The sequence below is a fragment of the Phaseolus vulgaris genome, chromosome 3 (genome assembly GCF_051622355.1).
Source record: "Phaseolus vulgaris cultivar YP4 chromosome 3, ASM5162235v1, whole genome shotgun sequence".
NCBI classification, from domain to species: Eukaryota; Viridiplantae; Streptophyta; class Magnoliopsida; order Fabales; family Fabaceae; genus Phaseolus; species Phaseolus vulgaris.
Genome location: NC_143500.1, coordinates 38,330,093 through 38,431,596, shown reverse-complemented (window position 1 = coordinate 38,431,596; position 101,504 = coordinate 38,330,093). Strand labels below are relative to the sequence as shown.

Sequence of the window (101,504 nt, the reverse complement as noted above, 5' to 3'; positions counted from 1 at the left end):
TTTTAACAAATGCTTTCAGGAATCAGAATTGCGTTTCTCTATGAAGTTTTAGTGTTCGGAAATTCTATTTTGTTACGAAAGACTTAGGTTTTTTAAATAAGTTCATGTCTTTATTTATACGTTATATTACATTTGCAAGTACCCACCCCACTTATTTATAACTTATTTTCTATTTCTATTTCTTTTTAACGGTAGGATATTTGAAAGGTTTCTATTTTTTAGCTTATGAAACTTTGACCCTCACCTACTCACCTCGCGTATCATGTTGAGTATCGAATACGTGTAGAAAACATATCGATGAAGTATTAAATTCAAAAAATATTTATTGGATTTCTGACAATTCTAACACAATTTTAAAAAGGAGAAATACATTAATTTTATGAACATTTAAATTTATTGTATAAATTTTATTATGATTATAAGAATAAAGAACAAATCTTTTTGAACCAACAATGAAAAATATATTTATTTTTGTACACATAAATCTTTATTGTCAATTTATATAATTTATAATTGTATAATATATAAATTTATATCCATGTATCCTACATTTTAGAGATTATACATATCTAGATCTGATCTGAGATATCTCGATCTGATCACCTATCCAAATAAAAGTAAAATAAAAAAAAATTATGTTTATTTTATATAAAAGAAAATATTATTTGAAAACTTATTTTGATATCATCTTTTAATTAGACAATTTTAACTTATACTAAATAAAATAAATAAGCAAATAACTTTTTTTTAAAAATAACTAAATAATTTTAAGAAAATATCTGTTACCTAATTTTTTTAATATTAATTTTATAAAATCATACATGTATATATATTTTTAAAATTTGTATTATTTTTTTAATTATTCATTTCTAAAATTATATATATATATTAAATGTAAATACAAAACGGCATATGTTTTCATTAATTCAAATAAAAAATATTGCATTTGCCCAAAATATTCTCAAAACACATAAAAAGAAAACACGGAATAAATTTAACTGTGCAAGTCTTTATTTTAAGTAATGTCATAATTACAACATAGTTCGTTTTCACTTCCAGAACTCGATAAAATAAGAACATTGTTAAAGCTACATAATTTTTCAATAGCTTTAATTTTCCATAGCTTTGCAATATTAACAGGGTAGTTATTTTTGTTGTGCACTTAATGAATTCCAAACAATAACAAAGTATTTTTAGTATGTATAAATTTTAAAAATTAAATAAAGAGTAAATGCATTAAAAAATTAGCTTTTGATTTACGAATGTATAACTCTTGTTTCCTTTTTAATTAAGAAGGAAAAATATTCGAAGCAGGTTTTTGTCTGTCTGGTATATATAAAAATCGTTGGTTGAAATTTTGTTATCAAATTACACGACAAAGTGCAATAGAAGTAATTACTAAAGTGATACTATAATAATTTAAAATTATGTAAAGAGAAAAATACCCATCCACGACAATTACCTAAGAAATACAGTGAATAACTTTTTTTAGTATATAGTATAGATGTATATCCAATACATCTAAATTTTGGCAACTGTTTACTACTGTTCATTCTCGTTTTATTATTTTATTATATTATTATTATTATTATTATTTGTTCTGCTTTAGTCTCCTCCACCGCTTACTTTACCTTTTCTTTTTATTATTATTATTATATTATATTCTTTTTGGTGAACAAGTTGTCCTTCAATATTGACAAAAATCCCTTTTTCCTTCTTTACGGGACATCGTTGTTTTTTGCTTAATATATTTTTAGTCAAATAAGTAATAATATCAAATTATTTCTTATTATAACTTCGCTTAATAAAAAAATGTGAAATTATTTAAAAGAAATATATATATGATCCGTGTAAAACAACAGAAGACTCCGATTACTGTTCACAATAAGCTCTTTTTTCCATCATCACTCATCGGTTATTTGGGTTTGAGGGGTCTGAGAGTAAATAATACTTCTCTCAATATAATGGACTGAAAAAATGATAAACTATATGTAGTTATTTGTGAAATGTAATGGAACAAATATATTGGTAATATGTCCTGACCAGAAAAAAAATAAAATACAAGTATACATTGATATCTATACAACGAACATACAGAAATATAATGGACAAAAAAATTGGTAAGATATTTATTTATCCTAACTAAAAAAATTGATACTTATAAAATTAACGTACTGAAAAATTAACATTTTAGAAAATTTAACTTTAAATAAAGGTAATATAAGTATTTTTATCACGCGTTGAAAAGAGTTCCTCCATCTTTAGAGAAAAAGAGCAATTTATCATGATGACATTGCTTATAATTTCAAATAAAAGTCCAATTTAATGTAATAATGAGTTAATTAGTTTTTGTTTAAACAGTATATTAAATTTAAGTCCTAAAATAAAAAGAAATGATTTTGTTTGATGCACGAGGAGGCAAGTAGGAAGCGCATTTGATAATGCGGTAGGCTTTTATAAATGATGATCATAAGGTGGTGGTGGTTGTGGTTCATTTTAGCCGTTGGAAAGCATGAAGAAACGACTTTTTAAAACACCAAACAGAAAATAAAGAAAGAAAGAATCGAAAAGAAGGGACTACCTAAGAAAAGAAAACAAGAAAACAAGAAAACAGAAGGGACCTACGAGGAGACGATGCAATGCAATGGAACATCATAATGATGTCAAGACAAAAACGTTAACGAACCTCGATTTTGTCTGTAATGTAACTGTACGTCATAACGAAACTCACTCTCTGTTTTTTTCCCCACCATATCATCACCTTAGGGTTCCTCCTCTCTCTGCAATACTGAAAGAACCCCCAAGACACACAGGTTTCATTCTTTTCTTTTTCTTGCTCCTGTAATGAATGAACCTTTAACCTTTCATTTTCAATCTTGATGCAATAAACATAGGGTTTGGAAATAAATAAATAAAATTGTTAGGTAAATTTTGGTTTCGGAATATATAAATATGTTAGAAAAGCGTGGTGGTGATTTTTTGACCGTTGTGTAAACCTCGCTTTCTTACGAATTTTTGTGGAAAGAAGATATTGAAAAGCTACTATTGTTAAGATTTTCTACTTTGCCTAGTTTTAGATGGAATTAATATGCCTCAATTTGTTGTGATCGTCATCGTCAGATGTATAACCTTGTTGTGCTTTCTGATCAATGTTGTGTTGTGCTGCATGAGGGTAAATATCGGTTGATTTTCATTTTAGGTTATGTGTTTATAATATTTTGCCATGCTCGCGTACCTTAGAGCCATTATGTTAATTTAATTATGAAATTGATGACTTAGGAGAGAAATATAATTATATTCTATCCAAGTATTGCTTTCTCGTACTGTGTTTGCCGTGAAATTGAAATTGCTACCTTATGTGTTTAGGAATAAGTGATTGCTGATTGCGTCAACATTTAAGCATCACATGGTAGAAAACAGCATGGCTGAGAGTGATATAACAGTCATGAAGGACACACTTCGTGCCCAGCAGCAACTTCTGCAGAAGCTGTATGCAGAGTTGGATAAGGAAAGAGAAGCCTCTGCAACTGCAGCCAGTGAAGCCATGGACATGATACTGCGGTTGCAAGGAGAGAAGGCTGCGGTGAAGATGGAGGCGAGTCACTACAAGAGAATGGCGGAGGAGAAGATAGATCATGCTGAGTCCACTCTTGAAGTATTTGAAGAGCTTATGTATCAGAAGGAAATGGAAATTGCTTCTCTTGAGTTTCAGATCTTGGCTTATAGAAACAAACTTCTCACCTTGGGGTCTGATTTCAATGCCAGTGATCTTGAATTCACTGAAGACCTGTTGTTAAGTAGAAGTGCATCAAATGATCAAGGAGAAAATGATAGAGCTAGTAGTAGCACGGTAAGAAGGCTAACTTCATTGCCCCCTATTCCGTTTAAGAATAACTTGAAATCTGCTCGGAAAAGAGAAAGATCACCTAGTCCTGTTCCAGTTCCAGATATGGTTACTAGAACATTGGAGACTGATGACCAAGAAGCCACTTCTCCAAGCTTGGATTTGCCAAGAAAATCAGAAGACTATGCACATGGAAGTCTTGATGCATACTGGAACCAGATCGTGAGGTTAGATGAAAAAGTGAAAGTGATTTCAGATTGTAAAGAGTCAGGAGGAGAACAATGCACCACATTGAGGAGCAGAAGAGGGAGATCGTGTTCAATATTTTCACAGGCAAGCAATAAGTTAACCTCTGACCAAACAGATACAGTAGCACGCACTAGTTGTTCAGGTACAGAAAACCAAACACAGGATAGAGAGGCTGTGGCTATTCCCTCGTGCTCGGGTAATGTCCATGATGTGTTTGAAGTTCCACAAACAAGTGAACCTGGGAAAAGAAGACTTGAGAAATGGATTTCAGATACAGATAACAGGTTAACAAAGCCAGACTTGGTGTCTGAGGAAATCATTGGATCGAATGTTAAATTTGGTATGGACAAGCTAAAGAGCATGCTCAGTGCAAATCTTGAGACCAAAATACCCAGTCCAAAAGACATGAAGCCCCTTGTTTGGCAGAAAAAAGAAGGAGTGGATGTGGATTGCAATGCTCAAGAAGAGTTTCAAAAGTTGAATCAGAGAATTGATCAGTTTGAGAGTGTGACACTCAATGCAATGAAAGAGTCTATGAGAGAGGTTATGAATGAAGTGAATGGGGAAGAGCATTTGAGGTTGTTGAAAGATATACACACTCGACTCAAATCAATGGAATCAGAGATGAGAAGAGCGAAAACCCCAAAACCCCCACTTAAGAGGGATACTCCTTTGGATCCTCTTCAAGAGGTAATGTATAATCTAATGCTTTTGCCTTTTCCTTTGAGAAAAGAGAACTTTCAGTTACCTGCATAATGTCTCCTTTCTTTGATTCTCTCATACTGAGAGGCTAGTTGATAATGATTTGCATTTGATGGTGCGAGGGTGGGATAATTTAGGGCAAGCTTTTGTTCTTGAATTATTTGTGTTCTTCTTCACCTTTGAAAAAATTATATGAACAGGCAATGGTGTACTTCTGGCTTTGATCTAGTAAATGCAGAATGGACATCTCACTCAACCACTTATCTCGGTTCAACATTAGGTGTAAGCAGCAGGTAGAACAGATCTTCTAAGCTGAATATTAGTTATGAGAAATGTAATTACCCTTTCCTAATTCCATATTTTACAATTGGGACTGGTATGACGGTGACTTGACATTCTTGTGTTGTTAAGTATGGTGTCTTATGTTGTTCCCCACACAATATACACATGACTTTGAGCCTTAAAAAATGTCTACCAAAACTGATAGCGTATTGTGTTTCTTTGGGTGCTTATAGTCGAAGTGAACGGAAATATATTATTGTCCTGAGCCAGTCCTTGGCTTTAGTTTTAAAATAAAGCCTTAATGCTTGTTATCTGAACTTAATACTGATGATTATGATACTGATAAAAAAGAAAATTCATGATATCTCTCATTCTTGATAATCCTTCACATGAAAATAGTCATATAAATCATTTCTAAATTCGATTGTTGTAATACTGAATAGAGAGATGACAAAATCCCATAATAAACTGTCGAGTATCTGATTGAAATTTATCTAACATTTTATATTACTGAATATCGAGATGACAAGATTCGATAATGTATTGTCGAATATTCTCTATCTGACATCTCATACTATTGAATATTGAGATGAAGAAGTCCCATAATGTATTACCGAGTACTGAGATGAAGAAGTCCCATAGTGTATTACCGAGTACTGAGATGAAGAAGACTCATAATGTATTACCAAGTGTCAATGTTACTTAAGTACTAAGAACTATTCGACATCTCAATAAATCACAGACAACCTCCCAAACAACATATAAAATTTACAACGTCATTAACGAATACTTTATAGTAAACACCCACAAATCATTATTAAAAGAGAATTGGAATCCATTAGGCCCAACCTAATCATTCGTACCGTCAAAGATCTAACACAACTATTATAAATAAAAGAATATCGATGAGGGCAAAGGTAATCCTAATCTTGAACTAACATATTTACTCAAACCAAGAATTTATTTGAGTGTCAGAATATAATTGTAGACATTCTTGCGGAAAACTCAAAAATCGAAAAGTTAAGAAAAATAAAAAATCAAGAAACAAAGGATCTTCCCTAAATTTCCATTTTTGAGAGAAAAAAGAAGAAGATAACAAAATCCTACTTGAAAGATAAAATTTAAAATTGGCGATTCATCACTAAATTATTACAGACCAATAAAAAGAAATAGAGTACCATAATTGAGAAATCAATTACTCATCTGTTACATCTACCCATCCTGTGATTCCAAATCAACAGACTTCTTCATCAACTCAGGAATTAAGTAAACTGCTCTAATGAAAATATTGAGTATTCTTCTATAGATATCCAATAGAATTCTCTTTATAAAAGAAAAATTATGAATATTCAAACAAACCAAGAACTAAAAGACACGTATAAGGAGATTATGCAATAATTTATATTTTTCAAAGACTAACATGAGAAAATGGATTAAATTTGATAAGAAAGTAAACCCATTTAACTTGGTATAATAGATTGAGTTACATGATTCAATCACATGCATAACTAGTCCGTTAAATTGAGAATTCAAAGGTTGGTTGGTTTGGATAAAAGAACCCTTTTGGTTGAGTTAAAATCTTATCATGGTAAGTTAAATATACAAATGTTTTGATAGATTTTTTATTAGAAAACAAATTAATCCATTTTTTTTCTTTGATTCATTTAAAAATAAAAAAAAATATTATCATATTAATGTTTATGACCTTGCTGAACATTTTAGCGTATAACTATACTACTATAATTCAGAATAACATAATATAATATATAATTCACCATAATATAATATATAATTCACCATAATATAATATAATTTACTATAATATAATATAAATAATATATTAATAGTTTATACAAGATTTCTAATACTTTCACGTTGAGAATTAAACTTTCAAAATCTAACCTTAGTAAAATTTTATATGTATCGATCATTAAATCAAACAACAATATATAATAGGTCCAATAACAATTATAAAGGTAATCTATGAAAATCTTCTTAGAATTTGGTTTAGAATCTAATTCAAATTCAAAAGCTAGTTGAAGATGTCAGAGTTGCTCTCTAGATACTTTATTTAAGTTAGTTGCCAACATAATATTAGAGTATAAGGTATATATCTTGTATCATATGATGCTTTAAGTTATTCTCATGTCTTGTTTAATTTTTTTAATGTGTGTCCATCAATGTTTTGCATGATATTTATTTGCCTCATAACGAGAGGACTTAGGAATACCTATGTAACAAGACAGTTTAATAGTTTTTTATTATGAAAATATATTATGATTATTTTTTTTATCAACTTTCACTAATTTTTATGATTTTTTCTCATAATTTGGGAGGATAAAAGTACACAAAAATAAACATAACATCAGGCTTAAAACTGGTAGAAATTATGTAATTATAAACTAAAAAAAAACAAGAGATTCCCATTTTCGTGTTGCAACAGTAACCTGATAGCGTCTTGGTTTTTAGTTTTCCCCTTTGTTATTACTTGAGTATAATTGGTAAAAGAACCTGGAAGAAGGTTATTAAGGACTGTTTCTTCCTGCACCTCCCCCATCACCCATACTAAATATGAAACTACCTTTTTTTTCTTTTGTAAAAAATAAATTAACCTTTAAAATTTCACATCTTTTATATTCTGGATTACATAATCTATAAGATAATTTTCAAATTTAGAAGTATTTATAGAATATGAAAGATTTTTTTTAAAAAATATTTTAAAATTACATAATTCGGAAGCTAATCTCAGATTCAGAAATAGCTTCCAAATTATGTAATCCATAATATATTTTTAAAAAAAATAGTATTTCAGATTACATAATCTAACAGTCTTTTTTTATTTGAGAGTAACTCATGGATTATGTAATTCAAATATATTCCGGTACATAATCTAAAAGTTAATCTCATATTTATAAAATACTAGTAATCCGAAAGCTAATTACGAATTCTAAAACAGACTTTCAGATTACATAATTCATAAGTTAATTACTAATATGAAAAAAGATTTATAAATTATGTAATCCAAAATATAAACTATACTTTAATTTTTTTTTTCAGAAAAATATTTTTGGAATAACAAATTTGTGAAGGTAGCTCAAGAACGAAATTGAAAAAGAATTTCACATTATATAATTCAAAACAAACATAATTCAAAAGCAAATTATGAATGTGGAAAAAGAATTCTAAATTATATAATCCAAAATATAAACTACCCTTTAACTTTTAAATAAAAATAAAAATTTGTGAATGTTGTAGAAGAACGTATGGAGGACTGCTTCTTCCTGCACCTCCATACCTTCTTGTGCCACCCCATAAATTTTTCGTATTCCAAAAATATCCTTTTCAATATTCTGGATTACATAATCCGGAAGTCTTTTTTTAGATTCAGAATTAACTTTCGGATTAAGTCTTTTGTGATTAGCTGCCGGATTACATAATCCGAAAGTCTTTTCTATACATAAGATTAGCTTTCGAATTATGTAATCCGAAGCCTTTTTTTTCAGATGTGTTATTAGCTTTTGGATTATATAATCTGGAAGTCTTTTCTAAATATGAAATTGATTTCCGGATTATGTAATCCGGAAGCTAATCACTCCTCTGAAAAAAAGACTTCTGGATTACATAATCCAGAAGCTAATTTTATGTATAGAAAAGACTTCTGGATTATGTAATCCAGAAGCTAATCACAAAAGGCTTCTGGATTACATAATCCAGAAGCTAATTATGGATCTAGAAAAAGATTTTCAGATTATGTAATCCGGAATATTAATAAAGGGTATTTTTGGAATATAAAAAATATATGGGGGTGGCACAAGAAGGTATGGAGGTGCAGGAAGGAAGAAGTAGCCCTTACTTAACATAAATTATTATTGAAATAAACAGAAGAATATAGTAATTGTATAAAAGAAGATTTTGTATTAAAATAATTAATAGTTACATAATCATTACAATTTCTTTTTTAAATTATTAGAAAATGAAGTATACATAAGAATTATATAATAAATAATCATAATTCATTTACATGGAATTTTTCTAGTGTTATCCTTTTAAATGATTAAAAAAGAAATCTATAAAAATAAATTTTTAGATTCTATTGAATAAGAATGACTCTTGAATAATTTGAAGAAAATAACTTTAAGTATTTAATAGGAGAAATTACATAATTGGTTTATATTTTATTTTAGTTTATATTTTTTTTATGAAGATTCAAATCTTTATTTAGATTCATTCGTAGTTGTTTAGGAGGTAAGCCCTTTTTTCTTCTTCTATAAATTATATTGATACTTACAAGAATTTTATAAAGTTGGGAATGATTTATGAAAAATTATACTTTGATAACTTAGGAAATTGTATATAACTTATGATCTGATAGTTTTAATAAAAAAATATAATAAATAGTAAATTTTTAATTAAATAAAAACTATGATATATTCACAATTTACTCTTTTTTTTCTATTTATCCTACAACTCTCAATACCATCATTTTTAATATTATTTAATTATAATTTTTGTTTTATTATATATATTTTTAAAAAATATCACATCTATATAGCTTCCTAATTTATCAAATTATAATTTTTTATTAAATAATAAAAAACAATTAAAATAATAATATTAAAAATTATAAGATAGGTATAGAAAAAAATGATTATAAATGTATCATTGTTCATTATTTATATGTAAATGTTATTGGAGCACCACAAGTAAGACATGTACAATCTGAAAGAAATAGAATTATATAATTATATAATTAAAAAATCAAATTACACGAGGACAAATTATATTGTTTAACGTTTTTTATTAAATCACTTTTTTTTTAAATTCACTATTGAAAACTTTTATCATGTAAATCATACTTATAAAATTTTATATTAATCCAAAAAAAGTTTATGTATTCTTTTATAAAATCAAAATCAACATAATATATGTTTTAAAATATACTAGAATATAAATAGTTTAGTATTGTTATCCAATTTAATAAAATTTGATGTAAATAATATCATATAAAATTATAAATTAAGAAAGTTTAATTTTCATATAACATTATTTCCAATCTAATATTTAGTATGAATTAAATTGATTTAAAATATGATGTTTAATGGTGTGAAGTCTGACTTATTCTGGTTGATATTGTTTGCCAATAACAGAAAGAAAAAAAAATCTTGAAAATAATCAAGGCTTTTTGTTTCAATTAAATTGAAAAATAATTAGGTATTGTTCTATTTAATGTTAAAACCACGTGGAAAAACACATAAATGAAAGAGCAAACAAGAGACAGTTTTTCTTATTTTTATTGCAGATTTTTTTTTTTAATTATAACTATAATAAATAAATATATTATAAATAATAATAATAATAATAATAATAATAAATACTTTTTTTTTACTCTTTTAATAAAAATTGTACAAAATCATATATATCTCAATGGTATATTAATATATGCTATTTGATTCGGGTAAGTATATTGAGTAAAAAAATCTATAATTATATGATTAAGATGAAAATTTTATTTTAGTAACTATTTAAATAATATATATTAAAATATCATGGGGTAATAAAATAAAGAAAATTCTTATGTATCATAACACTATTCTTGATTTATGATCAATTAACTCAAATGTATAAAATTGATATGTATGTGTGTCTAGGATTGATTATGAGCATACTTAACCTAATATTTTAGAAACTGATGTGTAACATTTTTTGTTTTATAATTAAATCAGTTTATAGATTTAGTTTTTGTTATTTGATTGAAAATATTAGGTTAGAATGTGAAATTTACTTGCATTCGTGTACTTTCTCTTATTAATGATACCAGATTTCATGGTGCACTTGTTAATCACATATGTCACCATAATCAATTAATAAAAAAAACTGAATTGATTAGGTTTATCATCGTAATTGATTACGCTTGTCATGTTAATTGATTAATTAGTTATTTTTATCATTGTTAGTTTTTGTTACACGGGTTTATGAATTAAATTTCATGTATAATTATTATGAATTTTTTATTTTTTATAAACATTCTATCAAATATAATTATGATTTTCTTTTATTGGTTGTAAAAATTAATCTCCCCAAATTTTCTTTAATTACAATTTTCTTTTCACAAATATATAAATACTAAAACATTTTTATATATATTTTTAAATAAAATCTTTCACGTAACTTGACATGTGAGCTATGTTGATACCTCAAGTAACAACAATCATTTGTCATCATATTAAAAAATAAATATTATTTAAAATAAAAATAAAAAAAGAGAATAAAAAAATATGGGAAGACTAGACCAAAATTCATATGTTAACAAAAACCAATACATAAGTAGACTATATCTATTCATAAAGAATTCAGAATTCTAAGAACAGACTGTAAGAGTATTATTAATTTTCGAGTATTATTATTATTATTATTACTATTTTTGAAAATAACAGTCGTGTCAAACTCGGAAACATATCAATCTAATTAAAATTTTGAAGACCAAATCTAAAATCAAATCCCTAATATTCCGCTACTCACCTTATCGGGTTTACGAGTAATATATTTACATGTTTCCTTTTATTTATCGAATTAAATATGGTAAATCTCATGATATCGTAATTATGTTTAAAAAAAATATTAAGTTTGACAAAATTAAAATTAAAATTTTTGCTTAAACTTAATAACAGGAGTCTCCCTTCAGTCCAACGATGATGGGTTATGTCTTATTATTTGAGTCTAATTAAGCACCTTCACTTACTTGTGAGTACACTTAATTATTAAATATTCACATGACATTTGCCCAAAAACACAATTATTTCTATTATGTCCAACGATGTTTGTTGCACTTGTGTTTTGCAAACTTAATATGTGCATAAGCTTAAATGTTTACTTCTGTCCAAAGATGACGTGTCACATTCTTATTGCACATACTTTACTTATAATTGTTCATAATGCTTAAATAATTGGTAATTAACCAAAGTGAAAGCTGATTGTTTAAAGTAGAACCTAATCTAGTATATTATTTTGATGTTATAATAGATTTTATCACAACTTCATTATCATAATGGTTCTTACTTATGCCTGCTTTAGATCTAAGTTTCCCTATGTCACCCTAACTTTTTCCTTAGCCTAAGTATCTTAATTCGTCGTCTAACCAACCCCTAATATGGGAATTGAGACCTTGACTGGTGAAAATCATTCTTCTTGGAAAGATTCCTTGATGCTGACTCTTGGGATGCTGGATTTTGATCATGCACTAATTGAAGCTGCTCCTCTTGCCCTCACTGATAAGAGCACTCCTGAAGATAAGATGGCTTATGAGAAATGGCAAAGGAGTAACAAGATGTGTCTTATGCTTATCAAGAATTCCATCAGCCCAATCATCAAAGGAGACATTCCTGATTCACCTAACGCTAAGGCTTATCTAGCTTATGTGGAGGAACAATTTTAAGGAACCTCTAAAGCGCATGCTAGTACTCTTATCTTGAAGTTGGTGGCTACAAAATATGACGGGCGCACCGGCATTCGCGAGCACATCTTGATGAGTGACATGACCCGTAAACTTAAGGGATTAGCCATGGAGATCAGTGAAGGTTTCCTAGTCCACTTCATTATGACTTCTCTTCCTTCTGCGTTTGAAGCCTTCAAAGTCAACTATAATACTCAAAAGGACAAATGGTCCATGAGTGAGTTGATTGCTATGACTGTTCAAGAAGAAGAGCGCCTGAAGCTGGAGAAACCAGATGTTGCTTACCTCATGGCTGCTGAATCAAAGAAGCGGAAGGGCAAATTCCATAAAAAGGAATCTAATAAGGTCCCTAAAACTGATGCAAGTGCACCCTCCAGCTCTAACAAATCCACTAGCAAGTTCTACAACAAGTTTTGCCGCAAGGTAGGACATAAGCAGTCTGAGTGCTCAAACTTTAAGGAGTGGCTGGCTAAGAAAGGTAATCATCTAAATATGATAGTTGAGTCCTTTAATTTAAATGTTCCAACTAATACTTGGTGGTTTGACTCTGGTTCTATGATTCATGTGACCAATTCAATCCAGGGATTCCTTACAATCTGGAAGCTGGAAAGAAACAAAAAAACACTTAAGATGGGGAATGGACAAGAACTATTTGTCGAAGGTGTGGGAACCTTAGAATTACTTATGAAAACTGGAAAATGTATTAAACTTTATGATACCTTATATATTCCCGAGATTACTCGGAATCTTGTATCAGGACCAAAGTTAGACATGGTCATGGCAAACTTACTATTTCTTTAAATTCTCAATTGTTTGGTACTGGTTTTCTGGATAACGGTCTCTATAAGTTAGAACTAGATGATAGCTTCTCCAAATCTTTGTTATCATATAATATTAATGAGAACTTAACAAAGACCAAGAGAAAACGAGACTTAGAAACTTCATCCATGTTGTGGCATCAACGTTTAGGCCACATTTCACGAGATCGCTTATCTTGACTTGTGAAGGATGAAGTCTTACCATCTCTCGATTTCACTGATTTTGGAACATGTGTCAAATGCCTCAAAGGAAAAATGACATCCACGACTAAGAAAGGTGCCACTAGGAGTTCAAAATTATTAGAACTTATTCATACTGACATTAGTGGCCCTTACAACATTGTTGGAATAACATGACATAATTCATTTATCACTTTTATAGATGATTATTCTCGTTACATGTACTTGTATTTCATTAAGGAAAAATCTGAATCATTTACAACTTTTAAAGATTATAAAACTGAAGTTGAAAAACAACTTGATCTTCAAATAAAAGTTGTGCGATCAGATAGAGGAGGTGAATACTATGATAGACATACTGATTTGGGACAAGCCCCTGGTCCATTTTATGAGTTTTGTAAAAGCCAAGGGATTGTGAACCAATACACCATGCCCAATACTCCTCAACAAAACGGTGTTGCTGAAAGGAGAAACAAGACCCTAATGAACATGGTGCCTAGTATGTTAGCTAACTCCAATTTGCCCTTATTCCTCTGGACCGAGGCATTAAAAGCAGCAGTTCATATACTCAATAGAGTTCTTTCCAAATCTGTCCCTAAAACTCCTTATGAACTTTGGACTGGAAGGAAATCGAGTCTTAGATATATGAAAGTATGGGGCTGCCTTGCTGAAGCTAAAGTTTATAACCCTTTCTTAAAGAAGCTTGACATGAAAACAATAACTTGTCACTTCATCGGGTATCCGATCACTGAAAGGGTTATAGATTTTATTGTCCTTCCCACGTCACCCGCATTGTAGAAACCAAGCATGCTCATTTCCTAGAGGATTTCAAGATCAGTGGGAGCAGTGACAATCCTTACCTGGATTTACTAGAAGTACAAGAGGGGGGGGGGGGGGGGGGGGGAGATCTACATCGACTACTAATTTGCCTCTGATCACTCCTCTTGTACCCACTACGCGCGTCACTGCACCACCTACTCCATGCTTAGAACCTGATGCTACTCTGAATCCATTCGAGAATGAAGGAACCCTGAACGACAAACATCAGTACAATACAGAACCCGCTAATCAACTCAGGAGGTCATCTAGAACTAAAAATGCTACTAATTTTGATGATTATGTAACCTACCTGACTAAAGCAGAAATGGATGCCGGAAGGTATACTGATCCTACCTCTTACAATGAAGCCATTACTAGTGATCAGTCTTCTGAATGGAATAATGCCATGCTCGATGAGCTTGACTCCATGAAGAAAAATAATGTTTGGGATCTAGTAGAATTACCCGACGGAGTAAAACCTGTAGGATCTAAATGGGTGTTCAAAACCAAGCTAGATCAGAATGAAACATTGAACGCTTCAAAACAAGATTGGTTGCAAAAGGGTTCAATCAGAAGGAGGGAATTGATTATCAAGAGACCTTTTGACATGTCTCTCGAAAAGATTCCTTAAGGATCGTAATGGCCCTCGTAGCTCACTTTGATCTAGAGCTACATCAGATGGACGTCAAGACCGCTTTCCTTAACGGCGACTTGTATGAATACGTGTACATGCAACAAACAGAAGGTTTTAAACCTGAAGGTCAAGAACACTTAGTCTGCAAGCTGAAGAAATCCATTTACAGGCTAAAGCAAGCCTCACGACAGTGGTACATAAAGTTTGATGAAGTCATGAAGAAACAAGGTTTCCTTAAGAATCAAGTGGATCAATGCACCTACCTCAAGATGAGTGGGAGCAACTTTACTATACTTGTCCTTTAGGTAGATGACATTCTATTGACAAGTAATAGTATAGACATGTTGCATGAGTCAAAGCGCATACTTTCGCATAATTTTGACATGAAGGATCTCAGAGAGGTCGCTTATGTTATTGGCATCGAAATATACCGAGATAGAGCTAATGGGATTTTAGGATTATCCCAAAGGGCCTACCTTGATCGTGTCCTCACTCGTTATAACATGCAGCATTGCTCTCCTTCTGTGGCTCCAATAATTAAGGGAGATGTTTTCGGTTCTTTTCAATGTCCAAAAATAGAGGCTGAAAAAGAGCAAATGGCGATGATACCTTATGTATTTGTAGTTGGAAGCATTATGTATGCTCAAGTTTGTACTCATCCAGATATCGCTTACATTGCTGGAATGCTAGGTCGGTATCAATCTAATCCTGGTCTAGATCACTGGAAAGCAGCTAAGAAAGTACTTCGATATCTACAAGGCACAAAAGACTATAAGTTGACCTATAGGAGAAGTGACAGTTTAGAAGTTGTGGGTTATTCTGACTCTGATTTTGCAAAATGCAAAGATGACAAGAAATCCACTTCTGGGTATATCTTTATGTTAGCAGGCGGACCTATCTCATGAAAGAGTCATAAGCAGCAATTAACAACAACCTCAACAATGATGGCAGTATATGTTGCAGTGTACAATGCAACTTGTCATGGAATGTTGTTGCGAAATCTTATCGCTGGACTCAAAGTCATTAACTCCATTTCCAGGCCATTGAAGCTTTATTGTGATAACTCAGCTGCCGTTAGTTTTTCGAACAATAATAGTTCGAGTGGCGCTGGATTATATCTTGATACAAAGTACTTGTTCGTACGTGAGCGAGTTGAGGAAAATAAGCTTTGTGTTGAGTATATTAGTACTAAAAATATGCTTGCGGATCCGATGACTAAAGGTCTCCCACCTAAAGTATTTGAAGAACATGTTTCGAAGATGGGATTATCTAAAGACCTTATTTAGCATATTTGTACTTACTTATGTTTAATAAAATTTCCTCATTTACCTTGATTTGTGTGTCCTTAAATATGTTTATGCATAGACACTAACTGTACAAATCAAAGTCTAAAGGGCTTACTTATCAATTGATCCTAAAATTTACTTAAGTTTTAAATTTGTATTGTAGTATGATTAATGGGGGTCTTGAGTTGAATACGGATTCAAAGACTGTATTTCTCTGCTACAATTACAGTTTAGGACTAAAATGAGTATTAAAATCTGACCAGACTTATCTAATGCTCATAATAAATAATCCTTTGGCCAAGTGGGAGAATGTAAGAATATTATGTGGCACCTCACGATTATTTATCTTATTAATTGATCAATTACCATATTTATCCTATTATATTATTGGTAATTACTTGATGGACGTAATTACTCTTACCATAAATAATTAGGGTTTCCCCTTAGGTGTATTATAAATAGAGATTATCAGACAACTAAAGAGACACCCTCATATTCTAACATCACACGGCCGAAACTAATTCCCTAAAGGGATTTTCGAGCCTCTCATCTCTTTGTCTCTCTACTCACATAATTCCATTCTAAGCGATACACCCTAAAGGGGAACCCGATCAAGATCATGTCTTCGTCCCTCAGCCATATGATCACGGGTCTACCAGGTATTATTTAATCATTATTCATGTTTCATTATATGATTAAGGAATCCTAATCCAATACAGACTAGATGATAACATATTATACTAATGAAAAGATTCTCTATGAATAAATTATAAATTAGCCAACTTATCAGCACACACATTTCCTTCACGAAAAATATGAGTAACCCTAAACTTTTCCTATAGTAATTAAGACAAGTATTCCATCGATTATGAAGCATCCAAGAAACATTAGTTCTAGCAGTAAACGTAGCACAAACCAAAGCAGAATCACATTCCAGCCAAACATTAGTAAGCCCCATCTTTTGAGCTTCCTCCATTGCATGTATAACCCATAAAACTCAGCAACCAGAGCAGTCTGAACTTCAAGAAACGCAGAGAAAGCTCCAATAAACTCCCCCATACTCCCACGGAAAATACCTTCACAAGTAGCAAGACCAGGATATCCCCTAGCAGCCCAATCAGTGTTAATTTGAACCAAGTTTGGTGAAGGAAACTCCCATCTAACAAGAAGATGACGAAGAACTTTACCAGTACGAGTATTAATATAATTTTTTTTTATTACGTTGAAATCCAACATATCATTCTTCAGTGAAGCTTTAGATGAATTTCCATTAGACAAGTTAAATCTTTAATAACTGAAATAACCCTAGAAACCTCAATCTTATCCTGAAAACGAGCATAATTTCTCATATGCCATATTATCCAAATAGAAAAAGTTATCACAACAAGCTTAATCAATTTAACCAAAGGACTACCATCACTCTTAATAAAAGAGAGAAGAGAAGATCATCCTTATTAGAGAAATGAGAAGTAGGAAAAATCAGTCGAACCCAACTCCAAATACGCAAAACATTAGAACATTCAAAAAAATAAATGCTGAATAAATTCCTCATGCTTTTCACAAAGCGTACACATAGAGCAAATATGCAGACCTTTATTTTGAATATGGTGATCTGTAGGAAGCCGCCCATGAAAAACTTTCCAAAGGTAAATACAATGGAATATTCCAATCACTACCTGTCTAAAACTGAGAGACTGTATATGGAATGCTAGCACCATCAGATAATCCTACCACTAAAGAAGTAGTACCACACCATTTATCATCATAAAAATTAATAAAAAAACCTGTACCAAAAGTTCAAGAAGTATAATCAAGTATAGTAGAATAAAACTGCTTAGTTCCAGACCAAAGAGATGAGGATCTATAAACCATTCAAAACTCATATTTTGATTTAAGAACCATGGCTTTCAAGAGCAACAACCAAGGCTTGTTACTATAAGAAAAGTTCCAAAAGAGATTAAGAAGATATACATTATTTTCATAGTGAAGATTAATAATCTTCAAACCTCCATTCTCAAGGGGAGAACAAATTGTAGTCCAATTAACATTAGTTATACCTTTTTTTTTTTTTTCAGAATATCACTAATCCAGATAAAATTTTGACACCACTGCTCAACTTGCTTAAGAAGAGAAACATGTCATTTATACAAATTAAAACTATAAGATAAAAGACCCGTAATCACCGTATTGCTGCCCCCCTTCTATATACTATAAAATTTCATTATCTATAATACTAATACATGTGGATCTCCAACAATGTTTAATCATAATTTCAACAAATTTAATATTTAAGTTGACCACTAGTTCTGTGTTGTTGTTAGATAATAGTTTTACATAATTTAATTATGTGCATAGATGCCTAACTTAGTCTAATCTATATTGATAAGATTTTGCAGTGGCATAAAGAACAGGAACACTGAGGGCCTATATGTAATGGTGCATGAACCTACTCCTGTTTATTTCTTTAATCCAACTTCACAATGAAAGGACTCTGCACTATTTTATAAACTACTGTTAATTTAAACCACACAATAAGGAAAAAAAAAATGTTATTGCATCCACATACCTCTGCCCACAGTGAATCAACCTGCCATTAAGGTGAATGGAAAGATTTAAAATTGCAGGAAATGAAGTGTGAGAATAAAGCTTAATGATGAATTGAATAAAGGGAAATGGTATTGGAAATTGTCCTTTTTGGAGGTCACCAATGAGAGGTGTTTCTAACCTATGAAAGGGGCATAGAAGATGCATGCGTGATACACATGGATTATGAAGCAATTGTATACATTAAATGCAAAGTTGGTAGAGAATATACAATGAAGTGTAAATACTGGTCTTTCTCTAAAGCTGATATGACTGGTTTTTTAATAATAAGATAAGTAATAGGACTTAGTAGGAGGATTAATAGTGGTATTTTACCAAATAGAATTATGCAGAAACATCTGATGTATCTCTCACTACGTATGTAATACGGATCTGTGCTACTGCCTGCTACGGTTTATCTTGGACATATAATAACCAATCTAACTTTGGAGCTCTATAAGAGATTAATTCTTGAGAAATGTTAGTAATATATATATATATATATATATATATATATATATATATATATATATATATATATATATATATATATGGGTGTTTCTTCTCATTTATGGTAAATACAAATTTTAAAAAGTTGTTATTAGAGTATTAACTTGTTACAATATTAAAAATCTTATAATTAAATTAAAGTATTTCATAATATATAATTAATGTAAATCTTATTTTATAAATTAGTTTTATAAATTTAAATTAAATTTAAAAGTTTATTTCTTAATATTGAGATGTAAAAATGGCCTTAGTGTTACTAGGAATGTTTTCTATCATTTGCATTTAATAAAAATTATTATGTGGGTTTTGAGTTAGATATTTTTTTTTAGCAATGAGTAAATTAAATAATTTGAGTTAGGTATATGCCGGTTGTGCATAGACTTTTGCTCAAATACATAACTCCAGTCACAAGTAACCTATAGATTTCAATTTTGATTCATAGAAAAACAAAACCTTTTTGTATGAAATATTGTGGAATCCATTTGAAAAACTTCATTGAGTTTCTTGGTTGGAAAAAATGATTCAGTTATAGAAAAGTATTAAATATTTTTAAACATAGAAGTGGATTATTTTTTTAAGATTTACTTGTGATTAACGGGTGACTAATTTATATTAGCATGATACAATTAGTAGTGAATTTTAAGTTAGTGGGTTGAAAGTATTAGATTTAGTTAAAATTAATCTTGTGGTTTAGGGTGTGAAGTGGAAGAAGTGTGAGGATTTGAGAAAACAGAAATGTAAGAATTTGAGAAGAAAATTTCTGTGTTTGGATTGAGATAGATAAGAGTGAATGTGTGAGAAATGTTTTTTTTGTCTTCATAAGTATGTGAGTGATTTGATTGTTGTAAGAATATTTTGAATTATTTTTAATAGTGTAAAATGTAAGATTATAAATTTACCCTTATGTATAAAAAAATTGAAAAATAAAATATGAGCTATTTTTGTGTACATTTTAGTTAATTAAAATATTATAAAACTAAAATTATAAATAAAATAATAAAATAATGTAAAATGAAAATAAAAAAATTAAGTAAAATATTTTAATATTTTTGTGTTTTATTAATTTTTTTATTATTAATTTTATTAATTAATATTATTTAATTCTATTAATAATATAATTAAATGTTTTTGTTAGTTAAAGTAATATTCAAAATCCTAAATTCAAATTCTAAATATTTAATGTCCTATTAAAATAAAAATTTGAAATATATAGAATTTTTAAAATATTCAAAATCTTAAATAAATTTAAATCCTAAATTATTTAATATATTGTTAAAATAAAAATATGAAATATATAAAATTTCTAAAATATTCAAAATTCTAAATTATTTAATGTAATATTTAAATAAAAATCTGAAATATATAAAATTCTTAAAATATTCAAAATTCTAAATTATTTAATCCTATTTAAATAAAAATCTGAAGTATATAAAATTTCTAAAAGATTTAAAACAAAAAATAAATACAAATCTTAAATTATTTAATGTCTTATTTAAATAAAAATTCATAATCGATTTTGTGTACTTGGATAATCGATTATACAAACATTTTCCAAGTATAACCGATTAAGGACGAAGGCTTATTCATATGGTAATTGATTATCCAAACGTGTTCCAAGCATAATCGATTAAGGATGAAAAGTTATTTAGATGGTAATCGATCACCTATATATATTTTCTACCATAATCGATTAGGGCACAAACAACATTGACTACATAATCGATTATCCTAAAAAAATACACTTATAATTGATTATGTTCTCAACTTAATCAATTATCCTTGCCTGTGTTTTTGAACAAAATCGATTATGTGCGTTAATCAGAAACACCAAAACGCTACCATGCACAAATTATTTTTGAGACAAAACTGGAGAATGACACTGCTTACATGGCTTTCATCTTATTTCTATGCATATATGCGAGGACGAGTTTCATACCCTTCCACACTTTTCCTCGCCCTCACATAAGCGTAAACATGTAGATTCAAACACGAATAATCTCACAAAACGGTCGTCGAGAACAAAACATCCTTTAATACAAACACAACATAAGTGTTTTAGTGGTGTGAAACAAAATAAGAGTTTCTACTTTAGGGAAACTTACATATCATCATGCTTTTTTAACTATACACTTTTTTAAATACAATAGTTCTCCTCATCCTTAATGTAATTTTCATTTTACTAATTTAAGGTGCAAATGGATATATAGGATCAAATATAACTCAGATAACACTTATAAAATTAAGTTGGTTATTTTATGAACCAACCAAGTTGAAAGACTGATTATGAAGATATATTTTCTACTATTGTGAAAATTATAACTATTAAACGTTTCTTGTTGTTGCTACTGCCAAGCTTGGGAACTTCACAAATGAATGTTCACAATGTCTTTTTACAATGTGAACTTGATGAAGAAGTGTACATGGAATTATACCTTTTCTGTTAGTCCTCTTTTTTTCTAATTAAGTATTTTGTCTTTGAAATTTTCTGTATGATTGTGATGTTCAAAAGTGTCATTACAATCCTACTCTAACTACTTTCAATTGTTGAGTGGAGATTATTGTAGGGTGTATCAATTGTCATGTGACGTAGACCAGATGAATTGAGTCACAATTGAATCATGACGTTTATGTTAAGTAGAAAAAAATTATATTCTAGATATTTATTATAACTTTTGACCTAGTGATAAGTGTTTAGCTTTATGAAATCTTCATGTTTCAACTTGAAGGATATTAGGTCATTATCTTGACTATAATATTGTAGAAATATTATGAGTTTCACATATCATATATAATAAGATATCATATATAATAAGATTGAAGTATAAAAAACCACTTAGTTAAAAAGATTTTATAAGTGAACAAATGTATATAAATATTAGAATTAAGTTACTATAGTTTCTTTTATTACTATTCTTTATATAGATGGATAAGATCCCTTAATTATTATTGTAAAAAGTTTATAATTTGTTGTCTTAAGGATTATTTTGACATTTTTATAATTTTAAGAAATAATTTTGTTAATATTATAATTTCAAAGAATAAATTGATTGATTTTCTCATAAATTTGAAAATAATTTTTTATTTATAAATTTTAATGATCAATCTAATTTATTATAATAATTGTAGAAGCTAAATTGATACGGGTATGATGGAATTGAAGGGTTGACAAATAACACTACTTTTGGAAGACCCCACATTCTGACTCTAAAAGTGGAAGAGTGAGTGGCCAAACAATATAAACTTTTTGTAAACATCCTACAATTTACATTTGGAGAATTTGAGGAATCAAATTATGGTATACACATGGAAGTGTTTCAACTTATATAATCATAACCCTAATTGATTTGAAGCCAAGGTTAACAATGGGATGAAATTTTGTAAGTAATTACTCTTTTTCATTGCTCTTTGAGTCTGATGTCATAGCCATTAGACCCTTTACCGACATTGAAGAAATATTAGTTGATATTGAATGGATAATTTTAGATGAACCCTAATCGTGATATCATGTGAATGAATAGCATGATTATATGATAAAATAACCAATTTGCATATTTGTTTAAAAATATTTTTCAATGACATTCTTTGCTCCATGTAAACTTGAAAACAACGACAAAATGACGACATTCATTATGTAATCTCTATATACGACAACTTGACCTACCGACATAAACAATCATGTAAAAGTGATTTTCTAGTATTAAATTATGTGTGCAATCTGAATAGGATTCATGTGTAGTTATTTTTCTTTTCTTTTTCTTATCAATATGCACTTCATAACTAGATAATTACATAAAAGGTAGCCACAAAGACAAATGGATATATAATTAATATCAACTTGATCATCTAAATAAAAGAAAAGAAGTATTGAACTGAGTGTTTCAGTCAACGTACATCACAAACATGTCTGAATAGAAGAAACTTGCCTTCACAAATTGTAGGAAGAATTCATAACTTAATGTTCAATTTTCGCAATATACAAAAATTCACTGAATCAATGGTAATCACAATAGTATGAATGGAATTAGTCTACCAAATAAAAAAAATGTATCAGGGAAAATAAAAACACACATTAAAGAACATCATTTTATGTTTCAACTACTTAATTTTTTATTTATTTAATAAGTTAAAGAATTAACACGTTGAGATTGACTTGGATGAGAGGTTGACTTAGTAAGGTAGTCCTTTAACCTCTCCATCTCTTGTGCTACATCGTGCATGGTTGGTCTTGTTGAAGGGTTGTGCTGAGTGCAGATTAACCCCAGCTCAATGAGTTCCAGAATAACATCTCTCCAAACTTTGTTGTGAGGGTTTGGCAGACCAAAAGGATAGCACCTTTGAAGTGCTTGTTGAACAAAGTTTTGAAGGTGGTGTGGTTGTGTGTACAGTTTTTTGAGCCACTCACACAAGCTTGAGCCTTCATGGCTGAGTACATCTGTGGGGCGTCTACCTGAGACCATCTCCAACACAACTACTCCAAAACTGTAAACATCTCCCTCAGTTGAAACATCTTTTCCCATTCCGTATTCTGTGTAATGGAATAAAGAATAATCAGTTCTGCATCATAACACTGTTTGATAAATAGCATGCATGGTTATAAAGTTCACATAGACACATACTCATCTAATCACAAATCAACACAGGTTTAAGTAATACATGCATGTTTCTATACAATATTTAAAAATGGAAGAAAATTCAAACGATATAACATTTTCTGAGATTAAATAGATGTAAGAAAATTTTATCATACTTCTTTTTTAAGAGGATATAGAAAAATGTTGGATCTAATTTGAGGAAGTACGTACCGGGAGCAATATAACCAACGGTGCCACATAACAAAGCATTTGTTGAACTGAAAGATGAGATACTGGTGGATGTATTCTCATCACTTTGTAGAAGCCTTGAAATTCCAAAATCAGTAATCAAAGCTGTCATATCTTCATCAAGGAGTATATTGCTTGGTTTAAGATCACAATGCACTACTTTCACTGGAGAGTAATGGTGAAGATAGGCCATGCCCTCAGCTACATCACTGCAGATTCTTAGTAATTGAACCACATTCAATCTTTGGCTTGGATATAGGTGCCTCTCAAGGCTATTATTTGGCATCAAGGGAAAAACAAGAGCATTAAATTCTGGCCTACAACAAATTGTTATGATCCTTATTAAATTTCTGTGCCTTATCTTTTTCAGTATTTGACATTCCCTTCTAAAGCTCCTTGAAATCTCACCATGTGTTGTGTCCAACACCTTCACAGCTACTCTTGTACTATCTTGGAGCATTCCTTCGTAGACCTGTCCAAACCGGCCCGAACCAATTAAGCTTGAAGCACCGAAGCCTCCGGTGGCTTCTTTTAGTTGTTCATATGTAATTCTTGGGTACTTTACCTCATTTGCTGCCTCTTCTGCATTCTCCAAATCACCTCTGCTAACAATTGCAATTCCTTTTTTCACTATTGATTTCCTTACCATTGGGTACCTAAAAAGTATGCATAGGAGAGGGGTGCCAAATAGTGACACGGGAATTAACAAGAACACCAAATGATAACTACATTTCTTGTGACATTGTTGCATGCCTTTAAACGGGCCACAGAGACCACGATTTCCCAGGAAAGAGTCTATGGTAAGGTTTGAAAATGCTCCCTTGTTTGACACTTTCCCTGAGAATTTGTTGAAAGAGAAATTAAGTTCCTTCAGCGAGGGAGACAGCTGCATGGACTGTGGTATTGCCCCAGTCAACTGATTTAAAGACACGTCAAGTGATCTAATATAGAGCAATTGGCCTAATGAATAAGGGAGAGGGCCCTCAAAGGAGTTACCAGAGAGGTTGAGGTACTCAAGTGCTATGCAACTTTCCAGTTGTGGTGGGATGCTGCCAGAGAGGTTATTCAATGATAAATCAATAGCTAGAACCATGTCCATTTTACTGAGTTCTAATGGTAAAGACCCATGTAAGTTATTGTTTGATAAATTCAGGTATAGTTTCAAGCTACCCAAGGCTGCAACTTCTGCCGGAATCAACCCAGTTATGTTGTTGTGAGATAAGTCTAAAATCTCCAAATTGACACATTTTCCCAGACTTGGTGGGATTGTTCCAGAAAGCTGGTTGTCATAAAGTAAAAGCCTTCTTAACTGAGTGAGATTTGCGAAACTATCTGGTATTGGGCCAGAAAGCATGTTTCTTGACAAGTCAAGAAGTCCCAGATGCTGAATGCCTCCAAGGGTTGAAGGAATCTCACCAGATATTGAATTATTTGACAAATAAATTCTTTCTAGCCTATTCATATGGCTGAGGCTGGGAGGGATCGATCCATTTATTAGGTTACTAGACAACTTCAAGAAACTCAGGTTGACAAGGTTGGCAATACTAGCAGGTATGGAGCCATATATGAAATTTTTTTCTAGGTGGAGTTGTTGCAGGCTGGTAGGAAGCTCACCAATACTATGAGGCAGCTTGCCACCAAGATTGTTTCCCGCCAATTCAAGTTCTTGAAAGTGTGATAAATTCACCAAGGAAGCAAAGAAAGGCTCAAGGTTGGTATTACCATCATGGCTAGTAAAATTGTTGTATGACAAGTAGAGGAATTGTAGTTGTGGCCAGTTACTTACAATCTTAGAAGGAAGCTCTCCACTCAACATATTCAACCCCAAATCAAGCCATTTTAGTTTGGTAGAATTTGAAAGTGCTAAAGGAACTTTTCCTGAAAGCTTGTTAGACCAAAGTAATAAGAACTGGAGTTCTTTAAGGATACACACTTTATTCAAGGGGATTTGGCCCCCTAAGGAATTGTTAGAGAGGTCTACATAACCCAGTGAAGTCCCATTGCAGAAGAGTGATGGGGGGATCTCTCCCTCAAGATGATTGCTTCCCAAGTCAAGGTAGTCCAAGTTGTGAAGTGAACCAAACTCGGATGGAATGTGACCCTCCAGAAAATTCCCAGACAAACTGAGTTGTCTAAGCTGAACCAAATGGCCTATTTCTTTTGGAATTTGCCCCACCAAAAAGTTCCCAGAAAGATCAAGAATTTGCAAGGAAGAGAGGTTAGCAAGAGCAGGGGAAATGGTGCCTCCTAGAGACCTTCCACTGAGATCAACCTCTACGATCATGTCGCTTGCATTGTTGCATCTCACACCTGACCAATCACAAACATGAACACCGGGTGACTTCCAACTATCAAGAGCGTTTTGAGGGTCTGAAACAATGCCTGACATGAATGAAACAAGTGATTTTTTTCCATTCACGATGCCAGCATTTTCTTTCCAAAGAACTGTAGAATGAACAGTATCCAGAAAGAAAAATAGGAACACTGCTAAACTAAACAAGCCCATCATGAATCAAAATATCTTGTCTCTATCTTAAAAAGGAAAAACAATGAAGAAAACTGTTGAAGACAAAGGAAGGATGTACAGGAACTGGGGCAACGTGTCTGAATTGAAGGGGAGAACTTAATTTAAAGGAAGCATTAGTGATAGAAAAATTGTGAAACCATGTGCCTAATTGCCGTTGAAGTAGCAAACCAATCGTTTGGTGCCTACGATGTTTGACTTTGAAATTGACATATAAAGAAATGACACATGAGCAACGTTAGGGGTGTTTAGCAATAGTGAAGTACATGTCAGCAGGATAAGCCTAACATTTGATTTTCTTTTATTAATGAAGATATCATATTCATATCATATGATATGGCAAAATTCTGTTATGCAGCATTGGTTGTTAGAATGAGTTGAAGTAGTGGATTATGTGCTGTTAAAAACGATAAGCTAGGTTAATAGGCACTCCATGTGGGGACTGTGCTGACAATGTTGATTTTTTTGTGTTTGTGGGCTGCAGTTATATTGATACGTGGTTGGATTTCAGCATTATTTGTTTATGGTCACCATAGTTGAAGAGTTCCCATGACTTCCTTAAAAATCAAAACTTCTGATTAATAAGATTTCATTGTTAAAATCGCTTTTATGATGCTGCAGACGATCGAATGTTATGGACTAGACTATGATCATCTAGCATTATACTGAATGTCTAATGTTTTATAGTGATCATCTAATGCTTTAAATAAAATTAGACAGTCACTGATTACGTAGATGATGATCGTTTATCATAGTAGAAGTCCAGAATACGTCTCTCCATCATAGTTGTGGTTTTGATGTTTTTCTTTGGAACCTTTTCAGCATTGTTTTACAACAATAGTTTAAGGTTATTCTTTGTTTTAGCATTTTTTTTTCTATTAACCATTTATATTTTATGCTTCTTTCTTATTAATGACTTGATTGTTATGTATATGTGAGGCTCAGACATACGTCTCTCAAATGGTGCGTATGTGTCGGACACATGTATCAGACACGACACTCGTACAACACTTGTAAGACATATATCAGTAAAGTGTCCAATTCAAAAAATATGTTATATTTATGACAATTCTAGCACATTTGTAACACAATTAAAAGAGAAAAAAGTTTAAAAACTCAAATTTATAGTATAAAATTTTATTATAATTATAAAAATAAGGAACAAATCATTTTCAACGAGTCATGAGAAACCTCTTTGTGCTAAAAAAAAACTAACACATACTTATCCATATAAATTTTTATTGTCAATTTATATAATTATTAATTATATAATATATAAATTCATTTTCTTATGTTTTGTGTCCTACATTTTAGAGAATATACATATTTCCGTGTTCGTGTCCTACATTTTAAATATTATGCGTATCTCTATGTTATCCGTGTCGTATCAGTGTCTATATCAATATTTATGCTACACAGTTATGTATAGATCAAGTTATTCACATTAGATCATTTTTCCATACTCCTTTTATTGTACCATGTTTTTTAGTTAAAAAATTCAAATTTCAGTTTCAGTAAATTTTAACATGTTTTTGATTTTGTCTTATAGTATCTGATGTTTGTTCTCGTTTCTGAAATATAAAATATCATATTTAGTATTAGAGCTTTTTTTAAGATTTTTGCATTAATAGCAATACAATGTGATCCATATGAGACTGTTAATATTTTATGTTGGCAAAATAGGCCAGCTATACCGCGTGTTGCTTTTCGTACATTGTTTTTATTTTTATTTTGCAAACACTTATATTTAATTAATAGAGGAACTCTACCAAACTAATTTACATATTTTACGATAGTATATTTTCAATATCAAAAGTACAATGAAATAAAATAGTTAACAGCACAGTGTTACTCTCATGGATATTAACTTTTATATTCAACGAGATATATTCTTTAATAATAAAATATTCAACGAAAATTCTTTAATTTCCGTAACAGCAATTTTGTCATGTTTCGTATCATGCTAACTCTCCCTGAAAACAACACTCCAGTGACATTTGAACATAAAATACAAAATATTTGATATCAAATTTAATACATACAAAAATTTGATTATTCCAATTATTGTTTTTAAAATATTTCTTTTTTATTGGGGTGATACTGGATCCTTGGTCCATGAGCTTGTTACTAATTTTGTTAATGGATTAATATTTTCAATCTCACAGTTCACTTTATCCTAACCTGCACGTCTAAAAAAATATGAAATATAACTACAAAATTAGAGAAATGAGGCAAAAAAGAGAGTTAGTCTTTGTTTAGATTGAGGAATAAAATTTCGAAAGTGTAAAATAAAATGAAATGTATAATCATATGAATTAAATAAGAAAAGATAGAGATTAAAAGAAATTGAATCTGAATTATGATCTCACTCGATAAAATGTAATATGGAGAGGTCATGCACCTAAGTACTCCATTAGTCGGAGTCGGTGTCTCGACCATATTGTGTTTCATTCAGAAATTAGTTAACAACACCATTAATCAATTATTACGTGATAATCATATTAAAATTACGATCAACAATCATATTAAAATTACGATCAACAGATAATTGTGTTTTATTGAGTTATATTAGTCAACCCGTACATTTTGAGATTTAAAATTGTAGCTATAAATAGACAATTCTCTTTTAAAAGAAAGATAATGAAACTTTTATTCTGAACATTAGTACTCTAAACCTTAAAATTGACTTGAGCATCAGAGTGTCATCACATATACTTCTACTAAGAGAATCGAAAGAACGACAAGGTGAAAGACCAAAGACCAAAGACAAGACAACAAAGTAAAGAATGTTTCATTCCTGCAAGAACATACACACACTCGCATTTTTTTTTGCTATGTGGATTAAAACCCAATCCAACTTTTCCAAAAACACAATTTTGAGATGTAAGAACAGTCTCAAAGTTTGATTTACCTTTTGAAAGCTTATCCACATTTTTTACAAGATAGTGAACATTCTTTTCAAGAGATGCACAATTTTCACAAAAAACTTGAGTCACATTTGCAAGAAGAGTTTTTGTTAATCAGTTCCAGATTTTCAAAATCATTTTTCGAATTATCCATCTCTTCTTCCAATGCTTTGACTCTATTTTCCAGCCAATTATCCAAGTCTTTCAATCGGTTGTTTAAAAGGGTGATAACTGTCGTTTTGCTGTCAAATTAATATGATTCTAGCGTAGACTTGTCTAACACTAGAGAGATGATAGTATAATTGTGGTTAGATGACCCCAAGTCGTCTCCCAACGAATCCAATAGTAAAATCAGTTGATCAGGGTTTAGAATTTATCTGCAAGCAATAAAAGTTAGCAATAACAATAATAATAAAAGGGGGGTTAAGATAGTTGTGCATAAAATATAAAAGAGATTGAAATAGAAAATAAAAAGCGGTTGATCCCAAGTTCTTCCACCATTGAATTCTTCACAGGTTCTCTAAAGATTGATCCTTTCTCAATCCTCCAACAGAGCTAAATCAGATTGAACATGCGCCGATCTGATTCAACTGAAACTCACCAATAAAACATGCGTCTACTAGTTTAATCAATACCCACTTTGTTCCATGCGTATACTCCATGGGAATGCTTACCTCCTCTCTCTTGAATCATGCGCCCAAGAAATTAATTAGAACAATGCGAACTAACTAAGAAACCAAAGTTTAAGATAAGGAAGACTCTCAATCATGCGTTCAAGTACAACCTCTCACAAAAACTAGTTTTCCATAAGATTAGACAATAAAAACAACTGCTACAAAGAATTGAAAAATGAAACTTTTATTGAATAAAACCTCAGAACTCAATGGGAAATTACAAAAGAATCAACCAAAAAGGTTTAGCCTTCCATGTGGAGGCAAAACAAAAGAATTACAAAGAAGAAAATAAACTAAGGAAACCCTATGAAGCTCCTTCCTTTCTCCTTTATGCTTGTGTCCTTTTATAGGCTTTTCTGATCCAAGGATCTTGAGAGAATATTGTAGTTTATATTTTGTTAACCGCTTCCAAGTTTCCATCTTTCCAGAATTCTTGTATTTTGCAGAAGATTTGCTTCCAATTCTGTTTCTGAGATATTGTAGATTTTATTTTCTCTTTCTTCTCCTCAGAATTTGTTTTCTGTTTTGGTTCAAGAAACAACTTGGACTTTTGCATATTTGGCCCATTCACAAAGGTAGATGCTTCCTTCGGATAATTTACTCTAAAAACACAAAATTAACAATAATAATAGTTAAGGCCCAAATAAACCCAATTATAAGAATATTAATTAAAACAATGGATTTATTTATTATTATAGTCCAATAATCTATGAATAAGGCTAGTGAGTGTAAATAAATATATGCTCATCAAAGGGCCATGTGAATGTTTCAAGAAGCTAGATGTAATTTTCAAAATTGATTGAGGTGCTGGAACTTACACTGCTTGTGACAGATTCTCCCTTTGCCATTAGGCACAAATTTGACTCTTCATTTCCACTTGATGATGAGCTTGAGGAAGAAACATCACTGTCTTGCCAAACAATGTAGGCTCTTTTAGATTTGCCCTTCTTCTTAAATTTCTTGCTTGATCCTTTCTCTTTGCTTTCTTTGTTGGGGCAATCAACTTTTATATGGCCTTGTTCACCACATCCAAAGCAGGTATATTTGTTAGTATTAAAATCATTGAGTTTCTTGTTGTTATACCTGTTGGAGGATTGATTTTTGTTGTTGTTTTTCTTCAAGAATTTGCTGAATTTCCTGGTTAGCAAACTAAGAGTATCTTTATCACTGTCCTAACTTGATTCTTGACAATTTTTGTGACCTACAATCTTCAAAGAAATGTTTCTCACATGCTTCTCTTCATGCTCTTGATCACTCAGCATGTTCATCTCAAATTCATGTTCTCTGAGCTTTCCAAATAATGAAGCTATTGTCAAGAATGTTAAATCTTTAGATTTAGAGATGGTTGTGACTTTGTGCTGCCAAGATCTATCTAAACACTTGAGGATTTTGATATTGAGTTCCTCCCTTTCAAAGGCTTTTCCTAAGCTGATGAGATGGTTGACAATATGAGTGAACCTCTTTTGAACATCAACAATGGTCTCCCCTTTTTGCATTTTGAACATCTCATACTCCTGAATAAGAGCATGCTTTCTTTACATCATTGGTTCCTTCATGAGTAACTTCAAGAATATCCCACATTTCTTTAGCTAAAGTACATTGTGATACCCTGAAAAACTCATCAGAATTTAGAGCAGATGTTATGATATTCTTAGCAATGCAATCAAACATAACCTTTTTTCTTTCAGACTCAGTCCATTGAGACCAAGGTTTTTCAACAGAAACATTATCTTTTTCAACTTTTGGAATATAATGACCATTTTCAATTGCATCCTAAATTCCTCTATCTATTGATTCCACAAAAATCTTCATTCTTACCTTCCAAAACTGGTAATTCAAACCACATCTGGTCTGTTAATAGATGCACCTTCCCCAAAAAGATATTTTTCAGCCATGAAAAAGATTTTAGGATAAAAAACTTGAATGACTTTCAAAAACCTAGCTCTTGATGCCAATTATAAGAATTGTAGGCCTTAAACAAGAGGATGGTGAATTGTTTATGAAAGATTTTCGAAAGTTTTGAAGGTAGATTGAAAGCCAATGAGAAATCAATGAAGGAGAAATCAGTTCAGCCAAAAATAAATTTGTTTTTAATATGATTCCATAAAATCAACCGATTGTTAAACAATCAATTTTTTTTATCAGCAGTTATTAAAAACCAAAGCAGAACAGATTTAAATGAGATAAGGGATAGAAAAATCAACACAAAAAGTTTTATACTGGTTCACTCTTTACCAAGAGCTACATCTAGTATTAAAAACCAAAGCAGAACATATTTAAATGAGATAAGGGATAGAAAAATCAACACAAAAAGTTTTATACTGGTTCACTCTTTACCAAAAGCTACATCTAGTCCTCAGAAACCTTTGAGAATTCCACTAAGCAATCAAACACGTTGATTACACAACACATACCAAAGTGGTGATCTTGAACCCTTCAAGAACACACACCACCTTTGCCAAACAACACCACAGATCACAGAACAGCCTCAAGATCTGCACAACAACAGTTCTTACAAAAATACAATAGTCAAGAGAGAAAAGGAATGATAACACCTGGTTCAATCACATATTGAGAATGAAAAGTACAAAGCAATCATATTCCACTTTTAGAAAGAATCCAAAGCTTGAAGCAATCTTGACAAAATGATTGAAAAGAGATAATCTGAATCACTAACAACCAAAAGCGTAAAACATATTATTTAAACTTCAATTAGTTGTTAAAAACATTTAATGCAAAAGCCAAATCAGTTTTAAAACAATTAAAACAGATTAAACCACTTTAACGGAATTTTGTTAAGGATTTCAAAAAATCAACCGATTGAAAACACAAAACAATCGGTTGAAATGGCTTGACACTACAGTCAACCAATTTCAAGCCTTTTCAAATTCTTTTAAAAAACACTAAGTGTAAAACAACTGGTTGAAACGACAATTCAACAGGTTGATTTTCCACTTTCTTTAGAAAACATATATTTTTCAAAAAGAACTTGAATCAAGCAACCTTGGATCATAACTACGAGTGGATTAAAAAATTCAAACTACTCAAAACACACACACACAAGCAACAACAGAGTCTTCAAGCAATCCACTTGGATTTAGAGACATCAAAGCCTATGTTCAACACTATTGTGGGTCAAGATGTCAAAGCTCGGATCTCACAAACTCTTTCCTTCCGATCTTCCTACGACTTCACATTCTTGGATTGTCAAAGCATCTAGGGTAGGAGCTTCGCCATCCAAGTGTGAGTGTCTGGAGAGGACTAGAGCTTCTGATATCTTCCTTTTGAAAACTAGCCTAGAAGCGGTGTGCTCATCTTGTTTGGATTGGACATGAACGACACCAGTTGGGGCAACCTCCTTCAATACTAAAGTATCCTTGGCTGCCCTCATCTGCCTTGCGCGTCCAACCAACTTGGTTTTGCTTATCAAGGAAAGCATGTTCTCTACAAAACAAAAAGCTAGTTTCAAAACTTACAAAACTAAACATTTTTCAAAAGTTGAAGCTAGAAAGAGTGTATACCAATATAAGCTTTGAGAGAACCCGATAGGTATTCTCTCGTCAAAAGTGTCGATGTGTCAAAAACAACTTTGAGGTTCTCCAAGAATTCACATATACCCCGCTCCCTTGGGGACAAGTCTTCGAGACGCCAAGCACTCTGGAAGTGAGGGTTGGGCGACCAATATAGGGAAAAACCATCTAGCAGATATGGGTCTCCGACCGAGGCACAAACTTTTATAAATCAACCCTTAAAATTCTTGTAGGATGATTGGAAGAGGGTAAGCAAACTTCTTATGGGGACACCATTTAAAGAAGCCCACAACTGCTGACCAGAGTGTTTAAACGTGAAGAAATAAAAGAATACTTCCACAGTCAACGAAATACGAGATGGGAACACAAGATAACAAAACCTTAGATAAACGCCCAACTATTCGGATGCAGCTGGACAGGAGCCACGTTGAGTTCGGTCAACAACTTTTTTTTTCAAAAATTGAGAGAGGAAGATGCAACATGACTTTGGTAAAAAAAAGTGGTGTAAAAGAAACAAATGACCCATCGGGGTCTGACGAATCATCACAACACACTAGTTCCTCTTCTCTGCATACTATTATTTTCACTAAGTTCTCATCTTTTTTGCTTAGACCCCCTACCCTCAACTCTCTAATTTTTAAACGAGTGGTATAAACAGAGGTTTTCTTAAGCAATTCTTTTTCGGTCCAAGGGTAAGCAAAGGCATAATCCGTCTCTAAAAATGGCTAAAACAAAGCAAATATACAAATAGGAAAAACAGTTAAGCACAAGCATCGTATAAAGCAAACCAAACAAGCACATAAGGAAGAACAATATAAAAGGCCAAAGTATAAGTTCTATTATTCGAAGGAATGGAAGAATGTACTTAGCTCACGGAGGGACACGGTGGCACAAGGGAAATGTCTTCTTTCTTTTCTCTTTGAGTCTTAGTTAAAAAAGGCCAGTATGAAAATGAAAAGGTTTTTTTTGGGTTTTACAAAATCTAAAAAGAATTTGAAACGACACCTTTTCTTAATCGTTGATCATGGGACACGTGGACACATCATTAAAGTTATCATGAAATTGTCCCATCAAGCAACACCTCGAAAACCACGAGCCAACCACCCTTTAACTTAACGTCTTTTCGAACAATTAAACCTCTTCGCCTCGTCCTGCTCGGCTTGAGGCTGGGGGTTGTGTACTGGTTGAACGTGCTTGGGGTCTGACCCGAGCACTTATGCATATTATTCTAGCCCGATTAGTTGAAGAAGATAAATACTTAACGCAACCCAAAGCAATAATAAACCCAATGATTTGTTAAAAAGTCGGCCCAAATGACTAGCAAAATATATTAAAACAACTGAATAAATAATTGAATCAGTTAGGCACAAATATTGACTCTAAATTCGATGACAATAAACCGTTAGAGATAATGCTCTGCCAACACCCCTAAAATAAAGGAAATATATTAACAAAATATCTTTATGGTTGTTAACTCCTAAAGGGAATATCTACGAGTATTATTAAAGGGCCTCAAGACCTTGAACAAAGTGAAGCTCCTTTCACTGTGGATTTCAAGCATCTCAAAGCAACAACAACAAAAAAGAAAAGTTGACCAAAAGTGCACCACCAAGACCTGATCCACGTCAACCAACGAGAACAACACTTAAATAGTTGACATATTTTAAAAAAAAATCCTTCATATTACTATTTTCAATGGTTCTATTGACAAATTGAGAAACATCAACATTTATTTTACAATGTAAAAAATATTAAAATTAAATTTAACTGATTTCATAAGACTGTTTTTGTCTTTAAAAACTCACATATTACAATACAATAAAAATTGAAAATTTATAACTATTAATAAAACATGAAAAATATACTATCAATTTATTCCTCTGTCCAAATTTCTCTTTTTTTCTTATTAATTTTATTATATATTTTTTATAATATATCAGTTTTTCACAAAATGTGGAAAGTATGTTAAAAAAAGAATGTGGAAAGTAGGTACGTGGGAAGGGAAGAGAGAGAAAGTAGAAAGTAGGTAACTGGTCTGTGTAGTGGAGAATCATAACAACTGTTTTTTAAATAAATTTTAAAACTGCTACAATAGTAGAGAGTAATTAACAATAATAGGAATTCAACTTTTTTCCAATATTAACAAAAAAAGTATGAGATTCAAAATCATGAGAATTAAAAGAAAAGAATACCATTATTGTGGAATACTTTTATACTATATATATATTTAATCCCATCCACTCATCACCCTAAAAAATCGACCAAACATTCCATGAATATGAAAATACATTAGTCAATAGTGGTTGGTGCTGCCTCATTGTTAATTGTCTGACTGCTTTGTGAGGCCTCAACATTGTTAGAATTTTTTTTTTCTCAACATTGTTAGAATGGTCAATCACCGGTTCTTTCAAATGCTTCATCATTAGTAGCTAGTGTTTTAGAAGCAGGAAGTTTCTTGTGAGGCTTTGTTTCCAAATTGTACATATATTTGTTCGGATCACAATCAAGCTTTTCCATACTACTGTGTAGAAGTGTTTAAGACTCTGCTAGATCATTGTTGGGCTGAGCATCAACACCAACAGCTGGATCAACTTTAATATGGGGAGTCACCACCTGAATCTCCTTCGAATATATCAACCATCATGCCTAACACCTGGAAGACAAAAGATACTAATTAATGGTGAATTACAATCAAACATAATTTTCCAGATATACAATTACATTACTATAAAAGAAAAAACACTCATGCAAACATTATTGAAAAAAGAACTATATGAATAAGTGAAACCCCATGATCTATCTAACAAACATTAATGATGATTTTAAAATACTCAGCCTATGGATAAAACAGTGGAAAACTAACGGTGAAGACGCGCCGATGGAGGGCGTTAGAAATGGAAGCCCGCAAACTGAGCTTAGGTTTTGCAGAGAGAGGTTTGTGCTTAGGAACCAAGGTCTAATTGCCTTCTCTTCCATGTAATTTGCTAACTATCATAATTGAGAAGCAATAATATACTAAATATAAAATAAGATAATAATAATGATTTAATATGACAACAAAAGTGATTACAGTTCTAACAGAGACATTATCTCTAAACTCATCCAAAAAACGCTAAATATCGAAATAATTGTTTTACCTTGCATACACTGGGGAAAAAATAACTTCCTGCCAAAACTCAAACAAAACACATGAATAAGCAAACAAACAAATCAATGTTACGTTAATAATCATTTTCCCAAAATTAAAGGGGGGTGGAGATGAAGGAATATAGTAGAATGAGAAAAAGAAGAATAAAAGTGAAACCTACTCCTGGAGGGTTCAAGGAAGCGAGGTCAAAATCGACCTTGTTGAGATTAGTGAAAGGGATCGTGAAAGGTTGGGGAGAACAATTGATTCTCCTTCACCTAGATCGGCTTCTCCATTTTCTACTTCTTCCGCCTCCACTTGCTCTTCCAGCAATTAAATAATCGAAATTATATAGACTTCTTTTGTGCTTCTTTTATACTCTCGTGAGAGAGCATTGAGAAAGAGTGGAGGCCGATGAGAAGGCAGAATGGATGTAGTGGACGTGGGACGGTTACTTTAGATTTTTTTTTATAATAATTGGTTATTGTAAATGGTTGTGTTTGACCACTACTTACTCACGTCTCCTAATATTTTTTTTCTCTCTCATAATTTGAATAGACACTCCCTCTTTTAAGCAATTGTTTTTTCAAAATAAACCATCTCTTTTAATTCAAAATCGCTTCTCCATTTATTCTAAATATTTTAAAAAAAGAAGGAAATGACGCAATACCCAAAATAATGAAATAAAACTATATATTAATCTAAAGATAAAATAGGAAAAAATTTGAGAGCAGTTAAAGAGGAAATCTCCTTTATATATAGGTATAGATAATAAGATTTTATGGCAGATTATTATAATGTATGATGATAAATAAAAAATGTTATCATAATAATTAGAAAACATTTAATAAAATTTGAAGTTTTTTTTTATTAATTCAATCAAATCTACATTTGTTTAAAAAATTAATTATTATACAATAGCATATTTTTACGAATTAAAAAAAAGATAAAGATTAGAAAAAAATGATAATGCCCCGTAAAATCCGTTTATGTAGCAAAACATAACTTATTTAATAATACACGATTTACACAAATATAAATTAGACTATATTTTATTTATTTTATTTTTTAGAAAATATTTATTTTAAATACAAAATTAAGTATCACAAATAGTTGTATATATATTTTGTAATTTCACTTTAGAAAAAATGCATATTTATACAAATCAATTAGACTAAATTTCAAAATCACTTTTTTTCTACTCTGTTTCAACAACAATAATCCATTAACTGCGGATAAAGAGTGATGCTATATATATGCAGGGGTTTAAGGAAGGTTTGGTGTTTTTCGAATTCCAACAACATTGTTTGCAGTATCCACACTTCAGCTTCAATGGGGTTTGCAACTTTCTTTCCAACACCTCTCCTTCACAGGGGAACCCCTCCAACAAAATCTCAATCTCTTCATCACTTTCTCTTCTTCCCAATCCCCATTTCCTCTTTTCTTCCTTCCTCTCTTATTCCAGTAACAATCAAACCCTCAAGAACTCATGTTCTTTTTGATTCATTCCACCACAATTTCGTCCAAGACCTCGAAAATTGTCACGAACCTGTTAATGGGGTTCATCAAACCGAGCCCCCTGACCCACCCCAGAGGGTATTCATCCAAGAACCTTGGATCTTGAACGACTTGTTGAGGAATGATATTGAAGAGGAGAAGCACAATGGGCTGAGGAGGAGGCAGATTCAAATGGAGACTGAAGCGTTGGAGAAGACGGTAGAGGAGTACAGAGAGCTAGAGAGAGAAATGCGTGAGAAGAATCTGACTCCCAATTTGCCTCACGTGAAGGCTCTGTTTTTGGGGTGGTTTGGCCCTCTCAAGGAGGCCATAGAGGCAGAGCAGAAGTCAAAAAGGACGAAGAAGCACAGAGTGGCATTTGCACCCCACATTGATTCATTGCCTGCGGCAAAAATGGCTGTAATTGTCATGCATAAGGTGATGGGTTTGGTGAGTATGGAGTATCATCATGCGGGCTGTGTTCTCCTTGTGGATGCTGCAGTTCAGATTGGTATGGCTGTGGAACACGAGGTACACCATATGACAATTTCGTCTTTATTTGTTTATCAATTGAAGGGAGGTGTTATTAGTGGCCAAGAAAGTGGTAAAGAGTGCATTGGGTTGAGATTTGGGTTTTTAAAAGACTATTTTGAAAAAAAAAATTATTGAGGATTTTATGTAAAATGCAACTATTTATAAGTTTTTTTTAAAATGACTTTTATTTGGTAGTTTATATTTTAATGGATTTTATCATAAGAGTTTATAAGATTTTAAAATGAACTTTATGACTACTAGTGTCAAACAGACAATCTATATCTTCTAAGAAAAAAAATATTAATAATGGTGGTTACATAAAAAACAGGGGTTGATTATTGTAATGTGTTGTGCTGTTGAAGTGTGTGAGTTACTTTTAGCACTTGGTTAGTTTATTTTTTTTTCTTTTAATTTTAAAATATAATTAAAAGAATGATGATATGAAATGTGTACACCAAAGAGGAGAATCCCTCTTGTTATATAAAGATATGGATGATTTGTAATATGTTGTGTTGTTGAAGTGTGTGTGGAGTTACTTTTAACATTTAGATAGTTTATTTCCATTTTTCTTCTTTTTTTCCTTTTTTCTTAATTTTAAAGTATTATTAAAGGTAGAATAAAAATATAAAATGTGTACAGTAAAAAGGAAGAATCTTGTTATAGATTATTGATAGTATTTGAAAAGACTCCTTACATCAGAACATGTTTTGGCTTTGAAAATTGTATCTAAAAACCAAAAAAAGCTCACCACCACCTCGAACAGGATCTTTGTTCTGCTGGTTTTGTGGTCCATGTGTAAGTTTTGAGGGACTCTAACGAGTTTTGTTTTTGACTAATTAAAATATAATTTATTTGGGTTTTATTTCAGTGTGTTAATTTTTTTTATCACCCAGTGACATAATGAGGCTTTGTTGTTGTTATACTATTACTATTGTGTGTCGTTTTTAAACTGAAAATGGGGAAATGGATGAGTTTTACTTCATTACGTGCCAAACTTTATGATTATCTGTTCTCCTGTTGGGACATAGAATAGTGAAATGATAAGTGGCGAGAGACTTCCAAAATGGCCAATTGGCATGTTTACAACCTGTTGCCATATCTTAATAGTTAATAAGTGGTTTTGCTGTTGCATTTTGCATGGTGCCTTGCATTGAAGTTTTCAGTAAAGTTTGCTGGACCCTTAGTCTGATATTTGTGACTTTTTGTTACTGCTTTCACTTGAAGTTTCTGGCATTCGGAATAAAAGTGAAATGAGTTGTTCATGATGACCCAACACTTTACCCTTTGTTGGGGTTGCCTCTCTAAGCTTCTAAAATTTCTTTTGCTACAGGAAAACATGTGTATCTCTTTGCCTTTTAGAAGCTTCCCACCGGATATCCGAACATGCTATTAGTAATGTGTGATACCAATTGAGGTTCACTTCAATCCTTTAATTACTCCATTTAACTTGTACCTAGCACAGGGGATTCTATGTCAATGAATTCTCACATCCAATTTAACTGTTGGGGGAGGGAAGATACTAGTGGGAGTTGTGATTCATTGAAGTTTTCTTCTGTGCTCGTGTCACTTTTCTTGGTTGTTTATCTAATCTAGCATTAACAGCAATTGCACTCTTTCTACTTGTTTCACTTCATTTATAAATTACATATTCGTTTTGGTTATCTTATTGTACTCTAGGTTAGGATTCATAACTTCCTGGAAAAGACTAGAACTCACAAGAGTAAGAAAACAGAGGCTGCTCGTGAAGACAGTACGCATAATGATACACAAAAGTTAAGGAAACATGTAAATGGTTTGATTAAAAGAAGACGACTTAAACAGGTTCAGATGCTATTGAAAGAGGAAGAATGTGGCCCTTGGGGGATTGATATCCAGGCTAAGGTTGGTTTTGATATCTGAGTGTGATTATCTTTGACTTTATTGTTTTAATTGGAACTAATGAGTGAACTCTATGAATCTCTGCAGCTGGGAAGTCGACTAATAGATTTATTAATTCAAACAGCATTTGTACACTCTCCAGTTAATCAGTCTGCTGACACTCCACCTGATATTCGACCAGCTTTCAGGCATACATTTAAAGTTATATCAAAGAATCCAGAGTGAGGCTTCACCTTTTTCTAAAGAAACTAAATCAATATAATAATTGGTATAATAGTTTAATCCTTAGTAACCATTATCAGATTAGAGAAAGTGGTGATTGGTTGTTTATTTGAATATGATGATGTTTTTAATCAATAATTATTAGTTTAGGATTCTCACTGTCAAGCAGAAATTATAAGGTATTGTGATGGGGTATGGTTGTATCTTTGCTTAAGGAAAATGAGAGGATAAAAATCTCTCATTTTGAGGAGGGACGCGTATTTCATGTGCATGTCAATGATTGATCTTTTAAAGCGTGAACAACAAAATATCTCCAAAGATCAGTTTTTAATGATTTGATGAAATGAAAGTTACTTTATTTCACCCATGTGTTTTTATTGTTATGTTTTGAATATTTGTTTGATATTTGTAGGCAAAAGATTTTGAAGAATTATGGTGTTATAGAATGTGATCCCTTAGTCCTTGCTGGGATGGATAAATCTGTAAGTTGAGAGATCTCTCCCCCACCTTCCTGATCTGTTTGAACAATAACTTGAAGTTGAATTTGTCCTACTGAGTTGTAAAGGTTTTCATTTTACTAAGCATGAAAGCAAAGAAAATTAATACTTGTGTACAACAATATTGCAGTATCCTGCTGTAAATTAGTTTTGAAATTCTTATTACTTCCCTCCCCCTAAAGAACTTGTATTCAGGTGGAGGTACAGGAGGGCCTTAACACCTAGATTCTTATTGCTTTGTGTCAACTTCATGGTGAAGATTTTGTGTTTTAAAGGACTTTATCTTTTCCTGCTAGTGCTAGATAAAGGCATGAAGGGTTTTTTTTTGGGTGAAATCATTGAACAGTCACATTACTTCTAAGTTGTTCTTCTGTTATTTCTAAATCTGTTTTCTTCTAAGCATGTCAGTATGGGATTATTCTTTCCAAAAGGAGAGGATAGAACATGAACATACATATCTTAATCTGTTCTTTTATTAATCTATGCATTTATTTTGTGCAGGTTAAGCATATGTTAATGCCTTACATGCCAATGCTAGTACCTCCAAAAAAGTGGAAAGGGTATGGCACATGGAATGGCTCATACTAGTATTTAATGTTGAAATGTATGCAGTGGTTAGATTTAATGAGACTTGGCATGATTTATTGTGCCATGTTTAAACCCTTCTCAAAGCTGGAGTGAGGTGGATGTTGAGCCTAAGAGCACAGCATAATGTGTTATCCAATTATGAGTATAAGGAGTTCTTGCACCTCAGGGCATCATCCTTAGCCACAGTTGCTCATACTTGTAATTCTATGCTGTCTCTCTCAATCCTCGCATGTTGACCATTTGATTATGGATTCTTGTGCTTCTGACCATGTATTTGGTAATCCCTTTCTTAACTCTAAATCATCCTAATTTAAAACCCCTCATCACATTACTCTTGTAGGTGTGTCAAAAGCTAAAGCTAGTGGCATTGGCCAGTCACTCCTTTTCCATCTTTATATCCTGATTATGTTCTTTTCTCTATTTACATTTTTAATTTGATTTCTGTTAGTCCTCCAACTCGTAGTAAAGAATATTATATAATCTTCACTTCTGATTCTATTCTTATATAGAATAGGAATACAAGGTAGACAATTGGTACATGATATGAATCAAATGGGATTTATTACCTCCAGTCTTCATCCTCAGTTTCATCCACCAGTACAAGGTCTCCTAATCTTTATTGTCGGTTGGGTCAGAGAGTCTTAAAAATTTAAAGAAAATGGTTCCTCAGTAATCTTATTTGTAGTACTTAGAGTTTGAATCTTGTCAGCATGAAAAACCTGTTTGTTCTTGTTATCCTAGCAGTGTCTAGTTGCAAACTATGCTCCTTTCGATGTTATTCACTCTAGTGTATGAGGTCCAGGTTGTGTCACTTGTTTTAGGACAGGTTTTTTTATAACATTTTTTAGTGAGTTTTCCATATGTATGTGGATTTTAAAGGATCAAAATTATTTGGTGTAATTAAAAATCTCTTTAAAATAATTCTGAATCAGTTTGATTATTCTATTTAAATTCTACGTAGTGATAATGCAACAAAATATTCTTCAACTCCTTTCATTTCTTTTATGGTTAATAATAGATTAATACTTTTGTGTCACTGTCCTTATACTCAACAAAATGTATTATATTATGGAAATTGCACGCACTTTGCTCATGAGTACTAATACCACTTTGAAGTTTTGGGGCAATGTTGTCCTTACTGTGTTTTCTTATAAGTTAAATGCTATCTTTCACTAGTCAAGACAAGGTGCTTCATTCTGCATTATTTCCTAATGCATTTGTGTTTTGTATTCCTCATGATTTTCGCTCCACTTGCTCTGTTCATGATCTTAGTCCAAGACTTGACAAACTATTTGCTTGTGTTGTGAAGCATGTTTTCCTTGGCTATTCTAGAGTTTAGAAGAGGCATTAATGTCACTGTCCTTCTCAACATCATTTTTTAGAAAATATCAATTTCTTTTAAGGTATTCCTTTCTTGCTTCTCAAGCACTACTTATTCTTTGTCTCACCTCAATTGTTCCATCTACTTTTGTCCTAGATAGGTCAACTCCATTATATTCATCAAGGCCTCCTACTCCTTGTCACTTGATTACTCGTCAGTGTCATTTGTGTCATATCTTTGTTGACACATCTCCTGCAAAAGTTCAGTTGACTTGTCTTTTGTACCAACCAACCTTCTACTATGGATTTTTTGGAGTTATTCAATGATCTTTGCAAAGTTTATAAAGGTATCCATTCCTCGTTCTATTTATAATTTCCCTAGTTTATCACTATTTTTATCCTTTGAACCTTACCCTTGCCTTCACTCTTATATCACTATTCCTAAGTCTCTATAGCTCTTTCTCATCCAGGTTGGCAATAGACTATGATGATTAAATGGCAATTATAGATTCAAGCCAAATTTGGACCCTAATTCATTCTCCTCTTGAAGATTGTACCGTTTGATGTCACTGGGTCGATGTTGTAAATGTTGGTCTAGATAGATAGGATGAAAGTTCATTTGGTGGCTAAAAGCTATACCCACATGTCTACCCTACATTATAATGATACTCCATCTGGTTAAAATGACCTGTTTTAATTTCCTTCTTTCTACGGAAACTATGTGACATTGATCATTGTACCAGTTAGATATAAAATTGTCTTTAATGGAAACTTAGACGAGGTAATGGAACAACCAAAGGGTTTTGTTGCTGAGGGTAATCTCATGGATGTATATTGTCTTTTCAAGGCTTTATATGGCCTCAAATAGTCCCCTCAAGCATGCTTTATGAAATTTAGTGCAAATATCTAGCATTTTGCTTGATTTGGAGTGCAATAGACTACTCCATTTTTATGTATGCTCCACTAACCAATATTTTTATTTGGTTGTTTATGTTGATATAGTTTTTGAATGCCATGATCATAATAGGATTGCTAAACTGATACAATACCTATTATATCATTTTCAAACAAGAAGAGAGGTTGGTTGTGGTGCTTCCTTGGAATATAGGTAGCTTAGTGCAAGGCAAGAATTTTTATATCTAGTGTACAATATACGCATATAAATGTCTTCAAGAAGGGTGCTTGAATTGGTGGTTAAACTTGAAATTTTTTTACCCTTAGATCCTTTTGAAATGAAAAACTTTGTAAAACCTCCTTTATTTCTCACATGAATTGATTTACAAGTTTGAACTTAGTAGCCAAGGAGCCTTTAAACATAACTTCAAGAATTAAAGCAAATCTCCAATTAATTGAATAAATATTCTGATAGGACTCCTAGGCATCAACAAGATGCTTATGGGCCTAATATACTAAAAGACCTAGAATATGGCAGATCTACATTGGGAGAAAGAGAGTGAGGTCCAGTAGTGGAGAGAATGAAAAAGAGAGTGGGACCTAGTAGTTGGAGGGAATGAGACAGAAAAGGGGGGCAAGGGAATGAGAGTCAGTTACTGAATGGATGAGGTGGCATGAGGGATGTGCAGTGAGGAATTAGTATTTAGGGAGAGAGGAGAGTGGGGAGAGGCAGGCTGGGATTATTGTCAGAAATCTATCAGGAGAGTATTCTTTTCTCTAGGAGTCTTGGACTTTGGGTATTTTCCTTGCTTGTAGAGCCACCGAGTGATATTATGGAATTAATAATACTATAGTCTCTTATATTCTATATTTTATCATTGGTCTGACTTGCCGGATTTGAGACGAGGAGTTAGCAAAGTTAGACGTTGTTCATGCCACCAAAGATGGGAGAAAGAGTCGATGCATTGTAGGAATGCTTGGCAACATTAGGGATTTCCCTGCAACAATCTCTGGTGGAGTTTCGACAAGCTCTAATAGAGGAGTTCGCCAAATTATGCCACAAAGGCAACGAAAAAACTCAGGATCTCCAATCATGGAGAACCTGTGGACTGAATACAAGATGGCGGTGAAGAAGGTCGAGTTGGCTGCTTGATGGCGACCATCCAGTTGGATGGATCACGCGAGCGGAAACGTATTTCAAAGTGCAAAGTTCGTTGGAGGAAGTAAAAGTTTGATTGGACAAACTGAGTATGGAAGGAGCAACCATCCATTGGTTTAACCTCCTTCGCGAAACAGGACGATTTGAATTAGGAAAAGCTAAAAGGGGCTTTGAACATCGCTACAGAGGTCGCAAGAGTTACAATTCTTTTGAGGAACTCAAATATTTGATGCAAACAAGGAGTGTGGAGGAGTATATGAATGAATTTGAGTTCATCCCTTCTCAGGTAGCACTGTTGCCTAAGGATTGCAACCCGATATTAGGTTACACGTTTGCACGTTTAACCCAATCAACCGGATTCAAGCCATGCGCATAGCTCGGAGTGTAGAAACAGAGTTAAGAGGCTTGATGGTACGTCAGGGCGGTGAATTAAGTGGAACCAAGATGTGGAGAGGAAATAGGGAGTGGAGCTCGGGTTACATAGACAATTGTGAGGCCTAGTAGTGGAGCGAATGAGAGTCAGTTATTGAATGGATAAGGTGGCATGAGAGACGTGCCGTGAGGAGTTAGTACTTGGTGAGAGAGGAGGTGGGGAGAGGCAGGTTGGGATTATTGTCAGAAATCTGTTAGGAGAGTATTCTTCTCTTTGGGAGGAGTCTTGGACTCTGTATTTTCCTTGCTTATAGAGCCACTGAGCTCATTGATATTTTGGAATTAATAATACTATAGTCTTTTATATTCCATTTTCTATCAGATTGAAAAATATTAGAGAAAAGAGAGCACACAAGTGTTTTATATTGATTCAATTCCAACTCTTACATCAATCTTGTATTGATTGTAGGATTCCACTATAAGTAATATTATATGTACACTTACAACTTGATCCACACCAAATCACTTAGAGACCTAATATTACCACTTGAGACACCCTATCTCAAGAATACAATTTGGAACACAAAATTCGACTCTTGACTCTTTGCACGAAGTTGTGAGTAAAAATAGGAAGGATTGAGCCTAGAGAAAGAAACATGAACATTAACATGAACTCTTTCTTGATAAAAGAAATGAAACTTTGTATGGAATGACTTCTTGTTTAATCTCTCAACATTCTATCTCTCTTTTTTCCTAGTGTAAAACAAGATTTTTTTAGAGCATTTGAATGATTTTGAGATTTATCTCTCTTTTTTTGAGTATGGGCTTGTGTATCATGTGAGGTAGAACTAACACTTATTTATGAGAACATATGTTGTGATAGATGTAATTGATTATTTATTCTTATTGTTCATATCAGTTTTCCAGAAACTATTGTAAGATTATTAATAAATTACAATAGACAACACCTTAATTCTGACTTATTAATTTTTTCCTTATGTAGTCGACTATCTCACTTGTAATGTACTTTAGCAAGTTAGGTATTACCATTTTTCATGGTTTACCTTTATATGATTTTCATGTTTGTAACTAGTTATGATTTTTTTGTAATCTATTATTCCAAAGAGCATGTTTCCATGGAATTCAAGATTACATTACATAATCAATTAATTTGATGTTCTAATTAGTTACATAATAACATTTTGTTTTCCAGAAGCTTAGGATTTACTCTATAATCTATTTTCTCAACGTATAATCTATTACAACATAAATAACTTTTTTCTTCTTATAAAATAAACTCTTATGTAATTGATTATGAGAAACATGCAATCAATTAGAATTCCAAAAATCTTCTTTAGCCAATGACTCAATTTTAACACTTTCTATAACTTCTAAGTTGATTTAAATTTTTGAAAACTCTTTCTTATGCTTTTTTTTTTTATCTTAAAAGAGCTTAGCTAACAAACATGCTTCTTATGAGCTACAAGACTCATTAACATCTAGGTCTACCTTGTCATCTTCAATGTTTGGAACTTAAGAAAAACAAAAGCTATCTTCAAAAACTTCTATGGCTTTCGCTTCCTGCTTCAAGCATTTGGCTTCCTATTCTTTTATATGTGACGCAATGGTCCACATTAGGATATTATGTTTCTATAGGAGGTATTTGAGACTGTATAATTTGATTTTTATTTGTGCAGATAACTTATTTATAGGAAATTTGTTGTACATTTTGTAATTATGATAGCTTTGCTTCATTCCCCCCTTATTTTTTTGGCTTCTTGGATCTATGTATTCACACATCCTTTGTACAGTTTAATCCATTAGAAATATCTATAATTTTTAATCTTTTCATCAGGTCTCAAGTGGGAACAACAAATTTGAATTGAATAGTTAACTTAATAACTTATAGCCATTTCTTTTGAATATGGTAATTAACTTGAATGTGGTGAAAATACAGAAAGTAGCAAGGAATGCAATTTTACAACATCTCTACAACCATAAATTCTTAGGTGCTTCTCTCTCCTTGCATGAGACTGCATGTCTATTACCTTACCACACTCTTTCCAGGTATGAAAATGGTGGCTATTTGTTCTTGACATCTTATATCATGCGCACTCGTGGATCCAAGAAGCAACAAGATGTAATGAAGAATGTTGGAAGGAAACAAATGAGAAAAGTTTTTGAGGTACTACATATAATTTTTATTTCTATTTTCATTACCATGAAAGGTCTTAGAATGTTATTATTAGTTATTAGCCATTTCAGATTTGTTAGTCATTAGCTGTTAGAGATTCTAGGAAATTAGGATCATTGATTCCTAATTATTTGGTAAGAATTTATTGTATTTGATTTTGTAAATTGAAATAAATACATACTGTGTGGTCTGCATTTGACACACAACATTTAGATAACATTTTTTTATATGTTTTTTTTTTATCAGCAATGAATTAATAGAATTTAAAAGAAACACTTTAGGGGTGTTCCAACCCTTATACATAAAAACTCCTAATTAAGCATTCAACAATTAGATCAAACGTTAAGCGATACACCACTTAACTCAAAACCTTAAAACTAGTTAAAGATACTCAGTCCCAAAACCTGAATCTGCATAAAACCAGCACACAACAAAACCAAGCCTGGTGGCGAGGGAGAACTGCTAGAGAAAGCAGCAAATGCCTCAAACCAAAGAAGTAAAACCGAGTGCAGTGTTTTTACCAGCATATCAACAATGCCAATACCTCCAAAGTTCATACAAGAGCTATTTCAAAATCACAAGCCATGATGACCTGGACCGGTATAGTAACCACCAGCTCAACCAAGCCAAGGGTAACCTGCCTGTCACCTATACCTTCACCCCTCCTTACAATGGCAGAACCGGGCTTTGATAAAACAAGCCTCTAAGCTTCCTCAACAACACCACCTTGAAAACGAACCAACCTCACACTCCATGCCTGTAACCGAGCAACTACCACAAATCCACATTTTTTTATATGGTATCAGTAGTTTAGGTTTTTCGATCTGTACAAGGCCCTTAGCTTTTTTCTTTGTACTCTCGGGTGAACGATACCCGCAACCACTGTGTGCCCTTTACCTCCACCACCTAGCGTTGTTTTCCTCTGATGACCGTTGCAACCAGAATCGTCTTTCCTTGGTGACCACCAAGCTTTGTTCATCACTTTGTTCCAGCACCTCACATGCCCACATGCGTGTGACTTCTTCCCGACGTGTGTTTCACGCACTCATAACAAATTGCAATTTTTCCATTCTTTCCGACGTGACCCACTTGACAACATGCCCTTTGCCTTCTTTCTCACACCTAGACGTCCCTTTTTAGATTCATTCCATGACTTCTGACAGTTCCCATTAAAACATTGTTTCTGCAATGACTTTTGCCACTATTTCGTTGATTCCATGTGAAAAACTGACCAGGAAAAGTAATTACAGGGCATGGGCTATTGCTGTCTAGTTGTGGTTCAAGGGTCAAGGTCATGACAAACACTTGACCAAACAGGCCAAAGATATTCCTATCACTAAACAAGTCCGATGGAAATTGATGCCTCTTTGTGTAGTGTTCTCTGGTTTTCCCTTGATGTCAATTTGCAGCCCAATACCAAGCTTTTACTACCTATTATAATGTCTAAAACAAAGCCAAGAGAGTTTACTCTAGTGACGTTCATCTGCTTTACAACGTTGTCTCCAACCTTATTTCTATAAAGCTGGAAATCCATGTTATATTGACTATTTTATGGCAAGTGTACACCGAGTCAGAAGTAATAATTTGTTCCTAAGGACATATATCGAACCCACAATGAACAGTTATTTAAAATTATAATCGTAGCATTCACTAAGTATAAAAATATGTACAATAATTTGATTTGAAAGATATTGACACAAGTTTGCTTGAAAATTAAATGAAAACAAAATAAATGAGTAAAATAATAAAATTAAGAAATTTGGGAATGTGGTTAATCCTTCTTACTCATTTGTAGATTTAATGAATAAACATATAACATTTCATCTTGATTGACATTGATACACATATAAAAATCATTAAATCATTCATATCAGTGGAAAGAAATAAATGAAATATATTTCTGAGATATCTTACAAATGTGATTACAGTCTCTATTTATAGACTGTTTTACAACCTAAATAAGGAAAGAAATAATAGGCAATGAAAGCTAGAAATAATGGGTGTTTAAAGCTGTACAAATCAAATAAAATCAAATCACTAACAAATCTGTCCTAATAAATATAAAATGGAATCTGCACTTAATTATAACATAATTCTCCTGATTATGCAACACTCCCCCTCAAGTTGGTGAATGTATATCTATCATTCCCAACTTGCAAGTAAGATCTTCGAATTGTTTTGTGGGAAGTCCCTTAGTAAACATATCTGCTAATTGGAGTCTTGAAGGGATGTACTCAGTGGCTATAAGACCATCATCCAACTTCTCTTTAATAAAGTGTCGATCTATCTCTACGTGCTTTGTTCGATCATGTTGAACCGGATTGTGTGCAATACTGATAGCGGACTTATTATCACACGCCCCTTGAGCCATGGCTCTAAATTCTGCCTCTGCACTTGATCTTGCAACTACATTTTGCTTCTTGCTCTTCCATGTCACCAGATTTCCACCCAAGAACATGCAGTAGCCTGTGGTGGATCTCCTATCAACAATCGATTCTGCATAGTCAGCATCAGTATATACTTTCATGGATATGTTTTCCCCCTTTTTGAATATCAATCCTTTTCCTGGAGAGGCTTTTAAGTACTGAATAGTTTTATCTACTGCCTGCAAGTGTCTTTCTCTTGGATCATGCATAAATTGGCTAACCACACTAACTGCATAGGCTATGTCTGGCCTAGTGTGTGATAGATAAATGAGTTTTCTCACAAGTCTTTGATATTGTGTCTTCTCCACTTTTGGGTTTTCCTCATCATTCCCAATCCTATGATTTTGCTCTATTGGCACTCCAGTGGGCTTACAACCCAACTTACCAGTCTCTTTGAGAAGATCAAGGATGTATTTCCTTTGAGAAATAAAGATGCCATGTCTCGAGTAAGCAACCTCTATCCCAAGGAAGTACTTGGGATAGAACAGCCAAATTGAGTAGCCAGTCTCTCCCTCAAATTTTGTTTTTCAATCTCATCATCACCTGTAATAATCATATCATCTACATAAACCAAAAGTAGAGTGAGTTTACCATTCTGAGAATGTTTTATAAACAGAGTATGGTCACCTTGGCTTTGTCGGTACCCCAAAGATACCATAGCTTGAGTAAACCTTCCAAACCAAGCACGAGGTGATTGTTTAAGACCATATAGGGCCTTCTTAAGTCTGCACGCCTTATTCCCTTCATTAACAACACCATAACCAGGTGGAATCTCCATGTATACTTCTTCCTCCAAGCTTCCATGCAAGAAGGCATTTTTAACATCAAATTGATGCATTGCCCAACCAAAGTGTGCTGCCAGGGAGAGAATAATCCTGACTGTATTCATTTTTGCCACTGGAGCAAAAGTCTCCTCTTAATCGATCCCATAGGTTTGAGTGTACCCTTTTGCAACCAACCTTGCTTTATACCGATCCAGTGTGCCATTAGACTTATACTTAACTGTGTATATCCACCTACAACCCACTGCTTTCTTATCTTTTGGTCTCTCTACAATCTCCCAAGTCTCATTCCTTTCTAATGCGCTGATTTCTTCATTCATGGCTCGAATCCAGTTCTCATTTTTTAAGGCTTCTTGTACCGATGTAGGGATTTTGATAGAATCAATAGCTAAAAGAAAACTCTGGTGTTGCATAGAAAGTTTTTTTGTAGACACAAATTGGGATATAGGATATTTGGCACAAGATCTTTTTTCTTTTCTCAAGGCAATAGGTAAATCATCTAGGTTAGTTTCATTTAAGGTGTCATCAAAAGTCTCATAGGTATGAGTTCTTACCTCCGGTTCAGACATGTGAAGTTGCAGTTCGATCAGGAAGGGTTCTTGTTGCCTTCGTTGATATTGTTTCCCAAAGTATTTGTCCTCATTATTCTTCTCTGGCAATGATGTTGGCATAGGGTCTTTGTCATTCTCCCTAAGAACGAAATCCTGCAACAAAGGAAAAGGTGGCAACTCAAGGTCCTCAGCTTCTTGAATACTCTCCCCCTGAAGTTGAGAACTGGGAAAGAAAGACTCTGTTTTATGGAAGGTGACATCTTTTGCAATATAAACTTTACGACTTTGAGGATGATAACATTTATACCCCTTTTTGTTGGGGGCATAACCGATGAAGACACATTTGATGGCGCGAGGATCTAACTTTTCCCGATAAGGACTATGAACATGGACAAAAGCAGGACAACCAAAGACACGATTCTGAAGACTATTCAACATGAGAATAGAAGGATAGAATGTGGTCATAACCTGAATAGGAGTAACACCCTCTAGAACCCGAGAGGGTAATCTATTAATCAAATAAGTGGCAGTCAGGACTGCTTCCCCCCAGTAAGATCTAGGAACAGATGTTTGGAAAAGTAAAGCTCGAGTAACCTCAAGGAGATGATGATTTTTCCTTTTAGCAACCCCATTTTGTTGATGAGTGTCCACACAGATTAATTCATGAACAACTCCATTTTCCTGAAGGAACTTGGAAAGGTTTTGGTTCACATATTCTCTTCCATTATCAGAACGCAATCTCTTAATTGGACTTTCAAATTGTGTTTGAATCATTCTGTAAAACTTTACAAATAAGTGAAAAACTTCAGACTTATTTTTCATGAGGAATATCCAAGTAACTCGAGTACAATCATCAATAAATGAAACAAACCATTTTGCACCCGAGATATTAGGAATAGGTGAAGGTCCCCATACATCTGAATGAATAAGATAAAAAAGTTTAGAACTTTTATTACAATTGGGAGGAAAAGTTGTCCGATGGTGTTTAGCAAACCGACAAACATCACAATGAAATGACTCCGCAGACACTTTTGTAAATAAAACAGGAAATAAGGACTTTAGGGTACTAAATGGAGGATGACCAAGACGTCTGTGTTGAAGCCATATTTGAGAGGATGACCAAGATTCACGACCTTGCTGAAGATTAGAAGTGTGTGCCTGTAGTCTAGCACACATTTTACTTTCTTCATGCTGTAAATAATATAACCCGCTCTGCTCTTTAGCAATTCCAATAGTCTTCCTCTTGGCAAGATCCTGAAAAACACAATGGGAAGGGAAAAATACCACTGCACAATTTAAATCTTGGGTAATCTTTTGAATAGAGAAGAGGTTATTGGATAGTTTGGGAACATGAAGCACATTTTTTAAAGGAAATGAAGGTTGAAGGTTAATGTTACCACGACCATTAATGGGGGTAGTGGAACCATTAGCAACAGTAATATATGGGTTACCGGATAAAGCAATGTAGGATGAAAAAGAAGAGGAATGAGGTGTCATAGGATCAGTAGCACCAGAGTCTATAATCCAGATATTTTCAGTACTAGAAGCATTAAAGGATAAAAAACTAGAACTCTTACCACTCATAGTAAAGGAACAATAGCTAGATGGCTTACTAAGGGAGTCCATGAGAGCTCAAAACCAATTGAGTTTTTCAGATTGACAAAATTTGATCTTGTTCACAAAAAAAAAATCCGTCGGAAAAATTTTCCGGTGGTGGTTTCCGGCGGCCGGTGGCAGTTTCCGACGAGAAGTGGCAGTTCCGGCGAGCAGTGCAGTTTCCGGCGAGCGATGGAGGTGGTGGTCGGTGGTGGTGGTCGGCGGCGGTCAATGGTGGTGGCGGTAACAGTCAATGGTGCAAGGTGGTGGTGGTGGTCAATGGAGAAAAGATAAGGAAAATAGAAAGTTGCAGCAATCAAGTCTCTCCAAAAAAAAATTGCAGCAATGAAGGCTGCCAAGGAAAATGATTATAGCAATGACGGCTGTCAAGGAAAATATTACAGCAATGAAGGCTGTCAAGGAAAATGATTAGGCTGCTAAAAAAAATAAAAATTGCAGAAGCAGAGTCTCCAAGATCAGGAGCTCTGATACCAAGTGGAAAGAAATAAATGAAATATATTTCTGAGATATCTTACAAATGTGATTACAGTCTCTATTTATAGACTGTTTTACAACCTAATTAAGGAAAGAAATAATAGGCAATGAAAGCCAGAAATAATGGGTGTTTAAAGCTGTACAAATCAAATAAAATCAAATCACTAACAAATTTGTCCTAATAAATATAAAATGGAATCTGCACTTAATTATAACATAATTCTCCTGATTATGCAACAATATCCATTCTTCGCATGCAAAATTATTAAGAATGTCTCCTAAATATTGATCCCTCGCATATTTATAAAAACTTCTTATCACTATTGTTGAATGTAACGGGCTTAGCCCATAGTTTATATAATTCTGTTATTATGTTATTGATTTTTTTATTATTTTCATCTATAAATAAACACCCCTATGTGTGTATTTTACACAAGAGATATCAATCCTATATTTATTTTCTTCATTCTTAACAATTACGAACAAATGTTATAAAACAATTAAGTTTTCAAATCTATTCCTAGCATTCAAATATGGTAAGCATTATCATTTAGGTCAGATACTCAGAAGTATTTTCCAGTCCATTATAAAGATCAAAATCATGAATAAAGTTTTAAGCTTTGAGAATAAAATGATAATATCAATCATTAATCAAGAATAAAATATTATAAATAATATCATCCCAATACATAAGAGTTTGAACAAATTACTCTCAATCCCAGAGTAAAGAATGAGCCACTCATGGTGGCCATTACAAACATGGAAAGCAAGAAAAGAAGATCCAAGGTGTTTCTCCTTGACGACAGTCTCCTTTAGGTTTTCCTTCATTTGGTTCCCCCTTTGGGTCACACCTTGTTCTCTGCCTTACGTCCTTATTTAACCTAATTGGGCTTGGGCTAAGTGACATCTCTATTCATAACTGTTGGATATCCCACATTGCCTAGAGATTAGAGCCTGTCATTGTATATAAGTGGGTGCAAACCTCAACCCTATGAGCCGGTTTTATGGGGTTGAGTTAGGCTTAAAGTCCACTTCGTAATATGGCATCAGAGCCATTTTCAAGCCTATCTTAGCGAGTGTTTGTGTTGGGCCTATCGTGCCACCCGCTATCGGGCCGCTATCGGACCACCCATAATATATAGTCCCACGCACGAGTTGGCAGTCTCGGCGTGAGGGGGGTGTGTTGGAGATCCCACATTGCCTAGAGATTAGAGCCTGTCATTGTATATAAGTGGGTGTAAACCTCAATCCTATGAGCCGGTTTTATGGGGTTGAGTTAGGCTTAAAGTCCACTTCGTAATAATAATATATCCATTTGCTTTATCTCTCCTTAAATTCCTGAAAATAACACAAAATTGGGAATTTATTGATCTTATAACTTCAAAATATATTATTATATTCAAATTTCTCAAATTAGGGTTTAGTCATAGCTTAATCAACAATTAAAATTAATAATTGTCTAAATTTTTGCATAAAATTTCACTAAATAATGACATTTATCACAACCCTATCAATTGTAGGCCTTTGTCTATCCTTAATAATCATGTTCCTCACTCTCTTATATCCAACAAAAGGTCTTTACTGTATTCCTCTTTGTGTCTTTGGTTGCACATGCTTCCATGACCTTACTCCAGTTAAAGATAAACTTTCTCCCAAATCTCTCGGGTGTATTCTGCTTGGTAAAGATAAACCCTAAACTCTAAACTCACACCTCTAGAAGAACTATCATTGTTTTTGTTCTCAACTTCAACTATATATTATTTCTGCTGAATTCACCTTTTTTGATACTCTCTTCTCCATTGTATTTGATTATGTAAATTGGCATAATACATACAGTGTGGTCTGCATTTGACACACAACATTCAGATAACCTTTACTTTTTATAAAAGTAATGTGGCAATATTCTAAATGAGCGGTTCCAGTTTTTTTTTTATTAAACACCATTGTTAATTTCTTTTAAATTTTAATTTTTGTTTTGTTGCCTCCTACATTTAAAGGTGCTTTGGATTGAGAAGTTAATTTTATCTTAAACCTTATTTTAGGTACCATTCTTTTTAATTTTCCTTGCACAAAGGCACAATTCTTTTTGACACTTTCTTGTTTAGTCTCATTTTGATACTATACTTTTGGTGCATCAGCTTAACCAATACACATTTTTGTAGGCCCTGGATACGCTTGGCAACACCAAATGGAGAGTAAATGCAAGATTACTTGGTGTTGTGGAGTACCTCTGGGCAGCAGGAGGTAACATTGCAGGTTTGATTGATCGTAAAGATGTAAGCATAACAATATACAACTTTTAAAGATATCTTTACATAAGTTTCTTTGGTCTTTTTTCTGTTTTTGTATTTCTTTTGAAAATTAGATGGTAAAGATAAATAAATAAAAGAAAGTTTACCATAAACTAATTAAATATATTCACCTGTATGTTTCCTCCCTTTTTGGTCAAATGCTTGTGTCAAAATGGTGCTGCTGATTATGTATTTTGGGAAGTTTTTTATTTTATCTTTGCTATAACTTTATTCTTTATTACAGGTGTATCTTGCTAGTAATAGTAGGATTATGTATTTAAAAACAATTCCATAATTACAAGGATTTGTTTCATATTTCCTAAAATAACCAGCAGACTCATGTATTTATATGTCCAATGGCCTCATTATTTTTATATAGAAGAAATATATTTTTCTTTCTAAATTTGAGAGCCTGAAGTGTGATGAGTTTTCGGCATTACCTATTCTATGTAATTTATCTGGCCTACATATATTCTAAATTGACTTGTAGGTTCCTATACCAGAGAGGCCACCTGTAGAGGAATTCAGACAAATTCAGGAATGGAAGTGGAGTGTAAGGAAGGCAGAGAAAATTAATCTAGAGAGACATTCTCTAAGATGTGACACTGAACTCAAGCTTTCTGTAAGACCTCCCCCCCAATATTGTCAATACTTTTCTATTCTATATTTTGAATTGAAAATTCCAATTTTATATGTTACATCAATGACCTATGGTCTTGCCTTGATCTTGTATAGTAGAATGTTGGTTCCATTTGATCATGAGTTTCAAAATCTCATCTAAATTTTCAATAATTATTTTCCATGTTTCACCAACTGAAAAATAATTACAATATACATCTGAAACAGGTGGCTCAGAAAATGAAAGAAGAGGAAGGCTTTTACTATCCCCACAATATTGACTTCCGTGGTAGAGCATATCCCATGCATTCACATTTGAATCATTTAAGTTGTGATCTATGTCGAGGATTGCTTGAGTTTGCTGAAGGGCGCCCATTAGGAAAGTCTGGACTACACTGGCTGAAAATACACTTGGCAAATTTATATGCTGGTGGTACTGAAAAACTGTCTTATGATGACCGCCTAGCTTTTGTAGAGAATCATCTCAATGATATATTTGACTCTGCTGATAACCCTATTAATGGAAATCGTTGGTGGTTAATGGCTGAGGATCCTTTTCAGTGCCTTGCTGCTTGTATTAATCTGTCAGAAGCCTTAAGAAGCTCGTCACCAAATTCTGTTATCTCAAATCTGCCAATTCATCAGGTAAATGTTTTATTGAAAGCCTTGGGATTGAAAGACAGATATTTTAACTTTGCAGACTACTTCTATAAGTGACCAAACTGACTCCAAGCTCCCCTGTGAGATTATGATGCATAGAAAATTTCTGCAGATCATCAATAGAAATTATGCTATACATTCATAAGTAATAGTTTTTGGTATGTAAAAGATAGAGAGAAAGCATAAGAGAAAGAGACAGAATATTATTGCATTCGCAAGTGTCTGAGTACAGTGAAAGAAAACCAATATATAGACTTAAGAATAAAGTCCATATACAGTTCAAACAGAAACAGAAAAAATAGAAAGCAACAAACAACAAAGTATTCCGTTTGAAAACAATCAACCGAATGTTTACATTATACAATACTAATAATAAGAAAAGTCAGAATAGACAAAAATTTAAATTTGGTACCAAAACTCTTACAACTAATTGCATGGTAAGCTCTTCATACTGAAAATCATTGTCATATGTATCCAGCTTTCAGGTTAATATTTTTCACTTTTTGATAGGATTCAACTGATAGAATGAAAGATTTTTGAAAAAAAAAAGAACAAGGCAATGAGCCTTTATTTTTTTTAAATGTCTATAAAAGGTTAAAAGGTTGAAGAGGGAAAGGAAAGATTGAAGGAGAGAAAGAGAGATGCGATAGAAAGATGTATTATTCAGTATATCTCAATATTACAAATAACAGAAAAGAGTGGGTATTTATAATACCCAATACTGCATAATATGCAGGTAAAACAGTTTTAGCTGCTGTAACTAACATCCCCCCTTAAATTAATGGTGTGATTTAGGTAACACCATTAATTTACGTGAGAAACTAGAAAAAGGGTTAGCACTTAAGGGATTTGTGAAGATATTAGCTATTTGTAACGTAGCAGGAACATGAAGGAGATGCAGTTGTTTTTGTTGAATGACATCGCTAACAAAGTAAAGGTCTAACTCAAAATGTTTGGTATTGGAGTGCATTATGGGATTGGAGGCAAGAAGAACAACATTATCGGACCAAATGGTGGGATCAGTGGAAAAAAGACCAAGTTCAGTGAGCAGATTTTGAATCCACTTTATTTCAGCTAAGGTGGCAACAATACTGTGATATTCAGCTTTCGTAGAGTTGCAGGAGACGACCTTTTGTTTCTTTGAGAGCCAAGCAATAGGGTTAGAACCGAGATATACAACAACACCTGAGGTTGATTTTCTGTCATCTGGATCAAAACCCCAATTGGCATTATGAAAAGTGTTTAGCGCGAGTTGAGAGGGGCAGCGAAGATGGAGGCCATGAGTGGTGGTGCCATCTAGATACGTAAAATTCGCTTGACAGCTTTCCAGTGGTGGTGTTGTGGATTATGCATGAACTGACACGCTCGATTGACGTTGTAGGCAAGTTCTGGTCAAGTTATGAGAAGGTATTGAAGAAAACCAACCACAGATTGATAAAGAGAAGGATCATTGACAACAGTTGTGACATCTTTTGTTAGACGAGAAGGGGAGAGCATTGGTGTTGGTTGGGGCTTGGAAGAGATCATGTTGGTTTTCTGAAGAAGATCCAAAATATACATGGTTTGAGAGAGATGTAAGCCACCATCAGATGTCCAATGAGCCTCAACACCCAGAAAGTATTGAAGACTGCCTAGGTTCTTTAATGCAAAATGTTGGCTAAGATTTGATGAGGAGTTGAATGGCAGTGTAGAGTTCCCTGTAATGAGAATATCATCAACATAACTTAGGACAAATAGGGTGGTATCATTTGTAAAATGAAGAAATAGGGAAGTGTCACTTTTGGTAGGACTAAAACCAAGCGAAATTAAAGTTGCAATTAGCTTGTGAAACCACAAACTGGGTGCCTGTTGCAAACCATAGAGGGCTTTGTAGAGTTTGCAAACGACGTTAGAAGGACCAATTTCAAATCTAGGGGGTTGAACCATGTAGACAGATTCCTCCAGATCCCCATACAAGAAAGCATTGTTTATATCAATTTGATTCACAGACCAATTTAATTGTAAAGCAATAGTGAGAATAATGCGTATGGTTACAGGTTTTATAACAGGACTGAATGTTTCAGAATAATCAAAACCTAGTTGCTTATGAAAACCGTTGGCAACTAGACGGGCTTTGTTCCTCTGAAAAGATCCATCAGGATTGTATTTGATTTTGAAAATCCATTTGCAACCTATTGGTTGAACTCCAGGAGGAAGAGTAGTGAGAACCCATGTGTTATTAGTGTTTAGAGCATTTATTTCTTCTTGCATGGAGGATAACCATTGTGGATGATGTAAAGCATCTTTGGTGGATTTGGGTAAAACAGAAACCGCAGTTGCAGTGAAGGTTCATGGGTGAAGCAATGTTGCCTTTGCACGTGTAATCATAGGATGAGTATTTTGAGACACAATGTTGGGTGGAGTGGTAGCAGAGGAAAGCGAGTCAGGTGGAGACGATAGGTGGTTGTGGTGAAGACGAAGAGGAGGAAAGTTCCTCAGTATTTTGCTGAGAGACATGAGACGTAGACAAATGTTCATCAGTTGGTAGTTGAGGAGCAGAAGATGGCAATTGCTGAAAAATGGTTAGAGTGGGTGCTAGGGGGAGGGACTATTAGTAGGTGATGAAACAAAGGAAAAAGGGTTAGGCGAAAGTGCATATGGAAAAACATTTTCATAAAAAATCACATGACGAGTAATATATATACAACCAGTAGGTGAGAGGCAAAGATATCCTTTGTGAGTAGAGGCATAGCCAAGAAAAACACATAAAGAAGAACAAAAACTCATTTTATGTTTATTATATGAGCAGCGGATAACATGCACATCCAAAGATTTTGTAAAAAGAATAATCTGGGTGTTTGTTAAACAAGAGGTAATATGGACTATGATTGTTTAAAACATAAGTGGGTAAAGCATTTATAATAGAAACAACAGTAGTTAAAGCATAGCCCCAAAAAATGCATGGGTAAAGCAGACGTGCTAGCAAGGTTAAACCTATATCAACTATATGCCTACGCTTACGTTCAACAGAACCATTTTGTTCATGCGCGTGAGGGCAGGTTAAACGATGGGTTATCCCATTAGAGGAAAGAAAAGATTTCAAACAGAGAAACTCTTTGGCATTGTTAGTTTGAATGCTTAAAAGTTGAAAACCAATTTGTTTTTCCACATATAATTTGAAGGACTGGAAAACACTCAGAGCCTGTGATTTAGTGTGTATTAAGTAGAACCAAACATATCTAGTGTAAGCATCCACAAAAGAAATATAGTTACAAGCACCATTAGTTGTTGGGGTAGCAGATGGGCCCCAAATATCAATGAAAACAAGTTGGAGAGGTTTAGAGTATATAGTTTGAGAAGCAATAAAGGGTAGTTGATGCGATTTGCCGACAACACAAGAATCACAGAATTCACGTTTAGCAATGTAAGGTATATTACAGTGTTTCATAATTTGGTGAATCACTTAAGGTTGGGATGACCAAAACGTGAGTGCCACAAATGATATGTAGAGGAACCAGGTGTAACATCAGTGGTGTATGCAGAACAAGGAGCGGTATGAACAAGATTAGGAAAGATATAAAGACCATCTTTAAGCTGTCCTTGAAGCATAATCTCGTCTGTTCCCTGACGTTTAACAAGACAAATATCAGCATGGAACTCAAAAAAGACATGATTATCACGTGCAAACTGAGAAACACTTACAAATTTTTGGATATAGTGGGAACATGTAGTAAATGTTGTAAAGAGAACGTATTATGTGTATTGAGATCAGTATAAGTGGCAATACCAATAAATGTAATATGGAGCCGTGAACCATTACCTATAGCGACTTTTTCTGAACCTATGTATGGTGTTTTGGTGGAAAGATTAGTGTTGTGAGAAGTTAGATGATGAGAAGCACCACTATCAGGGTACCAAAGAGGATCATGAAGTAGTTGGGTACCAAGGATCGATGGTTCATCATCACTAAGAGGCGAAGAAAAATGAGTGGAGTTAGCATTAACTTGAGAGGGAGTAGAGGAATCAAACCTATGCCAGCAATGAAGGGCAGTGTGCCCATATTTTCCACAAATTTGACATTGCACCCGAGAAGAAAAAGGTATTAGATGGCAGCTTGTTGTAGTTCTTGGAGTTTGAAAAACGTGCCTTGGAAGAAAATCTTTGTTTACTAGGACCAGAGGTATGGGTTGAAGAGAAAGGTTTGGCAGAATTGTAGTTTGATTGGGAGAAGGAAGATGGAACAAAGGACACGTGTTCCTTCAGAATCTGATCCACTGAAACCCATCAAGAACAACTTCAATGTGATCCTCGGTAGAGATGGGACAACCCACAATAGCCAAGGTGTCAACAGTTTTTTTGATTTCAAGAAGATAGGCAGAGACAGATCGATCCTTTTTGGGTGTGCGCAGAAGCTGTTTGTGTTTCTTGATTTGGGCTCTGGTTTGGGATGCATAGTGAGTCTGGAGTTTATGCCAAACTTGATGCGAAGAATCCAGACCAACCATTTTGGTGAGAATACCGGAAGTCATGGAAGCCAATAACTAGGCTAGGATGGATTGATCTTGGCGATCATATATGATATATTTGGGATTAACAAAAGGAGAAGAATCCCCATCAGCAGAGAAGAAACGCGGTGGGATACATGTGCCATCCAAGAAGTGAAGAAGATCAAGGCTGTGGAGAGTTGCAGTGACTTGTTGTCTCCAGACCAAGAAATTATTTGGATCAAGCTTAAGGGATATTGGTGTATGAAAAATGTGAGGAAGAAGAGTCTCGGGAGTGGAAAGAAATAGATGAAATATATTTCTGAGATATTTTACAAATGTGATTATAGTCTCTGTTTATAGACTGTTTTACAACCTAATTAAGGAAAGAAATAATAGGTAATGAAAGCAAGAAATAATGGGTGTTTAAAGTTGTACAAATCAAATCACTAACAAATCTGTCCTAATAAATATTAAATGGAATATGCACCTAATTATAACATAATTTTCCTGATTATGCAACACTCCCCCTCAAGTTGGTGAATGTATATCTATCATTCCCAACTTGCAAGTAAGATCTTCGAATTGTTTTGTGGGAAGTCCCTTAGTAAACATATCTGCCAATTGGAGTCTTGAAGGGATGTACTTAGTGGCTATAAGACCATCATCCAACTTCTCTTTAATAAAGTGTCGGTCTATCTCTACGTGCTTTGTTCGATCATGTTGAACCGGATTGTGTGCAATACTAATAGCGGACTTATTATCACACGCCAAACCCATAGGAGCTTCATATTTTATTTTTAGGTCATCAAGTATGATCTTCATCCACAAGAGTTCACGCACCCCTTGAGCCATGGCTCTAAATTCTGCCTCTGCACTTGATCTTGCAACTACATTTTGCTTCTTGCTCCTCCATGTCACCAGATTTCCACCCAAGAACATGCAGTAGCCTGTGGTGGATCTCCTATCAACAATCGATCCTGCATAGACAGCATCAGTATATACTTTCATGGATAAGTTTCCCCCCTTTTTGAATAGCAATCCTTTTCCTGGAGAGGCTTTTAAGTACTGAATAATTTTATCTACTGCCTGCAAGTGTCTTTCTCTTGGATCATGCATAAATTGACTAACCACACTAACTGCATAGGCTATATCTGGCCTAGTGTGTGAAAGATAAATGAGTTTTCCCACAAGTCTTTGATATTGTGACTTCTCCACTTTTAGGTTTTCCTCATCATTCCCAATCCTATGATTTTGCTCTATTGGCACTCCAATGGGCTTACTACCCAACTTACCAATTTCTTTGAGAAGATCAAGGATGTATTTCCTTTGAGAAATAAAGATGCCCTGTCTCGAGTAAGCAACCTCTATCCCAAGGAAGTACTTCAGCTTCCCAAGATCCTTCATTTCAAATTGAGCAGCTAGTCTCTCCCTCAAATTTTGTTTTTCAATCTCATCATCACCTGTAATAATCATATCATCTACATAGACCAAAAGTAGAGTGAGTTTACCATTCTGAGAATGTTTTATAAAAAGAGTATGGTCACCTTGGCTTTGTCGGTACCCCAAAGATACCATAGCTTGAGTAAACCTTCCAAACCAAGTACGAGGTGATTGTTTAAGACCATATAGGGCCTTCTTAAGTCTGCACGCCTTATTCCCTTCATTAACAATACCATAACCAGGTGGAATCTCCATGAATACTTCTTCCTCCAAGCTTCCATGCAAGAAGGCATTTTTAACATCAAATTGATGCATTGCCCAACCAAAGTGTGCTGTCAGGGAGAGAATAATCCTGACTGTATTCATTTTTGCCACTGGAGCAAAAGTCTCCTCATAATCGATCCCATAGGTTTGAGTGTACCCTTTTGCAACCAACCTTGATTTATACCGATCCAGTGTGCCATCAGACTTATACTTAACTATGTATATCCACCTACAACCCACTGCTTTCTTATCTTTTGGTCTCTCTACAATCTCCCAAGTCTCATTCCTTTCTAACGCGCTCATTTCTTCATTCATGGCTTGAATCCAGTTCTCATCTTTTAAGGCTTCTTGTACCGATGTAGGGATTTTGATAGAATCAATAGCTGAAAGAAAACTCTGGTGCTGCATAGAAAGTTTTTCTGTAGACACAAATTGGGATATAGGATATTTGGCACAAGATCTTTTTTCTTTTCTCAAGGCAATAGGTAAATCATTTAGGTTAGGTTCAAAAGCAGTATTTAAGGTGTCCTCAAGAGTCTCACTGGTATGAGTTCTTACCTCCGGTGCAGACAATTGAAGTTGTTGTTCGACCAGGACGGGTTCTTGTTGCCTTCGCTGATATTGTTTTCTAAAATATTTGTCTTCATTATTCTTCTCTGGTAATGATGTTGGTGCAGGGTCTTTGTCATCCTCCCTAAGAACGAAATCCTGCAACAAAGGAAAAGGTGGCAACTCAAGGTCCTCAGCTTCTTGAATACTCTCCCCCTGAAGCTGAGAACTAGGAAAGAAAGACTCTGTTTCATGGAAGGTGACATCTTTGGAAATATAAACTTTACGACTTTGAGGATGGTAACATTTGTACCCCTTTTTGTTGGGGGCATAACCGATGAAGACACATTTGATGGCGCGAGGATCTATCTTACCCCGATAAGGACTATGAACATGGACAAAAGCAGGACAACCAAAGACACGAGTCTGAAGACTATTCAACATGGGAATAGAAGGATAGAATATGGTCATAACCTGAATAGGAGTAACACCCTCTAGAACCCGAGAGGGTAATCTATTAATCAAATAAGTGGCAGTCAGGACTGCTTCCCCCCAGTAAGATCTAGGAACAGATGTTTGGAAAAGTAAAGCTCGAGTAACCTACTATTTTTCCTTTCAGCAACCCCATTTTGTTGAGGAGTGTCCACACAGGTTAATTCATGAACAACTCCATTTTCCTGAAGGAACTTGGAAGGGTTTTGGTTCACATATTCTCTTCCATTATCAGAACGCAATCTCTTAATTGGACTTTCAAATTGTGTTTGAATCATTCTGTAAAACTTTACAAACAAGTGAAAAACTTCAGACTTATCTTTCATGAGGAATATCCAAGTAACCCGAGTACAATCATCAATAAATGAAACAAACCATTTTGCACCCGAGATATTAGGAATAGGTGAAGGTCCCCATACATCTGAATGAATAAGATCAAAACAGGAAATAAGGACACTTTTGTAAATAAAACAGGAAATAAGGACTTTAGGGTACTAAATGGAGGATGACCAAGATTCACGACCTTGCTGAAGATTAGAAGTGTGTGCCTGTAGTCTAGCACACTTTTTACTTTCTTCATGCTGTAAATAATATAACCCGCTCTGCTCTTTAGCAATTCCAATAGTCTTCCCCGTGGCAAGATCCTGAAAAACACAATGGGAAGGGAAAAATACCACTGCACAATTTAAATCTTGGGTAATCTTTTGAATAGACAAGAGGTTATCGGCGGTGGTCAATGGCGGTGGCAGTAACGGTCAATGGTGCAAGGTGGTTGTGGTGGTCAATGGAGAAAGGATAAGGAAAATAGAAAGTTGCAGCAATGAAGGCTGTCAAGGAAAATGATTACAGCAATGAAGGCTGTCAAGGAAAATGATTACAGCAATGAAGGCTAAAAAAAAATTGCGGAAGAGTCTCCTAGATTAGGAGCTCTGATACCAAGTGGAAAGAAATAGATGAAATATATTTCTGAGATATTTTACAAATGTGATTACAGTCTCTATTTATAGACTGTTTTACAACCTAATTAAGGAAAGAAATAATAGGTAATGAAAGCAAGAAATAATGGGTGTTTAAAGTTGTACAAATCAAATCACTAACAAATTTGTCCTAATAAATATAAAATGGAATATGCACTTAATTATAACATAATTCTCCTGATTATGCAACATCGGGTTTGGGAGAAGAATTTTCAGAATTGTTTGCAGTGCTTGATGATGAAGCCATAGTTTGCTCTTGATACCATAAAAGGTTGAAGAGGGAAAGGAAAGATTGAAGGAGAGAAAGAGAGATGCGAGATGTATTATTCAGTATATCTCAACATTACAAATAACAAAAAAGAGTGGGTATTTATAATACCCAATACTGCATAAGATGCAGGTAAAACAGTTTTAACTGCTATAACTAACTGTCTATTGATCAATGTGACCTAGACATACAATAAGGTATCCTAGAGACCTCTCCTCACAACTTCTGAATCAATTCTGAAATTCAAACTACCCTTATCCACGTATTTATAAGCTATTCAGTTATTGTTGTATTTCTCCTGTAATAACCCTTACATACAGTCTCTTAAACACTGGTCTCCTATCACTTTTACTGAGAATTTTTTAAAAACTGCTAACAACACTACTATGATGAATTTTAGGATGGTTCCTGTAATGGCTTACAACATTATGCTGCTTTGGGAAGAGATTCTGTAAGTCTACTTATATCCTGTTTTAATTTTGAAACCACTCATTACTCTTGAAATAATCCCTGTTTTTTATACCTAGAAGTTTGTACTTCCTCAATTTTGTGATAATTTTAGTATGATTTATTGTTCTGTATCTTCGTTTGTTTCCTTGAGTCACTATATTTTGAAATGTAAGTGTTATTTCAGTGTATTAACATAGCTTGTTCAATATACAGAAAATGGTATCCTTTCTTGTTTTGGGTACTTTTAGATGTTTTACCTTCTTCATGTTTGTGTTATATTCAATAGTATGACCATGATTTGCAACTATCTTATTGCAATATAATTGATAAGTATCAAGACCACCTGGGCCACAGAGATCCACTATTTGGAAAGTTTATTCTAGGAAAATAGGCTTCCAGATAAGTAAGTAGTATAGTAGAATAATGATCTGAAGTACAGGGTTCCAGATGTTTGACCACATCTAGGGAAAATAAAATAACTCACCAAGAAGCTGTAGCCGTAGCTTGATCTACTCACTCTCATTCTTCTCTGCCAGCCTTTCTTCGATTTGACCTTTTGGAACCATGTCCCATCTACCCAATACCATGTAGGGTACAGTCTACGAATGCCTCTTTGAAGGCTCTCATTAAACTCAGGGCTCGATCTTCCAACCTTCCAACCCTGTCATTTCACTAATGTGCAGAATTTCATTATCATCACTAATAAAGAGAGAGCCAAGGAGGTTTGACTGGTACTGTAATGCCAAAACTCAGTTTTAATAACTGATATGTGGCAGTTTATGGAGCAGTTATCATTTTCATTTTATGTGTGCGATAGTGTTAGGTTAGGAGACAGTTATATGTACTGTTAGACAGTTTCTGGATAGCCCGAGATTCTATAGGAGTTTCTGAACTTTATGACAGCATCAAATTGCTGTAATTTCTGTAACATGGTGTTATTTAGACCTATTTATCATCTATTACATTTGGTGTTCTATCAATAATATTTTATAATCTGTTAATTTCTTTCCCATTCTCCCAATTGTTAATCATGAATTTTGATGTGTCAGAGCAGTATTCTAACTTATTGTGCTATAGAGTACTAGTCTTTCTTCTTGTTTATTGAATCTAGTTAAAGAGATATGCTTTAAACCGATGCTCTATTTCCCTGACATGTGAGTCAGCTGGAACTGTAATATTAAAGTTGCAACCAACGCACACTAAGTGTTTGTTAGCACAAAGTCGATCTACAGTTGCAACCAACGCGTGCTAAGTGGAGCATATGATTCTGTTTATCCAAGTTATTAAGTATTTAATTATGTGTTCACTTTCATAAATTATTTCGTTTGATTACAAGGGCAATTAAACTAATTAATTATTCTATAATATTTTGTATTCTCACTTTTCTGGAATAAAAATTATTTGTCAGCTGGAGGCTGCTGCTGTTAACTTGGTGGCTAGTGAGAGACCAGCTGATGTTTACTCAGAGATTGCTGTTAGGTATGTTAAATCCTTTATCGCCAGCTTATGTACTTCACATTCAAACCACTGTTACATTATTTCAAGCTCAAAATCATTACATTACTCCCTTGCTGAAGTCTGAAATTTACTAATATTAGTCAAATAGGTACTTTTTGGTTAAAATCTGTTACCTCGTGTTGTGACCTACTTTTCTCTAGAATACTTACTGTATTATACACCCCAACAAAGTTCTAAGTGCACAATACAATTGATTTCACCAACTTTACTAATCAGTATTTAATTTTACTTGAATATTTGAGCAGGGTTCATGATATTATGAGAAGGGACAGTAACAAAGACCCAGCAGTCTATCCAAATGCTTTGTTGGCAAGGGTTTTAATTGATCAGGTCAATATTGATTAAGATATATGTTTCTCCAATTAGCTATAATCTCTTCTCACCAAACTTTTGGAAGCTTTCAGATTGACAGAAAACTGGTCAAACAGACAGTGATGACCTCAGTTTATGGTGTTACTTTTGTTGGGGCAAGAGAGCAAATGAAGAAAAGATTAGTGGAGAAAGGTGTTATTACTGATGAACAACTTTTATTTACTGCAGCTTGCTATGCTGCTAAAGTAAGTTTCAGCCGTGTACTACGGACCTATATTAGCAGTTAGAAAGTGCAATGGCTGATTTGATGTGTTTTTCCTATCCTTGCATCATTGGAAGATTATTCCCTACTAGAACACTTACAGTCTATGAAGCATGGAAACGATAAAGACACAGTCACAACGACACTTATAATTTCCAAAACAACAAGTTGTTTTGCAAAACAATCGATTGAAATAAATTTCCTGATTAAGGTTTTTACAAAAACAACCAGTTGTTTCATCGATATAACGGTTGTTTCTATTTGACAACAAAGACAAAATAAGCACAACTCTTCCAAATCCTTTTGAAAATCCACTAAGTGTCAAACAACCGGTTGTTTTAACATTTCAACAGGTTGAAATTTCTCAGCCTTTTAGAAAACCCATCTTTTCAAAAAGATAAAGATTCAAAGATCATCTTAAGGAGTGAATTAACAAGTTAAAAGCTACTAGACAACATATACACCTAGCAACAAGATCTTCAAGCATTCCACATAAATTTAAAGGCATCAAAGCATCTTGTTCAACAATCATCACCAAAGACATGTTGGACTGATATTGAATTTCTTTGCCTAAAAAATAGTTTAGTCTGCCCAGCTGCTTAAGAGAGAAATTAGAGTTCAAACAGAGAGATTTGTTGGATGAGAGAAGCAGATGTATTTGTACTAATAGACAAGCAAAGATGGATCAACCTTGCTCGAATAAAAGCCAAGTTGTAAATTTATTTGGCTACTTGTGAGCTTATTTGGCTTAAACAGTTACTTAAAGAATTGCAATTGCAATTTGGAGAGGTCACTCAAATGACATTTATATGTGATAATCAGGTTTCTCTTCATATTAGCTCAAATTCAGTTTTTCATGAAAGGACCAAACATATTGAGATTGATTGTCATTTCATTTGAGAAAAGGTTGTATCGGAAGATATCAAGAATGAGTTTGTTAATTCAAATGTTCAATTAACAAATATTTTTACTAAACTCTTACGAGGGCCTAGGATTGATTACATTTGTTACAAGCTGGGTACATATGATTTATATGCACCAGCTTGAGGGGAGTGTTAGATATTATGAGATATTATAGATATTGTTAGATATTTCTATTTATGTAATGGGCTTAGCTCATATGTTTCTTTCTCTATATAAACACAACCCTATGTGTTCAATATCCACAAGTGATTTATCCTAGTCTTTTCTTTTATTCTAATAAATGGCATCAACAAAATACACATAGTATACGTAACCATCAGTAGATGGAACATGTGCAGGACCCCAAATATTGCTAATGACCATATCAAAAGGAGAACTATAAAGAGTTTCAAATAAAGAAGAGGGTAATCTGTGAGGTTTTCCAACACATGATGAACAAAAATCACCTATTTTATTAGAAAAATGTATGTTACACTGAGTCAAAACAAGTCTCAACACATTAACATTTGGGTGACCTAATCTAGCAAGCGACAAATTATTGGATTAAGAGGAATTAGCAACAGCAAACTTTGAATTGTCAGTTGATCCAGTTGTAGGATAAAACCGAGTAATCTATGACATGACAGGAGCAGTACAACCTTGAATCTTAAGGTCAAGGAAAGAATATAAACCATCAGATCCAACAATGCCCCGAAAAAGGATTTTATTGGTGACCAGAGATTTAACAGTACAGAAATGAGAACTCAAAATAGATATTATTATCTAGAGCAAATTTGCTAACACTAAGATGATTTTTAGTAATTGAAGGAACATGCAGTAAATTGTGTAAGTAGAGAGAAAGATTAGGATTAATAGACTTCCTTAACAAGAAGAACCAGATCCAAGAACTTTCAAACATTCATCATTGTCAATGTAAATCTGGTCTAGGCCTTCAAAATGATTAAGTTGCTGAATGTTTTGAGAATTTCCAGTAACATGAAAAGATGCCCCAGAATCAGGTATCCAACTAGAGTTGTCAGGTTCTTGGGCAAAAGAATTTGCTATCATTGCACCGGGCACATCACCAACGGGTCTTGAAAGAACATGTTCAGTGGTAGGATAAGTCCAGCTATTAGATTTGGAAGAATGGTTGGACTACATAGCAGAAAATTGGTGGGGCTGATTCGTTGTAGAGTCATATAAAACAAGAGATTTATGTGGCTGATAAGAAGAATCTCCACGGTAAAAAGCAAATATTAGCACTGTGACCATATTTAAGACAAATTTGGCATTGAAAATTAGCAAATCTACAACCACGGCCTAGACCATCGCACCTGCGAGCACCCTGATCAGTGGAGGAACAGTCAAAATTTCCACGGTAGATATTAGTGCAATCTTGCAACCTTGGAGCTGCAGCATTTTTTAAGCCTAACTCAACCCCATAAAACCGGCTCATGGGGTGAGGTTTGCACCCACTTATATACAATGAAAGGCTCTAATCTCTAGTCGATGTGGGATCTCCAACACACACCCCTCACGCCGAGGCTACCAACTCGTGCGTGGAGATATATGTTATGGGTGGTCCGATAATAGCCCGATAGCGGGTGGCCTGATAAACCCAACAAATACTTGCTAGGATATGCTCGAAATGGCTCTGATACCATGTTACGAAGTGGACTTTAAGCCTAACTCAATCCCATAAAACCGACTCATAGGGTTGAGGTTTGCACCCACTTATATACAATGAAATGTCCTCATTTCTAGTTAATGTGGGATCTCCAACACTTTCAATAAGAAAAGTCATAGGGGCATAATCTTGTGGAAGACCTTCAAGAATGCATCCATGTACTCATTATGCTTGTCAGGACAACCAATTGCAGCCAACTCATCTGCAATAGACTTGATTTGTCCCAAGAACTCCCGCATGGACTTGTTGTCAAGGGACTGGACATGAAGATCATTGCGCAACTACCTTGTTTGAGCTTTGGTTTGAGTACAGAAATGGTCATGGATCTGTTCCCAAACCTGATATGAATGAACAACTCTAAGAACAGGCGATAAGATAGCCTTGGACAAAGTTGATTGAAGCCAAGAAAGCAAGATTTGGTCTTGAACTTCCCATTCATATGCTGCATTAATAATTCCATGATAAGATAACCTTGGACAAAGTTGATTGAAGCCAAGAAAGCAAGATTTGGTCTTGAACTTCCATTCTTCATATGCTGCATTAATAATTCCATGAGGCACGGTCATCTTCAGAGAGAAATCTTGGAGGAATCACAAGATTAACAACAAATTTGTGAAGTTTGTGGGACTTAATAACAGGTTCAACCTGTTGCTTCCAAAGAAAATAATTGGAATCATCAAGTTTTTTCCCTGCAGAATGTGGAAAAAACTTGGTAGGAGATGGGAGGGAGCTTGAATTGATCATTGTGGATCAATCGCTGGCTCTAGATACCATAATAGAATTTGGTATGTAAAAGATAGAGAAAACATAAGAAACTGAAACTGGATATTATTATCATTCATTACTGTCTGAAAACAGAAAAAGAAAACCAATATATGGTTCAAACAGAACACGGCTCATACATGGCCCAAACGGAAAACAGAAAGCAACAAACAGCAAAGCATTCGATTGAAAACAATCAACTGAAAGTGTACATTATACAATACTAATATATAGCACAAACTTACGCAATAAGTTTCTGACTTTCTAACTTTTGAAAAAATCACTATGTCTGTCCTCATTAACGTTGTGTTGGACCATGTGAGAGTTGTGTCCAAACCACAAAAAAACTTTTTTTAAATTTGACATTTCAGCAGTGTCAAACACAAAGACACACCATTGAAGAGCCGTGTTCATGTATCATGGCTTACAGTACACAAAATATTATTTTTTAAACCTGATCAATTCGAAACCTAGGTATAGTTTTTTGATCAAGTTGATTATTTCAGAGAATTGTATATTTAGTACTATCTGAGTGCTTATTTCTTGATGGGTTTGGTTTTCCTAAATCTAACTGTAATATGAGAGGAAATACACGTGGAGCTACATGCAAAACATGCTTATACAATAAATCTGCTCTATTCTCTTGTTAGAGATATTTCTCTTTGTATTTTTCTATTAGTTGTTTGAGATATCTCTCTTTGTATTTTTTTGGTTAAGTGAATCTTTTAGTTTTTCTGTTTTGTTCTTTTTGCTTAGTTGCTACTGACCTGTATAGTTAGTTACAACTAACTCTTCTCAAAGGCTATTATAGGTCTTCTGTAACAAAGAGTAGTCAGTTTTCGCAAATGTAATCATTTCATTGAAATATTCAATAAAAGTTTCTTTCAATATAATGTCTTATATTTTGATACTCATCATTTTATAGGTGACATTAACTGCCCTTGGAGAAATTTTTGGAGCTGCTCGTGTCATTATGGGCTGGCTTGGTGATTGTGCAAAGGTTTGGTCTCATAGCCATGTTGAACTTCAAATGATACTAAAATCTAATTGGTTTTGGCACTGTTGTGTATGTGTGTGCCTGCATGCTTTCAAGCTTTCTTTCTATTCCTGAATGGTGGGACCTTAAACTTTATATAGGTGATTACTTCTGAAAATCTTCCTGTTAGTTGGACCACTCCTCTTGGTCTTCCAGTTATACAACCATACTGTAAAACTGAGCGTCATCTGGTAAGCTTTTACATACAAATGATTCGTGCCCCCCCCCCCCCCCCCCCCCCCCCCCTTTCTTTTATGTTATAGGTATTAATTTACTCAACAGTGACAAGTTAAAACCATCATACTAAATGTACAATGGAAGATATCCACTTAGGTGGATAAAAGAATGAATTTTGTTAAAAGCCCACTTAAAGGGGTAGCTTATGTTACATTATGCAATGGATTGATGTATTAACAGATTAGTGTGGAACTGTAGATCTTTCTTTAACATGTTACTACCATATGGCTTTAATTTTTGGGGTTTCACCATTTCTTGACCAGTTTTCATACTAAGATTTGTAACCGTTATTCTCTACGAATTACTTATTTTGTATTACTTGGTTTTCTGTGACTCATCAGTGCAGTGTGAAAACTTTTTAGATGTTTGGTGATTTATTTAACCCAATAGTCTATCAATTGCAAGACACCTGAACAACTGGCTTTTAGGCTATGCAATGGAAATAAACCAGTCAGTTACCTGCAGAATATGTAATGATAAGTTAATCATGGTGACTGTAAGACTCCACCCCTTGTGTGTGTCAAAACAGCTGAGGAACATATATACATAAAATAGGGCCCAAACCCATTTACAAAATATAACTAACATAAGCAATATAGATTTGTAGGCACTGTATATTTCATAGAATAAGTTGTAAAAACCCAAGACAGGACCAATAATTATACATTTGAATCAAAAGAATAGTCAAAGAAATTTTTTACTATCTCGAGGCATGACAGTTATGAATCACCCTTGACTGCAGATCAGAACATCTCTTCAATTTTTGGCCTTGAGAAGAGAGGGTAATGCCGTAAGTGTACACAGTCCTCTTTTTTGCAGCTTATCTTTCCTTATGATATTTTCAAAAAAAAAATATTATCGACATATTTTCAATTAAAACTATTTGCATTCCAGGTAGATGCCAAGAAACAGAGATCTGCATTTCCCCCAAACTTCATACATTCACTAGACAGTTCACACATGATGATGACTGCTCTTGCCAGTAGGGATGCTGGTTTAAGTTTTGCAGGTTTTAAGATCTCCTTTCACTAACAAAATCCTAAAGCGTATTGAAAATTTCCGTCTAGAGTTGCAAAAATATACAATTCTAGTTTAATACTTATCTTTTCTTGTTCCAAGGGTGGCAGTGTAGACCTAGGAAGTGGGTCAGGAGTTTTTGACAAGAGTCAAAATCATGTTTGATGCTATTGCCACTCAAGCTCTTTGCTTGTGGGCAATTTAAGACGCTATGGTATTTTCTGCAATTGTTTCTGGAACTGGAAGATGTAGGAATTGAATTAGAGTCACTTACTTTTAAATTGTGTAAGTTTATCACAAGTGCTTTACATCTTTAGTTTCTTTTGATCCAAAAGTTGAATATTTTGCTTAGTTTAGAAGGATGACTATATGCATCCTAAACTAATGCTCTGGATCAATTTACATTGGTTAAGTCTATTACAATATCATGTTGGATGTTGTTAAAAGTATGATTGCTACTGTACAGTTTTCATAAAGCTGCTTTATTGGGTGTACATATCTAGCCTAACGAGTGTTATTAGATATAACTTTTCCTTGTAATGTACTCCTCCCTTTTTTCATATATACATACATATATATACATACATATATATATAATATACATCAGCTTCGAATTAACACGCTGACGTTTTATCACATCCAAATTCAAGTTGGTATCAAGAGCCTTGTCATCAGACCACCACTGTCTTCTCTCTTCGGCGACTGTTCATCGCCGTTTTGTTTTTACGAAATTAGGGTTAGGTGTGCCTTGAGGAGCATGACCCAACTCGAGGGTCATGTGACCAAGAGCTTCACAACATGCTGGCATGCACCAATCTCCGACCCCATTCACCAAGTGTGTGTCCCACACGTGTTGCCTCCCTGATGTCATCAACATCTTCTAAGCATGATTCTGCCCTTGTCTTCCTAGTTGTACGACTTCGAGTTGGTCAATGCTCTTTCCTCACAACATAGGATTTTTTCCTTCTCTCAAATTTGTTTGTGGCTTTTTATCTCTAGAATGGCTTCCACTATTTCTACTCCTTCCTTTCTTGCTACTCCTATTGCCACAGTGACTGGAAAAACTCCTTACATACCAACACAAGGCACAAAAAGCTCCTCCCATTCTTCCTGAAGTCTCTCATGATTCAAATCTTCCTCTAATAGTTTCCCATGTCATGGATCCTTCTTCATCAACTCTTTCATATAACACAACTTCAAAGTGGCCTATTACTCTAAGAAAAAGTATTTTGTCTACTCATAATGCATAACTATTTATAATTTTTTGAGTTATCATTGTTTGCGTCCATCTTATTCTTTTGTTTCTTCTTTGTATGTCACCGTCATTCCTAAAACTATTCATGAGACACTTGACCATCCTGGATAGTGACAAGCCATGACTGATGAAATGTTGGTTCTTGAAAGCAATGACATGTGGTAGCTTGTTCCTCTTCTCTTTGGAAAGAAGAGATTTGGCTGTAGATGGGCCTATATTGTTAAATTTGGGTCTAGTGGTGAAGTTGATTGCCTTAAAGTTCGGTTGGTGGCCATAGGTTATATACAATTTTTTGCATTTGACTACTTTTGTACTTCTTCTCTCGTGGTCAATATCACCACAATTAGGCTTTTCCTTGCTATGTTTGCTATTCACCATTGGCCATCATTGACCAACATAACATTAAAAATGCATTTTTCATGGTGATCTTGAGGAAATTTACATGGAGCACCCTCTTGGATTTGTTGCTTAAGGAGAGTCTAGTCTAGTGTGTAAACTCCACTCTTTATGATCTGTATTAAGAAGTGGACTTTAAGCCTAACTCAACCTCATAGCGGGTGGCCTGATAAGCCCAACAAACAATCTCTAGAATAGGCTCGAAATGGCTCTAATACCATATTAAGAAGTGGACTTTATGCCTAAATCAACCTCATAAAACCGGCTTATAAGGTAAGGTTTGCACCCACATATATACTATGAAATATCTTAATCTCTATTCGATGTGGGATCTCCAACAATCTGAAGCAATCATCTTGAGCTTGGTTTGGTAAAGTCAATCATACTATGTAAGCTTTTGGATTGAAACAAAGTGAGACAAATCATTTAGTTTTCTATTGCATACTTCTTTTAGGAAGTGTGTTTATCTAATGGCCTATGTTGATGATATGGTATTTGTAGGGAATGATGCCACAAGGATCTCTCAACTAAAGGAGATTGGGTGGACCAAGGTGAAACTTTTTCAGATCCAGAAAGATATAGGAGGAGGCTGGTGGGAAAACTTATTTATCTCAATATTACAAGATCTGATATTTCTTATGCAGTCAATTGGAGTTGTTAGCCAATTCATGTTGGACCCTCACATTAATCCAAGGTAGTCAAAATCGAGATCTTACTTAGGATCGGAAAGATAAACATAAATCGTAAAACATAAGATCGTAACACGGATCGTAAGATCCTACATATTTTATAGAACTCATAATTGAACCTCATAATATATAAAAGAGTACATAATTAGGTGTAAGCAACACATCCTATCATAAGAGTAACCATTTACTTGTTACAAAACATTGAGAAAATAATAATCTATCTAAACCAAATAATCTTGTAAGTTAAATTCATATTCAACTTCATGATTTCCATCTCCTTCGTCATTCAAATCAGTCATGTCTAAGTGATGACTATGTAAAGATTCACCCTCCTCTACTTCAATAGGAACCAAGTTTTCATCCAAATCAAATGTTTCATTATGCTCATGCTCATCTTCCATAATCCACTCGTCATCGGATGAACAATCATCAATATTAATTTGAGTTGGTTTTCTTGTTTGCTTCTTCTTAGCTAATTTTGAATTTGCCATAACAAAAACAACATCATTCATTGTGCTTTGCTTTCGCCTATTTCTTCTCTTTGTGTGGACCTAAACAAATGCAAAGACAAATATTATAAGTAATTAGTGGATCAGTAGTAGACTACTAATTATATTCTAGAGATATATTTGAAGTTAACTTACCATCTCAAAGGAACTCCAGTTACGCTCACATCCGGAAGAGCTACATGTCAAGCTCAATACATGAATGGCAAACTTTTGGAGTTCTGGATACTCACCATAACACTCCCACCAATCTGCGGGAGTCTTTAAATTGATTGACCTAGTAGCCATGGGACAACCAAAAAATTTTGCTCGTTTTTTGAAATCATCAATTTGAACATCAATGAGAGTTTGTTCATCCTCATCCTCCACCATCCTAGTTATGCATTCCATTAGACCACGCTTCACCTCCAAATCTGCTTTAAATCCAGGACGATAATGCATTTGAGGGTTAAGAAAATAGCCTGCAGCATGCAAAGGCCTATGAAGTTGTTTGTCCCACCTTTCATCAATGATGTTCCACAAAGGCAAATAGCTAACCAAAATATATTACATTGAGTTAGTTTTTTGTTTTGAATTTCAAAATCACCATCTCAACAAACAAATACATAAAATACCTTTTTTTGACACCATGTGCAGCACAAGGTGTCCAAAATAACTTTTTTCTCTTTGTCATCAACATTTGACCAGCAGCTTTGTAGTTTGTTGCATTATCAGTGACAACTTGAATGACATTGTCTTCCCCCACCTCTTCAACAATGTCGTCCATCATCTCAAAAACTTTCTCAGCTGTTTTAGATATAGCAGATGCATCTATGGATTTTAGGAATACAGTTCCCTTTGGGCTGTTCACCAAGAAGTTTATTATTGTCTTTCTTTTCTTATCAGTCCAACCATCAGTCATAATCGTACATCCCATTTTCTTCCATTCATCCCTATGTGACTAGAGCAAGTGATGTATTTGTAACTTCCTCCTTCAAATATTTGACTCTAATGTCATGATAGTAGTGAATTCTTCACTCTTTGCCACATTGAAAGGTATAACATTGTTATAAAAGAACCTAGCAATTGCTTGACATGCCTCCTCTCTAAGACCTTTCTTAAACATGTTGTTGATGGTAGTTTGCCTATTCTTAAAAATATTTCTGCCACGGGGACGGTTGCTGGATTGAGTGAACTCTTCCTCACTGTTTTTTCTTTTCTCACTAGCTTTTGCGATTTCCTCATCATTCAAAGTAAAACTTGATTTCTTATTTAATTTTTGTTGCAAACCAACAACAATTTCCCACATCTCCTTTTTAACTTCATCAGGAGCATCCTCGCATGCTCCAACATCCTTTTGAGTACTGGCCAAGTGATGCTTCAATCGATAAACTCCCCCGGTTAATACCTTTTGACAATATTTGCATTGAAGTTGTCTAATATCCCCAGCAACTGAGATACAATGCTTCCAAGCAACATCACTCCTATTTCCTGGAGCATTTTTGGGAGTCACTGTCACGGGTATAGAAGTCATTGTAATGATGGGAATTTGGGACTGCAGTTTGGGTTGCAGTGGAAAAAAAAAAAAAAAAAAAAAAAAAAAAAAAAAACTGCACTTGGTTGCAGTGAGAAAAACAGAGAAAAAAATCTGGACTTGATTATACAGAAAAAAAAAAAAAAAAACAAAGGAGAGCGGGACTGCAGTTGGGAACTTGAAAGCGAAGGGGAGAGGAGTGAGAAAAAAATAGGAAAAAAAATTTGCACTTGGTTATGCAATGGAGAAGTTGTTGAAAGGGAATGGGAGAGAAGAGCGGGAGTCTGTTTGCATGGCTTAAAATAATTGATTAAAATTAATTTTGTTGAAGTTGTAACGTTTTGGAGTAAAAAATTAAAAATTTTACTGTGCAGTAACTGATTTCTTTCACGGTAAGTGGATTCTTTTTAGTTATTTGGCCTTTTTATTTCATTGAGCCCATATGCTGCTACCTCCATCTTAAACAGAAACCCTAATCTTAATCTATTCCATCTGCTGCTGCTGCCACACCACAGCCACCGTGCTGCACGCCGTCATGTCGCGACACTGTAAACGCTACCGCGTCGCTGCAACGGTGATGTTAGAAGCGCTGCCTGTGGCGATTTCCAGTATCGTGAAACTCGACGATTCCACGCGAGTTGCGATTTATAACGCCGATCCCACGCGATCTGCAGAAATCGTATTATTCTGGTGATCGCAGATCGGCACCATGAGTATACATCGTAAAATCGTGCGATCTTACGATGCAATTCGCGATTTTGACTACCATGTTAATCATTGGAATATTGTAATCTACATTCTCATATATATCAAAAAAGGTTCTAGGACAAGGATTGTTGTACAAGGACAAAGGAAATACTCAAATTATAAGGTATTGTGATGCAGATTGGGTTGATTGTCACATTTTCACATGATCTAGCGCTTGATATGGTGTATTCATTGGAGGAAATATTGTCTTCTGAAAGAACAAGAAACAAAATGGTGTTGCCCAATCTAGTGCAGAAGTTGAATATAGATCTATGACTTTGGCCACTTGTGCACTTGTGTGGATTAAACAACTCCTTTTAAGAGTTAAAATTTTGTGAAGTTGAGCAGTTGAGCAAATGAAGTTGTATTATGATAATCTAGCCGTCTTCCATATTGCTTCTAATCCTATGTTTCATCCTAATACATAGAGATTGAATGTCATTTTAGTTGAAAGAAATAGATGAAATATATTTCTAAGATATTTTACAAATGTGATTACAATCTCTATTTATAGACTGTTTTACAATCTAATTAAGGAAATAAATAATAGGTAATGAAAGCCAGAAACAATGGGTGTTTAAAGTTGTACAAATCAAATAAAATAAAATCACTAACAAATCTGTCCTAATAAATATAAAATGGAATCTGCACTTAATTATGACATAATTTTGTTGATTATGCAACACTCCCTCTCAAGTTGGTGAATGTATATCTATCATTCCCAACTTGCAAGTAAGATCTTCGAATTGTTTTGTGGGAAGTCCCTTAGTAAACATATCTACCAATTGGAGTCTTGAAGGGATGTACTCAGTGGCTATAAGACCATCATCCAACTTCTCTTTAATAAAGTGTCGGTCTATCTCTATGTGTTTTGTTCGATCATGTTGAACCGGATTGTGTGCAATACTGATAGCGGACTTATTATCACACGCCAAGCCCATAGGAGCTTCATATTTTATTTTTAGGTCATCAAGTATGATCTTCATCCATAAGAGTTCACACACCCCTTGAGCCATGGCTCTAAATTCTGCCTCTGCACTTGATCTTGCAACTACATTTTGCTTCTTGCTCCTCCATGTCACCAGATTTCCACCCAAGAACATGCAGTAGCCTGTGGTGGATCTCCTATCAACAATCGAGTATACACTTTCATGGATAAGTTTTCCCCCTTTTCTGAATAGAAATCCTTTTCCTGGAGAGGCTTTTAAGTATTGAATAATTCTATCTACTGCCTGCAAGTGTCTTTCTCTTGGATCATGCATAAATTGGCTAACCACACTAACTAACTGCATAGGCTATGTCTGGCCTAGTGTGTGATAGATAAATGAGTTTACCCACAAGTCTTTGATATTGTGTCTTTTCCACTTTTGGGTTTTCCTCATCATTCCCAATCCTATGATTTTGCTTTATTGGCACTCCAGTGGTCTTACAACCCAACTTACCAGTCTCTTTGTCAAGGATGTATTTCCTTTGAGAAATAAAGATACCCTGTCTCGAGTAAGCAACCTCTATCCCAAGGAAGTACTTCAGCTTCCCAAGATCCTTCATTTCAAATTGAGCAGCTAGTCTCTCCCTCAAATTTTGTTTTTCAATCTCATCATCACTTGTAATAATCATATCATCTACATAGACCAAAAGTAGAGTGAGTTTACCATTCTGAGAATGTTTTATAAACAGAGTATGGTCACCTTGGCTTTGTCAGTACCCCAAAGATACCATAACTTGAGTAAACCTTCCAAACCAAGCATGAGGTGATTGTTTAAGACTTATACTTAACTGTGTATATCCACCTACAACCCACTGCTTTCTTATCTTTTGGTCTCTCTACAATCTCCCAAATCTCATTCCTTTCTAACACGCTCATTTCTTCATTCATGGCTTGAATCCAGTTCTCATCTTTTAAGGCTTCATGTACCGATGTAGGGATTCTGATAGAATCAATTGCTGAAAGAAAACTTTGGTACTGCATAGAAAGTTTTTCTGTAGACACAAATTGGGATATAGGATATTTGGCACAAGATCTTTTTTCTTTTCTCAAGGCAATAGGTAAATCATTTAGGTTAAGTTCAAAAGCAATATTTAAAGTGTCCTCAAGAGTCTCACAGGTATGAGATCTTACCTCCGGTTCGGACAATTGAAGTTGTTGTTCGACCAGGACAGGTTCTTGTTGCCTTCGCTGATATTGTTTTCCAAAATATTTGTCTTCATTATTCTTCTCTGGTAATGATGTTGGTGCAAGGTCTTTGTCATCCTCCCTAAGAATGAAATTCTGCAAGAAAAAGGTGGCAACTCAAGATTCTCATCTTCTTGAATACTCCCCCCCTGAAACTGAGAACTAGGAAAGAAAGACTCTGTTTCATGAAAGGTGACATCCTTGGAAACATAGACTTTACGACTCTGAGGGTGATAACATTTGTACCCCTTTTTGTTGGGGGCATAACCAATGAAGACACATTTGATGGCGCGAGGATCTAACTTACCTCGATAAGGACTATGAACATGGACAAAAGCAGGACAACCAAAGACACGATTCTGAAGACTAGTCAACATGGGAATAGAAGGATAGAATGTGGTCATAAGGTGAATAGGAGTAACACCCTCTAGAACCCGAGAGGGTAATCTATTAATCAAATAAGTGGCAGTCAGGACTGCTTCCCCAGTAAGATCTAGGAACAGATGTTTGGAAAAGTAAAGCTCGAGTAACCTCAAGGAGATGACGATTTTTTCTTTCAGCAACCCCATTTTGTTGAAGAGTGTCCACACAGGTTAATTCATGAACAACTCCATTTTCCTGAAGGAACTTGGAAAGGTTTTGGTTCACATATTCTCTTCCATTATCAGACCGCAAACTCTTAATTGGACTTTCAAATTGTGTTTAAATCATTCTGTAAAACGTTACAAATAGATGAAAAACTTCAGACTTATCTTTCATGAGGAATATCCAGGTAACCCGAGTACAATAATCATCAATAAATGAAACAAACCATTTTGCACCCGAGATATTAGGAATAGATGAAGGTCCCCATACATCTGGATGAATAAGATCAAAAGGTTTAGAACTTTTATTACCATTGGGAGGAAAAGTTGTCCGATGGTGTTTAGCAAACTGACAAACATCACAATGAAATGACTTAGCAGACACTTTTGTAAATAAAACAAGAAATAAGGAGTTTAGGGTACTAAATGGAGGATGACCAAGACGTCTGTGTTGAAGCCATATCTGAGAGGATGACCAAGATTCACGACCTTGCTGAAGATTACAAGTGTGTGCCTGTAGTCTAGCACACTTTTTATTTTCTTCATGATGTAAATAATATAACCCATCCTGCTCTTTAGAAATTCCAATAGTTTTCCCCGTGGCAAGATCCTAAAAAACACAATGGGAAGGGAAAAATACCACCGCACAATTTAAATCTTGGGTAATCTTTTGAATAGACAAGAGGTTATTGGATAGTTTGGGAACATGAAGCACATTTTTTAAAGGAAATGAAGGTTGCAGGTGAATGTTACCACGACCATTAACGGGGGTAGTGGAACCATTAGCAACAGTAATATATGAGTTACCAGATAAAGCAATGTAGGATGAAAAAGAAGAGGAATGAGGTGTCATATGATCAATGGCACCAGAGTCTATAATCCAGATATTTTCAGTACTAGAAACATTAAAGGATAAAAAACTAGAACTCTTACCACTCATAGTGAAGGAACAATAGCTAGATGGCTTACTAGGAGAGTCCATGAGAGCTCAAAACCTGAGTTTTTCATATTGGCAAAATTTGATCTTGTTCATAAAAAAAATCGCCGGGAAAATTTTCCGGTGGTGGTTTCCGGCGGCCGGTAGCAGTTTCCGGTGAGTGGTGGCAGTTCCGGCGAGCGGCATCAGCGGCGGTCGGTGGTGGTGGTCGGCGATCAATGGTGGTGGCAGTAACGGTCAATGGTGCAAGGTGGTGGTGGTGGTCAATGGTGAAAAGATAAGGAAAATAAAAAGTTGCAGCAATTAAGGCTGTCCAAAAAAAAAAATTACAGCAATGAAGGCAGGCTGCTAAAAAAAAAATTGCAGAAGCAGAGTCTCTCAGATCAGGAGCTCTGATACCAAGTTGAAAGAAATAGATGAAATATATTTCTAAAATATTTTACAAATAGTCTCTATTTATAAACTGTTTTACAATCTAATTAAGGAAAGAAATAATAGGTAATGAAAGCTAGAAATATTGGGTGTTTGAAGCTGTACAAATCAAATCAAATCAAATCACTAACAAATATGTCCTAATAAATATAAAATGGAATCTGCACTTAATTATAACATAATTTTCCTGATTATGCAACAATTTTATTAGGGAGAAGTTGTTGTTCAAGGAACTCCGTAAGGGATTTATTAGCTCTGACTTGCTGACATTCTCACTAAGCCCTTGAGAGGATCTAGAATTAATTTTATGCGTTTCCAAGCCAGTGCATGCAATTTATATGCTCGAGGAAGTGTTAAAATTATTATTATTGTATTCTACAACTTTCATTAAGCTGCTTTTTTGGGTGTATGTACCTAGCCTTAGGTTCAGTGTTCTAGGATATAACTTGTCCTTGTAATGTATTCTTCCCTTTTTCACACACATATATGTATATAAAATATACAGCTGAAAATTAACTTGCCAATTTTTTATCACATCCAAATTCAAGTGAGGTTGTGATGATAGTTCTCAAGGCACATTTATTTTAGTAACCACTGTAGTTAAATCCGTAATCTAATTATCTGGTTCAGTTAATATATTTACGTCCAACTTTCACTTTATATACTCCATTTCTGAGAAAATTTGGTGGAAAAGCAAATCTATTAAAGAAAAATACTTTTTTATGTTTTGGTGCTTAAATTTTGTGAAATAAATGTGTATGCAGGGGTTCATGACTCGTTTTGGACACATGCATGTGACGCGGAGAAAATGAGTCACATTCTTAGAGAAAAATTTGTGGAGCTTTATAACATGCCAATACTTGAAAATGTAAGGTTTTGCGGTATCATGGGAAACTTTGGCTTATGTTATAGGACTACATGGAGAAAAGTTATTTCTTAGTTTCTCATCATCAAATATCAAACATCATGATAGCATCATCCTACTTAATGCAAATCCTTTTCCTTTTAAACCAACATAGGGAGAACGAAAACCTCATTATTTTATCTGTTAAACAGTTGCTGGAAGATTTTGAGACATCATACCCGGGATTAGCTTTCCCTCCTGTGCCAGAGAGAGGTGATTTTGACTTGCGGAAGGTTCTCGAGTCTCCATACTTCTTCAACTGAACATTCCTTCAAAGGAAGCTATTACAAGATTCCATGAAGTGTTGTTACCTTCACTTTTGAGGCAAAATAGTTCAGAATCTTCTGCTTCTGAGACAATACTTCATCTTCCCTCAGAAGTTGTTCAAAGTAAGACCCCAAGTTGATTTTGGGAAAGGCCTGGAAAGAATTCTTCTGTTACTAGGATGCTCAAAACAATACTTGTTTGGCTGCTTTAAGAGGAAAGAAGCTCTGATCATTCTTTACATATCTAATGTTGGCGATTTCCTCCACTCAAACTGAGTTTGTAGAAAGGCTTAAGCACAATGCGGAGCTGAAGACCTTGGCTGATTTTGATAATGTAACCATTTTCTTTCTGTTTACATGTACTATAATGTATGAATATCTGTATTACATATAAGATTGAAAGATAGATCGTTAGGCATAGAATCAGTCATTTTTGTAACTTGTACATAGAGCTATTCATTTCATTAACTTCAATTATATATTTAAATTATGTCAAGAAAATTTGAAATAGATAGCAAAGTTCATCCTTGTTATGTCTATCCGCTTGATGCTACGAATCACATATAATTTCATTTCTATGGCCTGCAAAGAGAATTATGGTCATATCATCTTATCTTCCTATCTAATGTCTTGCAGTAACTTTTTGCTTTTAAACTGTGACACATGTTTGAGTTGAATACCAATATTCCTTAGAAGTAATTAAAACTCAAAAAGGAACATGGTATGGAAGTGGAGATAAAATTGAAGTCCTTAAGCTATCAAGTGAATAAAAATATGATAGTCAAACTATTTAGGCTTTTCTTCCTACACAGTATGGTTTCCATGTCTCCCGATGAGGGTGTAGAAAGACAAAAGTACCCTAAGTAAAATTATCCCCACTCCCTCTCATCTGTATACTGCAGCAGCTCCTCCACACCTCCATAAGTTCTTCACTTCCGTCAAGACCCTTTCCGCCATTGTCAACGGTTGTTTCATTTGGCCAGTGTCATCACCGTTACCCTGCAACATCCATTGTCATATCAAAGGTAAGTTTTTGCTTTGGTATCTCATGAAGCATTTTGGACTCGGAAGAGTCAACGAACATTCCAAATGGAGTGAGTATAGGATCCAGATTGCAAAAGCTGAAAACATACTCCGGATTCATCAATCCAAAATTAATAAAAGTAGGTTTAAGATTGTGAATAGGGCTATCCAGAAACCCATTACTGATTAAGTAGTCTGGAAATATGTTCCAGATAGGAACATTTCATAAGTTGTTTAATTTTCAATGATGTAGTAATCTGGATTGAACAGTGCTGAATGCACATGGTACATTTCATTTTTTTCATTAGCTTCCTACTGCGCTGTGTATTCTTAATCTTTCATTGCTTATTTTTGGCCTGTGTTATAAATTGTAAATGTTTGAAGCAATTCTTAATACTTGTAGTTAGATGGTTCTCTGATGCAATATTAGGGAAAGAAATTGTTTTTCTCAGTGATAAATGCTTGAGATTTTGAATAATTTGCCATATGGGGCTTGTCTTATAATTCTTACCAAGCACGTGCTTTGAAGATGACTAATTTTTGGATCAGAACTTCTTGCTCACATCCAATGACGAAAACGAAAACTTAATTTGGCATATGGGCCATACATAGACTTTGGGTTGTCAGATTTTGTTAAACTGGGTATATTTTTATTCCTTTTAAATATGTTTTGTGTTATTTATTATCTTGGAGTTGCTTTATTTCTTCACTTTTCATTGTCCTTTACAGATAAAAAACTTAATGATATTGTTGGCAGTGCATGCTATGTGGCTCCAGAAGTTCTACATAGAGCTTATAATACATAGTCTGATGTCTGGAGTATTGGAGTGATTGCATATATTTTTTGGTCCTTTTTAATTAGTGTTGTATTGTAGGTATAAGACATGAAACTAGCAGTGTATATTTCATATGATTTGTCAAGCTGTTGCGTGGATTTGTCACAATGATTTCACAATGGAGATGTATCATTGTTTTGATCTTGTCCATATGGAAATCCTTTGCTTTAGGGCTCTTTTGGGCTTTCAGCATTATTGTAGCTTTTGGGAATTTGTAATTTGATTTTTCTTGGATGATTTTATCATTATTTAAAGGTGCTGATCATGTTGATAATCGGGTTCGAAATTCACGAAAACTCATATCCCTCTATCATATGCCATGGGTTCTAGTGTATCTTATTTGGAATAAAAAGCATGTTTTAAATTAACTATTCCAAAATTAGTAGAGATTACTTTTTTGCAAATAGGAGTGTGCAAGAAAAAACAGTCCATTTGTCATGTTCCATGATAGCTCAATTTATTATCAAACTAACAAAAAAAGCAACAAATTATGCCAATATTGTCAACTTAACACAAGTTTCACACTCCAGCATCTTAAACCAACTAATATGGTTGATAATGAACGAAACATTGGTTCTTTGGGCAAAAGTATTAAAGAGTGCATCTAGGCTGCATTATCTACTGAGCTGACACATTTGCTAGTGCAGACATCTGCAAAACCAAATATATGTCTACACTTTTTTTCCTTACCCGCTGAAAAGTCTTCTCTATTCTATATACTTTCACGTTAATAGCAGTAACAGCTAAACTATCTAATCAGATCATGTAAGTACAATAACTTGTCATATATACTTTAAATGTTCAGTCAACTAAACCAACTTCGGTTAGTCTATTGTGTAAATTTTATGTAGTTTGCATGGTAACTTATATTATATTATATCCTTTATTGTCCTTATAAACAAAAAAAATCTATTTAACTAAGTGATGGATTTAGCATCTTATATGTATAAAGTATATTTATAAATCAGAAAAGATCAAAATTTTGATTTGAATTAACAATATTGCCTTTTTTTCACATCCTAAGTAGTTAGTAGTAAATTGAATTAAGCCACATAAATCTTGCAATATGTTCACAAATCTCATTTTAGATGGTATTTGATGACAATTTTTTACCTTAGCCGGAGAAATAATTAAGAGTAAAGAATGTTTCCACTGACACGCTTTCTTCTCACCAGCTGAACTGATTGTTTTGTTAACATTAGCAGGACAAAGAGAAATAAAGATACTGTCCAGTGTGTTTTCTGTGTAAGTTATTTGTAAGAAATTCATAGATTTTTAACACGGATCTGATATATGTAGCAAAGACTGAGATCACATTCATAGATTTATTAACACGGATCTGTTATATGTACAAAAGACTGAGATCACATTGAAGGTTGAACTTCATCAATAGTAGTTTTTGCTTTACTCTTTTTCACCCTTAAAACTCTTTTGTACTATCAAAACAATAGCTGCTACAAAAGTGCACTAATTTGCAGTGGACCAGCCTAAATAAATAATCTTTCTTTCGTCATCAGTGCAGCTTTTCTTCTATAAAAAGGTGATATGCTATTACTACTCCTTGCAAGAATAATGAGTAAATGTTCATTTTTTCTTTGATAATAAGCTTATTTTATATGAAATCTTAACTCAACTCTTACATGTGTTTGGATTAGAGAGTCCACTGTTCACGAAGAAAAGATCTTCAACCCATAAATATTTCTGGTTAAAAAAAGTTATCTAAGCTAAAAAGTTATGCCTTTAATAACATTTTGAGTTAACACGAACAAACAACAAAGCTCATGAAAATAAAATACGAACTTTGGTATTTTTAAAAGTCGCAATGCAATCATATATAAATTACGATTTTAGTTTATGCAATGTCCATAATAATTTTTTTATTTTTATACACTTAAAATTTATACAATAAATAAATTATTTTCATATATAAATTTCTGAATCATCATCTTGACCAAAGCGTTGTTAAGAGTTATTTTCAACCTTGTTAAATCACATGACTTATCATAAGCCAAAAACATTCATTCCAATTTTTTTTATATTATTGTAGGGAGAGAGGGTGAGAGAAATGACAGGACTTTTGGCATTATTTAGTGAATAGGAAAAGAAACAAAAACCAGCTATAGTGCTACAGAGACCACAAATCAGAATCACCCACTTGCAATCACCAACACAACAAAATGTATCACTACTCTGCACCTTACCTAGTACAAACATCTTACGTTAATAAACTATTTACTAACACATGATTGATTTTAAAATTTTATAATTATAAGTAATTGAGATTATCTAATATGAGTTTGTGTTGTGTCACTATACTTATCCTTTTGAGAGTGAGATACAACATGTGGGCTGCACGAAAAACTATGAATATGCCCTTTGTGCCTCTGCCATAAGTACATACAAATACGTATGATGTGAACATGGATACATGCTTAGTAGTTGATGTATTCATGTGCTTGTTCTGCTGTGGTGGTCCTTCTCAATCTCCATGGTACCCCCTTTTAAGGTCACCCATCACTGTCTTATATGTCTCTGTTTCACTCATAGCTTCTTCAATCCATGCACCTCTGTTCTTCTTCTTCTTTTCCTCTTAACCATTTCATTCAATTCTTCTATGGATCTTCATTTCCAACCAAAATCATTCATCACCACTCTTCTTCCTTTTTCTTCTCCTGCAAAATTAAGACTGTTACTAATATTAATCTTATAATTAATTATTTTGAAAATTCAGGATTATATATTGTTCCTGCAAAAGTGGTCAAAAACTCCTTTCAAATAGAATGCGTTGACTTCTCGAATTGGATTCTTGAGGTTAAACTTTCGGATTGGGCTCTTTAGGTTGGACTCTCAAATTGGACTTTTTAGTTTGGATCTAAGTTTAGCAAAACTTTCTAAGCTGAACCGGATCACTGCACCTTTCAGTTTGTCCTCTCGGTTTCCTCTCACTATGCCAAAGTCAAAATTAATTTATGTAATTATCAGATAAAAATTAATTTACTTACCTCTTAAACTAATGTTCTATTTATAGTATTTTTTTTTTGACTCATAACCTACTACTTGGATCTTTCTTTTTTTATCCAATATATTTTTAAACAAATATCTATTAATTTGAGTCTTATTATGCAGGACCTTATTACAGTAACCATATATATATAGTTTTCTGCTATTCTTTTCAGTTAGAACTTTCAACCTACCAGTAAATATATCAAAGAATCACCATCTCACATTACTATATATATACTCTCTAATTAATTATTTTATAAAATGTAATCTTAAATTTAAGACCTCTGCAAATGCTTCTAAGCCCCATCAATAAACTCATAATGGAATGTAACAGTGTACAGCAACATTAATTGTATTGAAGTTGGTGGCTACGTTTAACTTATTCAAAGTTTTGTTCAATTATAATTAAATTAAGATCGAATCTGCGTTAAAAATATAAAATATCTTAATTTTATAATGTTAAAAATTAAAATAAAACATAAATTCATAAGTCCTTAACATTTAAAATGCATATAAAAAATTAAAATAAAATACATTGTCATACTTGTATTAATATTCTAATAACATTTACTAATAATAATAAGTTTCTATGTAGAAGAAATAATAATAAACACTTTAGATGTGTTTTTAATTTTTTAAGCAAAAAGTCTAAACTAATTTATTGCTAGAATTTTTTAATTAAACTCATTTTTAACCAATCTTACTATTTTGCTTTTTTAAATTGATTTTTGTGATTTCTTTGAACTAGTTAGTTGTCTAAACAAAAATATATTAATCTGGATCGGTATTTGCCTCACAGACAGAGTAGTCAAACATAAAAATTAATCTTTCTTCGAATTTGAGGATAGTAAATAAGTGAATATCATGTCCCAATTTTGAATTTTCTGGATTCTAAATAATCATAAACTGAGCATTGATCATTTTAATTAAACGTGAGCAGAAGCAGAAGTATTAAATAATTATCAAAATAAAGCAAAAGAAGAAGCCTCCTATGTGAAGAATTTTGGATGGAGATTAACCACGTGATATTCTGACAAGACAAGCTATTTTGAATCAAAGAGGACTTGTTTCCAATTATTATAATGTAATATTTATTATACCATATTATATATATATATATATATTTAAGAATTTAAATTTTGAATGATTGATTGTATATAATTCTGAGGATATTTAATGTTTTTTCTTTGAATTTTCTTTTCTGAACTTGTTTATCAATTGCAATAGATACTTGTAAGATATTTCGATACTTAAATGAATTAAATGTTATATCTTAATGAATTGTAATGTTATTGAAGTTAACGTCTCCTGATGAACTGGAGAATTTACGTAAAATATTCCATAATCATTGATGAAATAATGTAAACTAATATTTTCAATCGACCTTACTCTATGTCAAACCACAATTATTTTAAACTATCAAGTGATTAGAGTTTTAAAATCCTAATTCAAGTCTAATTTTTGACTAAAATAACTTTTTATTAAACTTCACTTACTTTCAACTTAGTCATACTAATACAAATTACTTTCAACTTATTCATACTAATACAAAATAAAATGCTAAAATGTTAATAAAAACAAAAATTGAAATCTCTTTCCATAAAAGTAGAGCACATGCTTTTTCATTCTAAAATATTTGTATTATATATTATTTATATACTTCCAAATGCATTAATTATGAAAAAAAATATAATCACATGATTCAATTATTAATCATATGGTACTATATAGTTAAACTAAGAAGATGCCGTGCCCACTTCAACAACATACGAGAAGGAGATTTCAATTCTCAGCAAAAAAAATAAAAATAAAAAATAAAAAAAAAAGACTTCAATAATTCAATAGTACGTTTCATCCGTATTAGTTAACCGTTGTACTTAATCAAAATCTTTATCAAGTTATTAAAATGACACGTACAAATAATTATTTATGACATTGACTTTTCCTCAGAACAAACTCGTTTTCTGAATGATTTAATTAATTATGAGAGTTATAATTTCTGGGTGGTTTCCTTCACAAGTTGATGGAAAACAATGTCGTTGGCATCATTGACCTTCGTGTTTCTCCTTCAAGACAACGACCATTCAAGCAAATTAACTTTGCCCAACTCTTTTGCAACATGCATCAATTAATTCAAACTTTTAATTAATTAAACCTTTGGTTTTATTCAACACGTTACTTGTTGTTTTGTTACCAGAGATAAAAGAAAAATGGGGACCACGTGCCGAATACTTGGACATGAAAAGGAGAAATCAAAGTGCAACTCTATGGAAATTGCCACACCTTCCTTTCAATATCATTATGTTCTAATTTTTCATCCTTTCAGAATCAGATTCTTTTGCAGAAATGAAAACAACTTTTAATATGGCTTTTACATGTGTTTGTTCTTAGGGAAGTTTCCAGGAAACTTACCCTTAAGTTTCATTATGAACCACAAAACATGCCACAACATCATCTCATTCTCTCCAACTCCAAAAATAGAGAGAAAAGGTCAATATTTGAAGTGAGGGGCTTCACATTTTAGAGTCCAAAGTCTACTTCAGTTTTTAAATTTATAGTTTTATTGGTATGGGATGAGACTGTGATGACCGAGTTGATCGAGACTCTCATTTTTAACCATTAATGCTCAAATCAATGTCAGTGAAGTTAAATTACCATTAAGAATTAGTTAATACAACTATAAGTGTAATTCATTTCACTAATCAGACCTAATAAGGTAAGTCCATTAAAATAATATAAATAATACACATTCCAAGAAGAAAGATACATCATTATTACTGTACACACCCGAATGCCGAATACTCTCTTTACTGACTTGAGCGTCAGAGTGTCTTCTGCCGGTACCTTCCCCATATGATATTCATCAGAGACTGAGAGGCTGAGAGCCGAAAGAATAGCGCGAAGACCAGAATGATCAAAGTAAAACTTTAGCAACCTGCCAAGACAAAATCTTCAATAATTTTATAGGTCTCATCTTCTTAAGAGGAACAATAGTATTTAATTTAATTTTGTACCATCTAATTTTAAATATAAAAGATTATTTTACTCACTAAACATGTTATGTAATTATATAACACAATCATAACCTCTGATGAGTCTTTAATTAATGTAACAGGAGAAGAATAACACTCTATAATGATGATTGTGATGATGGCAATACTACAATATTAAACTTATTTTTGTATCCAGTAGTATATATCTAAGAATTTTAGAGGTTCTTAGAAGAATAAAAAAAGGAAAATTACAAGTAAATAACAAATCATAAAATATTTTTTCAAAGATATATGTTTATTTTGTTCAAGAATATCAGTTATTTATTTATTGCATCACTTATTTTCTCTGTTAAATAATTTAGTGTAATTCCTCTTAATTTTCCTCAGTCCTCAAAGGACTCTCTCCTCTGAAATATCTACTAGACATGAATGATTGGTTGGTGGCACACGTGGTAACTGTAATTGTCATTTCATAAGGACAAAATGGCTGCAGTATTATAATGTTTAAAGCTGATTTGCGTTTATTTCTTTAGAAAATAAATAAACAATGTATAAAGACATTATTTGTGTTTTCATTCATATTCTCTTTTGAAACTTGTATATTTTATTATGCCTACCTGCATTTCTTCAGGTGACTAATTACATAGCTTGATTCATTATGTCATGAAAAACACATTAATATCCTATTAATACTAAGAGAGTATGCGTTTTTACTTGATTAACTAGTATATTTAGAATAATTAGATTTTAGTATATCATTTGTAGAAGTTTGTGAATACTAGAAAATGGAAAATAACTAATATGATGCATACTCTACAACAAATGCAAAGAAAGGGAAGATTATATATTATCTATACATAATCGATTATCTTCAAATTTTCAACTTTCTTTCCACATCTTCAAAGAAAGTAAGATGTGAAAAATTGCCTCATTTTTTTGAGATTTAATATATTAAAATTTGAACTTTCATTGCTTTCATGTATCTCTAGTGTTTCAACAAAACAGAGGCTAATTAATAAACTCTATAATTCCTCAATAAAATTATTAACATATTTCTTTTACAAAATTTAATAAAAATAAATAAATAAAATCAAATGTTAACTTACGCAAATTGTAACATCCTTAATTTTTATCACATATGATAAAATAAAAGTAAAATAAGTAATATCTAATTAACATATGAACATATACTATTATTTAATATTGTATCTCAAAATATATCACTCTTCTTATGGATTTTAATATTTACATATAATATTACAAACAAAACATTCAAAATAAAAATATTTGTTCCTCTGGCTACTCACTAAGGAGCTCTATCACCTGCAACTTCATTTGCTCCCGTGTAAATTAACATGATCATTACAGATTAAAGAAAACAAACACAAAACAAAACAAAGGGTAAGCTAGCTATATAAAATTTTCTATATAATTTCAATTTCAAATAATAAATATAATTCATCAAGTCTCATACACTGTAAAAGCAGCGTGCAACCTACAATATTATCCTGATTAAAGTCTATTTCGTGATCGAGCGCACGGTACAAAGAAGCCAATACAACTGACCCCAACTATAATTCTTGACGTTGTTCAAGTCGGCCAACAATAATAAATACATTAAATGTACCTTATTACCTGAAGAATCGGGCATCAATAGGCTTCCAATAAGTGTTAATATGTGGGCTCCAGCATGTTGAGCAATAACATCATCGGTTGCATGATGTGGCAGTTCCTGAAAAGTGTTGTTAAGCCAATATAAATTAATTGCATTTTCTTTCACTATTGTAGTGGGTGGTATAAATCCGAGCAACTAGTCACACAAAGATACTAAATCACCACTAGTAATCCTAGTGACAGCCTCTCCGTCAACAGGTAAACCCAATACCATTTCCACATCTTCCAATGTAATAATTGTTTCACAGAGAGAAAAGTGAAAGGTATGAGTCTTTGTTCTCCACCTTTTCACTAATGTTGTAAGTAATAGGTGGTTGAAGTTAATGTTCTTAAATTTTAACAAATGTCCAAAACCAGAATGATCAATTAAGTGTCTGACTCGTTGATCAAGTATGTCCTCATGCTTTAGTACTCATATTGCATGTCTTCTGGGTCTCAATAGTCTTTCATTACATTCTCATACATCTTTAGTAACATGTTTCTCTTGGAGCCACAATAGGAACGTATTCGCGGAAAGGCGATGAGATGCCATGAAATTCTAATAGGATGATTCTTGAAAATACAAGCAATTTTTAGAGTACTAGAAAACTACTTACCAATTAAAATGCTTCATAATATTAAATGTGAAATTGTTGGTATCATTACGGGATAAAGTAGGATTAACACTTGGGATGATGCTCATATTCAAGAGCTCATTGGGTGTAAAGAGCTCATTGGGTGTAAATTGCGCACATTGTTAGATACTATGCTCTCCTAGTGCATTTAACATGTAGCCAAAAAAAGCCTACTGTGTTAAATTATGAGAGAGAAATAAATTTAAAGAATATTTGAAATAAATCGAGCAACTGTTTTGAATTTAAAGAGATAATTTATTTTGAAAATTAATTGCATAATGAAAGGAGTGTCTGTTTGATGAGAGAGAAATAAATATTAGGAAACGTGAGTAGTGAGTAGTGGCTGTGAGCAATTTTGAAAATTCTTGAGTATATTGTCATTTTGTCATTTTCCATTATTACTGAGCGGTTACATAGGAGTAGTGGGTTTCAGGAGTAGTTGAAAAGGACCAGTTACATCCACTTCGGAATGAGCAGTTTTCACCGGTTACATCCACTTCATTTTCTCTTTTATATTTCGACTCCAAAGAAAAAAATCTCATAAATTTTGACACATCTTGAACCCTCTTCCTTCACGCTCGTGTTCTTCTCCTACTCTCACCCGTCTCACGTCCACTACATCCATTCCGCCTTTTCATCGGCCTCCACTCTTTCAAAATGCTCTCTAAGCACAAAAGAAGTCTATATAATTTTGATTATTTAATTGTTGGAAGAGCAAGTGGAGGCGGAAGAAGTAGAAAATGGAGAAGCTGATCTAGGTGAAGGAGAATCAACTGTTCTTCCCAATCTTTTGCGACCCCTTTCACTAATCTCAACTAGGTTGATTCTGATCTCGCTTGCTTGAACCCTCCAGGAGCAGGTTTCACTTTTATTCTTCTTTTTCTCATTCTACTATATTCCTTCATCTTCACTCCCTTTAATTGGGGAAAAATGATTATTAACGTAGCACTAGCACTGATTTGTTTATTTGCTTATTCATGTGTTTTGTTTGAGTTTTGGCAGAAATTTTTTTTCAGTGTATGCAAGGTAAAACAATTATTTTGATATTTAGCAGTTTTTTTGGATGAGTTTAGAGAGAATGTCTCCATTAGAACTGTAATCACTTTTGTTGTCATATTAAATCATTATTATTATCTTATTTTATATTTAGTATTAGATCAATCATGGGGTTTCACTTATTCATATAGTTGTTTTTTCAATAATGTTTGCATAAGTGTTTTTTCTTTTATAGTAATGTAATTGTATATCTGGAAAATTATGTTTGATTGTAATTCACCATTAATTAGTATCTTTTGTCTTCCAGGTGTTAGACATGATGGTTGATATTTCTATATATTCGATGTACAATTTGGAAACAAAGCCTCACAAGGAAACTTCCTGCTTCTAAAACACTGGCTACTAATGATGAAGCATCTGAAGAACCGGTGATTGACCATTCTAACAATGTTGAGAAAAAAAAAATTCTAACAATGTTGAGACCCTCACAAAGTAGTGTTAAGGTCCTTTATTAGCTAAACTTAACAAAAATCTCCTCAAGCAAGAGGCAGTGGTAAAGCAGAAGCGCGAGGCTGAAATGGTTGAAGCAAGGTGATCTTAATACAAATTTTTTTCACTCATCTATTAAATGGAGGAAGGTTAAGAATGAGTTACATGGGGTTTTTGAGAACGGCCGGTGGAGTGAGGATAAGGATGAGATTAAGGTTAAGGTCAGAGATTTCTTCGAAGCCAGGTTTGTTGGAAATAAAGAGTTGTCGGTTAGGCTGGACAACGTTTGTTTTAATTCCATTTCCGTAGAGGATAATCAGATGTTGATTGGAGATTTTACTGAAAAGGAAATTAAGGAAGCGGTGTGGAGTTGTGACAGCTCGAAGAGTCCTGGTCCTGACGGCTTTAATATGGGATTTATAAGTTTTGTTGGGATCTCATCAAAGCAGATATTATGGTTGCAGTAAAGGATTTTGAATCCTTCGGAAAATGGCCTCGGGGTTCAAATGCGTCATTCTTATGCTTGATCCCTAAATGTGAAAATCCTCTGCGACTTGGGGAGTTTAGACCTATCTCTTTGGTCGGATGTCTGTACAAAATTATTTCGAAGGCTCTGTCGCTGCGTCTAAAAAAGGTGATTGGGAAATTCATTGATGTCAGGCAGTCCGCCTTTCTTCAGGGGAGGGGTTTGTTGGATGGTGTGTTAGTCACCAATGAAGTTCTGGATGAGATAAAGAGAAGGAAGAAAAGTTGTGTTTTCTTCATAGCTGATTTTGAAAAGGCGTATGACTCAGTGAGATGGGAGTTCATCTATTATATGTTAGAAAGGCTCGGTTTTTGTGGTAAATGGATTTGTTGGATAAAAGGGTGTTTGGAGTCTGCTTCTGTGTCTGTACTAGTGAATGGTAGTCCGTCTAAGGAGTTCTTCCCAAAAAAAGGACTTTGACAAGGCGACCCGTTAGCCCCTTTTTTGTTCCTTATTGCGGCGGAAGGCTTGTCAGGCGTGTCTAGAATGGCAACTGAGAGGAAGATGATAGATAGTCTGGAGATTGGCAGAGAGAAGGTGAAGGTTAACATGTTACAGTATGCTGATGATACTGTTTTCTTTTGTGAAGCTAATGTCAAAAGCATTTTCAATATTAAGGCGGCTTTGAATTGTTTTGAACTTGCGTCTGGGCTTAAGGTGAATTTTATGAAGAGCAAGTTAGGAGGTGTGGGGGTAAAGCAAATATCGATTCAGTGTTTTGCGTCAATTCTTAATTGCGAGGTGATGACAATTCCTTTTGTTTATTTGGGTTTGCCGATAGGAGGGTGTCATAAGAAAAAGGAGTTTTGGGCTGGGGTGATAGATAGAGTGAAAAGAAGACTGAGTAGTTGGAAAGGCAGGTTATTGTCTATGGCAGGGCGAATTTGCCTGATCAAGTCGGTTCTCTCTTCTATCCCTTTGTTTTACCTATCTCTTTTCAAAATGCATGTTGGGGTGGCAAACGAGATAGTGAGTATTCAAAGGAATTTCCTGTGGGGTTGGGGCTCTGATGGAAGAAAGGTAGCGTGGGCTTCTTGGAAAAAGGTGTGTGAAGCGTGGGAGGATGGAGGGCTTGGCATCATTGACTTAAGGATTTTCAACTCGACTTTACTCGGTAAATGGATTTGGCGTCTGGGGTCGGATAAGGGTGGTTTGTGGAAGGAGGTAATTGATTCCAAGTACGGGGGCTGGAGAATTTTGAGAGAGGGAAGGGGAGGAAGTTCAAAATCCCTGTGGTGGAAAGATTTAAGGGAGGTGTGGAACTTAGAAGGGTGGGGTCAGAATTTTGAAGATGTCGTGGCTTGGAAGGTGGGTAATGGGAAGGAAGTTATGTTCTGGGAAGACAATTGGGTGGGTAGGGGGCGTTGAAAAGTGTTTTCCCGAGGCTATTTTCACTTAGTGTCTCAAAAGCTTCCACGGTGGCAGAGGTAGGGGCTTGGAACAACAATGTTTGTGTTTGGAAGTTTGGTTGGAGAAGGAATCTTTTTGAGTGGGAAAAGAATTTAGTGTGTCTACTGTTTCAGGAAGTTCAGGGTGTGAGCTTGAATTTGGAGAAGGAAGATAGTTGGGAGTGGAAGGAAGGGGAGGAGGTAGGGTATTCGGTTAAAACTGGATATCTCCGCCTAAGAGGGGCGAGTAGGGGAGAGAGAGGGGGAGTTTATGAAGTTATGGAAGTGTAAGGTTGTACCTTCTGCACATGTTACGGCGTGGAGGGTGTTGGAAAATAAGCTGACTACTAAGGCTAACTTGGAAAAACGTGAGATCACGGTGGTAAGTTCTGTGTGTAGTCTTTGCGAGGTGGAAGAGGAATCTAACACTCATTTGTTCTTTGAGTGTAGTTCTGCGTGGCGAGTGTGGAACCTTTGTTGTGCTTGGTTGTGCGTGCAAAGTGTGTTTCATAATGTTTCACTGCAAAATTTCTCTCAGTTTAGGTTGAGTAACGTGTCTGTTTCGGTAAATGAGGTTTGGGGAGTGATTTGGATTGCAGTCGTCAACGAAATCTGGAAACATAGAAACATAGTAATATTTAGAGGGGGTGTAATAGATGTATTGGAAGTATTCACGTTGGTGCAACTAAAGGCATGAACTTGTGTTACTTCCAAGTCGCAGGATGCTATCTTTTCCTTCTCTGACGGTGTGTTGATCCTTTGGTCTGTATGAAGATGATGTTTTGATGTCTTGTTTGGGTATAAGAGTGAGGGTTGTAGGCGGTTCTTTTCGGATTTATTTAAGTTTTTAGGAGTTGGCGGGGTGTGTGTTGTGGACAAGGTTAAAGGTCGTGTGTTTTGTATAAGGGTTGGGTCACCCCTAAAGTGACTCACATTTATTCATTGTTTATTGTTGATAAAAAAAATTAATATATGTATATTGCATATATATATATATATGTGTGTGTGTATGTGTGTTTGTATTTTGCAATTTATTCATAATTGACATTCTTTAGTAAGAATAAATTTTGTAAAACAATGGAACACTTAGAAGGATGATCGACCACTCGCATTGATTAAGCCAATTAACACCAAGGTATAATGATTTTACATAATGATGATGATAATGATATTTTTTATTCATAATATACTATAAATTTATATTAAATTTATATTATTAATATAAGTGTGCAAATAATAACATTATTTATTTGAATTTTTAATATTAAACATATATATATATATAAATGATAAAAATAAAAAAACGGATACACAGGCGCGAGAGCGACTGTGCGACTGTGTGCCCGCTAGTAGTAATATAATGTAAAAATATTCATATATAATATCATAGTAAAATACTCATAAGATTAAAAAAATAATAGAAATATATTTATAACATCTTAAAAAGTTATTCCTAAATAATACAATATAGAATATTCATAAGTAATAGAAAAATATAAAAATATTTTTATATAATATAACGTAAAAATACTGTAAAAAAATATTGATATGTAATATTTATATATAATATCATAATAAAATATTTATAAGATTTAAAATATATATAAAAAGCTATTCATATATAATACAATATAAAATATTCATTAATAATAGAAAAATATAAAAATATTTATATATAATTTAACGTAAAAATATTGCTCAAAAAAAATATTGATATCTAGTAATATAATATACTAATATTCATGTATAATATCATACTAAAATATTTATAAGACTAAAAAATATAATAGAAAAATGTTCATAACATTTTAAAAGAATATTCATATATAGTATAATTTTGAAGGTAAATTGGCACACATAAACACTTAAAAAAAATAAAAAAAATGGCAAAGCTAAAGAAACAGGAAGTAAGCATGGTTGAATGTGAAGGGAGTAGGGGTCTATTAAATAAGAATTGTAAATATATTGTGGTGCAACCTCCACTCACATAAATGAATATTAAGTTTGAATTGAAACTTAATTGACAAATAATCCTTGAGCATTGTTATTATTGTACTCATATGACCAAAGTAAGAATTGTTGTAGTCACGTGAGAAAAAAGTTATGAGCAAAGCAACAATTAGTATATGTTAGGCATGTGATGTGAGAAAGAAATGATTGCTTGTGAGGAAATAAAACGGATGCACGCTTTTTGAATAGAAGTTGTCAATGGTGTGTCAAACTTTTTGTGTCCATGCAAAGTTGTCTACCGTAAAGACAACTTTGAATATAAGTTGTCAATGGTGAAGACAACTTTTTACAAAGTTGTCAACGATGAAAACAACTTCTTTATTATGAAACTTAAAAAAAAAAAATGAAACAAAATATAATGTTTGTGATGATTTTCTATACACTAAAAAACAAATATCACCTTCGTAGTTGAAAATTTGACTTATCATAATAAATAAAAATTGAAATAATTATATTAAATTATATTCAATTCCAACACAATATTTATTATATAATTCAAGACTGTAACCTTGAAAAAACATCATAATAAATTATATAAAAAACACAAAAAAAACAAACTAACTTCAATTAATCTAAAATGTAAATACACTTATACAAAACTTACATCATGATCATAATGAATATCATAACACATTATTTGTTGAAAGAAACTTATAACAACCACAAGTTATATTTGACACAATCTACCATAGAGAATCCCAATTATATTTCTTATTGCATCAAGATAAACGGTTTTTTGAAAGATCCATAATCAACTACAACTCCCAATATCATAGGAGTTCTTTGCATAACAATACTTCAACTGAACATAATTAGCTTGAATGATATAATCCATATTGCACATTTTTTTAAACATTTTATAATAACTTAATTTAATTAATTAATTTAAATTTTTAAATAATAAATATGACAACGATTATAATTAGCTTAAATTAAATAATATAATTTTATTTTTATTCATAATTATAATTATAACATATTTCATATAATATTATTAAAATTATAAAATATATTACCATATTAAAAATAATATTATCATTATTATTGAATATATTATAACTATTATTATTACTATAAAGAACATTCTACCAAATAAATAAATTTCCTATCATAGTATATAAAATCAAAACTCATATATAACGTTTAATTATTTAGTTGATTGATTTGATCGGAGTATATATTCATTATAATCACCTCAATTACTATAACTATATGCAATATAAGTGTATGAGTAAAAAAAATAAAAAGTCAGTGATATTTAGACAAAAATAAAAAACTAAATACAGTGATACAACAATAGAATATTGTTTATAATGTAAAATAAACAGTCGTAGTAGACACCTTATAAATTACATAAAATTTAATTTTATTAATGGAGTGTATAAATTTTTGTATGAT

At 33.5% G+C, this 101,504-nt stretch overlaps 4 protein-coding genes across 14 annotated transcripts in view; 3 read left to right on the top strand and 1 right to left on the bottom strand.

The window, feature by feature from the left end:
• LOC137807421 (uncharacterized) overlaps positions 1 to 45 on the top strand; it is a 2,956-nt gene extending 2,911 nt beyond the window's left edge. The window contains exon 6 of the mRNA XM_068608057.1: positions 1 to 45. This exon is cut by the window's left edge and continues 234 nt beyond it. The gene's annotated coding sequence lies outside the window, so the exon portion shown is untranslated.
• Positions 46 to 2,471: 2,426 nt separating this feature from the next.
• LOC137807420 (zein-binding protein (Protein of unknown function, DUF593)) lies at positions 2,472 to 5,290 on the top strand. 3 transcript variants are annotated; one of them, XM_090300830.1, is made up of 4 exons: positions 2,720 to 2,813; positions 3,367 to 3,850; positions 3,942 to 4,783; positions 4,996 to 5,290. In XM_090300830.1, the coding sequence occupies exons 3-4, from the start codon at positions 3,950 to 3,952 to the stop codon at positions 5,017 to 5,019; spliced, it is 858 nt and encodes a 285-aa protein (XP_090156956.1). In that variant the 5' UTR covers positions 2,720 to 2,813; positions 3,367 to 3,850; positions 3,942 to 3,949; the 3' UTR covers positions 5,020 to 5,290. The 3 variants fall into 3 exon arrangements, with proteins under 3 accessions (XP_068464157.1, XP_090156956.1, XP_090156955.1); XM_068608056.2 differs by having other exon boundaries at positions 2,472 to 2,813; positions 3,367 to 4,783; XM_090300829.1 differs by lacking the exon at positions 2,720 to 2,813 and adding an exon at positions 2,982 to 3,172 and having other exon boundaries at positions 3,367 to 4,783.
• A 17,975-nt stretch (positions 5,291 to 23,265) lies between these two features.
• Positions 23,266 to 26,779, bottom strand: LOC137807419 (Leucine-rich receptor-like protein kinase family protein). The gene is made up of 2 exons (XM_068608055.2): positions 24,160 to 26,779; positions 23,266 to 23,882 (listed from the first exon to the last, which is right to left on the bottom strand). The coding sequence occupies exons 1-2, from the start codon at positions 26,684 to 26,686 to the stop codon at positions 23,473 to 23,475; spliced, it is 2,937 nt and encodes a 978-aa protein (XP_068464156.1). The 5' UTR covers positions 26,687 to 26,779; the 3' UTR covers positions 23,266 to 23,472.
• Positions 26,780 to 38,199: 11,420 nt separating this feature from the next.
• On the top strand, positions 38,200 to 85,087 carry SCA3 (DNA/RNA polymerases superfamily protein). Of its 9 annotated transcripts, none has more exons than XR_016519806.1 (19): positions 38,200 to 38,966; positions 40,647 to 40,850; positions 40,935 to 41,068; positions 41,482 to 41,551; positions 42,068 to 42,126; positions 47,967 to 48,084; positions 56,106 to 56,219; positions 56,725 to 56,856; positions 57,081 to 57,497; positions 66,369 to 66,419; positions 67,827 to 67,897; positions 68,182 to 68,266; positions 68,341 to 68,440; positions 72,788 to 72,862; positions 73,000 to 73,089; positions 73,878 to 73,925; positions 74,030 to 74,144; positions 84,149 to 84,252; positions 84,441 to 85,087. XR_016519806.1 is itself a non-coding variant. In XM_068608052.2 (19 exons), exons 1-19 carry the CDS (start codon positions 38,271 to 38,273, stop codon positions 84,549 to 84,551), a joined length of 2,847 nt encoding a protein of 948 aa, XP_068464153.1. In that variant the 5' UTR covers positions 38,200 to 38,270; the 3' UTR covers positions 84,552 to 85,087. The 9 variants fall into 9 exon arrangements, 5 of the variants coding, with proteins under 5 accessions (XP_068464153.1, XP_068464154.1, XP_090156951.1 ...); XM_068608052.2 differs by having other exon boundaries at positions 68,341 to 68,493; XM_090300825.1 differs by having other exon boundaries at positions 38,213 to 38,966; positions 42,068 to 42,431; positions 68,341 to 68,493.
• The last annotated feature ends 16,417 nt before the right edge of the window (positions 85,088 to 101,504 follow it).

Excerpts from the sequence above, each read along its gene's own strand:
- SCA3 (XM_068608052.2), top strand. The coding sequence starts at position 38,271 with ATGGGGTTTGCAACTTTCTTTCCAACACCTCTCCTTCACAGGGGAACC. Across the intron at positions 41,069-41,481 it reads GTTATATCAAAGAATCCAGA|GCAAAAGATTTTGAAGAATT; the intron begins GTGAGGCTTCAC and ends TGATATTTGTAG. Across the intron at positions 74,145-84,148 it reads TGCTGGTTTAAGTTTTGCAG|GGGTTCATGACTCGTTTTGG; the intron begins GTTTTAAGATCT and ends ATGTGTATGCAG.
- LOC137807420 (XM_068608056.2), top strand. The coding sequence starts at position 3,407 with ATGGTAGAAAACAGCATGGCTGAGAGTGATATAACAGTCATGAAGGAC. Across the intron at positions 4,784-4,995 it reads CTTTGGATCCTCTTCAAGAG|GCAATGGTGTACTTCTGGCT; the intron begins GTAATGTATAAT and ends TTATATGAACAG.
- LOC137807419 (XM_068608055.2), bottom strand. The coding sequence starts at position 26,686 with ATGATGGGCTTGTTTAGTTTAGCAGTGTTCCTATTTTTCTTTCTGGAT. Across the intron at positions 23,883-24,159 it reads CGTTGGTTATATTGCTCCCG|AATACGGAATGGGAAAAGAT; the intron begins GTACGTACTTCC and ends TCCATTACACAG.